Source organism: Odontesthes bonariensis, chromosome 20 (genome assembly GCF_027942865.1).
Source record: "Odontesthes bonariensis isolate fOdoBon6 chromosome 20, fOdoBon6.hap1, whole genome shotgun sequence".
Taxonomy (NCBI): Eukaryota; Metazoa; Chordata; class Actinopteri; order Atheriniformes; family Atherinopsidae; genus Odontesthes; species Odontesthes bonariensis.
The window spans coordinates 10,469,179-10,613,357 of record NC_134525.1 but is presented as its reverse complement, the minus strand read 5'-3'; the positions used below and the strand labels follow the sequence as shown (position 1 = coordinate 10,613,357).

General features: G+C 43.3%; 4 protein-coding genes across 6 annotated transcripts in view; 3 read left to right on the top strand and 1 right to left on the bottom strand.

Annotated features, from left to right (window-relative positions):
• gli3 (GLI family zinc finger 3) overlaps positions 1 to 40,846 on the top strand; it is a 114,213-nt gene extending 73,367 nt beyond the window's left edge. For 2 of the 3 annotated variants that reach the window (XM_075452028.1, XM_075452027.1), the window contains exons 5-15: positions 9,042 to 9,247; positions 13,136 to 13,297; positions 17,196 to 17,400; positions 19,226 to 19,445; positions 20,994 to 21,107; positions 21,870 to 22,010; positions 31,491 to 31,640; positions 31,741 to 31,905; positions 31,990 to 32,280; positions 35,893 to 36,286; positions 37,314 to 40,846. In XM_075452028.1, coding sequence (XP_075308143.1) covers positions 9,042 to 9,247; positions 13,136 to 13,297; positions 17,196 to 17,400; positions 19,226 to 19,445; positions 20,994 to 21,107; positions 21,870 to 22,010; positions 31,491 to 31,640; positions 31,741 to 31,905; positions 31,990 to 32,280; positions 35,893 to 36,286; positions 37,314 to 39,640 — 4,375 coding nt within the window. In that variant the 3' untranslated portion in view covers positions 39,641 to 40,846. The remainder of the gene's footprint in view (positions 1 to 9,041; positions 9,248 to 13,135; positions 13,298 to 17,195; positions 17,401 to 19,225; positions 19,446 to 20,993; positions 21,108 to 21,869; positions 22,011 to 31,490; positions 31,641 to 31,740; positions 31,906 to 31,989; positions 32,281 to 35,892; positions 36,287 to 37,313) is intronic. The other variant, XM_075452029.1, reaches the window with a different exon arrangement.
• Positions 40,847 to 42,352: 1,506 nt separating this feature from the next.
• On the bottom strand, positions 42,353 to 68,115 carry prpf4bb (pre-mRNA processing factor 4Bb). Its single transcript, XM_075452877.1, has 18 exons — positions 67,625 to 68,115; positions 63,485 to 63,538; positions 53,865 to 54,018; positions 52,615 to 52,693; positions 51,077 to 52,212; positions 50,080 to 50,247; positions 49,777 to 49,935; positions 48,186 to 48,267; positions 47,886 to 48,087; positions 46,087 to 46,160; positions 45,888 to 45,978; positions 45,661 to 45,808; positions 45,439 to 45,576; positions 45,206 to 45,359; positions 45,002 to 45,116; positions 43,834 to 43,985; positions 43,664 to 43,750; positions 42,353 to 43,539 (listed from the first exon to the last, which is right to left on the bottom strand). The coding sequence occupies exons 2-18, from the start codon at positions 63,531 to 63,533 to the stop codon at positions 43,336 to 43,338; spliced, it is 3,192 nt and encodes a 1,063-aa protein (XP_075308992.1). The 5' UTR covers positions 63,534 to 63,538; positions 67,625 to 68,115; the 3' UTR covers positions 42,353 to 43,335.
• pxdc1b (PX domain containing 1b) lies at positions 67,287 to 80,556 on the top strand. The gene is made up of 5 exons (XM_075452878.1): positions 67,287 to 68,094; positions 75,896 to 75,987; positions 76,531 to 76,648; positions 76,752 to 76,863; positions 78,159 to 80,556. Exons 1-5 carry the CDS (start codon positions 67,839 to 67,841, stop codon positions 78,280 to 78,282), a joined length of 702 nt encoding a protein of 233 aa, XP_075308993.1. The 5' UTR covers positions 67,287 to 67,838; the 3' UTR covers positions 78,283 to 80,556.
• Positions 80,557 to 82,412: 1,856 nt separating this feature from the next.
• Positions 82,413 to 120,380, top strand: tmx3b (thioredoxin related transmembrane protein 3b). Its single transcript, XM_075452339.1, has 16 exons — positions 82,413 to 82,500; positions 82,762 to 82,819; positions 83,335 to 83,374; positions 85,840 to 85,963; positions 86,239 to 86,284; positions 90,486 to 90,566; positions 90,798 to 90,897; positions 91,097 to 91,174; positions 91,472 to 91,538; positions 98,347 to 98,445; positions 101,681 to 101,738; positions 101,944 to 101,997; positions 106,494 to 106,550; positions 111,638 to 111,767; positions 113,052 to 113,120; positions 118,386 to 120,380. Exons 1-16 carry the CDS (start codon positions 82,467 to 82,469, stop codon positions 118,656 to 118,658), a joined length of 1,368 nt encoding a protein of 455 aa, XP_075308454.1. The 5' UTR covers positions 82,413 to 82,466; the 3' UTR covers positions 118,659 to 120,380.
• Positions 120,381 to 144,179: the final 23,799 nt, after the last annotated feature.

Sequence of the window (144,179 nt, the reverse complement as noted above, 5' to 3'; positions counted from 1 at the left end):
GAGGGGGGGTGGTGGGTTACTGAAGGAGAGTTCTGGGTATTCAACTGGACAGCATGTGTGTGAGCTGACTCCGCAGCGTATGGGAATGTCTGGAACGCCTCCAGAGGTATCCCACCGAGAGGGAATCCTGCTTGATGTGACTGTGAATAGAAAGCCTTCCCCACCCCCCCGGACCCACCCAGGCCTTTGATGTCAGGGGGTCACACAGAGACCTTACAGTTTTGGGGGAGGCATAGTTGCCCTGAAAGCCTGGCAACCTCGCCATGCGCTGCCAGCCAGAAGAGCAGCTTAAAAGCAGAGAGTCTGAGGAGCACCTGACCTTATTACTCATTAAATCGGCTGCCTGCATAGACCAACAACCAAAAAAGACTGATTGTTTTTTCACCTTCAACTTTAATTCAAGTGTTATGTGTTACAGGGTTTGGAAAGAGCGTAAAGCCACTGTGGTTTTCATTCACCTGCCTGCATATGGCAGCTACAGGTACTATATTAAAGCATGTGGGGCCCACAAGAACTGTTTGTGTTGGCTGCTGCAAAATACAGTTATTAAGCCAAATAGACTATGATTACAGGTCTGAAATTAGTTAGTGATTGAGAGGTGGATTTTATGGACCAGCTTAGATTCATATTGACTGACTTTTGGAAGTCCTGATGCTGTCGTGAGTGCAACAAGCAAGCAAAATGGAAGAAATGTGCTCCTGCTGACTGCTAAATGGTTTCAATAGAGAGTTGCTTCTGCAGTCTAAATGCACAGGGTGACTGGTTCTTTTGGATACAGAACAGAACTGATGAGATCCAAACTTTTCTGGGGGTCGAAACAATGCAACAGAGTAAAGATCCCCAGCGATCTTTGTGAGGCTTCTGCTGTTCTTCTTTTGGTAATTCAAAGAACCAAATATAGGTAGCTCAGTGCCACATCGGTGTGTGCTCACCCACAGAAGGCCTACGTCTCTCAGCTGTACTTTTGAAACAGACTATTTGAAAAAGACTAATGAAAGAGAGGTGGATTAGCACCAAATTCTAAAGGGGTTCTTTTCTCCCAATCATCAACGTCAACTTGGACGTCTTGGTTTTTCCTCCTGGACCTGCTCCCTTCGTGACCTGAACTCAGATAAGCAGATATGGATGGATGGAATCTAAGGCTGTGTTCGAAACCGCATACTTCTCCTACTACTCCCACTACTCCTACTAACTTTTTGAGTTAGTAAGCTTGAGTAAGCGAGAAGTTCCCGGATGCATACTAGATTCGCCGAAATTTTGGGCATGCATCATGAGGTTACTACTCATACTCAAACTACCCAAGATGCAACGTAACGTGACGTCGCCGATCGTCATTTCCTTTCAAAACGGCAGTTTCAAGCTAGCTACAACGAGGGTAGGTTCACTTCCCGTTTTCAAAACAAAAGCACCAATTGGAGCGTAATGGCTTTCCCTATGATAAAAGTTGCCTTTTTATATTAGGGAAAGCCATTACGATCTTTTTGAAAATAACCGGAAGTACGTTGCTCACTGCGGCTAGCTTTAGTAGCGCCGAATTCGTCGGAACAAAATTGTAAATAGCCGGTATTTTGTCAGATTTTCAACACGTTGGGGATCTAAACGACTACTTTCTCGCCTAAAAATGTTTCAAATGTTGCTAAAGTTTACAGAGTTTAGAGCTTAAGCGAAATCAGCTTCAGGCCGGCTGATTTCGGCTCGGGCAGAAGCGAAATGCATTGTGGGTAAATGCTCTGCATACTGTCTGATCGATCAGGATGCCGTATGCAGAATGGAATTATGCAGTTTGCAAGTATGTAGTATGATTATGCGGTTTCGAACACAGCCTGAGTCATCATGTGATGCAAGACTGCCATTTTGAGCCATGATCAAAGACATCAGAGTGATTCTTTCACTTTGATCGGCCTAGAATAACACCATGTGTACCCGGCCTAACAGGACTGTCAGCCATGTTTCTGGAAAATAATCATGTGGGTATTTAGTCTTGTAATGGGCTTAGTGTAGGTGCTGCCATAGAGATGGCTTCTTGAACTATACAGGTTTGACATAAAGTAAACTGTATTTAAATGTAAAATTCAAGCTGCCTGGAAGTCACTGGGATGGTCCTTTGTGGCAGAACTTAATGTAGACTTTCCCATAGAATCATCAAGAACCGAGAACACAGCTACCTTCCTCTGTTTGTGTCTCTCAGTCTCTATCTTGTCTGTCTTCTCTCTCCCCTTGTCTCAGCTCCCTTTCCTCTCTCCTTGGGTCTCAGCTGGCTCTGTTTCTTTGGCCCTTTGATCTCGGTGAAAGGGTTTGGAGCTTTAAAGTGCTTCTGTTTCCGCTGTCAGGAGGCCCTCTCTTTCTCCTCTCTGGTTTAGGCTTTCAGAGCGGTGGCAGCCGTGTTGCTGGGTGGGTTAGGGGCTTGGAAGTGGATGAGGTGGTGCGGGTCTCCCTGAGGTGGGGAGGTTGAAGCGGGGGTGGTGTTGTCAGCCTCGGTCAGGAGAGGATCTGACACCCGAATGATCCCATTTCCCTCCAAAAAAACCCCAGTTCCCACCTCAGTCATGCCATCTTCTGAACATCTTGTTCAAAGTGTTGTATCTGTTACAAAGTAGCAGAATTTTAGCAAATCGAAACATTTAATGCTAATTTTTCAGGGATTGTTACCTTAAATAAATGTATAAAGTAGTGAAGAATGTGAGGTTACATTTAAACTGACTGTTTCACCTTTACCTGTAGCCTTTTAAAACTTAGACAAAAGGAAGGAATTACCCTCTACTTTCTCTAATAGGTGTTCTTGTACTATTTCTTTTTGGCGTGTCACAAACATTTAATAAGAGCTAAGGAAATTGTGTCAACACGTGGGGGGGAAAAAGGACATAATATGTCTCCTGTAATCATAGAGTTTTCCTCTTAATGTCATGCTAAATTGTAAAATAACAGCAACTAGAAGTGCCAACTTTCTAAATTTCAGGGAAAAAAATCGACTCAGCTCAAAGGCTTTTCCTTTAAAGATGCCGTTCAGCAGCTGCTTTGCAAGAACTTGAACTTCATTCATTGTCCACCTATCCTGCAATATGGCTCACAAGACGATGGTATCATAGACTGTACCTTGTAAAAGGAAATATAGCTCTGATATAGCTCGTTGGCAAGCTAGCTTTAGTAGATTATTCTGTAAAGAGTTGTTTCAGGTAGTTTTAAGAGTATTTGTATAAAAAAGGTCATGGCTTTTGTCTTATTTTTCCTCATTTCTCTGTTTTGGACCTGTCTGTAAAACCTGCTATGAATGAAACTCTGACGGTCCGTGCACAGTAACATTTGTTGGCATATTGAACTTGGATTTGGACTTGGACCAGTTTCCTGTTCCCGTCTGCAAAGCACGCATAAAAATTTCTCATCTTATTTTATACTGAAGCATCTCATGCTTGGCCTGAAAGTATTTAGCAAAGCACGGTTCCCATTATAGCAGCTCGCTGTGTCAATACCACCAGCTCTAACGGCCGCCACACAATGACACATTCTGTGCAGAAATGAAGTCATCAGCCTGAGCCACAACTGTGTTGTTTTTGCAGCTTTCATCCAAAAAAAACTATTAGTGTTGACACAAACTTGTTCCAAACAAAGATTCAAGGTCTTTTTCAATGAACACACACCCCTTCTATGAAACCTCAAAATCTTTTGGACGAGTATTTACCCATGGCGAGCGTACATTCATCCCGTGAAATAAGACGACAGTTTGAAATCCACAGACCGCCCAGTGTAAACATGCGCTGCCTCAAAAGAGACGCTGGCTGGTTTAAGCAAGGCCACGTGAAGGGGAAATGGCTTCCATATGTGAAACACTCTGGCTTTCTTGTGCCCTGTTTGAAGGATGTCTTCTTTGAGGGTTAATAGGAGTTGTAAACCTATGAAAAAAAAAAAAAAGAAGTAGTGAGGTGAAGTTTTCCTTCGCCCGAGAACCCCGTGGGCACAGCTTTGATGGAAATCTCAAATCAGGTGAATCTGAAACTCTTCTTTTCCTGCACACACCTGCTTGCACACTCACAGGGGTTGAGCATTCCTGCACACACTGCTTCTTGTCAGATTACTTCCTTTTGTCATGTTGATTAATGCATGCTGGCAGATGCTAAGATGATCACGGCTCTGCGGAGTGGAGCTGCATGCAGGGGATCAGGCCACTGTATTGCAGCTTCTTCCAGAGACTCGCTACACTCCTCCGAACTATCCATCTCTTCTGCTGTCCTCCTCAAATCCCCTCACACCTGGCTCCGCACCCCCTGAGACATCTTTGTTCTCCCTTTCTTGTCCAACTCCTTTTTCTGTTGTAACTCTTCTCTATCTACCCTTTCCTCCCCAGCTCATCGTTCATATCTTCACAAGCTCCCTCTCCTTCTCCTTGTGACTTCTGTTCATGCTCCAACTCTCTTTTCAATCCCTTTTTCTCCCTTTTCACCTCTCAGCAGGCTGAATTCACCATGTGTCACTGTCTTTCTACAAATCAAAGTGTGCTTTCTTCCTTTTTTGTTTACTGGCTACCTCTTTTTTCCCCTCTTTTTTTTCTGTCAGTACTCAGGACCTACCAGTAGGACATTCAATCTGACTGTTTCACCTTTCTTTGGCAGCAATTTTATAACAATAAAGGAGACATGTTATATATAAAAAAAAATCACTTTTTTGTGCTTTTGAGCGTATATTTGGATGTCTGAAATGAGTATTAACTCAAACACTAAACAGCCCTCTCGCTTGGTTAGATCTGAATATATGCAGTTTAGTGAGCCATCTTTATTTCCAGCCACAACTTCAAATCATGGTACGTTCACTGTAAGTGGGAAGTTAGAGCGCTTACTTTTAGCTTTGCTATTTAGTGGAAATTCTCATCAGCGGTTATGTTGGTCAGTTCAGAAAGAAATGAGGTAATAATACTCAAGTACGCCGTTGTATGTTTTATTTGACCAAAAATGACTAGATAAGCTATCTTTCTGGGGAATGACTTTAACTGTGGGAGTTATGGTTGATAAACTTTACCTTTAAGTACAGAGAAATCTGACTCCTTGTTGGCACTTCCTGTTCATTTTTCAGTCAAATACAGCATCGGTTGATACGTGTAAGTAGAACTCTGGAACCCACTATTACTTAAAAAAGAAAACTATGTGAAACATTGCCCACATAAGCAACAGCTCCCAACCTGTAGCCTTTTAAAACTTAGACAAAGAGACATGGAGTCTATATGTGATGGAGGAATTACCGCCTACTTGCTCTAATAGGTGTTCTTGTACTATTTCTTTTTGGCGTGTCACAAACATTTAATAAGAGCTAAGAGCAGTAGGACTCCTGGAAACACTAAGCAAATAAGAGTTATACAGCAGAGGTCAGGGTAGGGCGACGTAGCCGGCGCCTGACGGGGTTAATCAGCGTCATGGTAGATGGAAATTACAGGGAAATTCTGTTTGTATTCTAGTTTCTTCTCTGTAGCCGGTGGACAAGCAGGTTTTTTTGTGTTTCCCCCTCATCTTCATGCTCCCGTGTGCACGATGCACGCTCGGTCATGTGACAACAAAGCGGACGTCAGTCTGCAGCTGTGTTGTGATCAGTGTAAATGAGGCTTGTCAATGGTGGCGAGCGGGCACATGACTCGCTTATCGTTAAAAACACACATACACACCTGTTTGAAGTTGCCCTCGCCGTGGCCTGCTGGGTATGGGGGAAATAAGAAATCCATCATGAGCTTTTTGACAGCCGACGTGCAAAAGCGCACAAATTGCGAGGCACGGCCTTCTACAGTGTAAAGTTGTACACAAAGTTCATTACACTAATTTGAGGCTATCTCGGATTTACTCCAATATAACCGATTCCTGTAACAGGTGCAAACAATCCCCAGCCGACCATTCCCATATGTTTTGGTTTTGTCCCAGGCTCGCCACATTTTGGTCTGAAAACTTTAAAACTCTTAGCACAGCTTACAACACTACTATTTCTCCGGATCCCCTCTTGGCCCTATTTGGTTCCCCCCTGCAGCCTCTTGCATCTAAAGTTATGCAAATTTTTCTTGCATTTGCCACTTTGCTGGCCAGGCGACTCATACTTCTCAATTGGAAACACCCTCAACCTCCCTCTCACAGCAGGTGGGTGAAAAAGGTGCTACTGTTTTCCCTCAAAGGTTCCTTAGGTTTGATAAGACTTGGAGACCTCTCTTAAACTATATTGAATCTTTGACATCTCTGCCTGACTGCGACGACTGAGCCCCCCATATATTTATTTATTTATATTTTATTTATTTTCTTTTTTCATTGTTGTTTTTTTTTTTTTTTACCATTTTATTTTAATTTACTAGTTTACTTTGTCATTTTCCGTATTCGTGTGTTTGTTGTGTCTTGTACTGTTTATATGTTGATATTGAATTCTTAAAACTGTTCTCCGTTGCGTGGGGTGGGATTGTGGGAGGGATAAAAAAACTGGGGAAAAATGATAGGATGGAAGGCTTCTCTGTTGCACTGTACTGCTACATTGCTACCTGTGAAATTGCTTCCAATAAAGAAAGTCTATAAAAAACAACAAAAAAAACAACTTTTTTTTTTTTTTAAAAAGCGCACAAATTGAATGGAGGTGGAAGCAAAAAAAAAAAGTCGAAATGTCTGGGAGGATCCTGCGAGCACGGCTAATATTTCCCATCATGGATTGTGCACGCTTTGACATCGTGTATGATGTGGTCACACACATGACCACAGTGAAAGCATTTTACATGGTCCCGAAGACCCGTTGGGCTAATTATGGGACAAAGTTTGTATGTGTGACTGCTTTTCTTCCACAAATGTCCTGTTGTTTCCTGTCCTCGGGGCTCATTATTGACCCTGTCCTGAGCTCTTTCATTATGAGAAGCTGTGAAGTGGAGGGCCAACGGGACCGGTAGGGGATCAAGAGACTGGGCGGAGGTTGTAATTGGGCTGTTCCGCTCCCCCCCGGCCTCACCCAAGGTCACTGTGGGCGAGACGAACCGTTGGTCAGGTCTCTCACTGTTCTCCAGCTCTCCTCCAACGTCTTAAATCCACACTTTGCCCCTCTCCCCCCCACTTTCAGCCATCCTCCTCTTCTCCTGGGGTCTTTTGTCGCAGCAGACTGGTCCACTGGGGAGCCACAGAGAAGTGGAAGGGGCTAATTCAGTCTAATCTTTCAGCCCCTTAATGTCTGGCTGATATGTGGATTTCTCCACATCCTCCGGGGAAGGCCTTTGTGGTGAAGGCCATCATTATGGAGTTTCCAGGCCCTCCTAACCAATTATAAGTAGGGAGACAAATTACTTTGTCTTCAACTTGGCTCCTAAGAAGTTTTCCTGATTATTCTCAACTTTTTTTTTTAAAATCGCATTCAACAGAGACGATTCAGAGGAAAGGTTTTTGATAAAGAGGAAGCTGATGGTGCTCATTTCTTTGTATTTAAAGAAGAAGAAGAAGCATTTTTCTGTGATTCTTGCAGATGGATTTTTGGATCCGTCACGTGTAATTCTGTACTTGGTTTCAGCTCAAAGTCAACCGAGCAATGGAGCATTGTGGTGTGGCTCGGCTTGTCTTGCTCTGGCCAGCGGTGAGCTTGGTCTAACGTTTCCCTCTGATTAAGAAGCAGTGGTGAAAGCTGCCTTTGATCTGAGGAAATGTCTGCGCAGGGAGCAGTTGGAATGCCGCGCTCTGCTTTCTGCCTCTCAGAAGGAAGCAGAGAGATAGAGTCGCGGTCTAATTGTCCGGCCCCGCCGCTCTCGGTCCACTCGTGCTCGTAAAATCTTGATGTCCTGGCCTAATGAAAGGAGCATGATGTCAAATTTGTAGATAAATTAGATTATCCATGTTTACTTTACCCAAATTTGGGGACATAAGAGCACAATGAACTCAAAAGATGTGGTTACCTAATCACTCTAACTGGTTATAATGGGAATCATACAGTGCCAGTCTATGACAGAGATTCAGATTTCATTCATACTTAAGCTTTATGTTCCATTCAGGTAAGCTTTGACCTATTTTGACTTTTAATATTAGGGTCACCTTAGCAACAGGTAGAGCAAAGACACATCTACAGCTCATCTATGAGGTTTACCAAGGCACTCCCAGGACCTGCTAATTGGGTGCATCCACCCAGCGAGCTGTGCCCAGTGAACCAAACACATACACAATAAATAACTGAATACACCCAGCAGTGTGTTTATTTTATAGAGCCCCACACTGTGCATTTTATGAGCCAGAATATTCATCATAAAGATGTGCCTAAATCTTTTTGAACTTGCAGTGGACAGATATGTTTAACATCTGGTTATGAGGTAGTAGAAGTACACCAAGATATGATTTTAGATGCTAATTCTAGGGTTTTAAAGTTCTTCCAGACGGCGGAGTCGACAGAACCAAAGTCATCTGTGAACACTGCCAGGTTGAATTGTCTTCTCACCGTAGTAGTCTAAAATATCACTTAAAGGCAAAACACACAACTGATAGCAGCAAGTCATTCAAGGAAACAGACAGTGGAGCGAGGCTTCTACATAAAAACTACAGAAAGATGCTGATGTTAAAAGTGTTTTTGCACAACAAATGTTATGGCACTTTCATTCATATGGCAGCACATTTAAAATAAAACTAAAAGCTATACACTACTTTTGAATTCATTTTTGGATTTTGCGTACAAATGCGATTAATCGTGATTAATTAGATTAAAAATTTTAATCGTTGCCCAGCCCTAGTTGAAACATCCCTGAAGTTAGAGTTCAGGAGGATGTGATGTTGTGTGAAAGTTTTTTTTTTCTCTTTTCTCTGAAGCATTTAAGAATGGATTTGGATGTTGGTGTAGATCTGTGGTTCACAACACTTTTGTGCTGGGTCCTCACCACAAGAGATGGAATATCAACAACATGCAAGGTTTAAAATCAAGTAGAAGTCCTCAAAAGGAAACCCCATAAGTGTCAGAATTGATGAAAATAACTCCCAGTTCCTCAGTGAATGTGTCTGTTAGCCTGGAGTTTCATTCTAAGTGACAGCACATGTGTCATGCTCTTCCTGTTCTGTCTTCTGTGTGTTTCTCTGCAGCCCTCCGTCGCTGGCGGGCAGTCCGGCTTTCTCAGATATCTCCCTCATTCGCATCTCGCCGCAACGGAACCCACCCGTGGGGGCGGAGTCACCGTTCCACCCCCCACACCCCTACATCAACCCCTACATGGACTACATCCGCTCCCTCCACAGCAGCCCCTCCATCTCCGTTGTGTCAGCCACCCGGGGCCTCAACCCAGCAGATGGTGAATAAAATGAAACGCACACTCCTCTGCACAGAACCCCAGCGGAGCAGAAACAGGCAGCAAAAGGCCTCAGAAGGCCTTTTAAAATAATTGTTGAAATTGATCAGTTAGGTTTGATTGCTATTTGCAGGAATCTGGGCTCTCTGGTTCGCTTCAATTCCTGTTTGAGACCAGAGGAGGTCAGGTGGGAGGCAACCAGATCCATCTCTATTAAGACCCAGGGGTCGGCGAGATGCTATCAGACCGAGAGGGCCGGTGTGCGGAAGCGTTATGAGCGCAGCGTGTTCCGTGTGGGTGGGGGCTCGGATTGGAGGGAGGCTAATCCTTTTGATCTGTGAGTCATGTCGGAGACCTCTGGAGGATGCCTCAGTGAACGGCAGGGTCGTATACAGTCAGACTAAGCACAGCGAGGGGAGGTTGGTTCAAGTTCAGGGGTTTCTGGGGGGCAGAGAGGTTCAGATGTTCTGGTTTCCTTAAGGAAGCATTTTTTTCCCCAAGTTGTAAAAAATGGATTTTTACTGCAGCAGAAGCCTGAACCGTGTGAAATATAGTGGTGGGAATTATAAGAAGGAAAATAAAAGGATGAACACACTTCTTAAGGTTGTTACTCAGCTTGAAACAAGAATTTATGAAAATCCAAGAATTAGCTGCTTCCAGATTTGCACATTTCTATGAACTAAAGTTTTAGTTGCTTCCAAAGTTTGTCGTATCAACACCTGTAGATTCTGAGCTGCTGGTGAAACAAAACAAGCTTCTGGGTATTTTTTTTTACTGTTTCTTGGATAAATAAAGAGGCTAAACAGAAAAACTGTGAGGAAATGGAGGAAAAAAAGCAACGTAGGGATTTAGAAATAAGAAATAAAACTGACCACACCATGAAAAAGGAAAAGGCTTGTTTTTTTTAAAATTCTGTTGTTTTCCAATCACTTGTCCATTGAGTTTCCAACAGATACATATAACACAACACTTTGTTCACACATACTTAGACACATTAACACTCAGTGGGGTCACATGGCACTGAAAGGGTCGGATTATTGGCTGAATTACAATCAGACTGAGTTGCTCCTTATTTGAGCGAGGGTAATTCTCCTTGGATATATGGCGGTGAATGAATCGGATCATAGGCACAAAGCATGTCATACCCCTCTATGATAGGTGGTGCTGTACCCATTTCAACTATTGCTAATAGAGCCACTTCCTGTTGACCTCTTCACCACCAACAACAACAAACTCAGGCATTGGAGAAAGATGGAGAACGCAGAGCCAGATGAAGCTACATCCCTCTACATTTGGTCTGTGATGAGCTGCTTGTTGCACAAACGCGATGCACAACGGAGCATTCTCCATCGCGTTGTTTGTTTCTTTCTGACGGCGACAACAACAGTAATATCGTCTCCTTTGACTTCCGGGTCACGACCCCGGGGAAAAATCTCGAGCATGCGCAGAACGCAAAGTCCAATTCACCGTCTACAAGCAGGTTTAATTTGACTTTCAACCGAGTTTTCTCGGGGTCTTAATCCGATCCGATCCAATTTCTTGTCAGATTAAGGTGTCTACATGAACTTAATAACTCATTGTTATTGTAATTTAGCCAATAATCCGATCCTCTCAGTAAATCCACTGAGTTTCTTTATTCCTCTTCACACACGTTACGTAGTTCTGAAACGCATTGACCTCTTTTCAAGGTGTGGTTGAAGTGGTTTGGATTTCTGCTTTTATCATTTCTTATTTTTGATGAACGTACGTTTTCCCTCCATGCATTTTGATTTGCATTCGATAACCTCGTGGCACAGCTTAGATGCTGCCATAAACGGTGGTCATTTTAGATCAAAACTTATCCCAAAGGAGTGTAAGGCTTATTTCTTTTGGCAGAAATTTCCTGAGCTGTTAGTGGGAAGATCTTATTTTCCAAATATCCACCTTCCCCTTACAAATGTTGAAATGGCCCAGTAAGCCATTATGGTCCTCACATCCTCAGCCATCAGCCTTTTGATGCCCTCTTTAGCTCCCCGTCTGGCGTTGGAGTGTACTTCTGAAATGGCAGATTACGGGGTCATTTCCTCTCTACCTGTACACTTCATACACTCGACTTCGTCTTGTCCAGGTCGGTTAAAAGCACCGTCAAAGTGAAGACTAGAAGCCTCTGCTTACAGCTTTACTCGACCCCTCTGCTGCACTCCAAACTGGAGGTGTACACTCAAGCTCAAACTCAAACTCTCTGCCCTCCAATTTTCCCATTACCATAACATAATCTGCAGCAGGCTCCGATTGCTTTAAATCAAAATAGTTTCTCCAACCTACCACACGATCCCCTTTCAATTCATAATGCTGTGAATTGTGAATGAGGCACCTAATTACTCCTTTAATCAATCCGGTGATTAATTAACCCATCAGCTTTTGTGTTGTTAGTATATCACCAAGCTTACAGGGAGCCTCCTTCTTCAATATGCAAAGATTTTTTTTTTTTTCCTAGCAAAAAGTACATTTGAATAATGATGAATTAATTAACAAATCTAATGGAGATTTAAAGTGGGTGGGATTTAGTGCCACCCTCTTGCTGCCACACATTTGCTTTCACACATTTTTCTCCTTTTTGATATTCAGCTCTTCCCTCGATGAGAGCCGGTTCAGAGGTAGGCTCGCCCCTGATCCTATTGTTGTGCTGGAGGAGCACCGGGTGGCTCACCGAGTCCTGAGGCGCATCTCTGCCTTCTCCCCATCCAGCGCCACACTGACAGGCAGCCTTCCTCCCCACTCCCCCCTATTTTTGCCCCAAGGACGGCGCTCCGATGCCAGCATTTCTGATTTAGAAATTCCGTAAAGCTCTTTTCTGTGCACAGATACTGAATGGGGCACATTATGGTTGAATGCAAAAGCAAAGCTGAGGCGGAACACTTGGGACAATTAAGAAACTCCCCCCCTTCTACTGAAGACATAAAAGCCAGATCGAATTAATTTACTGTTCTTTTTCTTCCTCTCATACAACCAATCATGGATGCATATTGCAGGCATACAGGCCAGACTTAAAAGGAAATCCCTCTCATACGTTGTTTCTTTATTTATTTTCTCTTTATTTTTCCAACTGGGGGGGAAAAAAGAGCTGCAGAAGTCTATATTTGCAGCCAAAACCAGCGATAGTCTTTTACCTCTCTCTTTCTTCTAACATTTGCATAAGGAAGCCCATCGCCAGATGTTTATTTTTAGGCTATGGTTCAAGGACTTACAGCACTCTATAACTAAGGGAATGACTTGGAAAAGGGAGGCTGGAAGTGGAGGGAGAATCGTTTGCAGATCTATCGGGGGAAGATTTAGGCCTTTTGTTTTCCGATCGAGTTTAAACGAGCAGAGTGGAGGAGCAGGGTTGCATATCTGCAGAGTGCAGCGACACACATGCACCGTCTTTGGCAAAAGACGCGTGAGCCCACATACTCTTATACCACAAACACATATACAGGATGGATACACTCATGCACCCCCTGCGAATGATTCAAAGAACAGGGGGCTGAGGAGAAAAGGCTGTTTAAGAATTTTATTGTAAGACTATCGGTTATGTTGCTCTCGGCATGAATGCATCAATCAAACACTAATGCACACTCACTGTAATCTCTGAGCAAGCATGCGGTAATCCCCAGTGAGCTTCTCCACTTCAGGTGATGCTCCCTGTGCAGCTGTTTTGCTCAACTTGACGGTGTTGCTAATGTGCTCATTACTGTTCTGCTGAGCTGATTATCATCTAAAGCAAATGAGCGCAGGTGCCGTCCCTGCCGGGTTTCTCTCACCACCTCGTACATTTCCCCCCTCCTCGGTCGTGCTCCTCGTCACCTCTTGTGTCACTTTTGCTTTTCGCCTCTTTCCTCTTTGCTGACCTGACCTCCTCTCCTGCTCCAGCGCCCCACACTGGCCTCACCACGGCCGACTACTACCATCAGATGGCTCTGCTGGCGGGTCACCGCAGCCCCTACGCCGCCGACCTTCTCCCATCCGTGGCATCCACGGCCGGGGTGAGCAGCGCCACCGCCCTGCACATGGAGTATCTACAGGCCATGGAGAGTAAGTCTGCACTGATCTCACAGAACACTGAAAATTAGGGGCCTTTTTTCCAGTAGGATTAGGTTTTATGGACGTATTTAGACTTATTTTAGGGATTTTCACAACATTTTAGTTGTAATTAATTACGGGTTGATTTGCATTGTTCCTCTTGAGGTTGTGCATCTCTAAAATATCACCAAGACAAGAGAATAAGGTACATTATACGGCCAATAAAGACGCACTTAATCCTCGATTTTCCCTGAAGAATTAAAGTTGAACAAATATAGATGTATGTGGATTTTATTTGTCCCTTTCACTCCAGTAGGATTAGGTTATATGGACATATTTAGACTTATTTTAGGGATTTTCCCAACATTTTAGTTGTAATTAATTACGGGTGGATTTTCATTGTTCTTTTTGAGGTTGTGCATCTCTAAAATATCAGCAAGACAAGAGAATAAGGTACATTTCACGGCCAATAAAGACGCACTTAATCCTCGATTTCTTTTTCCTCGAAGAATTAAAGTTGAACAAATATAGATGTATGTGGATTTTATTCGCCCCTTTCACCATGACATTCGCACATCAAACAATGCCAGGGCATCTACCTTAGAAGCAGGATTAAATAGGTTTTTACATCACTAAATAGAATAAAAATGCCTTTACTGGGAACAAGGTTTAATGGAGAGTTTTACGCTGAGGTAAACTGGATATTTCAAGCAGCCCTGTGGGTAACATGACAGCCACCACATGCATCCCTGCAGGGACTTCACCTTAAAATGTCTTGAATGCATACCTGCACATTAAAGCGTGGGTGGCCCCAGCGACAGTTCGACTCTTAAACTGCACTTTCACAATGCACCAATCCTGCACTACCGATGGATCAAGCCACACCTTGAACCCGGCGAGGAGGCTGCTGCAACTTTACTTTGACATAATTCAAATGAGCCACTGTCTTAATGTGTGGAGCTCAGGACTGTGCAGAGGACTTATGCTAATGAGTTATTTTAAAGTGTAAATAGGAAATTAAGCGCACACTGAATCTTCGAAAGGTCGGACAGCTTCACCCCTCTCCCTTTGATGAGAATGTATTTAGTCAGGCAGACACTGCTTTCATGGAAATCTGAGGTGAACTTCCCCCGATTCCTCAGAACAAACTAATTAAAACTAGCCAAACTTGTGCGGGTATCAGAAAATTAATTGCTATTAAGTGGGAATTGGAATGTCCCACCATTCATCACTGGAGCAATCCTTTCTTCTCTGTCACTTTTTAAGATTAATAGACTGAAACAAAACAATTAGGGCCAAATTTAAGTGGAGATGCGCTGCTCCGCACTTAAAAAAATCGCCTGTGATCATTGCCGGTAATAACTCATCATGTTTCAACAATGTGCGTTCCTGCGCCGGAAAGAATTAACACTTTAAAGCTTTGGCGGATTCGCACACAAAGAGCAGGTTCCATCAAGAGGCTTTCACTGATAATCTGGGCTACTATTTTACCGAAGCTATTTTGGTCCATTTCAAATCAGTGTAATTACCTTCAGATAGAGTTCTGCTAATGAAACAATGGGCCTGTCCTGCCCATTTGTGCCTTAATGTGTTATTGTCTTCGTTAGTACTGCCTAATTAGCAGCACAGCTCTCATACATCACGATGACTAAAGTCTACACCACAGTCTTTATTTGTCCTCTTTATCAGCTGATCTCAGTGCTGTTTTTTCTGCTAATAGTTCGTCACTTTTCTTATAAACAGTTCTGCTTTATGAAACCTGATTAATCGCAGCTATTAATTACATGGTTACACATAAACATTAAATAGGTGGTGGTAAAATATATAGAAATGTAGCTTTAAGTGAGTATAAACATCTGTAACGCAGCCTTTTTTATAACGCAGATGTTTATGATGTAACTGCCAACAAACATTTTTAAATACTCCCACACTGTAGCTTGTTTAGAACTACATTAAGGCGTACTGTAAACTGTTAATTAATCATTTATTATTTGCTTTTGCGTGCTTAATGGGGTGAATTTAAGTTTAACTGTATTTTAACCAATCATTTGGTCTATTTGGTGAATGATTTAGTTCATTTTAAAAAGTTTAAAATCACAGTACATAGAAGTAAAGTCTTTTTAGGATTATTATTTGATTTAATAGCGTGTTGTGTGGTTATAATAATCTTCATTTAAAGTTTAAAAACACATTTTCTTCCATTACTTTCCATGATCAGAAATATTCTTATTAATGTTCCTGAAATCTTTCTATGGGTTAAATGAATGAATAATTTGTTATAATAGAATAACTATTATTATTAGGCTTCTACTTTAAATGAGAGACAACCATAGAGTATTAATATCTGGAATCTAGTTTCACTTTTTATTCACACTCCATCCCCCCCGTGGGTTCAACCCCAGTTTTAGAGCCAACTTTTATTTCCACCGCCGTCAGTCTGGTCCGTCGGAAACCCTCCCCGGCCCTCAAAATTAATGACGCGGCGAGTAACCAGCCGTCCCGTCCATAAATCAAGAGGAAATTAGAGGGACAGTCCTGCTACGAGCCTCAACGCTCTTCTCTCTGTCTTCCCCCGGTTGGCCGATTTATCATTTGGGCTGTGCATTAATAAACACCACTCCCATGAGGCCTTGTAATGGTGGCACACGGGCCCCTTCTCCCCAGATAGCCCCACCCCTCCCATCTCCACCTTCTCCTAATTCACCACAAGTGGATGCTATACCTTGCGCGCACTGGGATGCTGTTTAAGGTGTCACACGTGTCAAATTTAGGACGTGGATGGTTGCTTTTCCCCACATCCGGAAGACAGTCGATTTTTATATATACACAATGTGTAGGTGTGTGTGTGTGTGTGTGTGTGTATAAATGCAGGATTAGATGTATTGTTCAAGCCGGTGAATAGGTGGAAATATCAAACATGTCAAGGAATCTCATGTGACAAGCTACATTGTATTGAGCGATTGTGAGCACACGAATATGCGACATCCTCCATACAATGACAATGTAAAGGGGGTTCATCTCTCCATACAGTTTGGTGCTGCAGATGCACCTCGTGCCTGAGCGTGCCAGAACACCACCGCTGCCGCCACGGCGCCCTTCACGCACGCACATTCGCATCCACGCACTCTGATTACCATGTGAATGGAGCGCTCTGTAATCGCTGGATGTGTCAAACGAGAGACGGAGCATTTACGTTCTGGGAGATGGATGGATTGAGGGGGACGTAAATATGGAGGGGGGGGTTATCGGGGCTGCGCAAGCCGGTTTTGTTTGCCTTTATGAAATAACTCAAAATGTTTTATTTCCAAGTCTTGAGTCACAAAGTCATTGTGTCAGTTCACGCACAAAGCACGACATCCCCTTGGCGCTTTTTTCCCCCTCCTTCCATCTCGCCCTGTTTTTCTCTGTCTTGTTTGTGACATCTCCATGTGAAGACAACAAAAGTCATGTTTTAATCTCTACCCGTGGCTCATTGTATGTGCACAGAGAATGGTTGTACTGTTTCCGCCTTTTACCTTTTCAAACCCCATTTTTTGGTATTTCCAGTCAACACTGATTGCATTTGAATAACGAGTCAAATTGGACTTGATTAAATATTACCGTACACAGTCGGAGCATTTCTCCAACATAAAAGGCATGTTTTCTCATGGATGAAATGCAAGCAGTGCATCAAGTGACAGCCAAACACTCATTCAGATGAGTCTTTTGTCTGATGATTGACAAAAATGTCATCCGTTAGGGTTAGATTAGGTTTGGATGAAGTCAGAATTTAACTGATGCTCTTGTCTAAAAAAGCACAGACTGAAAGAGCAGAAAAGGGTACATTCGCAGCCTTCCGGGACGTTTTAATCGACAGCACTTGTTCCTCTGTACTGTAGCACCTTCATCCAATCTCTCTCTCATTGTGCAGGCTCCCGCTTCTCAAGCCCGAGGCTCCCGTCACGGCCCAGCAGGAAGCGCCCCCTGCCCATCTCGCCGCTCTCCGAGCACAGCTTCGACCTTCAGACCATGATCCGCAACTCGCCCAACTCCCTCGTCAACTCTTTGCTCAACAACTCTCGCTCCAGCTCCTCCACCAGCGGCTCCTATGGTCACTTATCTGCGGGAGCCATCAGGTAGCATATTAACGCACTGCTTTGTTTCGAATAAAAAAGCTTATGTTACAAACTGTGTGGCTATAATGTGGTGAAATAAGTTTAGTGGCGTGTTACATTTACCTCTAGAGTTTGATGTCTGAGCTGGGAATGCTGTCATACCCAAATTGACCCGAGTTTCTGTAAAGAAGCTGGGAAACCGAGAACGTTTTAATCACTCTTTGTGCAACTGATTTGCTTCTACTAGTTATTATGACGTTATTAGCCAGATTCAATCCTTCTCATTAGTGTTCTCGTGGTAATTTTCCAAGTTATTTCATCATTCAATGGATGGTTGGCCTTAAACATATGCATTTTTGTCACTCTCCTAAAATGGATAAACTGATAGATAAGATTGGAACAGGTACAGTTGCTCATGCCGACTCCTTGGTTCAAATGGAGCACAGCATGAGGAAACGTTGTGAAGATAGTAGGATTGATGGTTTTGGGAGCTTGACCCAAATTAGGACTGAACATCGGGATATTTCAACCTTTGCATCTGTTGTGAGTTCTAATTGTTGATTTAAAAGCGCTTAAAAAAACAACAACTTGAGGGTCAAATTATGCTTAAGTTTTTCAGGAGCTAACAAAAAAAATGTCCCCAAGAGGGAATGATGCTGTAAAGGATTTTTTATTTTTTTTTGTCATAGTTATATACAGTATTTGCTTTCTTCAGGATGGCGCCGTAATGTTACGTCTTCGACAAATATACGGTGCGAGGAAGTGTATGTGTATCATACCCCCATGTGGGTAATGATCTCCCAGCCAGCCAGTCGGCCTGCCTCCCTGGCGGCTTGTGTCAGTCATCGAGTACACCTCAAAGACGCATCAAATGCATCATGGCTCCTTTACCAGAGGCAGGGAAAGGGAAGCAAAAGAAAAAGGAAGAGAAAGGAAAAGGGAAAGATCCATTGTCCCACCCACAGCCATTGATCAGCAATCTGTAAGAAGAGGCTGATCAATCAGGCTGCACACTCAGCCACTGTCCGTCTGACAGGGCCCAAATAGCCAGAGCCAACAGACTGATGAGTGATATGACAAGCGGATGGGCCCCCAAATGTGTCTCGGCCCATTGATTTCCACTCGGCTCATAATAAGATCAGCAGACATATGGGTCGCAGAGAGAGCAAATTGTCAACGGTCAGGATGAATGGAGCCTCTGCGTTTGAGCCACACAGATCTGTGTTTATCTGGCGGTTCACCAGTGGTTACACAGAGTCCAGAGGAGACCTGGTGCCTTCTGGGGGTTTTATGATCAGCAAAGTTGTGGGTTAACATGCTAAAGAAGGAGTGACTGCGCCTCAGTAATCCAGCTTCATTTGCATGGCTGTAAGATACACTATTTATCATCTTTATCATTTGCCCAGTGGAGGAATGACATATCGTCTTACACAAACCACACGATAATTCACTGTGTTAACAACCTGAACATTCATTGGCAGGGATTTGCCGACAGTCCCGTGGTTGCAGCGTTACCGCACCATCTCCTGTCAGATTGTCCTCAGGGATGAGAAGCTATCCAGAACAATCCATTTGTGCACCATCGTTCCCCCTTTTTTGTTGTATCTGCTGTTTCAGTGAAGTTATGTTTAAGTTTTATGACTATTTGCTTAGATTCTCCCTGTTTCTGGTGCCTCCAGCCCTGCGTTGAGCTTCGCCTACCCTCCAACCCCGGTGGCGTTGCATGTGCACCATCGTTCCCCCTGTTTTTTTCCCCTCATTGCTGTTGTATCTGCTGTTTCAGTGAAGTTATTTTTTAAGTTTTATGACTATTTGCTTAGATTCTCCCTGTTTCTGCTGCCTCCAGCCCTGCGTTGAGCTTCGCCTACCCTCCAACCCCGGTGGCGTTGCATGTGCACCAGCAGCTCATCGGCCGTCAACCGGGCCTCGTTGGCTCCGCCTTTGGTCACAGCCCTCCCCTCGTCCACCCGACCCCGGCCTTTGCCACCCATCGACCCATGCCTGGCATCCCGCCGTCTGGGCTCAGCGCCAGCGAGCGCTCAGCCATCTCCAACGACTCCTCACAGGTGAGAGCGGTGGCTGGTGCCTCTTCGATTCATCATCACACGTAATGGATAGCATCGTCGCTTGCCAGCCACGTGTGAGCGAAACGCAGCATGGTACAGGCAGGACCCCCCCCCCCCCTCTACGCACTCCTCTCTTGGGAGTTTCCTCCTACTTGTGTTGTCTCTTGTTTTAAGGCTGCCGAACACGGCCCAGAACGTGCCTGCAGCAAACAACAAGGGGCTTGTTAGCATAGAATCCCACTGCTGACTCCATTAATCACCAGAGAGAGAACAGGGATATGGAGAGGGAATATTGACATGGATGGATGGATCCAAAGGGGCTTTTTCTTTCCTTCCCCAGCCCTTACTGTATGTGCGGGCTTACATTTGAAGTATATATTCGGTGTTTATTACCCATCCTCCCTGTTGTTTCCCATGCCTTGAATTTCACCCCGTCACAAATGAGGTCTCATTCAAATTGGGCGCACCAAAAATCGCCTTTTCTTTTCCCTGAATAAACAAAAACTTTGCTTTGGGGGGCCCACAGATGAATATCAAAGATTAAGGCATATGTGTGACATGTTGGAGACGCCAAGAGGAGAGTCCCATGAACAACTTTAGAGTCTTTGGAACTGAAAAGATGTTTATAAGCTCCTCTTTGTTTCTTTATTCTCACGCAGCTTGCTATACAACAAAAGCTCCCCCAAGGGCATATTTAAGCCAGGGCTAGAGCGAGGTCATCCATTGGTTGAATTGGTTCATGAGTTTGTTTTAATTGCAATGATTAGGGTAGCTAATGTGATACACTGAAGTGCATAGTTTTTCTTGTTTGAGACTCTGGTCGCTGGAATCATTACGGTTCAACCCCAGTTGTTTTTGTCTGGTTGATTAAGTAAATGATGTATTAGCTTATAAGCATTGCATGCATTTTTAATGACACCGTAAAGAATAACATTATCTATACAGTCTATGCTGTGCCATTAGGGCAGTGATACTCACTATTTTTTTCACAAGAGCCACATTGGCAGAGCAAAATCAAGGGAAGAGCCACTTTTACGACAACATACTAAAGTCCCCTTTTGCAAATATGCATTACTACATATAAAACATCCCACAAAAAAAGAAACAACACAGCCAATACATTTTCAATTAAGACCACATTTACCTTAATACTGGGATGAGCGGAAGCTGGCATGTATGTTCTTGACTTTCTTCATGTTGTATTTGTAGTTTGTTGTTGTAATCATAGTGAGACATTCAGGATGAGCATGGTTTTTGTGCTGGTTTTTGCCATTTTTTTAATTAAAAACTTAATTTAACACTTAATAAAAATACTTAATACTACAAAAATTCAAACTTATTAAAAATACTTAATACTGTGCAGTATTCGCTGTATGTTATTTGAAAAAAATGTATTGTTATTGTTACCATATTGTTATTAGCTACTGTGCGAGCTGCCAATTAGAGCTGGAGGAGCCGCATGTGGCTCGCGAGCCGCGCAATGAGTATCTCTGCATTAGGGGCTCAAAATGATGGACTTGCAAATGCTCAGATGTTTTCTCTTTCCAGGCCAAACCAACCAGTGAATCTGCTGTGAGCAGCACGGGCGACCCGATGCACCACAAACGGTCCAAAATGAAGCCGGAGGAGGAGCTGCCGAGCCCTGGCGCGGTGAGCGTACAGGTGGGGGGTTGTCTACATTTTACCAAAAGACTGTATGCATCCTCCAGCCGTTTGTCAGAACTGTTGACACCCTGGTTTAAAAGTGTTCTGATAATCTATTTCCCACCAGAATAGGAAGCCCAGATAAATGCTGCAGCCATGCCAAAGTGGCCGCAGCAATCAACACGCTGTCGGTGTTGCTTTCCCGTTCGGCTCTTATCAGTTTCAGAAGCGAAGCAATCCATTCATCTTCGGGACACTAGGAAATTGTTTTGCTTTTGTTTAATCAAAATTTTTAAGTGGCTGGAAAAATGAAAAGCCAAATGTGATAACGGTAAGCTTTGGCGTCTGCGGAGGAAAAACCTTATTAGAGACGATTTTTTTTTTTTTACACGGCTGAGGTGTGTGATGGAAGCCTCCTGCAGTGGCCCACACCGGCTCTGTGCTCTGCTCTGCCGTGTGACAGTGAAATATGTCTGGGCTAATAGAGCAACTGACAGCAGGAAGAGGGAGTTGGGTTCCTCAAATACTCGCCCCAGTCCCCGTCGTATATAATGACCCCCAAAATACAGAGGGGCTTTCACTGCTACATTTCCGCTCTCCATACTTCCCTCACACAGCCAGACAAGGCCAGATTCACAGGGGCACTGTGGTTCAGGCCTGTCACCAATAGCTCTCTGCTGTGTCTTTCATGTGAAAAACGTCTTTTATGACAGCTTACAAGCTGGTGAAGCGGTTCCTTTTTAAGTCATTTTGCTTGTTGTTGACCCTTTTTTCATTCAGGACCATCCTGAAGGGATGACTCTGGTGAAGGAGGAAGGGGACAAAGATGAGAGCAAACAGGAGCCAGAGGTGGTTTATGAGACTAACTGCCACTGGGAGAACTGTTGCCGTGAGTTCGACACCCAGGAGCAGCTCGTACAGGTGAGTGCACATATTTTTATGTAATGATAGATCTGACTAATCACATCGGGGGATTTTTGGTCACAGAGGGACTTTGTTGTCGCTGCAACTGTCTTTCTTGGCTCCTTTATTGCTGCTCAATAAGACAGAAGCTGAATTTCAACCACAGGAACTATTTCCTAGGTCTCAGGGTCATCCTCTCTTTGACCTCCATTTCCACATTTCCACAGCTTATCTTAAAGCTTCAGCTTCAAGTTAGTTTTTAAAATGTTAGAATTTAAAAGATTTCGTCACGGTTTATGAATGGAGCTTTTTAAATGCTGTGCTATTTGTTTTATAGACATATAAGGAAAATATTTTTGGGGGGGGGGTTTGTGTGTAAAAAGATGACTGGACCACATTTTAAAATGTGTGAACTTGGCATTTCTTTAATCGCTTTTGTTAATTTAGAGGTTTGCATATCACTGAGGGTTCAGACAGAATAAACTTATCTGTATATTAATAATCAGCGGGACATAATTTAAAAAAAAAACTAATAATAATAATAATCTCCACCTGAATTTATTGCAACAATTAAATATTTCTGCTTTTTATTTATATAATTCCACACACTCTTTATGATAGAATTGTTGTAATCTAAGAGTCACAGAAGGCGGTTTCCAATGCGTAACATGTGAAGGACTATTCAGACTTTGTTGTTTTATAAGCTTCTTCCATCACTTTCGTTTTAAGACTTGAAACTACAGAACTAACCGGACTGACTGTTGCTGCAGAGTGCTTTCACCGTCTGCTGAATGATGCAACTAAATACTCTGTGCACAGTACATGGACCCTGCCCTCGCCACTAGAAACAAGCTAGCATCACTTAGCTTTGCAAAGGGAACTGAGAAGGTTTTGAGCTGCATGAAGTGGTGCTTCAAACACACAAGCAGGTCACCGCAGAAGAAAAGACGTAGTGGGTACAGCGGGCGCCCCATGTACAGAGGCCATAGTCCTCGCTGCAGCTGGCCCCGGTTCGAATCCCGCACCGGACGGCCCTTTGCTGCGTGTTATTCCCCCTCTCTCTGCCCCTTGCTTCCTGTCTCTCTTCACTGTCCTATATAATAAAGGCATAACCCCCCCCCCCAAAAAAAAAGAATATATATAGACTAAATATATATACTATGTAAATAAGTAACTGAAGATTAATAAATTAGATAATTAAATATAAATAGTGCATAGACAATGCAAAACAGAGTGAAATGAAAAAGAACAGTGCAAACCAAAAGTTGTGCAAATGGCAGTGGAGTGCAAGATGGTGCTATTGGGTGGGAGGAGAAGAGTGGGTCCGAGCCACATCAACAGAAGCTGCGGTGCTGGACGGCGCCCCCTCTCAGGACACAACTTCTGTGTCTGGCAGCCTGCGGCGGAGTCAGGGCTGCAGGCGCTGGCTGTTAGGGATGCTGGATTCCTGATTGGATCCAGGGACAGTGGTAATGGGCTCAAAAGCTGAAGAGCACATCTCACAGCTGGACAGTGCTAACTGATTCGGCGGGCTAAGCCTCCCTGTGCTTTGTGTTCTGCACTGAACCGGACCCCCTCCTCGTCTGTTATCAGAACTCTCACACGACCCGGGAGATGGACGGTTCTCCTCGTCCTGTGCCTGAGGGCTCGCTGTAAAAAGCTAAATATTAATGGCTTCATGGTCGTATCGTCTCGGCCGCGGCTGTAGATGCTCGGCCTGTGAACCGCTCGCCCTACAGCTAAGCGAGAAAGCAGACTGAAGTTGGAGAAGTGATGAAATTACACCGGCGTAAGTGATGGCGAAGCGCTCGCACACACACGTGCATCCCCACACATCTGATAGAAAGATCCTCGGCTCTCCACAGCTGTCTATTTTCCGTCTTGACATTGCAATCCTCAGCTGCAGCGGTAACCCCTATCTATAATTGATATCCTCAGTACAGAATGGGCTGCCTCCCGTGTTTGAAGGGCTCAGCTCAAAGGTTGAGGATCTTGACAACTTCTTGGCCCTGTTTCAGGAGGTGGAATGAGTTAAAAGTGGTGGGAGAGGAGGATGCAGGATGGCGTCTTAATGGAGGAAAATCCTGCACTCGTCCTCCTAACCCCCTGCTGTTGTCACACTGGAAAAAATGCCCTTTCAAAAATAATTTAAAAAAACAACAAATACGAGACGTTTTTGCTTGAAATAAGCAAAAAAATCTGCCAATGGAACTAGTGAAAATCGGCTTGTCAAGATTTCTTGAAATAAGATGTGATATTTAGGACTTTTGAGATAAAAGTGATCTTGAAATTAAAAACCTCTTCAAATGTCAAAAAAAGGTTGTTTCATATGATATGTGACTCAAAACAATTTGTTTTCAAGACTTTTTCATTTAACAAGATATTCAAGATGTATTGTCTTCAAACAAGTCCCTATATCTGGCTGAAATAGTACTTGTTAGGCAGTTGTGTCTTATATTAAGTGTGATGAGATATTTTGACTAGAAATGAGACAGATATACTTGGTAAGACTTTGATTTTTTTCCAGTGCATGCAAGGAGGCCATCCGACCAAAACAACATCCTCATATCCCTCCACATGCACTATCGAGCCAAGCTGCACTCATCAGGAAGAAAAAAAAAAAACCTTGGAATTGTCATTTTCATTTTTCTAGCATTCGACTCTCTGATATGGCGTTTTATTTCTCATATTCTATGCACATGCAGATATGCAGAGAGATGCCAATAAAAGTCTTTCGCCTACAGAATCCCTGCCCTCTAATTCAGCAGAGCGGACGGGAAAACACTCTTATCTCTCCACACCCCCACCCCCCCCTCAGTAATAGGATAAGTACAGTATTTGGACCACAGTGGCTCTCTTCACTCTCTGGGAGGGGTTTGAGGGTTGGGGGTGGGGGGGATTTCCATATAACTAAACAATGGAACATCCCATCCCCCTGTACTTATCTTCTGAAATGGCTTCTTTTTTTGGTGGGGTGGGTTGGGGGGGGCACGATGAGAAGACTATTTCTGCTTGGTTTAATCGCTAGCTTTGGCTCAAAGTTTGGACAAGGATTCGTGTTCAAAAGTGCCCGTCTTTGTCGGGAAATAAACGGCTTTTTTCAAGTATTAAAAGTAACCGATTCAAACGTTCCTTTTTTTTCTTTGTGGTTGGCCTAATTTTAGATTTAAGCCTTTTCCACCACCCTCATCGCTTTCCACCTTGTTCAAAAAGCGCTCCTGTCGGGCTCTTGATGCATATTTTTACACCCTCAAACATGCTCTCACCGCGCCGCGCTACGGCGTTCCTTTATAATCTGCGTTTAAGCGCTCTCGGTGCCGCCGATAAGATAAAAATCAGATCTTTGCAATTTGGCTCACTTATCTGGCCTACCCAGTCAGCAAAAGCGAGGCGGGTGTCAATTTTAGTTTAGCTGTATTTATTGCATTTACTACATTTCTACTCTTTTTTTAGCTCTCCTTCTTCCTCTCAGCTCAACGTTTTCTTGCTTCCTCTATTTTTGGGCACGAGCCTCCCCCCTTTTTCTCATTTTCTCTCCCTCCTCTCTTTCCCCTCGGAGGGAGCACTTTTTCAGATAAGGCCTGGTGGCTTCTTTAATGTCTCTCTTGAAGTAGGCTTTTTTTTTTTTGCCGTTTTTTTTCGACAAACACTCCCATAATTCCCTAATACGGCCTTGCTTGACACGTTTTTTATTATTTTCCTAGTGATTTAACACTGATTCTTCACCATATTGAAATCTAGAGGGGACGTTTTCACTTTTACGTCAAGAAGAAACGACATTGGAGTCAAAAAAATTAAAATAATAAAGACTAATTGTGAGATCTGAAGCCAACATAAAAGTTCTCACAGCTTAGCTTCGCTTGAGGAATTTGCATACCTTGCTTGAGCCTTAAGCAATTCTGACCTGATGCAGCTTATGCGCTTTTAACTTTCACGCTACAGAGAAATATTGGACAAAGATAAGGACAAAGTCGGCGAATAACAAAAAGTGCTGAAGGTTTACCCTCTGAAGTTGTTTTCATTCAGTGTTTGAGGCTGAGAATAAAGGTGTTTTATTGGAAAAGCTTTCCAGAAAACCCCCCAGGTTTTACAATGTTTGTATACAGTGACACCTAGTGGCAAAGTTGTATATTGCAACCAACTGAATAGCCATTGCCTCACTCGGTGGGTCTACATGATGAGATTAATTCAATTGTAGCCATAGTTGGGTTATGCTCCTTATTTGAGCAAGGGTCATTATAATGGCTGGGCAACGATTCAAAGTTTTAATCTAATTAATCACATGATTTCCCTGATTAATCATGATTAATCGCATTTGTACGCCTCGCTCCACTGTCTGTTTCCTTGAATGACTTGCTGGTATCAGTTGTGTGTTTTGCCTTAAAGTGATATTTTAGACTGGAACTACTACGGTGAGAAGACAATTCAACTTGGCAGTGTTTACAGATGACTTTGGTTCTGTCGACTCCGCAGTCTGGAAGAACTTTTAAATGAAAATGGCCGAGTAAAAGTTCCGTACCCTTCTCCATGTTTGGTGGATCCGCCGATTACTTTCTTTTCCGGTTCCGCAGCAGACAGCAACAGACTTTAACAAAATAAAAGCCTGTGAGCAACAGACTTTTACAATAATAAAATAAATAACAAAACCTGCGTTTATGCGCCATAAAATATTTATCGTCGTTAAATAATAACAAGTTAACTCGCCCAGCCCTAGTAATTCTCCTTGGATATATGGCGGTGAATGAATCGAATCATAGGCACAAAGCATGTCATACTCCGGTATGATAGGTGGCGCTGTACCCATTTCAACTATTGTTAATAGAGCCACTTCCTGTTGACCTCTTCACCACCAACAACAACAACAAACTCAGGTATTCGACAAAGATGGCGAACGAAGAGCAAGATGAAGCTACGTCCCTCTACATTTGGTCTGTGATGAGCTGCTTGTTGCACAAACGCGATGCACAACGGAGCATTCTCCATCGCGTTACAAAGTCTAATTCATCACGTGCTTCACCGTCTACAAGCAGGTTTATTTTGACTTTCAACCGAGTTATCTCGGGGTCTTAATCCTATCGCGAGTAATCCGATCCGGTCCAATTTCTTGTCCGATTAAGGTGTTTACATGCACTTAATAACTCAGTCTTATTGTAATTTAGCCAATAATCCGATCCTTTCAGTGCCATGTAAGACGGTAAAAAAAAACACGAATGGTTTCACCGCTTGCGTTTAGTGGGTCCATTCTGGACTATTGCAGATACAAATTTGCTCATTGTAAAGGTTGAAAGAGGGTTACCAAGAACCAAACTGGTTCTCTTTTCTCTGAAATACAGCAATAAAGGAAAGGAAGCTAATGCAGAAACATGCATTTTAATGGCTAAAAGGAGGCGAATGTTTAAACAAACATGTTCTTGGTGAGTTTAAAGCCGCAACAGTGCACTTTGGGATGGGGACACCTTGTGACTTACATGTCTCTAACCATTTCTACCATTTCAAAGGAGCATATTGGCAATCAATTAGAATTTGGGGTTTTCTACAAATCAGTGAGTGATGTTACGTCTTTTATATCCAGTCTATGGGTCGTGCCAGTCTTTCAGGGCGTCTTTCCAGTGTTGGACCCGTGCATTGCATCATCACTCAAAAATAAACATTATGGCCTGTTCTTTCGAGCCCGCACGCAATCGGACCTTTTCTATGTTTAATTGCTGTTTAGTTCCAGGTTCTGCTTTTCGGGGGGAGCGCTGTGATGTCTTTAGATGGCGAGCCGGCTCTCCCTGTGTGCTGAGCCGGCCGCTGTGTGCCTCCCCAGTGTTAAAGGGAGATAAATGCAGGCACAGTCTGAAAGCAGCCCCCCAGTCCTCTCTGGCTGCTGGCACAGGCTTTAATTGGTAAAATGCAGATCTTTTTTGATCAGGAGAAGGATTAGACCCCTTATCTGTCTAGAGTATCTTACTCCAAGATGAAAAGACTGTGCTGAATTACACATGCCAATTCCAGCTCCCTGCCCCCTGCTTGTCATTCACCAACTCTCATCTTCCCTCCTTCCCTCACTGGTTCTTAATTCCCCCTTTTACTTCCTCTCTCCCTCCCACCCTCATTCCCACCCTTCTTTTTCCTTTTTCATGCTTGTTTCTTCCCCCTCTCTTAACACAAAGCACTTCAGCAGCTGACATCACAAAAGAGCATATGATTTATTAGGCGGTGTTTGATAAAGCTAAACGGTGTTGCGGGTCCCATCGCTTAGTGAAATTGCCTTGTAAACAGGCCCTCTTTTCAGGCATTCAAATGCACGAAGGCCCAGAGAGGGTTTGATATGGAAGCACGGAGACGGATGCTGAAGTGTTCGATGCTGCAGAAAAGACGCGTTTCTGTTTCACAGTGATGCGACGACAGAAAATAATTTGAAACCAGAAGCTTTCATTTATTTATGATGATGAAAACACCGATCCATGTGCAGAAATTACTAGGGCTGGGCGAGTTAACTCGTTATTATCGCGTTAACTCGTTAGTTATTTAACACCGATAAATATTTTATCGCACATTAACGCAGTTTTTTTTTTTTTTTTTAATAAAAAAAAAATATATATATATATATATTTTTTGGGGGGCTTTTGTGCCTTTAATGGATAGGAAAGTTCAGAGAAGCAGGGGGCAGAGAGAGGGGGAACGACACGCAGCACAGGGCTGTCCGATGTGGGACTCGAACCGGCTGCAGCGAGGACTATACTCTCTTGTACATGGGGTGCCTGCTCAACCCACTACGCCACGGACCCAACCCTGTTTTATTATTTATTTTATTATTGTAAAAGCGATTAATCGTGATTAATCAGGGAAATCATGTGATTAATTAGATTAAAAATTTTAATCGTTGCCCAGCCCTAATAATGACCCCTGCTCAAATAAGGAGCATAACCCAACTATAGCTACAATCGAATTAATCTCATCATGTAGACCCACTGAGTGAGGCAATGGCTTTTCAGTTGGTTGCAATATACAACTTTGCCACTAGGTGTCACTGTATACAAACATTGTAAAACCTGGGGGGGGGGTTCTGGAAAGCTTTTTCACTAAAACACCTTTATTCTCAGCCTCTGAAGAAATAAAACAAACACTGAATGAAAACAACTTCAGAGGGTAAACCTTCAGCAATTTTAGTTATTATTTTTGGATTTCGCATACAAATGCGATTAATCGTTATTAATCAGGGAAAACATGTGATTAATTAGATTAGATTAGATTAAATTGCCCAGCCTTAGAAATGACCTTTTTAATTTTGGGCTGTTTGTGTTCGTGGTTGTTTTTCCCGGAGCAGCAGGGGTCTGAACCATGAAGGCGGGGCCTGCACCTGCTCCCGTGTCCCCTGTGTCCGCGTCCCCTTGCGTTCCCTGTCGTGCGACTCCCTCCTAAATCCATCTTGGTGGCGTTTTTACAGTTGTTGGCCGATAAGCTGGCAGGGGGAAGATGAATAACCCGCTGCGCCGCCGCCGCTATCAGCACCTGTTTGTCGATTTAGTTGGCCAACGGGAGCTGTCTGCTCAGCATGGAGATTATTGATTCAATGAGAATTGCCATTAGATCATGCCATTAGGTTTCTCGGCGGCCCCTCTCCCCGCACTGTCTGTCAGCTCGGAGGCTAATGCATCACACCCGTCAACGACCTCCTTCATTTGTACAAACGGCGAGCGTGTGTGAGTGCTGTGCCAGTCGCCGGTATGATCCAACACCACAGCGCTCTCCCATCACTCTCAGCCGGGGGATATTGAACGCTGGTCGCCACAGACCGATCGCTTGCCACAGGGATTCCCTCATGGAGAGGAAGAGTCGGCTTTTTCTGAAGCTCGGACCAGGGTGGGGAGAAGATTGATCTTCACCGCCACGTACGGTCGTCCAGTTCGCAATCATTTTGCCTGGAATTAGTCTTGTTTTGTCACTTTAGAATTAAAAAACGTCAAGTGAGAATAATGGAGGTTCTTTGTTGATGTATTACTGTCAATTTTACTGATTTCTTTTGGCCGTGCGCTCCGCGGTCGCATGCTGACTCATTTGTCGATGCTCCTCCTTCAGTGTCGTGGTTGTGCAGGGGGTCTCGTCAGGTCACGCCTGCAGGAAAAACTTAACACCGGATGCTTTATTTGCTTTGGTTCTGCGTGTTTCGTAGCTCAACCGTCTTGTGAGTAAGTGCTCAGACAAAGCATAGACTCCCCAGGCATTTAAGAGCATTCAAAGTTAAGTCCGTGTTTATGTCCCCTCCCATCTGTCCTTCTTCGTTCACCCCCGAGATAAAAAGGCTTTTTCTGCTGCTCAGGAATGTCATAATACTTGGTTTCTTTAGGTCAGGATATTGTCTGTCTCCCTGGGTTCAAACTGCCCCTTTGGAAAAACACTTCAGAGGCCACCACACTCTGATATTGACTCTATCCCCAGAGGGTTGTGTCCCCCCCCCCCCTTTCATCACCTCTTTCATTGCTCTGTAACATCCACCACTTCCCCATCTTTACAAGGCAGTTAGTAAGACAGTTACTGACATCTTCTAGCTTAGTCTATCAGTGTGGTGGAAGTTCTTGAAGATTACTAAAGTATGACAGAAGAGGTTCTCAGACTGACTGAAATTTGTCTGAGCCTCTTATTGCAAATTTAATCTTCTCCAAATGTAAAAATAACATAACATCTTTTAGCCATTGTGCTGCAGTGGGTGGGATATTTGATTTCCCATTAAGTAATATTAGTCTTCATGCAAGCAAAGAAACAAATGCTGTGATGTTGAGTTGCTTCTTAGTCAAGCTTATGTCCTCATTTGGTACACCGAATAATGCAATCAAGGTTGTAAAGTCCAAGGACACCAGACAGTACGTCAAATATGGCAGACCAGTACCCAGATAGCTTATGGCAAGACCAAAGCATGTGTGTCAGATCTGCCACACCAGCATGACATCTGATACAACTGCTATCGACATTTGGATAAAAGGAGGATATTTTCGCTCTACTCCAATGTAGGCGATGTCCCACCTTAAACTGAATCAGACCCAGTCATGCACAGGAGGTGCTAGTATTCACTCTATTAAAAACTGCAGTCCAAAGCTTTTCTAGCCCTCGCATTTCCAAAGCCTCGCCTGAACTCTTGATTCCTGGCCTCACATCTCTCCCTGCTCTCCCTGCTCCCTTTGCTTTCCAAGCCTCAGATTGGAAGTTGCCACAGCAGCACAACTGTCAGCACTTGTCATGGAGCGGTGACGGCCCCAAAGTGATGCCAAGTGACAGGGTTTTATTTGAAATTCCCATCCAGATCGAACACGGAGACTCACGAGCCTTTGTGCACTTTTCAGCTGAGTGAGGAAGAGAGCGGCTGGAGAGACAAAAACGAGATTAGAGAGGTGTTGCCGAACTGCGTTTTTCCCCCGAAGCTGAGCAACACAAATCGGTTGATTTAAAATGATGCTGCGCACACGGCAAAAGAGAATATAACGCAGCTGTGTTTTAAGTTCCTGTCTTCTCTTGCAGCACATCAACAATGACCACATCCACGGAGAGAAGAAGGAGTTTGTGTGTCGGTGGGAAGAATGCTCTCGAGAGCAGAAGCCCTTCAAGGCACAGTACATGTTGGTGGTCCACATGCGCAGGCATACTGGGGAAAAACCACACAAGTGCACAGTAAGGACGATGTTCATACTCCTGTTCATTTATTTGGAGATGGAAATCTGTATCTGATATAAATTGATAAATATAAATTCTCTTTTCTTTCTGCCTCCAGTTTGAAGGCTGCACGAAGGCCTACTCCCGGCTGGAAAACCTTAAAACTCACTTGCGTTCCCACACTGGGGAGAAACCTTACGTGTGCGAACACGAGGGCTGCAACAAGGCCTTTTCCAACGCTTCAGACCGGGCGAAGCATCAGAACCGGACGCACTCGAATGAGGTGCGAACCGACACGCTTCAGCACAGTCGGTCGTCCTGTGATTTCCCAGTTCCTCAACGTTCTGCTCTCTCTGCTCTCTTTTAGAAACCCTATGTGTGTAAAATCCCAGGCTGCACCAAACGCTACACGGATCCCAGCTCCTTACGCAAGCACGTCAAGACCGTGCACGGGCCCGAGGCGCACGTCACCAAGAAACAGCGTGGGGATTACCCGCGCCCCCCGCCCCAGTCGCGGGAGCCGGGGGGCAACGGCCAGGGCAGGTCGCCGGGGCAACTGCCCCTGGGCGGGTACACGGACCAAAGGGAGTACAACCATGCTACCTCAAAACAGGATGAATGTCTGCAGGTCAAGTCCATCAAAACAGAGAAGCCCATGGTAAGACTTCATTTTAGCTTTCAGGATCACTTTAAAGGGATAGTTCGCCTCTTTTGACATGAAGCTGTATGACATCCCATATTAGCAATATCGTTTATGAACATCTTCTTTCCCCCTGCTGCGTCCTGTGAGCCGAGTTCCAGCCTCGTTTTGGTGTTGACAAAGGTAGTCCGGCTAGTTGGCTGGGGCTTGAAAAATAAAGCGTTTTGCTTGCATCACAAAATCGTTCTCCAGGAAAAAGTCAGACCTCACAATCGCTTGGTCCTATTTTCTCTCCCTTCGTATCACTGCGTGCTGCCGCCTGCCGATAGCTGCACCTGTTACGGTGTTTACTGCTCGGTCTGCACTTCGGTCTGCATGGTCTACACAGCACGCAGTGATATGAAGGGAGAGAAAATAGTGCCAAGCGATGTGAGGTCTGACTTTTTCCTGGAGAACGATTTTGTGATGCAAATGTATTACTCTTTTGAACGCATATTGTTTTGAGAAGCAAGACGCTTTATTTTTGTGGCCCCAGCCAACTAGCCGGACTACTTTCGTCAACACCAAAATGAGGCTGGAACTCGGCTCACAGGACGCAGCAGGGGGTAAGAAAATGTTCATAAATAATATTGCTAATATGGGATGTCATACAGCTTCATGTCAAAAGAGGCGAACTATCCCTTTAAAGTGTTTAATCAGACTTTTTCTAAGACTCTTTCCACAGTTAACCTAACATTCCTGCACATTTAACACTGAAATCTTCTAATGAATGCATCTTTTCCTCTGTCCAATGCTTCGGCATTTCTCTCCGTCCCTTCCTAAGGACAGTGGGTAATCAGGTGAGATGGGTGTCGCATTGTTTTAGTGAAACATTTGTTCTCATCTACTCATGATTGTTCTCATCGTGTCTCGAATGCTTGATACTTTCACCCCAAACGGTGAAGATTTTGCTCTCATCGTCGGCCTCGGTTTCTCATCCCTCACGGCCGTGAAAAGATTTTTTTTTTTTTTTTCCTCATCTCATTGTACAGATATTCACCAAAGCCGATGCATTTTTGTGCCTTTGGGCACAACTGCAAGGACACTGTGACTATGCCTGATACTGCCCAAGGCTGCAGCCAAATCCTTTCACTGGTAAACAGGCTGAAGAGTCGTCCAACATTTCTGACACTCGCTGCCAAGAAAAGCGATTTCATTATTCCTTAGTGCAACATAGTTCATAAAACTCTGTAAACAGTTTAATTAGGCTTTAGCTGGCCTCATTTGAGACCTTCATCCTATTTGCCTTTTCTCTGAAAACAACCCAAAACATGATTTTGCCCTTTGAAGTGTTTTTTTTCTTTTTAATCAGGGGGTCATAGGAGGAGGCATTACTCATGCCTGAGTAATGTTTTACCCACCAAACACCTTTTTTTTTTATTATTTCCTGATGAGTCCAGATTGTTCTTCATGCTCGCAAAAAAACGAGGGGAAATTTTCCGATTATTCTTCCAGTGTAGCCAAGCACACTAAGGCCTTCATCGAGGTTGAACGAATTCATCATCACAGAGGATTAAACACAGGCTGTGGAGGACATTCTGCCCAACACACGTGATGTATGTTACACATAGAGGGCGCTACAGTGCAAGCGTGAGCCTCGTACAACAACAGATCCCGAATTCAATTAAATTCAATTCATTTTTATTTATATAGCTCCAAATACAACAAATGTCATCTCAAAGCACTTAAATAATAAAGTCCAATTCAAGCCAATTGGAATTCAATTCATTGTAATCATAATTTACAAAATAATCCAATTCATTCATATAGAGCCAATTCAAAAGCCATTTCCTAGCTAAGGAAACCAACAGATTGCACCGAAACTTCTCTTCAGTCCAATCTGTCGTCCTGAGCGTGCCTGAGGCGACTGTGGAGAGAAACGACTCCCTTTTAACAGGAAGAAACCTCCATCAGAACCAGAACCAGGAAGGGCGACCATCCGCCTCGACCAGCTGGGGGTTTGAGAAGGCAGAAAAGAGGGGAAAAAAACACTGTAACACCATTCAAAGGATACCTGTTGGAACAGGGAAACACGAGTTAATGACCACAATAATGTCACATGTACATAATATCATTTGAGAAATTAAACAGGGGAAAAAGAGAGTAAAGTGAGGAAAGGTGTGACAGATGAGGCCCCCCAGCAGTCTAGGCCTATAGCAGCTTAACTATGGGATGTTTCAGGATTACCTGAGCCATCCCTAACTATAAGCTTTATCAAAAAGGAAAGTTTTAAGCCTGGTATTAAAAGTGGAAAGGGTGTCTGCTTCCCGGACATTTACTGGCAGCTTATTCCACAAGAGAGGGGCCTGATAACTGAAGGCTCTGCCTCCCATTCTACTTTTAGAAACTCTGGGAACCTCAAGTAAACCTGCAGTTTGCGAGCGAAGTGCTCTGTTAGGAAAATATCTTAAAATGAGATCTTTAAGATATGATGGAGCTCGATCATTAAGAGCTTTATATGTGAGGAGAAGAATCTTAAATTCTATTCTGAATTTAACAGGGAGCCAATGAAGAGAAGCTAAAACTGGAGAAATATGATCTCTCCTGTTAGTTCTCGTCAAAACTCTGGCTGCAGCATTTTGGATCAGCTGAAGGCTTTTCAGAGAATATGTGGGACAGCCCGATAATAAAGAATTACAGTAGTCCAATCTTGAAGTAACAAATGCATGGACTAGTTTTTCTGCATCACTCTGAGACAAGATGTTCCTGATTTTAACAATATTACGAAGATGAAAGAAAGCAGTCGTAGAAACCTGTTTTATATGCGAGTCAAATGATAAATTCTGGTCAAAAATAACTCCAAGGTTCCTCACTGTAGAACTAGAAGCCAAGGAAATACCATCTAGAGTAACTATATAGCTAGACAATTTCTCCCTGAAACGCTCAGGTCCAAAGATAACGACTTCAGTTTTGTCTGATTTTAGCAGCAGACAGTTCTGAGTCATCCAGGTCTTTATGTCTTTAATACATGCTTGTAGTCTGACCAACCTATTGGGTTCATCTGGTTTTATAGATAAGTACAGCTGAGTATCATCAGCATAGCAATGGAAATTTATGCCATGCTGTCTAATAATGTTACCTAATGGAAGCATATATAAAGTGAAAAGAATTGGTCCAAGCACAGAACCCTGGGGAACTCCATGACTTACTCTGGTGTGTGAGGAAGATTCTTCATTTACAAGAACAAACTGAAATCTATCAGATAAATATGACTTAAACCAGCCTAATGCAGTTCCTTTAATCCCAATCCTAATGGAGAAATATGATCTCTCCTGTTCGTTCTCATCAGAACTCTGGCTGCAGCATTTTGGATCAACTGGAGGCTTTTCAGAGAATATGTGTGAAACCGGGAAAAGTCCAACAAATGCGAATAAACTACAAGCCCAAAGAGGATGAAGCCAACTGCACGTTTTATCCATGAATTCATAAGAAAAACCTGTCGGCTCAGCCATCAGAGCCACACCCATCATATGAACCCATGCATCCAGCGAAGTCATCGTCTGTGACATCTAACGTCTTTGTTTGAGTTACCGGAAGTAAACCTGATGAACCCCCATATTTATGTGCTTCTTATTTTTCTGTGTCTGTCAGACGTCTCAGCCAAGCCCTGGCGGTCAGTCTACATGCAGCAGTGACCAGTCCCCCATCTGCACCTATCCCTGCAGTGGAGTCCAGCTTGCTGTGAGCGCCGGACGCTCGCCAGGGGAGGGGCTGGAGGAGGACCGGGAGAAGGAGGGAAATGAAGAGGAGGTGGACGAGGAGTGCGAGGGTGAGCCGGCCCCCATCATGGACTCCACCGTCTCCACAGCAACCGCAGCCATGCTGACCCTGCAGGCGAGGCGAAGCATCGGCCGCCCTCTGCGCTGGATGGAGCACTTGAAGATGGAGAGGCTGAAGCAAGTGAATGGAGCGCTGCCCAGGCTGGGGCCCCTGTCCCCTACACCGCCCCCCAAAGGTTCTGCAGTGCCCAACATCCAGGGGAAGGGTAAGGTCTTCCAAAACACTCTTAAAATGTTTCACAAAAGGCCGAAGCCCTCACATTTTTGAGGGCATTAAACCAGTATAAAGCACCTAGAGATGAAATTTACAGAACTGAAATATCCCCAATGAAATGTTGCCCACTTTGGCTGAGGGATTCAGGCATAACCAAATGCTTAAAATTTACTGTTCTGCTGCAAAATGCTATCAAAACCATATCAAGCTGTGTATCATATCAGAGAGTATAGCATGTAATGGGATGTTTCATGGGCAGTTATGGTAGCATCTGTTTTAGAGATCTCTCCACACTTGTTTGGCCTCTTCACTCTCGTCCTCTGGTAATATTCCTTTCCACACACATTGTTCTGGGCTGTGTTCGAAACTGCATACTACATACTTGCATACTGCATACTCATCGATCAGACAGTATGCAGAGCGTTTACCCACAATGCATTTCGCTCCTGCCCGAGCCGAAATCAGCCGGCCTGAAGCTGATTTCACTTAAGCTCTAAACTTTGTAAACTTTAGCAACATTTGAAACATTTTCAGGCGAGAAAGTAGTCGTTTATATCCCCAACGTGTTGAAAATCTGACAAATTACCGGCTATTTACAATTTTGTTCCGACGAATTTGGCGCTACTGAAGCTAGCCGCAGTGAGCAATGCACTTCCGGTTATATTCACAAAATAAAATACCCGTTGCCTTTTGTCATGGGGAAAACCATTACGATACAATTGGTGCCTTTGTTTTGAAAACAGGAAGTGAACCTACCCTCGTTGTAGCTAGCTTGAAACTGCCGTTTTGACAGGAAATGACAATTGGCGACGTCACGTTACGTTGCATCTTGGGTAGTTTGAGTATGAGTAGTAACCTCATGATGCATACCCAACATTTCGGCGAATATAGTATGCATCCGGGAACTTAAAAAAAGTTAAAGTCAGTATGAGTAGTAGGAGAAGTATGCGGTTTCGAACACAGCCCTGCTCTTTCTCTCCGTCAGTGTTCTAACTTTCTTTCGTTGCTCGTCTCTTTAGGATCCTGTCTGGGCAGGCAGTGGGGGGTGTCTGCTCCTCAGCCGCCTCCTCAAGGTGAGCTGGGCAGCACGGAGCTAACGGTGCTCAATTTACTCCGAGACCGCCGCGACAGCAGCGGCAGCGCCACCAGCTCGGCCTACCTGAGCAGCAGCCGCCGCTCGTCGGGCATCTCCCCCTGCTTCTCCAGTCGACGCTCCAGCCAGGCTTCCCAGAGCGAGGGCACCACGGCGGTCGCGCACCACCGCCGCCTCCACAACCTCAGCTCCACCGACTCTTACGACCCCATCTCCACTGATGCCTCCCGCCGGTCCAGTGAGGCTAGCCACTATGGAGGTGGGGCAGGAGGAGGGGGTGGAGGGATGTTCTCCGGTGGGGGCTGTGGAGGTGTGGGAGGAGTAGGCATGGGAGCAGGAGCAGGGTCACGGGGGATGCTCACTTTAACCCCAGCACAGCACTACCACCTTAAAGCCAAGTATGCCGCGGCCACTGGCGGCCCACCTCCCACCCCTCTACCCAACATGGAGCGCATGAGCTTGAAGACTCGCATGGCCATGATGGACGAGGGTGGGAGCAACCGCTGCTTGCCGCCTCTTGTAAGGCCGCCTCGCTGCGGTGAAGGCACCAACGGGTATAACAATGGATATATGGGACATGCAGGTAACCGGAGAAGGGTCCTCTATCCCGGCGAGGGTCCGCTCAATGGGAACCGGAGGGCCAGTGATCCAGTGCGGACACAGGCTCCCGACACCTTTAGTTTGCCCCCGGTGCAACGCTTCAACAGCCTTAGTAATCTCCACCCTCTTCCCTCTCTGGCTCACCACACTTCACCTGAATATCGCAATTTCAGCCTACAGAACTACACGCGCTCAGAGGGCAACCTGCAGCACTCGTCATACACTTCTAGCATCGCTGAACACGCAGCCCTGGAGGCCCTGGCCATGGAGGACGATGGGGAGGCTGGCCTGTTGCTCGGGGATGAGGATATATTGCCAGACGACCTGGTGCAGTATCTCCACTCCCAAGTTCAGATGGAAAACAGCTCCTACCTCCACGGCGAAGACCAAATAGCTTCTGGTCAAAGGGACAGCTCCCATCAGTCTGTGGAGTCGGTCCAGGCTTTAGGGTTGAACGGGATCTTCCCTGGCTCCCATAGTCTCCAACAGCAGCAGATGGCAGAGAGGAAGAGCCCCAGTAAGCTGCCCATCCAATGGAATGAAGTAAGCTCCGGGAGCGCTGAAAGGTCTCCTCAGAGGGGACGAAGCCACCATTTATATTGTGGGAGGTGGCCCAACACAGAACAGGGACCCACCTCTGCTCCTTTTGGCAGGTTTGGAAACATGGTGGTTCAGCAGCAGGTGTCCAATGATTTCCAGAGTAGCTGCAGCCAGGCTAATCAAGGTCTGACTCAAGGTCCTTGCTGTGTCAACCCTGGGGTGAAGCTGGAGACGCCCCCTGCCTCCTGCATGGAGATGCGAGGCACGGGTGACAGCTCCACAAACACCTTTGGCAGGTCAAACTTCCTGCAGATCATTGACGGACCTCCTCCCCAGGGCCTGAAGCGACATGTGTCCAATGGACCTCAGAAGCAGAGCAGTGGCGCCGCTTGGCAGGTCGGAAACAACCTAGTTCTCAGCAGGGCCCCCATGGACAGCCTTCCCAGCCTCTCCCAGGGAGCTGCTCCTTATCACAATCGGCCGGCGCATGCCCCTCACCCACCGGCCAACGGCTACAGAAACTTCAGCAGGACACAGCAGTACCTCAGTTCTGAGAGCTCCAGCCAGCCACAGCAGCTGCAGAGAAGTGGAGACCAGTGTTCTTTGGCACATCAAGTGTCGGGGCTGAAACTGGAGAGCTCGGACCAGGGATACTTGGAGCAGGGCTTTGTGGACTGCCTCTCCTATGAACCAGTAGATTGCAAGGCCTCTTCGTTCCCTGCTCTGGAGGACCAAAACTTGCTGGACTCCATAGTTGAGCCTGGGGGTCCGGGTGGCGGTAGTGGAACCTCAGTAGCCCTTCCTTCCCCTGGAACAGACCAAGTGACCAGCACAGTGGATGGCCATGTGTCTCATGCATTAGACGAAGGGGTAAATCTGGACTTCAGCGCCATGCTGGAGGATGGCTACGACCAGGGTAGCCTGGTCTCGGGGGCGTTGAGTCCCTCCATCTTCCAGGGCCTGTCCAGGACCTCGTCCCGCCTCACCACCCCTCGAACATCCGCCACCTTCCACAGCGTGGCCCCGGGCCTGAACAACATGGCCATAGGGGACATGAGCTCTCTCCTCACCTCCCTGGCTGAGGAGAGCAAGTTCTTAGCTATCATGCAGTAGCTGCTCTTCCTCTCTGCTTTCTCCTCCTTCATAGGAAAACAAACGTAACAAGGAAGAGAAAACTTTGGTGTATGTGAAGATCAAGACGAACAAAACGTGGCAATTATGAGAACTTCATTAAGTACTTAAAAGTGTTGTGGAACAGCAGTTGCCGAACCCTTTTATTTTGTACCAATGTCATCCCACGCAGAACTGGGATGTGTCATAGATGTACAGATGAATAGTTATGTTCCTTTTCTGGAATGGAGGCAATTTTTTGGAAGCGGTGAGCAAAAAGCTCACTTTCTTGAATCAGTATTCTGTGTATCGGCAGTTTTTTGTTGTACTCCCCGTTTGTAAAGATGCATGTACTCGAGTAAAACATTGAACACTGTCCATGTAAGTGCACACACTAGCCCACGTGCCCAGTTGTCAACCAGTCTAATCCCACAGGTACAAAAAAACCTCTAAATCTTTTCCTGACACGGCGAGTGAGACGTGGCTCAATCATTCAACTGGCCCTGACAGCTTTATATATATATATCATAGGTTTTAACAAGTGGTATATTTACATTTGTTGTCAAGTTTGTTTGTATGTTACTTTTTGTGAAGCTGTAAATGTTTTCCGTGCTTCTGCCAAGTTTTACCAAGTGGTGTTTCTGTCGAGATCGGACCGCACATCCACGCCGTAGACCGTCGTCTACTCCATATCGAAAACGGCTCGATTTAGTTAGTCTGGTAAGGTACTCACAAGTGTATATAACAGTGTTTTTATATTCTGTTTGTGGTTGGATTGCACGGTTGTTCGGAGCTGATGTGTAAGCGGACGGATTTGGTGCTCTATGTATGCTCCCAGTTAATTGATATGAGTACTTCTGTGGTTTGAAACTGTCTCGATGACCCAACGCGATACGGTTCCCAGCACGTGTAAGGTGCTGTAAGGTGATGTGTTTTTGTTTTATAGGAAATCATCTGTATTGTTTTCTCCAAAGCTCTTAAAAATTCAGAATGTGTACTGCCATCAAGTATTGCAGTGACTTTTGTCAACAGTGTTAGTGTTGCCTTGCAGTCTTCCTCGACTGCACACAGAATATTGAGTTAGTCTACCTTTAATTCAGCGTCAGAGCAATGAGGTACAAACTGTTTTATCGTTCTTTGGTACTTTTGTCTTTTTTTTTTGTAGCTGTGTATCAATGGTGTTTTTTTTTTTTTTTTTGTTATTTCAAAGAAGTAGAAATCATTTCCTTTGAAAGAAGGGAATCACTGAGGTCTGTGCCTTAATCGTATCTGCCTGTCGGTAAAGAGTGAGAGAGATCACTGCCAATCTTCCATTGTGAATAATGAACAAATAAGAATTAAACATGTAATGTGTCTCTCGACACCTGAAAAAAAGATAAAATGACAGAACATTTATATTAAGAAAAGTCTAAATATCAGAAAAGTCCAGATTTGCGAAATGCATTCTACTTTTCTTTGATTTTTCTTAGCATTTATTGTGCTTTTTTTAAATATATATATATATATATATATATATATATATATGTGTATATATGTATACACACACATATATACATATATATATATATATATATATATATACATAATGTAAATACATTACTCTTTCTGTAGGTTTAGCAAAGGAAATGTGGAGTACCTGGGACCAATAAAAGAAAAAGTGACTTTGAAAGCAGGGATTCCCAGGCCCTGGGCAGTGGCCAGGCAGATCTGGCTCAGAGATTAGTGCCCAGCGCCGCACCCTCCGCCAGAAGAGCCTCTTTGCTCTTTTATAACTGACAACAAATGTTTGTATGGTTTTAATAAAAAAAAAAAAAAAAAAACGGAAATTATATTTTAAGTCTCTCTTCTTTCTTTATGTTTCTACAACATATGAAACATGCTGGTTTGATTTTACGAGGACTCTCGACCGAATAATAAGAGGATAAAGATGAATTTTGTAATCCAGCACACACTTCAAAGCACCACAAATCAAACTCATTAGCTAATCGGACTGAATCTTAAGCATCTTCACCAAATAAGATCCGGATACAGCTGCAGAGCGGCGCACAAAGTTCCACAAACGTGAAGTCCGGTCGAGGGGAATAGGTAGTGCATGTGACGCCCCCTGCAGGATATCACATGATCTCAGAGCTGTGCAGCGCTTTGAATCCTGCTCTCATGAATTCTGAGTCATAAATGACTTGTTTGGTTACATATCCACATAAAAAGCAATCATGTCCTCGTCTCTCTGTGTTGAGATTAAAGCCAGAAGGTGTTAGCGCGCCAATTCATTCATCTTTACGGGCGGTTATCCCACTGCGGCCTACGCGTATTTACACACCCCATCAGCTGCCATCAGAGCCCCCTTTTAGTGCACTCTGCTGGCAGAGAGCTTTTGCATCAACCCCTACTTTCCAGATGGAGAAAAATGCGACTCCTTTCTAAGCGAGCTTCCCATTAAGCCTTTTTAGGGAGCTCAACACAAGTGTAATCGGGATGAAAATGCAACACCTGAAGAATTGTTACAGCTGGACACAGATTCGGAGCATCAGATGCACCAAACCATGAAAATATGCCCTTTCTTGAACTCCCTTTGCACCTTTTGAGTACACCTAAAGAAGGATTTTATCAGGTTTGCATTTAAAATACTTTTATCAGTCAGCATATACGCAGTTTTCACATATTTCTCAATTTATCTCGAACCGATAAAAGTGACCTCTGAAAGAAGGGGGGGTCTTGTACACAACAGGAAACATTTTATTACTAAAAAGCCGTCTTATACTCTTTCAGCAGAGTTTTCACAACTATTCTTTATTGAAATCACAAGATTGGTTTTACCACTTAATGGAAAGAAACAAATTGCTCATACATGAAAGGACAGTAACTATGGACTATATACAACATCGGGAGGGGTCACAGGTGTGGCTTTAATTGGCCGACATAGTTCGGTGCTTTAGAACACCGGGCTCATACAGGAGGCACTTGAATGTGAAAGCCTTAAGAGCCGAGACCGAGCCAGAGCGTTGGAGGGAGAGGAAGGTTAAAACGAACAAAGTAAAAAGAGTGGACAATGACTACCTGGTTTGAAAATTAAAAAAAAAGAAAAAAAAGAAAAAATGCATAATATGCATCTTATTCCTTCAGCTCAGGCCTCAGTTGCTGAGGCTGCAGTGAGGAGGTGAGGAGGGCTGCCGTTACATGTGGGACACTGATGCACATGCAGAGCGTTTACACAGGCCTGCACCACTGAAACCTGGAGCACAAAGGGTGCACATTCAAAAAAGCATGCATCGCCCCACCGTGAGCAACGTGGTTTAAAAAAACCAAAAAGTGAATTATGTCTGCAACTACGACAAAAAATTCAGCTGCTTGTAACTGCCAATGCATGAGAGATACAGTATTTACAGGAATTTTTTTTCTTAAACATCCGTTGCTCCAATGCCAGTTAAATAAAAAGAAAAAGATATCTGCATTGTGGGGTATGAAGGGAAGTTTACAATGAAAAAAAAAAAAATCAGTGTCTTTGAGAGTGGCTACCATTTCAATGATCTATTTACAATAAAATAATAATGTATCCATTAACAAAATAATGTCGAGGAAGAACTAAACTTGATGACATTCTGAAACTAAGTCCGCGGGTCGGCCGCAGAGTTCCTGTCAGAGCTGGTTTAGTGGTCGGTTCTGTCCGTCTGCTCTGGGAGTGCGATGCCTTCAGGGTGTCAGATCTTCTCCTGGATAAACGGGTGCTGCAGCGCCTGGTTGATGCTGATGCGTTTGGCCGGGTCCAGCATCAGTGTGCTGTCCAGCAGGTCCTTCAGCTGCATCACCTTCTTCCTCTGGTCCTCAGGCAGCCGCTGGCCGCCTATCATGTCCGCCAGCAGGTCTTTGGTGGGGTTGATGGTGCTCATCACGGTCACCTTCTCCTGATGAGAGAACCAGAGGGGATTCAGATAGAAAAAAGTGCCTTTAAAGCAGTGAGTTTAAACGTTGCAGGACATGTTAAAGGGTGCCATCGGGTAGAAAGTGCGTCAAAGAGAAACGTCTCACCCGTTCTGTCACTTTGTCTACTTCAATGTACAGGAAGTTCAAGTTCTGATCGAAGTGCTGGTCTTTGAACAAGCCTTTACGGATCATCTGCAGAAAGAATCCACAACATTGCATCACTTCTCCAACGCTTCATCTTGGAGAGGAGCTGAAATAACATGACGCAACGTTACCTTGTTGGGCATCTTGCCCTTGAGGTCCATCGCCAGCTTGATCATGTGATTGTTGGAGGATCCGGGAAACAGGATTTTGCCCGTGTACAGCTCGTACAGCGTGCAGCCCACGGACCACATGTCGATGCCATAATCATAAGGCTTTCCTATGACTGAGAGAGAGGAAACATGTAAGTAAAGCACAAACTTTAAAGGCACTGACTGCTGGTAAATGTACTTTATTTCTACAGCCCTTTACAGACAATCCTTACGGTGTACCAAAGTGCTTTACAGCAGGTAATAAAGAGAGGAATAAGTAAAAACAAATAAAAACAATAAAAGAACAGTGAAAGCAATAAAATACAACAAAATCAATAAAGGTCCGGTCAATAAAATAAGATAAAAGTGTCATCATACTACTGGGTATTAAAAGCCATCCTAAATAAGTAGGTTTTTAGCTCAGATTTGAAGAGGCCCAGGTCAGAAATAAGACGCAGCTGGACGGGGAGCTTATTCCAGAGCCTGGGGGCAGCGACGGAAAAGGCTCGGTCACCCCAGGGTTTGTATTCTGACCTGGGCACTTCCAGCAAAAACTGATCTGTTGACCTCAGAGCTCTACCAGGATTGCAGACTGTTAAAATCTCAGATAATGGTTGTTGTTTTTTCAGCATACGCGGTATGACAATCCTCTTATTACCTTTTAATATGTCTAGCTAGATACATATTATGTGTCAAGTACTGCTGTATATGAAAGAAAAATCCAATAAAAAGATTTGTAAAAAAAAAAAAAAATCTCAGATAAATCTGATGGGGCGAGGCCATTAAGAGCTTTAAAAACAAACATTAAAAGTTTAAAATCAGTTCTATAAAGGATAGGAAGCCAATGGAGGGAGTTAAGAACAGGAGTGATGTGCACACGTCTGTTGGTGTTGGTTAAAAGACGGGCAGCAGCGTTTTGCACAAGTTGAAGGTGACTGAGAGAAGACTGGGAGACGCCGACATAGGGTGCTTTGCAATAGTCTAACCTTGAACTTATTAGGGCATGGATGGCTTTCTCAAGGTTATGACGACTTAAAAACATTTTAACTTTGGCCAGGAGACGCAACTGGAAAAAACTAGTCCTGACGACATTGTTAATTTGTTTAACTGGTGACAGGAAGAAAAAAAAAAAAAAAACGGCTCAACTTACTTATCTCAGGAGCTCTGTAAAATCTGCTGACCAGATATGGTGTGATGTCGTTGTCTGCAACATGTGACGCGGAGCCAAAGTCACAAAGCTTCAAAATGGTTTTCGACTCGTTCACCTTTTAAAGAAAACAGATACATATACATATGTTACCCATTTTGATGATCATACAACCTGATCTGAGTGGAGGGATCATTTAGTCGGTACCAGGATGTTATCCGGCTTGATGTCAGCGTGGAGGATGTTGCATCTTTTGAGCAGCTTGAGCGCCAAGAAGAGCTGCTGGCTGTAGGACCGCACGGCTTTGATGTGGAGCCCGACATCCTTCCCGTATTTCTTCAGCACTTCCCGCAGATTCATGCTACAAATGAGACATATGGTGAAGAGGAGTGCTCATCAGATGGTCAATAAAGCGTGCGCGTTACAAATGCTGGGGGTACCTCAGAGGCTCAAACACCAGACAGAGATGCTGCTTGTGGTAGAAGTGGCGGAAAAGGCGAAGGCAGTGGAACTTGTCGTCGGGATCAGCATCATTGAGCTTCTTGAGGAATTCCAACTCCTTCAAACCGGTCTTCTGCCTGTTAATCAAAGCGCGTTTCATTCGAATTGTGAAGCGGTGGCGGCCATGCAACAAATATCTCCCACGAAACGGTTCCACTCACATCAGCTCGTTGTTTCTGATGATCTTGACTGCCACCTCCTGGCCGGCCCTGGCGGTGTCCCTGGCTCTGACCACGTTGCTGAACACGCCGTGGCCCGTGTAGCCGTACACGTCGTAGCGCTTGTCCAGTATCTCGCCAATGTTCACCCCTAAATAACCACACAATCCATAAATCTGTTCCTGAGCGAGCTCACGCACGGCTGCAGGTTTCTCAGAGGCAGCACTTACGGTAGTAACCCTCGGCATCGGTCCAGTTGTCCCTGAGGTTGGGGTTCTCTTTGAAGTCCTTTCCTACACCTGCTGCTCGCATCCGAGCGTTCTGCAGAGACGGCGCAAAAAACAATTATATCCTCCTGAAACAGCTAAAATGTAGAAAAAAAAAATCAATGTTCAGACGCCACATGGAGCTTAAAAAGTGAGCACTCACATCAAAGTCGGCAGCAAACATGTCGTCAGACTCTATGAACATGTCGGGGGCTGAAGGCTTCTTTGGGTTGGCTCCTGAAACAAAGGGAGAAAGAGAAAGGAGAGGAAAAAAGGCCATCACGACAGGAGGTGAGTCCCTGGGTTCGCACAGCGGATTGTAAAACAGTATATCTGGAACATGTGTTGGATTCACATACTCTGCAGAGATCAAAACATGCTGCAGGTGGCAGACACAACCAGGCTTTGGGTTACAAGCCAGCAACTGAATGAACACATGACAGAGAGAAAGAAAATTACAAGCCCCGCATCACACACATCAAGCCACCGGTTACCATGTAGAGCAGGGATGTCCAAAGTCGGTCCTGGAGGACCGCTGCCCTGCAGGTTTTAGATGTTTCCCTGCTTCAACACACCTGATTCAGATCAAGACATCATTAACAGGCTTGTGCAGAACTTAATCTGTTGAAGAGATCCATTTAATCTGGATCAGGTGTGTTGAAGCAGGGAAACACCTAAAACCTGCAGGACAGCGGCCCTCCAGGACCGACTTTGGGCATCCCTGATGTAGAGACACTTTGCTTCGTGTTCAGCCGGTTCTAAACTGCAGGGAGGAGCCGACACTAAAGCATGTCTGCGTTTCTAACTCAAAGGCGGGAGGAATGTTTTCTGTCAGATTCAGCTTCCTCCACCTCTGTGGGGGGACACAAAGACCCCCTCCCAACCCCATCATTGGTTCTTTAGCATTCAGTGTTGATGTAGTTGCAGATCTGGAGGGACTTTGGATAGCATCAATATCTTGATCACAGAGTTTAGGACAAAAGCCGCATTCGGACAGAGCCGTTCTAAGAACGGTCCTCCTTGAATTTCGTTCTGATAACTGTCCTTCCCCAGCGGAACTGTTTCAGTTTGCATTCGCACATGAGTCGGGACCTTGATAGAGACTGATGCGACGCAACCGTCTGCGACGCAACCGTCTGCGACAGCGACGTGTTACTTTAGCGCCACATTCAACAACAAAACAAACCCGAAAAAAGTAAGGAGAGAAGAAAAAAAAACACCAAGAAGCTAATATGGAGAACGGGGAGGCCACCGTGTTCATGGTCTGCATGATGGTGATATTAATCAGGGACGATCACATCGGGCGTCTAACATGGAGGCTGGAAGAGCTCACAGAGAGAGTCAGGAGGCGAAGGATCGAGCAGCAGGCCATACTTCTTGGTTTCATGAAGAAAGGAGAGCAGAGCGCCGCAGACAAAGGAGACGACGTGTCAGTTTAACTTATTAAACACGCGCCGGTTGTGTCCGTGTCGTATGAGGAAACATTTCAGCCGTGACAGCATGACAAGGGGCGGAGCTAACAACCACCAAACACCTCCGTCAGATGTGTTCCTATGGAAACCAGAACAGACCCAGCTGAGGAGAAGGAGCTAAAATGGTTCCAGGAACTGAGGGCCGTGGTCCCGAGTTCCTGTAGGTGCGAATGCGGGAAAAAACGGCCCCGTTCCTGAAAAGGTTATAGGAACTGCAGAAGGTTCCTACAGTGGGAATGAATCTAATATCTTGATCACAGAGTTTAGGACAACGACTTGTGTACATGGAAACTTTAAGTTCAGCATCAGTCTGCACATAGTGGCAACAAAAACCTGATTTGTTCATCCTCAGGAGCTTCCAGGAATATTTCTAAGTAACTTTGGAACACGTGGACACTTGCGGTTAACGAGGACGCGCACACACACTACAATGTGGTTCATTCAGTTGGCCTTGTACACCAAGAGATCCTTAAAAACATCTTTAAGTTACCGTCTTTCTCCTGGGCAATGAGGTTGTGCTTGGCTTTGATGCTGGCCTCGAAGGTGTTGAGGTTCTCGCGCTCGTACTCCTTGACGTCTGCGGCGACTCGCTCCAAGATGTCGTCGGGCGAGGGCGAGCGGCTGCGTGTGCTGCTCTGTGGGCTGCTGGGCTCCGAGATCATGTTGGAGTCCTCGTTCAACACCTTGTATTTCTGTCCACAGAGCAGAAGATTAGCTCAAGTTCCAAAGAGCATCAACGTACAGCCAGGAAATCACTTTTAGCTGGAACAACGACGGGGCTAAAGCCCACCTGGACAATGGCCTTGCGCTGCTGGCGCCGCTGTTCGATGAGAGCTTCTTCGTCGACCTCGTCACCTTCAAAATCCTCCAGCCTGCAAACATAAGTCGGGATTTGAGACGGAGAAGGACTGAAAGTTCCTACCAAAGAAGAAGCGTTAAATGATGCGGGTCCATGTGAAATCAAGGGAACAGCGAAGCAATAAAATAGCAATAAGAATAACTTCATCACAGATAAAAATAGAATTTGAGATAAAATTAGCAATAAAATAACAATAAAAGTAACAAGCCAAGGTAAACTCCATTTCAGCTGGTGGAAGGCCAGGGAAAAGAGATGCGTTTTCAGTCTGGATTTGAACTGGCCTAAAGACTGTTCCACAGTCTGGATGCTGCCACAGAGAAGGCTCCATCAGCTCCATCACCTCTGGTCTTTAGCTTTGGGAACAGCCGACAGGAGCTGGTCAGCTGACCTCAGGGCTCTGAGTGGAGTGTAGGGCTGCAGCAGCTCACTTAAAGGGACACTATGTAATAAATTAAGTCATTTATTAGCTCAAATCAACATATTCATTCATAAATTAGTCCTCATTGGTGTAAAATTATCTCTGTCAAAAATCTCACTTATCCTCCTGAGTGAAGAATAACTTGTCTGTATCTACATAGAGCGGGTAAGCTCTATGGAGGCCGCCATGTCCTTCCGCTCTATGAAAAACGACGAAGTGCCGAGAGGGACAAAAAGCACTTCGAATCGCGTTTTCCCCAACGCCAGGCCTGCAAGCGGAAATGACGTCGCCGAATGGCTTATTACTGCCGCTAATGGTAAATAGATTTTATCTCGTAAATGATCCCACTAATAATGCATTGATTGTTACCAAACTTCTGCCGTAGTACACATAGGCTCTTAACTCACAAAACGAGGCATTAGAAAGTTTGTAAGTTTACCGGGAGTTTATTTAAAAGAACACCTTCCAGATAGCAACTACACACTGCTGCTAACAATACCGCTGCGTCGACGTCACTTCCGGTAACTCCCAGAATATGATTAATTGCATTGCTTGCACACCAAAGGCTATGTCAACTTGTGTTATCTTACATGTTATCTGTCATCTGTATTTATAGTGTTATTGTATGTGTGTTATGTAATCCTTTGTGTGTCTTGATGTCTTTTTGTTTGTATGGACCTTGAGTCTGAAGCCATAGCTTCTTGAATCTTGACACATACCGCCTGCCGTAGTTCAAGAAGTTGCAACGCACATTTGAAAACGCGAGGCGCTAGAGAGCAAATTCATTCGACTTTGCAAAATAAAATTGCACCACTAAATGGGGGAAGAGATTACAAAGTGTCCCTTTAAGTAATACGGGCCCATGGAGTTTAAACACTTAAAAACAATCAATAAAACCTTAAATTTCACCCGAAAGCCGCGGGGAGCCAATGAAGGGTGCACAAGATTTACTGGTAGCAGACACCTGAAGAGTAGTTGAAATAACCGAGCTTATTGGCTGGATAACCACTGAGTCTGTATCCAGCATGCTAACGCTAACGCAAACTTTACTGATGCATAAAATGTAAGAGACGCAGATGAGTACAAACACCTTCCAATACTCACAACTCTTCTCCTGAAGATTCCTGGTCGACCTTCATCCCCTCCGACAGGCTTCCTTTGAACTTGTCTTCATCTCTGCTGCGCCGCCTTCTCCTCCCCCGATCACAGGACATGGAGCGCCGGTACTGCCGGAGTCTCCCGTACCGGTCTCTCTCCCCGGACCTGCGACGCACGTTTGACAAACAATGATACATCGGCCCAAAAAAAAAAAAAAAAAAGGAAAAAAAAAGCTACAAAATGGCATTTTTCTGCAACGGGACAGACCAAAGGCAGTAAAAGTTCAGGTGAAATATGAGCTACCGCCACCTGTGTGCCAGCGGAGTCCTGCTTCGTCTGCGGGGCGAAGAGCGAGAGCGCCGGCGCAGCGACGCGGACCTCCTCCTCAGAGGTGAGCGACTCATCCTGCGGCGAGAGGACGCCCTGGGACTCATCTCTCGGGATCTGTCAGGTCCAACATCTGGCCGAGGGCGCTTCCTGCAGCAAATCACACATTACCGTCATCATACCATCTTTTTCTGTTTTTTTTTTTTTTGACAGAATTTCTCCCAGGACGTGTTGTGTTCAGGAACACCTTTTGTCCCACAGCTTAAAGGGATAGTTCGCCTCTTTTGGCATGAAGCTGTGTGACATCCCATATTAGCAATATCATTTATGAACATTTTCTTACCCCCTGCTGCGTCCTGTGAGCCGTGTTCCAGCCTCAGTTGACGAATGTAGTCCGGCTAGTTGGCTGGGGTTTAAAAAATAAAGCGTTTTGCTTCTCAAAACAATATGTGTTCAAAAGAGTAATACATTTGCATCACAAAATCGTTCTCCAGGAAAAAGTCAGACCTCACAATCGCTTGGCGCTATTTTCTCTCCCTTCGTATCACTGCCTGCTGTGTAGACCGTGCAGACCGAAGTGCAGACCGAGCAGCAAACACCGTAACAGGTGCAGCTGTCGGCAGGTGGCTGAACGCATTGATATGAAGGTAGAGAGAAAATAGCGCCAAGCGATGTGAGGTCTGACTTTTTCCTGGAGAACGATTTTGTGATGCAAATGTATTACTCTTTTGAACGCATATTGTTTTGAGAAGCAAGACGCTTTATTTTTTAAACCCCAGCCAACGAGCCGGACTACCTTCGTCAACGCCAAAACGAGGCTGGAACTCGGCTCACAGGACGCAGCAGGGGGTAAGAAAATGTTCATAAATTATATTGCTAATATGGGATGTCATACATCCCATATTAGCATGTCACATTCATGTCAAAAGAGGCGAACTATCCCTTTAAATGACTGGGTGAAGCCAAACTGCTGACTGACCTAAGCGGTGAGTCCTGCCTGTCGGGGTCCCTCCTCCTGAGGTCTGGCGAGCGGCTGCGAGCTCTCCTGGGTGGAGATCTTGTTCTTGATGGAGAGTTGCTCTGTTTCGACGCCCTTTCGGGAGCACCGGCCAGCAGGTGTTGGGAGTCTCTATGGCGGGGGGAGGCACTGCGTTTCCTCATGGGGCTGTGGGCCCCCCGTCTATGAGGGGAACGGTTCTCTTTTCCCAACGAAGTGTCCTTGGATGGGGACTTGGCGGGCCGTTTGTCCCGGTCGGTGTCTGAGCGACTCGGTCGCTCTCGTATAGGCGATCTGGACCGTCGGCTTGCTCTTTCCTGGTTTGGTTTGTCGTCCCGCTGGGGAGAGGAACGTTTATCGGGACGAGCGACTTTCTGCTCACTCCTTAAGTTGGAAGGAGAACTGGACTTCCTTCTCTCCTTGGATCGGTTAACGCTGTCTGAGGGCTTTCTGTCTTTTGACCTGCTCCTGTTGCGACCTCTGTCTTTGGCACCTGTGTCCTTGGTGCTTTTGGTCCCTTTGTCCTGCTTCGACTCCTTTGTAGGCTTATCTGCAGACTTACTCCGACTGCGACGTTTGGAGCTGGATTTACTGACCTCTGTTGAGTCCCGTCTTGATTTCCCACCTTTGCCCCCTCTGGGAGATATGGGTTTACCTGAGCTGACCCTCGGACGCTGCTCTCCGTTTCTGAACCTTGCATCTCCATCCTCTTCAGACCCAGAGTTGTACCCCTGAAGGATCAAACCCATCCCCGACTGAACCTTTCCCTCCATCAACTGGCTGTCCAGCTCAGCTTTGATCATGGCCCTCTGTTTCTCCAAATCCTCCAATAAGGCCCTGTCGTCCAGACTTGGATTTCCAGAGGAGGGGGAGGACTCCATCTTTCTGTGGGTGGAGGCGCCAAAGAGGACAGCGCCGGAAGGAGAGGAGCCCTCTTTGCGTTTGTGTTTCCTATGTTTGTGACGATGCTTGCGTTTGCGGTCCTTGTCTTCATCAGACGCATGTTTGTGCTTTTTGTGCTTACTGCGATGCTTGTGTTTTTTCCTCTTGTGTTTTCCGCTGCTGCTGTGATGTTTGGACCCTTCCTCTGTCTTCTCACCATTAGTTTCAGCCTGCCCCTAAGACACAAAGATTTCAGAATTACAAACAATTCAGGTATCAGATAACTAACAACTTCAAATTCTCGATGGTTAACTTTCCAAGGTTAAATTAACAGAATAGACGTGGACTACGGTGTTATCCAAAATCCACCAGCAAACCTTATTCAGAGAGCATTATAAGTGACATTAGATATGTATATGACAGCCACTGTTTGCGCTTCACTTGTCTGAAGAAAAAAAAAAAAAAAGGCAAAACTATCAAAGCACAGAGACGGAGAACATCTGGCATCACAAGTGGAGCCCAACAAAAAGGTTGCTGCTCTCAAGCCGCTGATAAGAAATTGTAAACAAACAGTTTAGATCTGGATTATGACATCATACCACTGAAGATACTTAGGTCTTGCTCTTGTCCACCCCTACCTCTTCCTCCTCCTCTTCCTCGGACAAATCTCCGCTGTCCTCATTTCCACTTTTTTCATGGCTTTCCAGATCCTGCTTCCTGTTGAATAAAGAACATTTTTGAATGGACCAAAAATGTTACACAAGTGGTGCACTTACTCTGCATTAAATACATGCATTTTAATTTAATCTTCACACATTGATTGCCAATACTATAGTTGTATCTATGTGCAAAACATATATATATTTCAAAGCTCTATTAATGTACAGAAAAGACACTATGATGGTATATTAGCAATGTCACTGCTCACAGATTGGATGATAGAGGATTATATGAATACTCTTAAATTAGAGCATGTTAGAGTCAACATATTTCCCTGTAATTCGTGTATTAAAAAAAAGAAAAATCCAATCAAAGTTTTAACTTTAAGCCATGAGGAACTATTGAAAATCCCACATTTCTGAGCTGTGGTGAAACTAGCTTCATCCAAACTGTTTAACTTGAAACTACTTGTTGAGAAAAGCTTTTCTGGAGTTATTGTTGCCCATCATTATAAGGTCTTACCTTCTGTGCTGACACTGTGCAGCAAACAGGAGAATTAGTCAATTGGCTGGAGCCTTTATAACGCGTTCAAATTGGAGTTCAGTGAAGCTTCACCAAACAGACGACAGCATCTCATGTCACCGTGAACACAGCGGTAAACCAAGGTTACGTAATGTGCTCGATTTAGCTTGAAATTCAGGGAAACGTAATCATGTAGCTAACAAAAAACCACAAGGAAAGGGATCATCTAAGTGGTGCTTCATCGATACTAGCGTGTAAACTGAACTTGTTAGCGCTTCCCCGGACACAGACCGCCAAAAGGATTTTAGCCATTAGCTTCGATTTGCTAAACGTCTTTAGCGAACTTAAAACTAGCAGGCTAACTTACATTTCAGAATTGCTACACGCAAAAGACTACACCCTTTTCCGTCATGTGTTCCAACACGCGCAGTTTATTTAAGCAAACACACATAAATATATTCAATGTACAATTACATATACTCTGCGTTTGACGAAACTTGGATTTAGCCGAGCTAAAAGAACATTAGCCCGATAGCTAAAACCGTCTGCCAGCCGTAAGCATGCGATTTAGCTAGCACGGGCAACAACGGGAACCTACCGACTGTTAGCCTTCGCAACTTTAACAGTTCTCATTTGATTTTGAACGTTAAAAAGCGCTAATATATTACTATCATCAAGTTCAATTATCTTTACTTAAGTGACTTACACGTGTTCGTTGCCATTATTCATTCCTCTGGACGTGATGTCCATCTCAACGTCAGCCATTTTCCTTAGCTGAGGAACCAGTTCTTCTTCGTCGATTATTTGGAGGTGCAATGATACGACAATACTGGCATGTCCTCTGGTGTGTTGGCGGTGCACTGCAGGCGTAATTTGTAATTAGTCCACCAGGGTGGATGTTTGTCAAACTTTAAATTAAAAAATATTTAAAAAACATCAAATCGTCCAAGACATTTACTTAATAATTGGAACTAATATAGCAGTTATTGACATAGACACAAACCAAGGTTTGGGCATCCTGAATGGTCACTTCCCTGGCAAGAATCACAGCTTTTGTAAAACACATTTGCAGCAGCTAAGAGTCTTTGAGGGACTTTGAGAGAAAGGTTTTTGCTTCCAAAATTTTCTGATTATTTTATGTTCCACCTTCCTCACTGAATGTTCCCAGTCACTGGTTGCAGCACCAGCTCAAAGAATGGCTACTCAAAAGGTTGGTGTACCTTTTTCCTCCAATTATATGTGTCCTCATAAGTTCTGCTTTAACTTATTCATCTTCCCAAAAAATAGTGTTATTAAGATGTAGGCCTACATTTAGAAACAACTGCTGATGAATCTTGACGTTATATTGGTGATGCAGGTCATATTTCTAAACTACCACTCCAGAGATTTCTAAATCTTCCCAAAGTATTTTTCCAGTCTTTTTTTGCCTTGGCAGGAGTCAGTTGTCTTCGAAAGTTTTCAAAACCTTCCACAAACTTGTCTCTGTTGTCCATGCCAACAGGAATTGAGGAAACACTTAACTGAAAATGCTGTCTGTTAAGGCCTTCTGCCATATGGACATGAGTTATTTCAATTTTATGAGTGGTGGGCAGCTGCTTAGGGGAGCCCCTGGCAGCCATCTGCCTGACAGGGTTTGGGGAGTCAGAGTGCTCCTGAAGTTTTAAAATTTGTATCATCTGGCTGCTCCAAGAGCAATGAACAAGCCAGGGTCCCAAATAAACATTACCTTGATAAGATGTTTCTTAGAGCTTTTCTGTGATGCTCCTCTTCCCCCCTTTCTCTGAAATTTAGCTAAAAACACAAATTTTCAGGGATTTTCCACTCATTTAACTTTTGACCAGGGGTGCTGTTCACTGTAGCCATTGGCGTGAAATTGTGTGTATTTACAGAGAAATGAACACAGATCTCACATATTTGAGTTGCCACAAAGTTATTCTGTAAACATGCGGTGCCGGATGATGTAAGCTGCTGCAGCAGGAGTCTTGGGTGAAACCTTTTGAGGCGCCGCCAAAAAAAAGGCTGCAAAAAAAGAGAAAAACAAGGCACAAAAGGCAGGCTCTGGGAGGTTGCTCGGTTTGCCAGGAACACAGGATGGCCCTGGAGGTCAATTAGTGGATCATGTGGTTGTGGAAGGCCTCTTATGCACCCCATTTGCTCCTTCGTGTGCACCACTGGTATGCGCAACAGAAATGTTACATAAATGCTCGGTTAAGATTCTCTCCCCTGTTTCCCAGCAGAGTATGCAGTACAGACTTAAAGTGCACCACCTGATTTATAAAATGTGATGAGAATGAGCCAGCCTTAAAGAAAAAGCTCTAGATCATTTCAGGGTTAGAAACAGCAAAATGAGCTATCAGTAAGTTAAACTTCTGGCATAAAAAGCGTGTTTTTAATTATCAGACTTGCCAAAGAAGTGCAAAGAGCGAGTCACCCTCAGATATGCGGGTACTTCTCTAAAGGGAAACCACAACATGTGACTGTCAACTTGAGCGTGTTGCCCCATACCAAATTAGAAAGCTCTGAACCGTCACGTCGCAATGCGGAAAGTAGGGGACGATGCTCTTAACGTAATTCCGTGAAATCCCACGACGTTCAAGGATGCTAAAGCATTCACGGCTGTTATTATCCCCTCTTGACAGTTTTACGTCGCGCAGTAAATTGTGTCGTTGTGAGGCACCTGTGACTGCTTATTCACAGAGTTGAGAAAGCGACGGAGGCGTGACGATATAGCAACATTAAAGCTGGCAACATGGCAGATGGGATGATCTGTGGATGTTAGCATTATCATTGTGCATTTTGATGATATCTTGCTGTGTGTATTCTCTTGTAAAGACAAAAAACCCTGCTTCCTCTGACAGTCTGTTATATATTGCGTTTGGAAAGCACATCAGGAGGAAGAAAATCTAAATATGCAACGGGGGGGGGGGCTCTGATAGAAATATGTTCTTTAGGCATTCTGTGCAGACAGTCCAGAGTTGTAACTCACAGTCTGAGCCTTCTGCTGTACACTGCGTCTCAGATTTATACGGGAAAGTTGCGAGCTGGAGGTCTCCAAACAGATTAAAGTTCTGCTCACAGAGACATTAGATATTCCGAGCTGAGACCTCTGTCCCCCTGTGCCCGGTAAATCAGTGTGAGATAAATGCCGTCGAACACATTCTGCTGTGCAACCCGAAGGCCTGTTTCTCCATCATACACCATCATTTACAAATCGCAGTCCTCCCTGTTTAAAATATAGTCTCCCTCGTTGTTTTTTACAGGGTTTTTCTCACATTCTTTTTGTACGTTCTTGTTTTATTAGTATCATTGAAAAAATACTATATAAAGTCCTCTTAATATTCCAGCAGGTCCCCCTTGTTAATGCAGTTTATTGTGATCGAGCGTTGCTCAAACATGCAGAACTTTATGCTGTCCAAAAGTTGGCCAAAAGCTGGTGATGTCTAACAGACACAGTTTTTTTCATGCCCACTCTCTTATGGGATGCCATTTTCACACATAAACACCAGATAGTGTTATCTGAAGTTACTTTTTCACACGTGCAATAGGCAACAGGAGATTCTCAGCGTGAGACAGATAGATAGATAGATAGATAGATAGATAGATAGATACTTTATTGATCCTGAAGGAAATTCAAGCATCCAGTAGCAAGACATAATAAAGCAATAAAAATGTTTATACAATTATAAACACTTTAAAAACAATCTAAGAATTAAAAAAAAAACAATTTAAAAAACAGTTTAAAAAATGTAAAGTGACCAGTGAAGTAAGACGAAGCCCACTACAGGCAGTGGGCTACATACAGGGCGTGGTCTTAGCCACTGTAAAAGCATCCATTTTGTAAACCTGCCTAATGGTCCTGGCTCCTGTGAGCAATTTAGAATCATGAATTAAGCTAAAATGCATGTTTTTGTTCGGTGAGAGGAAGCTGGAGTACCCTGAGAGAACCCAGGCCCGCATGGACGAACAACTCCACACAGACGGGCGACAGTTTTAGCCTCCAAACCACCGTGGAGTGATATTACCCTTGTTTGTAAACTGCTCTTTTGATGCCTTGAGTTCGACATATTTTGTAACTTGGCAAAGAACAGATGCCAATGTCCAAGATCTGACAGAACAAGAGAGTGGAACTGGAGAGCGATACACAAAACAATCTTTTTCAGAAGGAAAATTTCAGAAGGAGCATATCCAGTTGACACCATTTGAATCTATTGGCTTAGTATTTCATGAGAGAAGGTGACATGTTTTTAGAAATAGGAATCTATTTGATGTTCTTGGGCCAGCTCAAGCTTAAACCCTAACCCACAACTGTAAGTCATTGAACCTCACATTTCCACCCCAGCGTATCCACTGGGGTGGAAATGTGCCTGATGCAGGGGTATTTACTCCTTTATTTTATAAATAACTCCGTTATTTACTCATAGCTGCCGTGTTGTTGTTATCAGGGGTTTTCTACACACGCGTCTACTGGGATGACGTCATCAACGTGCGCCGCTGCAGCACAGCTCATTCACTCCGTGCTCTGTGACGGTCGGCTAACTTCACACAGAGTTTGCTGCTGCTAGTTTTGTGCAACATGGCAGGATATTTATCAGATTTTGACGACGTGGACGCCGACTTTGAGTACGATGGACGGCCTTGAATGAGCTGTGCTGCAGCGGCGCGCGTTGATGACGTCATCCCACTAGACGCTTGTAGAAAGCCCTGGATAACAACAACACGGCAGCTCTGAGCTAACAGTACAATAGTATGCGATCATTCATTCATTCCTCTTAAAGTATTAGAAAGATAGATAGATAGATGGATGGACACTTTATTGATCCCGAAGGAAATTCAAGCATCCAGTAGCAAGACATAATAAAGCAATAAAAATGTTTATACAATTATATACAATTTAAAAAAACGGTTTAAAAATATAAAGTGAAATAAAGACAGATAATGCCTTATTTAGAGGCTGTATTGTCTCTGCCCTGTTCTCTCCCGTTATATGGATATACGCCGATCTCCAGTGATCTAAATATCTTCCGAAGGACGCCGACTTTCACCAAACTGTTATCAGTGAGTAGATGAACGTATTTTATGCCAGAAATAAGGTCCAGGTTTAAAAAAAAAAAAAAAACTTCTCCTTTAAATCAGAAGAACCTGAGACACAACTCAAGGCTTCATAGGAGTTGATAAACTGATGTATCTGTGGCTTCACAATGGCTGCAGGTCTCATACGCTGACATAGAGCTTACATTGCTGATAACAACATGTCATTAGCAACTAGCCGATGCTTCATCTGTTAACTTTCATACAAAACAATTGTATAACGTTAAAGCTGAAACATTTAATTTCACCTAAAGCCTGAGAGCACATGGGCAGAATAAGCCCTCAGATCAGATTTATAACCTCTGCTGGAACTTGGATTTCCGTAACGAGGGAATAAAAGCGGCAGACGTTAGGTCTGCTTCGACTCATCAGGCCTCTGCTCTCCAGGCTTCACTAGAGACACAATACGGACAGGGCCATAAAACATGAGGTCCAACAGATGCTCATTGAAGACAACCCCAGTCCATTATAGAGCCTGTTAAAGACACTGAGGCAGTTTGCTCGCCCTCTATCACCCCAGCCCCAGCACTCCTCAGTGGGTTTTGTCTGCTGGTCTGGACGACGCTAGAGTTACGGCCCAGAATGGCTCCTTCTGAGTAAAGCTCTGCCAGTGCATCTCAACAGAAAGAGAACGCCTGCATCCATAAACGCAGATGTTCTTTGTTCTCTGACAGACGTGTCCATCTTTGTTTTCGCTTCTTGTCGCTTCCTTTCTTCACAGTTTTTCTTTACGAGCCTCCGCTGTTTTTTTTTTTTTTTTTAGAGAGAATAGGTGCTGGCACACAATATGTACACTGTAAAGAAATTCCCTGTAAAATAACAGTAAAATACTGGTAGCAGGGACGTCAGTATTTTACTCTTATTTTACAGTGCAACTACTGTTATTTATTTTTAACAGTATATTACTGTTTTTTGGATTTGGACAGCAATTCATTACAAATACTGTTTTATGCTGTTAAATTACAGTTATCTACTGGTATTCTTAAATGACTGATTTAAACTGTTAATTTACATGTGAGGGATGAATATTCAACAGTATTTTACAATAATTGTAAAATACTGTTGAATATTCATCCCGGATACTCTTGTAAATCCACCATAAATATACAGCAATTCGTTAAGGTGTAGGATAAAGATCTGGGTTTAGGAGCACAGCCTATACGCACATGGCCTTGTCAGGGGAATACGTTTATTTTTGCTTTAAGGAAAGCGAGGGCAGAGCATTCATTTACATCGACAGTGATCTCGGAGCAGGAATCCATAGGAAGCTTTATAACTTGAGGCTGGCAGGACCATGACCAAACAGGGTCTAAGGAAGCCCTTTATTTCCCTCCTCTCAACAGTGTAATTAAGCATAGGTAAAGGAGTCCTATCTGCAGTGTGACCTTGTTCTCACTCTAAACACCCGCAGCGGCGAGCTAACCCATAATTCTGAACTCCTCCTGTCATGCTCGCGAAATTGTTTCCTTTCAGGGGGACAGTTTTCAAATTCGATGCATGTAACTGTTAGTGAAGCACATTTACTAACAGCACTGGTTGTGGAACTATACATTTCACTATCAGTGGGGTCACATGGCACTGAAAGGATCGGATTATTTGGCTAAATTACAATAAGACTGAGTTGCTCCTTATTTGAGCAAGGGTAATTATCCTTGGATATATGGCGGTTGTAATGGCTATGCGTCCTCTTGTGTCAATAATCAAAACTAAAAAATGTCAAAACCATAATAAACTAAATTAAATCAAACGGCCACTGAGACACCTAGGGTGTGAATTTACGCAGGTAAAATGAGTCCATTGTCCAGGCAAAAAATGAGGTTTCTTTAGGTTTATTGCTCCAACCAAGCAAACAAACAAAGAACAATGGGCCTTTGCCACCTCTCTTGCCCTGGGAAAAAACCATTAGCCCTCCCAGTTGCCTTCTCATCTGTGACTGCCTGCCCATCTAAGTAAACTCTCTCAGTGTGCCCCAGCTAACCAGTGCTTTCAAAATAAAAGCATAATTAAATACCCAAATTAACTCAAACAATACTAAATATCATAAACAACCAAAAAAGGTGTATTCCCCAAACTAAACCCCCAAAAGATAACTAAATAATAAGTGAGCCAAATATTACAAAATAACAAACAGCTCCTACAGCGGTGAATGAATCGAATCATAGGCACAAAGCCTGATAGGTGGCGCTGTACCCATTCCAACTATTGCTAATAGAGCCACTTCCTGTTGACCTCTTCACCACCAACAACAACAACAAACTCAGGTATTGGAGAAAGATGGAGAACGAAGAGCAAGATGAAGCTACGTCCCTCTACATTTGGTCTGTGATGAGCTGCTTGTTGCACAAACGAGATGCACAACGGCGCATTCTCCATCGCGTTGTTTGTTTCTTTCTGACGGCGACAACAACAGTAATATCGTCTCCTTTGACTTCCGGGTCACGACCCCGGGAAAAAATCTCGAGCATGCAAAGTGTAATTCACCACGTGCTTCACCGTCTATAAGCAGGTTTAATTTGACTTTCAACCGAGTTATCTCGGGGTCTCAATCCGATCCGATCCAATTTCTTGTCAGATTAAGGTGTCTACGTGAATTTAATAACTCAGTCTTATTGTAATTTAGCCAATAATCCGATCCTTTCAGTGCCATGTAACCCCACTGAGTGATGATATTATTTCCATCCTCTCAACAGTGTAATTAAGCATAGGTAAAACATTGCATATGGGTTATATAGGGCTCTAAATAGCAGCATTTAAAGTTGTTCTGTAAGTCCACCACCCATGCTACAGGATAAATAATGCTAAATCCCCATAGTTAAATGCTGGGAGCCCTAAAGGAGCTGCTTAATCTAACCCCAGATACTTAAAACTGGGAAGTTAATTACACTCACCAACATTAACCGATGGTTTAAATGATCACAAAGACGTATATCATGCACGTGTAATGAAACATTTTACGACACAGACATTTAATGAGGCAGCCCTCAGATGCCCTGGCCAGAATCGATCAGAACCAACTGGCCTGACCAGCGCAAAAGTACGAAGTTACAGTTTCACACTGTTTTAAAGCGTGATGTTGTCTGAAGCAGTGCAAATTCCCTTCCTCAGCAGCAAGAAAGATGCATTGGCTGGAGAACTCTCATAGCAGGAAGTGACTGAGGCTCTGGCACAGTTTCCTTTGGTGGGAACACACCGCAGGAGAATTCAAGGCTGCTTCTCCGACTGAGGGGAGTCCACCCAACAACTGATGAAAGCTGTGAAAATTCACCTTGAATTGGGAAAGGGGGCCCTTTTTGTTGCCATTGCCAAAAGCCACCAAAGTGGTGCCCCAAGCCAGCAGATACCCCTTAATGATGTTGTTATGGTCTGATATGTGAAAGATCCCTCAAACCAGGCTCGTTCCTGATTAACACCTTATGGCTGTCCCCAAAATCTCTACCACAGTTTTAGAAGTGAGAAGAACTGCTTCTTTTCTGCTTTTACCAGTTAGCCTCCAGTATATCTCCTCAGACTGCAGAACAATGATGTCTCAAGGATGCACCAAATATGACCTATTAAAGCAGAAATTTGCTCCAGGAGACCCTCAACTCCACGCTAGAAATTTGCTCGCCTCCGAGAAAGAATTAAAACATCCTGCCTTGGAGACATAACAAAAATCCTCTCGGCCGGCAAGGAAAGGCGCAGGAGAGTAGATGATCAGCTTCAGTTTCTAAGGGAGATCACTCCAGTCTGACACTGTCATGTGGCCTGAAGTCAGCAAGACTTTCTGGGGGTATTCCAACCTCCAGCTTGGCAGCTGAATCCTGGAAAGCTGCCTGTAGGAGACAGCGTAGTCAAGCATCATCTTAGACATAAGTAGAATGCAGCAGGGAGAAATCTCTGCCATAACTCCTCCTTACAGATAGGATGGCGTTAAAGGAGTGAAGGATCGTGCTAAAGTTCCAGCAGAACTGAAATACAGCCTCAACTGTAAGCACTTTTAAATCCAGGTTAAAACATTTCTCTTTTGGTGTGCTTATGGCAGAGTTCTTTTAAATAATTTTAAAGCATAATGCTATAAATCTACTTCATTGTTTTATATTGATGGAGGGGAGATGGAGACCGTTCAGACCTGCGAATACCTGGGGGTGGTGCTGGATAATAAACTGGAGTGGTCTGCCAACATAGACGCAGTGTACAGGAGGGGTCAGAGCCGTCTCTTTTTCCTGAGACGGCTCAGGTCCTTCAATGTCTGCAGTGATATGATGTGCATGTTTTATCACACTATCATTGAGAGTGCACTGTTCTCTGCTGCTGTCTGCTGGGGGAGTTGCACTACAGACAGAAACTGTAGGCGCCTGGACAAACTGGTGAAAAAGGCTGGTTCTGTTGTAGGCAGAAGGCTGGACCCTCTCGGTGCTGTGGTGGAGAAACGGATGAGGAGGAAGTTAGATTCTGTGATGGAGAATAATAAACATCCTCCCCACAGCATCCTGACAGGACAGAGGAGCAGCTGCAGTGAGAGGCTCATCTTTCTGCGCTGCAGGACTGAGAGGTTCAGAAGGTCCTTTGTTCCCACAGCCATAAGGCTTTATAACAGTGACTGCTGAGTTCTTCTCAAATTGATTGATTGATTTTTATTTATTTGTTTATTTTGCCATTATGTCATTTATTATTATTTAGTTAGTAGTAGTATTATTATTGTTGTTTTATTGTTGTTAATTCAATCATTGTAAATATTTAAAAAAAATGTTGAGCTACTTGACGAATTTGAATTTCCCCCATTGGGGGATAAATAAAGTATTTTTCTATTTCTATTCTATTCTATTGTTCTTTTTTCCCCTCTTCTTCGATTGCTTTTAACTGTGTGTTTTAACTTTTATTCTACTTTTTTATTCTCTTTAAAGTGCTTGTTTTTATGCTGCTTTATGCTGTTCTTTTAAATGCCTTGTCTTTATGTAAAGCACACTGAGTTGCCTGTGGTATGAAATGCACTATATAAATAAAGATGCCTTGCCTTGCCTAAAATGAGCGTTCTATTTGGATCCTGGGAAGTTTCAAAGGTAAACTCAAACCCTTACATCACAACCTCCAAGTCTTATCAACTCTACTGTTCTGAATCCTGAGCTTAAACTGATATAAACCTAAATCCAAATGATTCAATTAAAGGTATGTTTAAAAAAAAAAAAAAGATAAGAAAGTCATGAGAGGATATCCTCCGACATGGTGACACTTCATCACGTCTTTTATCAAACAACCAACCTTTAATGGTGCAGTTTGTCCTGATTCTACTCCCGCAGCGGTTTGGCATCAGCTCTGTTGAAATAAAACACAAACATACACGATGAGGACTATATGGATGAGTGTGAAACAGTATATTTTTCCATAAAAAGTATCCTTTTTCTGAGGAATTGTATTGGAACGAGGTGCTGAGGCAGAATGTGCTGACTCTGTAAATGTGGCCAAACCACAGATTGAAGCCCTGCTATAAACACACAGATCCTGTTATTACACACGGCGAGAGGGGATTTTCTGACAGTACTGAGGCAGCATGGTCATGTAACATAATCACACTAATCATTTGTGCCTCAGATGAAATGTGCAAACAAATTCAAAGTTCGGGCTGTGATCCTTTCTGGTTAATTATTTCTAGTTTTGCAGTTTACTTTAACACCAGATTGTGCATTTGTCCAGTGCTTTAAGCTGCAAACTTATGACTAAACACCGACATCTGAGAACGATTTAGACAGTGTTGCTGTCTAAGGATGTTTGAGTCAGTCACACTATCTATCAGTCAGTAACTGGGCTTCCATCCCAGCATAGACGAGATGATAACACAGTTCCATCTGAGCTTGGTGGAGTTTTTTTGTTCTCACTTGTAAACACCCGCAGCGGCGAGCTAACCCATAATTCTGAACTCCTCCTCTCATGCTCGCGAAATTGTTTCCTTTCAGGGGGACAGTTTTCATATTCGATGCATGTAACTGTTAGTGAAGCACATTTACTAACAGCACTGGTTGTGGAACTATACATTTCACACTCAGTGGGGTCACATGGCACTGAAAGGATCGGATTATTTGGCTAAATTACAATCAGACTGAGTTGCTCCTTATTTGAGCAAGGGTAATTCTCCTTGGATATATGGCGGTGAATGAATCGGATCAGAGACACAAAGCATGTCATACCCCAGTATGATAAGTGGCGCTGTACCCATTTCAACTATTGCTAATAGAGCCACTTCCTGTTGACCTCTTCACCACCAACAACAACACCAAACGCAGGCATTGGAGAAAGATGGAGAACGAAGAGCAAGATGAAGCTACGTCCCTCTACATTTGGTCTGTGATGAGCTGCTTGTTGCACAAACGAGATGCACAACGGAGCATTCTCCATCGCGTTATTTGTTTCTTTCTGACGGCGACAACAACCGTAATATCGTCTCCTTTGACTTCCGGTTCACGACCCCGGGAAAACATCTCGAGCATGCGCAGAACGCAAAGTCTGATTTACCACGTGCTTCACCGTCTACAAGCAGGTTTAATTAGTTATCTCGGGGTCTTAATCCGATCCAATCCAATTTCTTATCCGATTAAGGTGTCTACATGCACTTAATAACTCATTCTTATTGTAATTTAGCCAATAATCCGATCCTTTCAGTGCCATGTAACCCCACTGAGTGATGATATTACAGCCGCACTATAACTAAGGCTGTAGCGATACAGTAATCTCACGATACGATACACGATATTCAGCCAACGATTCGATTCGATTCCATACACTTACATCATTTTCTGGGGGAAAAAAAGGGACAGTGTGATTTGACATGACTCGTCTCTGATTGGACTGTTGGTCCGTCCTTTGATCCGGAAGGACAACACCGCCAGACAAACAGACACAAACGAACATGTCACAAACGTGAGAGCTATGCACTTTATATAACATTTTTATGAACTAATTTATCACTGTTTTGTATGATGTGACCCCCCCCGGCATTGTATTGTATTATATTAATGTTCTGTGTTTTCACTAATTGTAATGTCTGACTTTTCAATAAAGTTTGCTTTAAAAAAAAAAAAAAAAAAACTATACGTGCGGCTGAAAAATTGATACTTTACCGGGAAACAAAATATCAATTTATATCACAGCATCAATACAATTGCTCAGCCCTGACTATAACTGCTGAATATTAGGGCTGGGCAACGATTACATTTTTTAATCTAATTAATCACATGATTTTCCTGATTAATCGCAATTAATTGCATTTGTACGCAAAATCCAAAAATGAATTCAAAAGTAGTGAATAGCTTTTAGCATTTAGTTTTATTTTAAATGTGCTGCCATATGAATGAAAGTGCCATAACATTTGTTGTGCAAACACACTTTTAACATCAGCATCTTTCTGTAGTTTTTATGTAGAAGCCTCGCTCCACTGTCTGTTTCCTTGAATGACTTGCTGCTATCAGTTGTGTGTTTTGCCTTTAAGTGATATTTTAGACTGGAACTACTACGGTGAGAAGACAATTCAACTTGGCAGTGTTTACAGATGACTTTGGTTCGACTCTGCCGTCTGGAAGAACTTTAAAATGAAAATGGCCGAGTAAAAGTTCCGTACCCTTCTCCATGTTTGGTGGATCCGCCGATTACTTTCTTTTCCGGTTCCGCAGCAGACAGCAACAGACTTTTACAAAATAAAAGCCTGTGAGCAACAGACTTTTATTAATTATAAAATAAATAATAAAACCTGCGTCACCGCGCGATAAAATATTCATCGTCGTTAAATAATTAACAAGTTAACGGGATAATAACGAGTTAACTCGCCCAGCCCTACTGAATATACATGTGTTTTTCATTTTCCAAGAGGCGGATATTCCCAAAGTGCGGTTCTGTAATGTTTTATCTGTCCAGGGAAGTAGGAACTCTTCTGAGTGCTTCCTTGTCTGTTGTGTAGCAGCATATTTTCAGCAAAGACGGCAACCACGGAGTCCTGTGTGGAAACATTCTGGCATTAGGTGCCAAATGTCGAGAGGTAATTTCTTTTATAACATCTTCATCATGAAACTGAGAGTTGGTCACAAAGATGCGCTTAGGAGCAAAGAAAGTAGCACGGAGGCAGACTTTTGCTCCGTCTAATGAGATGTACAGTGCACATCAGGTTAGAGTTTCCCTCCCTCGTCTCATCAGATCATTGTTCAGGTTTCTGATCAGAATCCTGCTGTTCTGCGTGCAGGAGTGAGTAACAGAAAGCAGTGTCTCCCAGCTTGCTTTCACTTGCAGTTAATGTGCTATTTCCTGTGCTGTATTGTTCAGAAAAGCTTTTACCAGAACTTTTTTGCAGACAGTTCTTCTTTTCCCTCTCCCACAGTCATTCATTAAAAGCTGAATCGCCATTTCTTGCCTTGACCACAGCTTCCAGTAAAGGTCTTTTATTGGTATTTGCCTCTCGTTCAGTGGAACAATACAGAGCAAATCTGCTCCATTTTTGGTTACTCTGTCTAGGCAGCTATTTAATTTAGCTGAGGGTACATACAGGCTCAAATATTGATATGTTGTGAGCAGACAAAGTAGTAAATGGAGATCTGAATCTGGATCTGATTACCCTCAGAGCAAGAAGAAGGTGGTTGGCTTCTTATACTTGGATCTAAATTGGTGTTAAATTGTATGCCAAGGCTCCCAGACTACAGTATATGGGTGTTCATTCTAGTTGCCTGTTCAATGCGACAACAAAGAGAAATAAAACAGCTTTAAAACCCCTCAAAAGGATCAAATGGAGACGCAAGGTTAACCACAAAGGAAACGACACAAAGCACTTTAAGTCCAACATCAGACTTCTGCTGTCCTCTAAAGCCAAAGTTTGTTGCTTTTATTCATAAATAAAGAAGTGGCATCAACATGCAGGGTCACTTATAACTAACAGGGGAATTATTATCGAAATAAATAAGAGGAAATCATATTCGTCCTTATTATAAATCAGGAGATGGACAGTGTGCTTGCAAGCCTGTGCATTCCTTGCATAATTGCACCCTGTTGTCAAGAAGGGAGGAAGGAAGGAGGAAGAAGAGGGGAGGAAACGGAGCAACTGCAACAGACAGTGCGGAGTTTGACTCTCTGGACTTTGGGTAATTATAGAGAGGACACGAGGGGAGGGAGCAGCTTTTAAAAGATCTCTTTTCTAACTTATAGTCTTTACTCTTTCTGGCTTGTTTTTTTTTTTTGGGGGGGGACGCTTTGCTATTGGTTGACGGGAAATAAAAACAGCTGCAGGATCGATGCTGCCGAGTCAGTCATGCTGGGGCGTTATCTTTGTGTCTAAAGTCATTTTTCTTTTTTTTTTTGTCAAAGTCATGCCACGTCTGAGATTAGGCCTGTGATAGGCTGAGCAAACAGCCATCATCATCCTCCTACCGCTCACACTCGGCCGCAGCTGTCCGCCGCTCACAGTGGGTTGACCGAAAAGTTGCCGAAGTTGCTTTTTTCTTGTTGGCTTGATTTGGATTTTCACATTTCAGCGGCCTTGACTCCCCCAGCCTCCAGCCGCCCCCCACTCCAACCCCCCCACACGCACAGTCCGCTGTCCGCCGGCGCGCCGCAGCATGCTGGACTGACTGACGTCTGAGGAATGGCATCGGCTGTGTTTGAAGGGACGTCGCTGGTCAACATGTTTGTCCGGGACTGCTGGGTGAACGGGATCCGGAGGCTCATCATCAGCCAGCGCGGAGAGGAAGAGGAGTTTTTCGAGATCAGAACTGAGTGGTCCGACAGGAACATTTTATACTTGCATCGGAGTTATTCCGATCTGGGGCGGCTGTTTAAAAGACTGGTGGAATCCTTCCCCGAGGACAGAAGAGACCTCTCCAAATCTCCGATGATAGAAGGTTGGTCAGATATGGGATAAACACACACTTACACAGGAAATGATGACAGAGCAGTTCGACCTATTATTAACTTAGCTGATGACACAGGCTGCATTAGAGAGGTACATTTTGGAACAGGGCCGGAGCTGTAAATAAAAGGGCCGTATCCACAGGAGGGCAGTTTTGGGCTCCTTCTACTTTTTCTTCAACTTCTACTTGAATCTAGCTGTTTAAATTGACCTAAAATATTAAGAATAATAACTGAAATATGCTCATTTTGCTAAACCAAACCCCCCAAAAGATTTACTTTAAGTTTTTTTTTAACCTAAATGTCTGACACATTAGCTCACCTGTCGGTACTCAGAACTTTTTGGACTCATTAGAAAGTTCAAGTTTAGTTTCTTCCTCCCTGTATTTGTCAAATATATCCAGTTGTGAAAAGCTCCCATCTGCCTGTAATATATAATCCCTTGAAAATTATTGTTCCCCGTTGTACGCTGGATCGCACAGCTGCTGTTTTGTGCATTTTTTAAGGATTACAGGCAGACTCTGTTACCAGAACAGCTGTCTGAGGAATACTTTTACAACACTTCATATTCATTTCAGAGTCTGGTTTGTGCAGTTTCATCCCTAATGGAGGGACGGCAGTATTTTTGGTGTGCATTGAAGTTAAATAGAATGGAACAAGAAATTCAACATTATCAAGAAAGGTTTGGGACGACTCTGAACTGGGGTTGTTTGGATCATTGGATGGGTTAATAAATGACTAAAAAACCCACTTTAGGATGTCATGAAAGCAGCCCGATCACACAGCCTGTGGACCGCGGGGTACTGACACTAAAAATGTGACCAACAGGTCTGTTCCTCTGTGTTTCCGGTGTAAGAGTAAGATTGGAAGCAGAGCAGTTCAACACAGACGACATAAGAAGATCTGCTTTTCAGTCGTGTAAAGGAGAAGTTTGTGCTTTCAGGGTTTTTAGTTCAACCGAGAAAAAACTGCTGAAACCAATAACCTACTTGGCTCAAGTAAATTAAATCTAAATGATCTTAGATCTTAACATTTCTTTATATTTTGTGTTTCCTATAGAGGTATTTTGCATAAATGGCGATAGATTAGGAAAAATAATCATTATCACAGGGCTGAGTTCAGGTTTTTCTAATGACATTTTCTTCTGTTTTCTTTTTAGATATCAGGTTAAGATTTTCACTTCTCTTTTAGTAACTGTATTTCCATCCAAATGTCTCGTAAATTCAGAGCAGACTTTAGAAATTTCCCTTAATGAAACAAGGACATTTCACTCTGCTGGTTTCTGTACACATGGCCAGAGGCTGGTGGTCACAAAAATCAAGAAAAGAGTATAAAAACGAAACCACTCGTATTCTTCAGAGTAATTAAGTTGGTACATTGGGATTAGGGCTGGGCGAGTTAACTCCTTAATTATTTAACGCGACAAATATTTTATCGCGCATCAGCGCAGGTTTTATTATTTATTTTATTTTGTAAAAGTCTGTTGCTCACAGGCTTTTATTTTGTAAAAGTCTGTCGCTCACAGGCTTTTATTTTGTAAAAGTCTGTTGCTGTCTGCTGCGGAACCGGAAAAGAAAGTAATCGGCGGATCCACCAAACACGGAGAAGGGTACGGAACTTTTACTCGGCCATTTTCATTTTAAAGTTCTTCCAGACGGCGGAGTCGACAGAACCAAAGTCATCTGTAAACTCTGCCAAGTTGAATTGTCTTCTCAGCGTAGTAGTTCCAGTCTAAAATATCACTTAAAGGCAAAACACACAACTGATAGCAGCAAGTCATTCAAGGAAACAGACAGTGGAGCGAGGCTTCTACATAAAAACTACAGAAAGATGCTGATGTTAAAAGTGTGTTTCCACAACAAATGTTATGGCACTTTCATTCATATGGCAGCACATTTAAAATAAAACTAAATGCTAAAAGCTTTACACTACTTTTTTTAAAAATATTTTTTTGGGGCTTTTTATGCCTTTAATGTTAGGACAGTTGGAGAGAGACAGGAATGCAAGGGGCAGAGAGAGAGGGGAGACATGCAGCAAAGGGCCGCTTGGTGTGGGACTCGAACCAGGGCCAGCTGCAGCGAGGACTTTAGCCCCTGTACATGGGGCGCCTGCTCAACCCACTACGCCACCGACCGCCCCGCTATACACTACTTTTGAATTCATTTTTGGATTTTGCGTACAAATGCGATTAATCACGATTAATCAGGGAAATCATGTGATTAATTAGATTGAAAATTATAATCGTTGCCCAGCCCTAGTGAAAACATAACAGTATTTTAGGAAGCTTTGCAGAGGGCAGTCCCTGTCAGCACAGGCTGTGCTTGGAGCCCTCAGGGTTGCATCTCATGTTCTGATACCCCGGCATTGCCAAAGATTTTGCAGAGCTCCCAGTTTGTTCCGTGTTTCTGAGCCCCCGCAGTTTCCCTGGCACTTCACTTCCTCTTTGTCTCCGCCACGCTGAGCCTATACAAGTGTTTAGGAAACATCTCTTTAAGTTGCATCTGGAAAGCTTGACTTCCTGCCCAGGCACTGAAATAGCTGACAGAGTTGTTGACAGCGCGCTGCGTTGCGTCTGTCAGGGAAGTGTATTTTCTTTAGTCTGTCTGTCACGCTTCTTATCCAGATCAGAGCTCAATAGTAAATGGAGCTGTGATAGTCAGAGTGGCTAAAGCAGGCATCAGGGTTACTCCTCTCACTCGGGCCGGTTTAAGCATCTGAACGACGGACCGTGAACCACAGCTTTAATAACACGACCTAAACGGATTCAGTATTTCCCTTGTATCCCACGTATCTACCTCTCAGATTGAGAGAATAAAACACGGCTCCGTCTCTTCTCTGTCTACTTTGCTCCAGTTTCTGGCTCCAGAAATGTTTTCCTGTCTCTGTGCTGCACCTTGACAACAAAGACAACACGCAGAGCTTTTCAGACTGATGTCATCATGTGAAAGAGTCAGAGGCTGGCTGTGAGAGGAGTGGACTTCCATATTTAGTCCCGCTGGTTTGAGAAGCCCTCGTAACACTTACCTTACATGTGACCCCAGAGTGAACACAGGCGGGACACGATTGCTCACATTCCACGTGAGCCAGATATCATCAAGGAATGTGGAAGCATACTGAAGTCAAACCCTTCTTGCAGTGATTAATTTTTTTCATACAAATGCACAGGGGGAGGCAGGGGGGACGTGTTACAGCTAATTAGGCTAACGGAAACAGGTCAGTAACATATTTGGGTATAAAAAGAGCACCTCAGAGAGGAAAAGTCAGTCAGAGGTTCAGTAATCTGCAAAAAACTTCCAATATCTGTTGTGAAGACTTTAAATATTCCAACATCTGCAGTACTTAATATCTGCAATCATTGCATTGTGTTTTATTTCCATATGAATTTTTATTTATTAATTTTTATTTTATTGCTTTCACTGTTCTTTCGTTGTTTTTATTTGTTTTTACTTATTCTTCTCTTTATTTATTACCTACTGTAAAGCACTTTGGTACATCGTAATGATTGTTTGTAAAGGGCTATATAAATAAAATACATTTACATTTACATGAACTTTTCTTGTTTTGGGATTGTTCTGTGCATGCATGGACTGGTTATGTAAAATGTAATTATTTCAGTACTCCCTATATAGAATAAAACTAATTTGAGTTTCTACACTTTTATGTTTTATGCATTTGCAGACACTTTTATCCAAAGCGACTCAGGCTCATATCCCAGGTGGGCAGGTCTAAGGACCTTTCATGCATATAATAATTCAACAGCACACCGTGCGTGTTGTTGTTTTCTGAGTTCACGGAGGAGAGTTTGATGAGATGGTTTATATCTCTCAGATATCTGGCCCTTAGCTTCGTGTTGCAGAAAGAGTGCTAAGAGAGGGAAAACTGTAAATATCCACCCTACTGTCATCTTCAAAGGTCACTAATTAAAGGTCCTGCCAGAGAAAATCTTATTTTTAACAGTTTTGACAGTTTTTTAGTGCTTATAGTCTATTCATAAACATTTATCTACTGTTGGCTGGCTTTGTAGAGGTGAGAAAGGAGCTAGCTTGAACTATTTTCAAGGCCAAGAGGCGTCGGAATTAGGAATTAAAAAATATTACAATGCCTTTTAAGATGCCAGTCACACCTGCACATGAAGATGATTGAAGACATTTTGTAAATTGATGTTGCCTGTTATGTGTTGACTGAGGCATCCAGAAATAAGATGCTGATCAAACTGCAGGGAGTTAGCGAGCGGTTGAATGATTACGTGCTATTCTGCAGACTTTTGCTTATCAGATTCTTCCAGAAAATGGCAACGAAATGTGTCTCTTACAACATCCGATGCATGTTTTAGATAATGTGTATCAGGAAGATGTGGACACTGTATGTCGCTCATGTTGTGCATCTCTGTCTTTTCAGCTGATAAGTTAGATAAAGGATCTTGTCACCATTGCATGCTGCTACCGACTGTTAGATGCTTCTCTCACGTAACTCCATGAAGATGGATACCATAACATGCTTTTCTCAGAAAACTTAGATATTCAAGAGTGACAACTGAAAGCATTTCCTGGCCAGTAGTTTCACTGAAGTATAAAATGCTCTAAAGGCACCAAACTGACAGATAAATCTTTATTAGTGTTGCAGAAATCCATGGACACTTGAACAGGAAACTGAAGGAAATACTCTCAGGGTTTGTTGTTCAAACAACATGATTTGATGCTTATTTTCCAGATAATAACCATGCATTCATATTATTAAAAACATTAGATTAGATGGAAACAGACATTTGTTTGACTGACCCTGACATGTCTGCAGTGCTACTTGCTTCTTCTCCTGCCTGTGCTTTATTTTGGGTGATTTGTCAAGTGCTGCCGTGGGAATAGAAAGGCTTTATAAGGAAGTGTTAGTGGGAATCACGAGGAGCTCTGTAATTCGGTGTCAGCAGTGCTATTTCTAATCACCGGAGCTCCAAAGTCCCGTCCAAAACCTTTTAGTTTGGATGATTTTTAGAAATGCTTCAGATAAGATTGCATTGCATGTGTAAAAGCATGCCTGTGTAGCTGCTCGACATGTGCAGCTTGATGTGCTTAATCACACTCGATATGAAGAGGAACACATGGTCAGAGACACCAGCTGTATGCAGAAAAAAGCCCCTTTAAACGACAAAGTACCTGTTGGACCGAATCTTTACTTGACAGTAAAAAATCCGTCCGCCTTTATCATTCAGAGATTGTTGTTTGATTCCAAGTTTGGAAAAAATCTACACTGCAGAATGAGAAATGCATCCTTTGGATTATTGTGATCGTTTATAGGTGAAATGCTCATTCAAGCTGTGATGAAAATGTGTGCATCTTTATTTAAAAATCAGCATCATCTGCTTAAATGACTTTAAACTCACCCTCTGAATGTGAATTTTTCTTCTTTCTTAGGATTTAACCCTGTGCCCACCCTTGTTTTGATTTGGTTCAGAACATCAGTGCTCTGCATGGCAGGACATGAACTTTGCTATATCTCCGGGGATAACAACTGACAAGCCTGGGTTCTGTTTATTTTCTCTCCAGGGACGTTGTCTCTCAGTTTAAAGGAGAAGTTCATTTTTTATTTTTGAACCTGACCTAATTTTTGGCATAAAATACGTTCATCTACTCACCGATAACAGTTTGGTGAAAGTCGGCGTCCTTCGGAAGATATTTAGATCACTGGAGATCGGCGTATATCCATATAACGGGAGAGAACAGGGCAGAGACAATACAGCCTCTAAATAAGGCATTATCTGTCTTTATTTCACCAATACTTTAAGACCAATGAATGAATGAACGCGTACTATTGCACTGTTAGCTCAGAGCTGCCGTGTTGTTGTCATCCGGGGCTATCGGCTATGGGATGACGTCATCGCCGCAACCCGCTGCAGCACAGCTCATTCACTCCGGTAAGGACGTCCATCGTACTCAGTCGTCGTCCACGTCGTCAAAATCTGATAAATATCCTGCCATGTTGCACAAAACTAGCAGCAGCAAATTCTATGTGAAGTTAGCTGACCGTCACAGAGCACGGAGTGAATAAGCTGTGCTGCAGCGGCACGTCGATGACGTCATCCCAGTAGACACGTGTGTAGAAAGCTTCCTATAAGCCCCCCCGATAGCCCCCAATAACAACAACACGGCAGCTCTGAGCTAACAGTGCAATAGTACGCGTTCATTCATTCATTGGTCTTAAAGTATTGGTGAAATAAAGACAGATAATGCCTTATTTAGAGGCTGTATTGTCTCTGCCCTGTTCTCTCCCGTTATATGGATATACGCCGATCTCCAGTGATCTAAATATCTTCCGAAGGACGCCGACTTTCACCAAACTGTTATTGGCGAGTAGATTAACGTATTTTATGCCAGAAATAAGGTCCAGGTTTAAAAAAAAACAAAAAAAAACGAACTTCCCCTGTAAGACGTTAACTGACTTGTAGCATCTTGAGGCTTTAAGTTTAGCATTCAGTAAAAATTTTAACTAAACAGAATTAATTGCTCTTTAAGTGGCTTCCAGCCTCTGATGGACTGATAATAATTTATTTTCCAGACACAATGACTCTGACATCATTTAAAAACCAAAAAATTATCAAGTTTTATCAGGAGCGTATTAGAAAACAAAAGCAAATGAGCTTCATACAGGGCAAGAATATCAGAAGACGTTGTGATGACGTAACTGCCAAATCACGCATGATGATGTCATCACTGCTAGCCATTATCAATGGGTGAGGCTGTGAGTGTTCATAGAGTCACTTTAGAGTACTCCCATATAACAGTAACTGCTGTCTGTGCTGCGTACACGAGGCAGAGACTCATCAGTCTTCATCATCATTCTTCTCACCACATCCCTTTTGTCAGGCTGGCAGTAAATGATGCCGTGCTGACTGCTTGCTTACAGGGACGGCAGCCTTGGATTGTTGAATATGATGATTTTACGCTCCCACTACCTCTGAAATTGTGTCCCTCGTTTTGTGCAGGATTGGCATCATCACAGACTCTTATTACTTTCCTCTGTTATAAAGAAATGCTAGCAGCCACGTAGCACTTTCACCAGAGTGTGCACTGTGTTTATGCTCTAAAGACAATGAAACAAGCTGTGTTTCTTTCCTCCTCCAGTATGAGGTTGGTATCACACAGCATTGTTAATAAAAAGGTTACTGTAATAAAAACTTGATCTCCTTCTCTCTTGCCTTCAAACATGTCTGGCTTCTGTGTCCTGACTTTATGGACATTCTTATGGCAGTAAAGGTCATAGCGACTGCCCTTAGTTATTGTCGAGACACAGAAATAGTTGCACTTGGCATTTTGATTGGTGGAAAGCTTTATTGTACTTTAAAGCTGTTGAATTGATCAGAGATTTTCTGTTTATTGCAATATTAAGAGGTGGTGGAAGTGGATGAAGAATATAGCCTTTGTATTATGATGATGTATTAAAACAAATGGATGATTAAAGCATTTTTAAGCTCATTGCAGAGATGTCAGCATGTTAATGTTTAAGGGGATGCAAAGCTCGTCATGTTTGCTAACAGATTTTAATGCTAGCATGCTAAAGTCTTACTGTGGATCATAAATGAAAACTTAAATTTCCTTTCTTTGCAACCTGTTACACAATTGTTTAGATATAAAATCGCTGACCAAAAATAGCTCCATAAAGAGAATCGGACGGCTGTTTTCTTCATTTCATTGCACATGTGCAGCAGACGTGCAGCTGAATTTTACGTACATTATCCCCAAAGGTCACAAACTGCAGTGGACGCTTTCAGATGTTTTAATCTGTTCATTCATTTTGTTGCAGGGCTGGTTAAAATCAAAGCGGCACATGATATTGAGGAGAAGCTGAATGAGGTGGAGAGACTGTTGAAGAATGCCATCAACATGCCCTGCAAGGTAAGTAGTTGAACTAAAATGATTCATATCGAGGCCTTTACACACTGAGAATGTGACAAATAAACAGCAAAACTGACTGAAAAGGCTAAATTCTTAATTGTAAATATGTTGCATCAAAACTATTCAAACAATGGGACAAACAAGTGTAACTTAATCAGTGAGCTTTTAACTTCAGTAAGTTGCTAATGCTGGTTAGTTAGCTTAGATTAGCCAAATCTGCCACGTGTTGCTTTGCTACAAATTCCAAAAGTAAACAACTTAAACCATTCACGATTGTTTGAGCTCAGATTCTCTATCGAAGTTGGCTAGAAACCATTCAAGGTATTGAACATGTTTTGTTGATCAACAATCTCAGAAAAAACTTGTTCTTTATAGAATAATGTTTCTTTTTAATATTGCACAGTCATGTTTTGTGGAAAAGTACGAATTAAAAAGTGAATTTTATTGCAGAAAGTGAGTAGATGCCTTCACGGTAGGCTTGTTTTTCCCACCATGCCTTGTTTGAGGACGGTTTCATGTTTATTAAACGATTTTTCTCTACAGTATTCCAGGTCAGAGGTCATGTTGACTTTCTTTGAGCGCTCACCACTGGACCAGGTGTTAAGGAATGACAAAGTCCACAGAATCCAGCCATGCTTTCAGAGTCCAATCAAGATATCAGGTACTTGTTCTTGTGTAACATAAAGATGGATTTGCTGCTGCTGTTGTCCCTGAGATGATGATAACCTAACTAATGACTCAACATTGCACTCTGCACCTTGTAGAAATCATGCGGTCGAATGGATTCTGTCTGGCCAATACAGAAACGATAGTATTCGATGACCGTATCCTTGAAGAAAAAGAGAGACCCTCATCCACGGACTCTGTGGAACATACGTGAGTCGTGAAAAAACATGCCAATATTTTCATGTGCTTCAGTCACCTTTAAGTAGTTTCCTTGTAAGATTAGTTGAATATATATATATATATTTACTTAGATTTTTGGCGTGACTCAAAAGTGTGTCGATTTAGCATCAAGCCGGCTGCAATCTCAAGCAAATTTTAGCACCTGTTTTCCCACAAAACCGAGGATATCCTTGTTTTCTTTGGCGTTATTGAGTGAAGAAGCCCTTAAATGTGACCCTCCAACCCCCCCGCCGTACAGCACAGGAAGCGTGTCTCTACACCTCTTCCTTCCCTGGGTGTGTGTAGGAAGCAAAAGAGGAACACATTCCTCATACAAAACAGCATTTTACATCGCTCTTAAACGACTCGAGCTTTTGCTACTCGAGTGCTTGGCTGTGCTCGAAACCGCATACTACATACTTGCAAACTGCCTACTTCCATATTGCATACTCATCGATCAGACAGTATGCAGAGCGTTTACCCAATATGCATCTCTGTCCTGCCCGAGCCGAAATCAGCCGGCCTGAAGCTGATTTCGCTTAAGCTCTAAACCAAGGGTCTTCAACGTTTTTCAGGCCAGGGACCCCCAAACTGATGGAGAGTTGGAGCAGGGACCCCCTACTATTTATATGGCATACAATTGTGTTTTATATTTAATGGGGCCTAGTGCCATGTATAAACATAGCTACTCTGTTATTGTACATTCAATACTAAGCTATTCAAATAATACACAGGTTAATATATTCATGTTTTTATTTTAAACATGTGCAAGGTACAGGGTGGCCGTGCCACTGCCATTTATAAACAAACATCTTGCATACTGAGCTATTCAAATAATCCTCAGATTTTAACTTTAAACATGCATGTAGATGGGACAATGAATCCTCAAAACATCTGTGGATGGCACACGGTTGCACACAATTTGTGAGAAAAAACTGTTTGAAAAAAAAAAAAAAAAGTTAAAAATCGTCTAATCCACCAAAGATTTCGCGACCCCCCTGCAGTACGTTGCATCTTGGGTAGTTTGAGTATGAGTAGTAACCTCATGATGCATACCCAACATTTCGGCGAATCTAGTATGCATCTGGGAACTTCTCACTTACTCAAACTCGCAAACTAACTCAAAAAGTTAGTATGAGTAGTAGGAGTAGTAGGAGAAGTATGCGGTTTCGAACACAGCCTATGTCTCTGTGGGTTGGTGTAGAGTTAACGCAGAAACAAAGGCCAGACTGCACAGGCTCATCCTGTATTGTCCCCATGTTAATACGTGTCCCATCTTTTTCCAGATATGAAGATGGAACAGAGTTTTTGCCACTGGAAGCAGATGTGTGCGATGAGGAAACGGAGGCGTATGTCACCAACCTGTCATACTACCATCTGGTCCCGTTTGAGACTGACATCCTGGAATGAAGACTCATGGATGGACATCTCTCCAGCGGAGAAAAACAATGCAAAGCTGCATGTAGCGGCTCTCTTTGAATGCTGCTGCTGCTTGTTCTAGCAGCTTCTAGAGTTGGTGAAGTTTCTCACAGCATGCACCAAAACATTAGAAGAATGCAACAGCAGCATCGCTTCATCCACTGTGTGACATCACCGGCGTGCCTCATCCGGAGCCTTACTCGTCCTTATGGTTTTACTCGGTGTAAAAGGCTTTATAGTGATGCAGGATGACATGTGAGGGAGCAACGAGGGAGGTCCAACGCTTTTCAGCATGCTCGAGGCCGCCTTAACAGAACTCAGATGTATTTGGACTGTGACTACACATCATTTGAATTTCAGAAACTAACTTATCGGAGCTTTTGCTGTTTCTCTGTGTAACTGACCAGCACTCTTTTTATCTTTCCCATTTGCTCTCCTATCGACTGCTCCGTGATGCGGTCGCCCTGGTCTGATGGGGAGATTAGCGAGGCATCTACAGAGCCCTTTGTCTTCTCGTTCGAACCGCTCCCCGAAGCAATACCCCCGGTGTTACCTCTGCCACGAGGCTTTGTGCGCCATCGTTGTTTATGGCGCAGTCGTCACCAGCATTCAGTTTCAGACTGTGCGCCGGCTTATATTTTGTTGCTGTGATACGCAGTATGTTCTCCGGCACGATTGGCACCTCGAGAGCCAAGTGAAACTGGACCTCATTTACTCTGATGACACACTTGAGGAATTTAGCTGCCCACGAAACACAAAAGAAAAGAAACAAATAGTTACTATGAGCGGAGAACGATGAAGCTTTTATGCTGCCACTCTGTTAGCATAAGCAGGAGATTGATTTCCACGGTGCTTCTGTCTCACTCGGTTCTTGGACCGCTATCAAAACAAAGAACATAAAAGAGAGACGAAGTAAATTTGTCATCTTCTGTCCAAATTGAGAACACAATGCTGTCTGGAATTTTCTTGTGGGATGTTTTGTCTTGATGATAATCAGAATGTAATTGCGTTAGACATGATGCTTGCAGTGTTGTGTTATATAAATCACTTCCTAAACAATTATTTTGATGTATTAGGGCTTAGTGCGGCCATTATGTAGGGAACTGAATCATCTCGCTGCTGTTGCTGACATCCGATGAGGGATGAAGTGAGGCAAAAGAAAGCTTTGTTTGGCTGCTCTGCTGAGGTCATTTCTGTAAGATGACATGAGTGGGTTCAGTGTGGGAGTCACAACACAACAAGTCTTTATCTAAAGAATCTACGACAACATTCTGCAGGAAAACACTTGAATAAATCTCATGCCTTTGCAGGTTTTATCGGCTCTCCCAGCAGAAGGAGAGCACTTTCATTTCTGATACGTGGACCGTGGAGCTCAGTGGAGCATTGCATATGTTTTGAATGCAACTGAAAGGCTGTAGATGTATATTTCTGCTGGGTTAACCGTCGTTGTTTTGAAAATCTCGCCGCCACGGGAGCCACTGCAGCCTTGCAGCTTATGTCCAGGTTCCTGCCTCTCTAAATACAAAAGCATTCTACCCTCACAAACTTGGCACTTGAGCCTTCAGCATGTCCTCCGCATGAGTCTATTTAGTAACACAGTCATGATCTCTATTCACCCCGTGAGAAAGTACAGCTCTTTCACGGGGTACACAACCGTTTTATGCTGTTCTTTTTCTTTTAGTCATCAGGGTTTGGGTTAGAATGGCTTTTTTGAGGGGGGGGAGCAGCACATAGACGAACAATAAAGCCAACGATTTATTTGATTTAGTGAGAAGAAAAGTGGAAATTCTTACTCAAGGGTTTTGCACCATGATGAACATATTTTAAAAGGAAATGTCTTGTTAGATGTCTGCCTGCCTTAAGACTCCTGCGACTGCAGTGGTACTAAACCAGCTCAAGTTTCAGTGAAATTTTAAACATGTCAGGGTGTCGATTGTGTCAGCTGTTTTTTTTTAATGAGTCATAAGACCACAGCAAGACAAGCTATGACAATGAAAAGAAACTTTTAAAAATATTTTATACCGTACACTTCAGCCACTTTCTGTGAAGCTAACCATTCTCTGCCATGCTATGATTGTATGTTTACATGCTCATCTCATATGTAAGATGATTTTTTGCTGTGTAAATAAGTCGACATGAAATTAATCTTAATGAACTTTGAAGAGGAAATGTTAATATGTTTGATTACTTCAAAGCAGTTCAGTATTAAATACAAATTATTACTCTGAAAGCTTCTCAAAACAAATAAATATGTTTTCAGTAAAACTTTTCACGCGATTTTTTTGTGTGCTGACGCAAACGTGTGAAGGTTGGAGGAAAACTTAAGGACAGAACTTAAGTACAACAAAGTACAATTTCCAGCTATCATTTGTAGAATGTAAAAGAATATGTCATAATGTAAAGAAACAGTAAAGTAAATGTGTTTAACTTGTAACAAAAACAGTCAGTAAAGGACTTGTCCTGTTGCCTGTTATCTTAGAGCGACACCTTGTGGTTGATGTCGGTATTGTTCATCTAAACTTTTTCAAACATCTCGCATGAGAATACAAGAAAACAGGAAAATAATATAGAGTATACACTTAGGCCCAGTGCTGTGTACATCATATAGTTTCGTATCATATAGTTTGTATCGAATTATATGTGTTCAAAAGCAAAAATAATTACACCGTGAGCCACGAAAAAACTCTGAGCTCCTTTATTCTCCAACACAGCCTGAACCCTCTCAGACGAGCTTTCTGTCCTTTCTTTAAGGAGTCTTCAGGAATAGTTCTCCAGGCTTCTTGAAGGACATCCCAAAGCTCTTCTTTGGATGTCGGCTGCCTTTTGTTCCGTTCTCTGCCAACATGATCCCACACTGCTTCAGTGATGTTGAGCTCCATCAGACCTGCTGCCACTGATTTTCAGCCCACTTCTTGTGTCTTTTGGCACAGCTCAGCCTTTTCTCCCTGTTTCCCTTCCTTAAGAACGGCTTCCTGACAGCCACCCTTCCATGGAGCCCATTTCTGATGAGGCTTGGGCCAACAGCAGATGGATCAGCTGAAGGTCCAGATGCATCTCTCAGCTCCTGTGTCAGGTCTTTGCTGGATTTTTTCCTCTTTCTTAAGGACATCACTTTCAGATCCTGTTCATCTGCTGTAGATAGTTCTTTAGGCCTGACACTTCTTCTTTTGTCCTCTACTTGTCCAGTTTCCTCAAATGTTTTAAGGACACACTGCACACCATGCTGAGATATGCCAAGTTTTCAGCTAACAGCTCTTTGGGAATCACCTTGTTGCTGCAGAAATCCTGTTTTCTGTCTGTCAGACTGTGTTATCTTTGCTGTTTTTCATAGACAAAACTAAAGAAATTAGTCTTTGTAGCAAGTTATGTCTAAAGATACCATAACATAAAGATATCTAAAGATATGATATCTAAAGATGCCATACCCAGGCTCTGGAATAAGCTCCCCGTTGAGCTGCGTCTTATTTCTGACCTGGGCCTCTTCAAATCTGAGCTAAAAACCTACTTATTTAGGATGGCTTTTAATACCCAGTAGTATGATGACACTTTTATCTTATTTGATTTTGTTGTATCTTATTGCTTTCACTGTTCTTTTATTGTTTTTATTTGTTTTTACTTATTCTTCTCTTTATTTATTACCTGCTGTAAAGCACTTTGGTACACCGAAAGGATTGTCTGTAAAGGGCTGTATAAATAAAGTGCATTTACATTTACATTTAAAATATGTTATATGCTAAAATGATTACGTGTGGACCGACCATTGGATCATCCTTTGAGTTGGACGTCTTTTTTCACCTTTGAATTATTCACTGATCAACGTAAAGTGTCTTAACAGAACACATTTAATAATAATAATAATACATTTTATTTGGAGGCACCTTTCAGGTCACCCAAGGTCACCTTCCATTAGAAATAAGAGCATAGAAAATAATAAAAGCATAAAAACATGAGACAACAGAGAAGTTTTAGGTAAGTTTTATTAAATTAGATTGTTACCCCTGTTTAAGACGCAGATATGTTGTTGCACGATCAATTTTCCCATTTCAACCGAGCTATCTGTGAAAACGTTCACAAGGAAACGTGCAAAGTACTTTTCGGAGTCTGCGTAACTCCGCGCATGCGCAGAGAACGCTTTTAGCAGCTGTATTTCCTGCTTGCTGTTTCCACTCGAAGCGATGGCAGAAGTGAAGGCGTCCCTGATTTATGGAGGTACGTGGACTTTTTGTTTCCTGTCCAACCAACACATGAGTTCGTATATAATCACATTTTGTGTTTAAAACGACCCTTGAAGCCGCTCTTGGTGAAACTGTGGCGCAAACCGCAGCACAGTTAGCCGGTACTACAGCTTTAGCTGGTGATGCTCCAGTCATTTGGTCTCAGGGTACAGGAGAGTACACGCTTAAAGGCTCTGGTTGCCACTCAGATAATCATGCATTTAATCAGACTGTTGTGTTTCTTTTCGCTTTGCAGTTGTAGCGGCTTTCTTAAGTTCCACGGTGCTTGCTTTTGTTGAAGATCTAGATGACACGTAAGTGATGCACCCAATGATTGATCCACACTCGGGCTTCCTGATGCTGTTTCACTAAAACACGACCAGTCACAGCATAAATTGACCCAGTTTCCGCTTCTTTTCTGGTATATATTATGCATGTATTGTGTGAATAGGTGCAGCCACGTTTAAAGCTGTACATTACACTCTTAAAGGATGCAAGGATCTAACAGTGATGCTTGCGGTAGGAAATGTCTGTCGATTACGTGGGGTATGTGTGTACCTTTTTGTTTAGGATTCATAAAATCTGTTCAGCAACTGTCTTGGTAATCAAATGGTAGTTTTAAGGCCTTTCATTTCTGGAAGCTAAAAACCAGTGTAGAGAATTCTTCGTGCTCTCTGATATATTTAATGTCACTATAATTGACCATAGAGAAAAAAAGAATTGCATTTATATCAAAATAGCAGGTGCTCTAATGGTTCTGTTGTATAAATGCCGTGTGATTATCTTGAAAATTACCACGACTGTAACGTAATTGTTGTCTTTCCTGCAGGTTTAAAGACACCAGAGTGAATGACATCTGGCTGGTCGACGTGAGTCTGACACGACACACAAATGCAGACGCACATTCACAAACTAATCTGGGTCCATTGAGCTATGCTTTACTTCGTATCCAGCACTCCGCTGTCTGGATCATCGCTTGCGGAAGTGCCAGGGGTCGGGGTGGGTGTAATGAGGGTGGGGCCGCGCAGGCTGTGATTATTGAATGAGAAGTCATGCATGCCAGGCAAAGCCAGGGGGCTTGCAGAGGTTTATATCAGAGTTTAGGTCCAGGCCCATTATAAGGAAAGTTGCTGCTGTTGCTAATGTCTGCTGCAGGAGTAAGTTCTGGGAGTTTTAATGCGTTTATGTCACTATTTCATTCATTTTTGCACAAACTTGCACAACACATTATGTGTACACTGCCAGATTTCTACGTCTGCATAAGCTGGTGACTGGTGAGCGTGTGAATTGAAGCAAATGGCATCCCAAAAGCCAGATATTCTGGTTGGTTGACCTTGATATGGACACCCAGAGGGTAAAAACTGTGCTCACATGTTTAAATGTTTAATCACTGAAGATGTTCATTTAACATAGTTTTAATACTGTTTAACCTGTAACAACAAACTAACATAAGAAATGTTTATGACACAACCCGCCTGTCTTGATTTTGAATTTCAGCAGAATTGTGGGTATTATTTGTTAAGGAAAGCACAACTAACCAATCAGAGGAGCCTGGGCTTTCTTTAGGTTCCGTTTAGCACCAAACTGTAATGATACATAAAGAAACAGCGCTCTGCAAGCCATTTCAGGGCGGGGAAGTCTAAAGGAAAGCAAAGAAAGATGCCATGAACGGTCCATGAAGAACACGGGGACTTTTAGATTTAAAATGTTTGTTTCTTAGATAAATAAATGAACATTCTGATTAACTGACTCATTTGAAAAGATGCTAACAGACATGCTGGAGTCAAGTTGTTCAGACATACAGAATAAACCATTAAAATTCCAACAAACAAACACGTGACTGAGTTTGCAGAAGATTGTTGTAATGCATTATTTCGGGTTGTTTGCCCAAACTCTCGCAGCATAAAACACGCAGAAGAATATCTCAAGTAGGTTTTTCTACAGTTCAGTGCGAGGCTCGTCACAGATTTCAGTTGTAGTCTCTTAAAGGGGAACTCCGGGGCATTTGAAGCGCAATCCCATTGCTAGAGGTTGTCAAATACTGATAGTAGGACACAGACTGGTGCAAATCTGCGCTCCCTGTGCGAAGATTGCGCTGTTTGCGCAGCCTGTCATGCGGGGCTAATACGTGGTGGCCAATGGGCAATAATAAACCTTCCACGTAAAACAACAACTTGCACACAGCAGAAACGTCACACCACTTTATAAACCATCCGACAATAAAGTCACAAGCCTTACCATCAAAACCATATGCATGGTTGTCACATTACTGGCATGGGGACGTTACAAAACAACTTTATAAACAGCATGTCACTTACCGGTTGTCGGTATGCTCGCGCATGTGAAAGCCCAAAACAGTCAATGGACGATACTCCCAAATACAAAGCAATTATCTTCTCTAGAAAAACTGCGTTCAAGTATTTAAAAACATTACAACAATACATGCCCAGTAATATTCTTGTAATGTTTTAAATACTTGAACGCAGTTTTTCTAGAGAAGATAGTTGTTTTGTATATGGGATTATCGTCCATTGACTCTTTTGAGCTTTCACATGCGTGCGCATACAACTAACCGGTGAGTGACATGCTGTTTATAAAGTTGTTTTGTAACGTCCCCATGCCAGTAATGTGAGAACCATGCATATGGTTTTGATGGTTAGGCTTGTGACTTTATTGTCGGATGGTTTATAAAGTGGTGTGACGTTTCTGCAGTGTGCAAGTTGTTGTTTTACGTGGAAGGGTTAGCACTTGCCCCTTAGCCACCACGTATTAGCCTCACATGACAGGCTGCGCAAACAGCGCAATCTTCGCACAGGGAGCGCAGATTTGTACCTGTCTGTGTCCTACTATCAGTATTTGACAACCTCTAGCAATGGGATTGCGCTTCAAATGCCCCGGAGTTCCCCTTTAAGTTCAGTTGCTGAAACTTTGGGCTGTCTTCAACACTGACTCCAGACTTCCATGTCCAAGATGTCCCAAACAAACTTTCATCCTGTCATAGCTCAGTGTGTTTTTTTTTAATTTAATTTTATTATTTTATATTTTTTTATTTATTTTATTGTTATTTTTTTATCTATTTATCTATTTATTTATTTATTTATTTATTTTTGTTGTGTACATATGTCTGTTTGTGTGTATGTGCTGGGGTGGGGTGGGATGGGGGCTGCTTTTAAACATGTATAGCACTTTGTGCTACATTTTAATATATGAAAAGTGCTTTATAAATAAAGTTTGATTTGATTTTGTTAAGATGAAACGGTTCATAGTCGGATCCGGTTTGCGGTTGTATGTGAGATTGACTGCATTGTTGCTTTCCTCCTGTGGTGTTTTCCAGTTCTACGCTCCATGGTGTGGCTACTGTAAAAAACTAGAGCCGGTGTGGCATGAAGTGGGAGTGGAGCTGAAGAGCTCCGGCTCGCCGGTGCGCGTAGGAAAGATGGACGCCACTGCGTACTCAGGTGAGTAGATCAGGAGGCAGGCTGGAGACCAAGCTGCTCCTTTATGGACTGAGCTGCCTGCTAAGTGTAGCTTAGCATTCTGAATGTTGGTCGGTGTGACGTTACTGTGATATGAAGCTATCGGTCAAACTGAAGCATCTTTTTTCAGACATATGCTCTTACTCATATATTCAGAGCTTGAAAGTTAATCGAAACCTATAAGAAGACAACGACATGTCTTCAGATCGTCTTCCTTTTCTGATCTGAGATGCTAACGTTTGTTCTCTGAGTTGCAGGAATGTCGTCGGAGTTCGGTGTCCGTGGTTACCCCACAATAAAACTGTAAGTGTCACTAGTTAGTTTGGTTTTTTTTAATGTTTTTTTTTTTTTTTTAAATACAGTATTTCCTCAGTAAGATACAGCAGATCTAAAAGAGTTTTACTGTTTTAACTCATTGTGCTTTTCAGGTGTGGTTTTATTAGATTAAATGCGACAGAAATGATTCTTGCCTACATCATTATTCAGATATTTTGTTGCCACCGTTGTGTTTTTCGTCCTGTGAGACTCGGCCCGTGGAGACAGATATTTACTGTGTCCAGCAGGGATTCTGGTGTTATTGTGTTTTCCTTGAGGCATAACTAACTGACAAACTCTCTTCACACGTTTTTTTTGGACGACAATTTGATTAGCTTGGGCCTTTCTGAATGCTTTTAATTCAACATTTCTTGGGGATAAATTGTGTAAAATGAAGCTTAAAGTACGCTTTTCCCTTGTCTGCGGAGCAACAAATACAGTTGCTTCTCCGTGCAACTCTCATCAAATTATCTCTTGGGGTAAAGAGGTTGTTTTTTTTTTTTACTTAAAATGCATGATTTGAGGTAGACGGCAGCTGCGGAGCTCATGTTGATAAGAGATGGATGAGCAGAGTTTCCTCCGTATATTTAAAACCGAACCATTTATCATCGCACCACCGTAATGTGCTTCCAGTTTAGTTCATCAAGCTCATTTGGGAAGCTGCCACAGGATCGCGGCAGGGCTCATAACATTAAACCAAGCAAGTGATGAAACACTCGTGGAAGAACACGACTTCCCTCCCTCGATGACAGAAAGACTTGATTTAGAGTTTCCCCGGAGTTCATTAAGCCCCGTGGGCTGATGCAACCTCAGCATCCTTAATGCATTCTGTTGTTGGAGGCTATTGGCTTGAGCTCACTTAAGGAAAGTCATTTGTTTCTTTAGTTTTTTTTTCTTCTTCTTCCTACGGGAGGTGCAGTGATTTAAATGAAGTTGACCTTTGTAATAAATGAGGTTTTCTCGTCGAAGCGGTTGGATCAGAGGCGGCTTATCGTTGCCGTGCTCAGAAAGCAGGAAGCAGACTTTAAATTAGCCTAAAACCCCTGTAGCTGCAGCTGGATTGTTTATTAACTTTTACAGCTCCAATAAATAGAAAAAAAAAGCTTCGAAAACATCTCGGGGAAAAAGTCTGTCGAGCCTCCATTTAGCGTGAAAATGGGAAAGAAACATGACTTTGATGTCGTGGACTGACGGGGCTGTTTGAAGTGTTTTGAGTTGCTCAGAATCGGCTGGACTTCCGGGCCTCCAACATTCAAACAAACGATCACATCCAGTGCTGGTCGAGCACCGTAAAACAGAGAACTGTGCATGCTTCTTTAAATGCACAAAACAGCAGAAAATGAGGTGTAAGGCTTCACTCCTATAAGCTAAGAACAGGAATCTGAGACTGACATGATAAAAGAACCATCCCTTGCCCCCCCCCAAAAAAGACTTGCCCCTGCACCAACACAACAAAATATTATATTATTTATATTATTTTATTATATATAATATTAAATACAAAAACAACTGAGGAAAAAACACGATAAATAAGTGAAATACAGTATATAAATATCAATCATAAATCCTTAAATAACCTAAAAATCCTAAAAATAACCGAAGAAAGCTAAAATAAAAATAAACGCTACTCTATGGAGCATAAAAAAAAGATTCCTGCAGTTATGATAACAAGTTAGAGCTCAGACTGTAGCACGCCGTTTTCACCCTGTTTACAGCTGGCATTAACATAATAAAGTATAATTGATTGAACATTAACTTTGTTGTGTTGCAAACACAAACTAGACTAGGTTGCCTATGGGTGAAATTAGTTGCATGACATGATGCCTCAATTCTAATTCTAGTTCAGCAAAACTAAAATTCAAATATAGTTGTGGCTAATAGCAACATATTAGCAAGAGGCTAATAAATAGCCTATAGCCTACGTCACTCACAGAAATCTGCATCCCTTTATCTTTTGCCCGTTTCTCCTCTTCTTCTTTTCTTCTCTTTCTAAACTGGGCACCTAGAGTGCGCTCTGGGCGGTCGCCCACAGCCCATAGCAAAAACCGGCCCCGAAAACTGGACAGATGAATGCTAGAAAGGACATAGTGTGGTTTGCTGATCCTTTGTTTCTGCTCAAACTGGATGCAGATGCACAGGACCATAGAATCTTAGGCCACGGAGGCGTCCTGCTGTTGGTAAAAGAAAAGAAAAAAGGTGTGTGGGATGTTTTTCTGGCACACGTTCGGGCCCTTAATGCCAGCTGAATCTTGTTCAAATGCCACTGCCATGGCAGAGCACTGATGCTGACCATTCGCATGCCTTAATGGTTACTGCCGGCAGTAGAAGGCGCACAGTTTATCTCAGGCTCGTTCCCCCGACACCTCAATGAGTCCAGTGCACTTCATTAGATGCACAGTCCCTCAGCACCTTTGGGATGTTGTTGAAAGACCGAGTCTGGGCATAAAAATGCAGCTGTGATTTGATGTAATCATGTTACGTTCGTAATAATGTAATAATGTGGAAGGAGTGGATCCAATATTTAGTGAATCTGTGATGAGCAAAGGTAGAGTTTAGTCTCAGTGAGCCAACCTAAACCATCTTAAATCTTCAACTTGTGCAGAACGCTGCTGCCCGTCTTTTAACCAACACCAACAGACGTGTGCACATCACTCCTGTTCTTAACTCCCTCCATTGGCTTCCTGTCCTTTATAGAACTGATTTTAAACTTTTAATGTTTGTTTTTAAAGCTCTTGACGGCCTCGCCCCATCAGATTTATCTGAGATTTTAACAGTCCGCAATCCTGGTAGAGCTCTGAGGTCAACAGATCAATTTTTGCTGGAAGTGCCCAGGTCAGAATACAAACCCTGGGGTGAGCGAGCCTTTTCCATCGCTGCCCCCAGGCTCTGGAATAAGCCCCCCGTCCAGCTGCGTCTTATTTCTGACCTGGGCCTCTTCAGATCTAGGCTAAAAACCTACTTATTTAGGATGGCTTTTAATACCCAGTAGTATTATGACACTTTTATCTTATTTTATTGACCGGACCTTTATTGATTTTGTTGTATTTTATTGCTTTCACTGTTCTTTTATTGTTTTTGTTTGTTTTTACTTATTCCTCTCTTTATTTATTACCTGCTATAAAGCACTTTGGTACACCGTAAGGATTGTCTGTAAAGGGCTGTAGAAATAATGTACATTTACATTTAAACAAAACTATTTAAGTCAGAATACAGTGCCTCTATACGGCCTCTATTTTCAGGGACTCGAAAGCAAACACAGAAAAGCTTCATTACCAGGAGTTTGTTTGGAGTCCTCTGAGGACATCGACTGCTTGAAGTTGTGGACTTTCATGCCAGTCCTTCAGCACAGCTGTCCTCAGTAATTTGCTTTTACGTCCTTTTTGCTTTGCCGGTGAAATCGAAGTAGGTTGGGTTATTGGAGCTTTGCCATCTCCTGGGTCTCTTTCAAAGTATGTTTTTGGGATGTTTTCCATCTGTGCTGGAAAGAACCAACTAAACAGGTTTGCAGCATTTGACTAAGTCTGAGCAAACACCAATAAGCCGTAAGTAACCTACTGCTATTGGGAGTCATGCATCCTGATGGCATCACATTATAAGCGGTTCCAAGCCTTCTCCGTGCTTTTATTCTTCTCCTCCTTCCGGTGCTGTTGGTATCGGTGTCATCTGTTCAAAGACAGATGTTCCAGAGCTCTCAGGGCTGGTGAAGTCTTCTCCTTATGTTACACTTGGATAATGATCTACCGTGCTGTCGGAGAGCGGTGTTCCCCTGGCTGGATGTTGTGGTGCACTTGTTTTTTCCTTACCACGGGGGTCCTGTGATCGTCTGCTGTTGTCTTGTGTGGACATCCAAGGCTTTTTTATGTTGCCAAACCCATCAGTGTGTCCTAGCTGTTCTCTGAGCGTACCAACCTGTTGATTGTTGGCTTCTTCTATTGTTCCTGCTGTTTCTCTTGATGGATTTTTTTGCAGCCTGAGGATGGCGTGGCTCACTTGCATCGAGCGCCGCTCTAACCGTATGCTGTGGGTTCACAATTAGTTTAATCAATGAATAAATAATGAAGAACTGGCCCACATCTGCCCATGCAATAGATTTCAGGTTTTGTTGTGTTGCGATTACTAAACTTGGAAGTGAACATTCTCCAGTTCAAGTGAAAATCGCTCTGCTTTTCTTTGTGTTTCTCCATTTCAGGCTAAAGGGGGACCTTGCCTACAATTACAAGGGACCACGGACAAAAGATGATATTGTGGAGTTTGCCAACAGGGTGGCAGGGTGAGTCGCAGCCATCGTACAAAATGACAAACTGAGCGAAGCTTCCCTCATTTCAAAGGAAGACGGAAGCCTTCAAAAAAAAAAAAGCTTGGCTCCAGGGTGTCATGTCCTTGCATCTCCACTGGGTGGTGCCATTGGCTCAGAAATCAGCAGCAGGACGTTTGTGTTGTGTGGCTTTTACATGTTGATGCTGATCAAAAAGAACTAATCTCTGCGGGTTCATTTTATCAGACCAGCCGTCCGGGCCCTCCCCAGCAAGCAGATGTTTGAACACATGATGAAACGGCACGACGTCCTTTTTGTGTACGTCGGCGCGGAGTCTCCCCTCAAAGTAAGCACCATTTGGGTCACTCTGACATGAATCAACATGCTCTTTAAATGCAAGCCTCCTCAGGCAACCTTTAAGGTTTTTTTTGTGACTTATTTTTACAAGAATAAGTTCCTTCTAGTAGTTCAACTTGTAAACTAACGAATTTAAAGGTACTGTGTGAGTGCTAAAACTGTGTGACTTTTTTGTTTCACTGTTGCAGGAAAAGTACAACGACGCAGCATCCGAGCTCATCGTCTATACTTACTTCTTCTCGGCCTCAGAAGAAGCCTTGCCAGAGGTAAATCTCTGAATGTGCATCACTCAGTTTGATTTCCCAATGATGCGTTAGTTTTATCATCTATGCCTTTTGAATATTGTGCATCAGGGTGATCTCTCAGTACCAGTAATGTGGATTTTAGAACGGCACCCTTTATAAAGCATATGCAGGTTATACAGGCGGCTGTTTTACAGAAGTCCTGTGAGTTTTTTTCCAGGTGTTTACAGAGTAATGAGGATTTTATGCAGCTGGTGTAAAGTCATTACAACGAAGTGTTAAAAAAAAAAAAAAGAAATTCTTTTTGTGTGCCTCCTGCAGTCGGTGTCTTTGTCGGAGCTTCCTGCAGTCGTAGTCTTTAAGGATGGAGGTTACTTCACCTACGACGGTGAGTCTGTGTGACTGCTCCCCAGCGGCGGACCCCCCCCCCCCCTCCCAAAAAAAAAAGACTTCCCCGCCACCAACATATAGCTCATAACAGTAAAAATAATCCACAGTCAGGACTTCTTGTTGTAGACAACTAGACTAGGTTTCCTTTGGGTGAAATTAGTTGCATGACATGATGCCTCAATTCTAATTCTAGTTCAGCAAAACTAAAAATCAAATACAGTCGTGGCTAATAGCAACATATTAGCAAGAGGCTAACAAATAGCCTATAGCCTACGTCACTCACGTCACTCATAGAAATCTGCATCCCTTTATCTTTTGCCCGTTTCTCCTCTTCTTCTCTTTCTAAACTGGGCACCTGATGGCTTCTTTGGCATTTTACCATGATGATGATCCATGATGACTCCACATTATTACCTTTGCTTTTCCCATTATCACCGTCCGTTCACCCGTCAATCAACCGGAGTCACGTGACGTAAACAAATTCACGTAGATGACTGCACAGATTTTTCTTTTATTTTCATTTTTCACATAGCCTAACCCAATTAATTACATTAAGGTATATGGGTATACAATAGAGTATACATAGAGTGCGCCCTGGGCGGTTACCAAAAGGTAATCTTATTCAAAATATCAAAGAAATACATTATCATTGTATTGACACCCTATGTAATATAATCAGCTCAGCAAAAACCGGCCCTGCTGCTCGCTCCTCTTCCTCTGCTCCTTTCTGTAACTCGAGATGTTTTGTTTTCCCGTTCGTGCTGCTCTTCTTTAATCTTCCTCGCCGTGCTGACTTATGGTGAGCCTGGCCCCTCATAAAGCGCCCATGACTCTGCCCACTGTTATATGTGTGTGGTCAGGCCAGTGATGTTGTCGTGGTTGGGTGGACAAGCATAGCAGGCCTCATCGCTCTGACTGGCACGAGTGGGCGTGAGCGACCGCAGTTTCGGAAAAAGAAGCCTGTCCTGTATATATACAGTCCAGCAAAGCTGTGAGCTGAACCACCGAAGCAGCAATCAGCCCAAGGTGGAGCTTCTCAGCGCAGCAGCATCAGCACGCCACATTTCTCCATGATGTCTTGCACGTCGATGCCACACTGGGCCTGAGCCGGGAGGCGGAAGCGGAAGGAAAGGGCGTCGAGGCACAGCACCAACACGAACGGGCCCCAGTAGTGGCTGTTCGGGAGGTCGGGCGCACGGCGTGTCACCCGTAGCACAAACGCCAATTCAGCCGCCGCCTGCGAGTTCACGTGCGTCTGCTCCACCTCGCCGTTACGGAAAGCGGGCTTCCTGCTCCAGAACCGCAGCAGGAGAGGCTCGCCGCAGAGGACGCCGATGACGAAAACCCCGCACTCCGCCGAGTCCTCCTGGACTCTGATGCAGAGGATGTGGCGAATGTCTCGCGTTGCCATGGTTACAGGTGTATCAACTGTGGAGGATGGGGGGGAAAAAAATTACTCTTATTATCGAGTTCTGTGGCTCAGAAATGGTCCAAGTGTCTCACCTGGAGTGAAAGCAGAGCAGAAAACTCACCCGTTCTGACCCGCCTCTGGTCTTCAGGATCTGAGGCTCATGTCATCCGACCGGTCCCTGAATCTCCACTGACTGCCTCTCGGATCGGGTTTGGAGGAGTCTTAAGCCACCGTATGTGGTTCTGTGTTCGCCTCGCTTTGCATGGTGTCATGTCAGAAACCTTTTATCGAACCTTATTTGGCTGAACCTCCGACACATATTTGCATAGCTGCGGCGTGAGTGCAGCTATTTCACTGCTTTGTTTTTATCTCCTGGTTTTAAGAATTTGCAAACAACTTCCATCGTGTTCTCCCACTGGCGTTTTAAAAAAATAAAATAAAAAAAGTAATTGGTTTTTTTTTTTTTTTTTTTTAAATGTAGTTTGTGAAGAAGCCGATTAGAAATTCGCTGCACACTTCCTGCTCTTCCTGTGCACGTCCCACTCTGCCCAAACTGTGAAGTGATATTTGATGCATTTTGTCCAGCTGTGGCACCCTTTTTGCATTGAGATATAGTGCTTCATGCATGTTTAATTACTCAAATCCTCAGTTTCCTCCTGCTGTACAGGTCTGCACTTGTTACTGTCCTTCAAGCGCAAGGTGATTTTGATCATTATTTGTTTGCATATACAGACACGAGCTGACGTGATACTCAGAGCGTGTTCTGTTAAATCGCTTTCCTGGTTAATGATTTGGTCGTGGCGCTCCTTTTAGGGAGATGTTCATAAAGCTGCCAGCTGCGAGGCGGAACTTCTTTGCGTGTGTTTATTGGAAGCATTTAATCTAAAGACTGAAAGGGACATGTTGCAATTGCACTTCAGCAGGTGATAACACCATGATGGCTAACGATCCCATTTATAGGTGCTGCAAATGTCTGACGCATCTGGGCCATGACGTCATTGGCTCAGAATGTTTCCAACATGGCGTCTAGGCAGAAGCGCTCCAAAGTTTGGTTAAATTTCACCAAAAAGGAAAAAAACTAGGGCCAGTTGCAACACGTGCAGAGCTGTGATCACATCAAAGGGGGAAATACTTCCAACATGCTGAAACATTTGACCACACAGCATACAGTTACTTTGCGCTAATGTTATTATGATTATTATTTACTTTATTTGTATACCTTTCATACATAAAATATAACATAAAGTGCTGTACAGGTTAAAAGGTTAAAACACCAGACCCCCCCCCCAAATCTCCCACCCCCCATGTACCCACACACACACCCACTTACTCGCTACATACAGTGGCAAACATAGGCTCTTTAAAATGCGATATTGCTGGGCACTGAGGAACCAGGTGAGGAAAGCGTTAATTTGGGGAGCCATCCACACCGTGCAGCGCTCCTCCAGCCCATCCCGGACAGGCCCCCAGAGCAATGCCCAGTGTGGAGGGCTCCCCTTGAGGAAAACACTGGAGCTGGAGGATAAAAACAAGGCAGGATAAAATCGATATTCAAAGTAGTAGTAAAAAATAAGATGAGAATAGATGGAAGCAACAAATAAAGTAAATAAATAAATAAATAGAAATGATCAAAAATAACGATAATAATAATAACAGAATACAATAAATACATTTAAAAGGCATAAGATATTATTCCTAAAACATTATCTTAGAAAACAGCCTAAGGCTAGGATCTTAAGTTAAACACCATAAATAAGTAGTTAAAAGGGATATAAGAAGGATAAGAAGGAAATCAATTAAAAGCCTAGTTAAAAAGGTGTGTCTTGAGCCTGCTTTTAAAAACATTGACACAATGTAAAGTCTTTGACACCCTGCTAAGCGATGGCGGCGATTCTCGCGGGGGAGCTCGTGGCACAGCGTCTTCCGTCTCAAAAGTCCCAGGTAACGTAAAACCTCCAGGTCCTGATGATTGTAATAATGTCATCAACATACTGTATGAATAATTTCCATCTGATATGAAGATGTAGTTGACGAGGACTGCAAGAGAGAGGCGTGCTCAGAGGCAGTAGCTCCCCCTTTCATCGAAGCAGGAAAAAAGTAAAATGAGGCGAAAATAGATAAAATGTTGGTGCATACTTGAAATTAAAGTGTTACTGCAACCAAAGCCATTTGTACTATATATATATATATATATATATATATATATATATATATATATACACACTTATACTTTTAACATCAGTTATATATAACTGGATGAGAGTCGATAAGGAACCGAATCGATATGGACAATGGAACCGGAATTGCTAAATTCTTAACAATTCCCATCCCAAATGACGGCATGTAGGTACTTCACGAGTGGACAGTGTTCACCTCTTAATTATTATTTGTATCTGCAAGCTTCTCTGGACGTAAATGTTCATGTAACTCACCTCTGTAAATTACATCGAGGCTGTAACTTGTCTTAAGTCATGAATGGACTCGGTTACATCCATCCCCTCAGACTGACTCAAGGTTTCAGAAGTGTTTCTTCAAGGTTTTCTTGGTGCTCCAGACCTCAACTTGACTTCCATCGCTGGCTGCTGGCGTTTTTATATTTCTTTACAAACCAAGCCAAGACACACGTCAAAACACACAACTATCCTTTTATCTGTTTTTGGGCATCGAGTGTTTTCATTTTCAGAGTGCAGGTCAGATGCTCGGAGAATTCTGTAGGTGCTGATAAGGTTTTTATCAGCGATTCAGCTCGGAGAGATAAATAAACATCTGTTTTTTCTTAAAGTTATCTTTAACTTTATGCCTTTTAAACTTCAATATGTGTAGAACTTAGTGGTGAACATGCTGACTCACCTACCCAGAGCGTCCCTCCTCGAGCCAAACTTAAAGAGCTCTTTGCATCTTTTGATAATATTACACTTTTTAAGCATAAACTCTGTTAACATTTGGGGCTTTTCTATTCTGCAAAATGTAAATGTTCTAACTTTAGGACTCTGACTGTGTTCGAAACCGCATACTTCTCCTTCTACACCTACTACTCATACTAACTTTTTGAGTTGGTATGCGAGTTTGAGTATGCGAGAAGTTCCCGGATGCATACTAGATTCGCCGAAATGTTGGGTATGCATCATGAGGTTACTACTCGTACTCAAACTACCCAAGATGCAACGTAACGTGACGTCGCCGATCGTCATTTCCTGTCAAAACGGCAGTTTCAAGCTAGCTACAACGAGGGTATGTTCACTTCCAGTTTTCAAAACAAAAGCACCAATTGTATCGTAATGGCTTTCCCTATGATAAAAGGCAACGGGTATTTTATTTTGTGAAAGTAACCGGAAGTGCATTGCTCAGTACGGCTAGCTTAGGAGCGCCGAATTCGTCGGAACAAAATTGTAAATAGCCGGTATTTTGTAAGATTTTCAACACGTTGGGGATCTAAACGACTACTTTCTCGCCTGAAAATGTTTCAAATATTGCTAAAGTTTACAGAGTTTAGAGCTTAAGCGAAATCAGGTTCAGGCTGGCTGATTTTGGTTCGGGCAGGAGCGAAATGCATTGTGGGTAAACGCTCTGCATACTGTCTGATCGATGAGTATGCAGAATGGAAGTATACAGTTTGCAAGTATGTAGTATGTGGTTTTGAACACAGCCTCTGTTTTCTGCTCATCTTCTGCTACAGATTGAAATAAACAGCCTCACTGTGGCACCAAAGCCTCCAGGATTCATCCACGAAGTGAAATCTCATTGAAATCACCGCAGCAGTTATTGAGATGCCTCGGCCTTTGAACTGGCAAAGAAATCTCCTGATTATCTATTATCTTATGAAAATGAGAAGCAGGATCTTCCTCTCTCCATCCAATAGGAACGTAGAATATTCCACATAAAGGTTTCCACTGTATGGTGTCGGTATTACTCCACGTTCTGTTACATTTTCAAACCTCGATCTTTTCACCCAGTGGCACCTTCCGTCTTACCCAGTTAGTCATCTTTGATGCTCCTCCCTCCCTCTTTCATGCTTCTCCCTGCGGTTCTGCTTCTTTCAATGCTATTTTGCATAGTCTTGGAGGTCTTCTGTGCCATTAACCTTCATCCTTGAAGTGTGTCGAAACCTCCTCCTCCCTCCGCTCCGTGCTCTGACACCGGATCATCTTCACTCCACCCACTTGTCCGCTGTTATTCCCCCTCCTGCCCCTCATCGCTCCATCTCGTCTCGGTGCGAGCTCTCGCCTGACAGGCTCCTGCAGGGCGGCGTGGAGTTTGTGAGGCTCACACCCGGGGAAGGGAGCAGTGCTAATTTGTTTCAAGGTGAAGCAGGTTCAGTCGGTGTAGAAGAGCTTCATCAGACTGCACAATCTCTGAAAGGGGGCCTCCCGCACGCTTTCTCTCTGTGCTGCTTCTGGGGAAAAGTTTGGCAGCTGCATGCTGTCTTATAAAGCCAGAACATCTGTGGAAAGAGTCTTTGGAATGTCTGCTACATCGACTGACTCAGCAGGCTTTGCAGCAAGGCTCCCGCGCCTTCGCACAGCAGCAGCACTGACAAATAGATTCTCAAACTACTGCAAGCTACAACCTCAGGCTTTTAAAAGCATGTTCCTGGTTTTAAGTTGTCATGTTCCACGTCATCCTCCCTGATCCTTCGAGGCCCGGCGGCAACAAAAAAAAAAACGATGTTAAAAGTCATCAGTGTTCTTGTAATTAATGTAATGGCAACTGAAAGGTGGTGATGACTTATTAATGTGTCATAATGAGGTCCCAGCTACATTTGACATCAATTATGAGCTTTTCGGCCTCCTCAGCTGTTCTTCTCAGGCAGGCTAACTGCAGCCTTTTTGCAGCCCCCCCGGGGACAGTTTACATGCAGTGTGCAGATGTTGGTGGAGCAACAACATGTGGCTCGCGCTCAGAAAGAAACCTGCTTTATTTTTCTGATTGTTCTCCTGATCCACACATGTTGAGTTATGCATTCGCTGCGCTTCCGCCTGTAAATAAACCTTTGTTTTTATTAAGACAAGACGTGCTGTACATTCGTTCTGAATAAAAATGGATCTTTCTTGAGTATTCTCCAACCTTCTGATACTTTTGTTTATGTGTGCATTGATTTCCTATCTGCTCTCTGAGTCAGACTTTTGGACTGTTTCAGAATGCAAATGGTTCAGCCTTTCTGAATGATTTGGGGTTATTGTTCAGCTGACCTGTGTCTGTGAATGCTCAGCTTGTGTCCCCCTCTTTACCCCCCCCCCCCGAAGAGCCTACATGTGGTAAACACTGTGATCGTCTGACAGTCCGGCCATCAATACACTCCTCTGCTCCGCTTCTGATATGGACGGCCTGTGCGCTGAATGTCAATAAGCTGCTTTGTCCTTCTGCCTCTGAAAGGATGTGTCTCCCTGTGTTGCAGAGTACGAAGACGGGAACTTGTCATCTTGGGTGAACAAGGAGCGCTTCCAAGGATACCTTCAGATTGATGGTTTCACATTGTATGAGCTTGGAGAAACAGGTATGCTGTTTTCATGCAATGCACAACTTCTTTAAAGGGATAGTTCGCCTCTTTTGACATGAAGCTATATGACATCCCATATTAGCAATATAATTTATGAACATTTTCTTACCACCTGCTGTGTCCTGTGAGCCGAGTTCCGGCCTCGTTTTGGCGTTGATGAAGGTAGTCCGGCTAGTTGGCTGGGGTTTAAAAAATAAAGCGTTTTGCTTCTGTATGTCATACAGCTTCATGTCAAAAGAGGCGAACTATCCCTTTAAGCTTCACTATACATTCATCAAGGTTTATGGTTTGGTCCTAAAATGGTTGCCAAAATGTCCCTTAAACTCTGAAAACTGTGGAGAGAGGGATGTCCAGAGATGAGTTTCCAGCCAACAGTACAAAAGCTCAAAGTATCCATTTTGCTGTCACACAAAACAAAGAAACATGGCTAAATTGTCCCATTTGAAAAGCCAAATCTGGGCCTTTTTTGGGGGGGTTTTGTTTTGTTTTTCTCATACTTCATCACCAGAATATATGCGGCTCCATTTTCTGCAGACTGACTGGTTTAAACGGCTATATTTCCTCAACTGTGAGCATAAGTTGTGGTTTTTTTTATTGCTTGTTTTTGTCCGTGTGTGTGCGCGTCCTTTTCACTGTTTACGACCAAGGGAGCCAAAGTCACTTGTGAGCATTTTCAAACTGCATATTAAATACAAGCATACATCATTTAAAGTGCGTCAGCACAGTTTTATTATATTATTAAGTCCCCAATGTTCAGCAGCCCGGCCCCTCAAAAATACACTCTACCCCATGGCAGCTTAGAAATAAAAGAAATCAAACCTCGTAGAGCTGCTGCCGTCAGGAGAATCATTAGCCTGACGTGTGTGTGTGTGTTGGGGCTGTTGGAGAAAAGAGTCTCTTTGCCCTCCAGAAATAAGCCTTTGTAGCTCTTCTTGCTCAAATACACTTTTCCTTGAAAAGGTCATTTAAACACGAGAGTGAAAGACAAACTGCCTCTTAAACGGCTGTAAATGGATGCAGAAAAAAATGTGCCGTCTAATATTAGATGAAGCATTTTCCTCCTTTATGTGTGTTTTTACTGAGGAGAGGGATGCTCGGCAGACGGCAGCTTAGATTTGTGCACATGACGATCTAAACTCGCTGCTCGGCATCAACGTTTCTGCTCGTAAATGTTCTCCGTGGCATCGTAATTGGATAAACACCGTGCGACTGATTAAAGACCTCGCAGTTTAGCCCGATGTGAATGTGTGAAAGCGGTAAAAATAAAAAATGGCAGCCACCTTGTCTCTGAAGTCTTTCTAAACCAAGTTTAACATTTCATGCACTTGGGGCTCAGTGCAGCTGGTGGAATGACATTTTATGCTCCAAAATCTTCCATCCCACACATCATAAGTCATACTGACACGAAACTTGGTACACGCATCTAAATACCAGAGTGAACAAAATCAACGAGGAGCCCGAAACTGTAATTTAGCTCTATTTATGAGCCATAATTGAAGAGACGGAAACACGGACGTAGTGTCAGATTGATTGCATATTGGAAGCCGAATCTGTTTGGATATGTTGAAGGAGCAGCTCTGTTTTCTTCATGGTGCACAAGGCTTTTTCCTCAGAGGGTAAAGACGACCACGAGAACTCAGGCAGCCCCTCGATAGTGCAGCTACATGTTTGTGCATTAACGCTGGCTATGCTCTCCGTGCCAGTCATATTCTGGGTAAACAGTTCTTTAAACCAGAGGATTAGAAAGCGAGCTGGGTTTTCAGATGGATATATTAAACTAGATTACATCGCTGGACACGAGCGAATACGACTTTATATAAGCTTTCACCAGCAAATTGTTCAACTTGAAAGGACTGGAGCGTTTATGAGGGATTCATGACACAGCAATAAACGCCTTATAACTAAAGAAGTCTAACTATCCTCTTAGGTTGGAGGATGAAGCTGCAGAAGGCAGCACTGGCTTTCTATTTCAGCATTGTTCCAGTTCATCTGTGGGTCACAAAATACACCAAAACACACAGAGGGACACGTCAAGCCAGAGGGTAATGGGCCATGAAGCTGCTTGTTGTAACAAAGAAGCATTGAAAACAAAGAGTTTCAGGGAGTTTTACGAGTCTTCAAAGGCAGCGAGGGCTACGTAACTTTGGCTAAAATCAGAACAGCTCGGGGGTCGTTCACAGACCCTGAACTCCGATCTTCTGCACAGCATCTGAACCAAAATCCATCTACGAACAGCTTGTTTTCTTACATCTGCACTGCTTTATCCTCGTGATGATGACACCTGCGTTTATAATGGGGCTTTGGCCGTCAGGTCTGTGGAAAGCGAGAAGCCTTTCACCTATTGGACGTCATTTTTAATGGAAATGTGACCACTTAAGAGCCTTGTAAGCATTTCAAACTACCTTTTAAGCCATGAAAGTGACACGACCACATTGACAACTCAGAAGTTTTACTAAGAAATTGTTTTTCTACCCTTTTCCGTCATTTTTTTTTCAACCCATAATTGTGGCATATACTCAATTTGAGAACCCCAGAGTGACACAGAAACATCCCTTTGCTCTTCCTGACGATGCACTGATGAATGAAGTTTTATTTGCTGATTATTCCAGCACCGAAGAACATTCAGCTTCTACAACATCAAATCCAGAACACCTTGTTACTCAAAGACTGCACAGAAGTAATTATGCATATTCCCACAGGTAGAGTTCCACATGAAGCTCCTACGCAATCCAAGTTATTTTGAGTACATGTTGAGGTGTATATGAACACTAGTAAAATAAAGTGTTGTTCTTTCTCTTGATGCCTGTTGTCCACTATGTTGACACAAGCTTTCAGCATCAGGGGCCAGCAGGGGGCAGGCTGGCACTCTCCTCCAAACGTGAAGGGGCTTCCAGCCTCGAACCAAACCAGTTTGAATAAGAGACCTTTAAAGTTGTGTAACGGTGTGCCTTTCTTTTAGTAGTCCCATTTGTTGTGTTATGGGTTTTTGTTGGGTTTTGAATGGCACTGAAATGGCTCCTCTAGCAGAAAGTGACCACTTGTTTCCTGTCCAACCTAACTGAAAGCCTAAGTTGGTTTAGTGTTTGAGTGATGAATGAGTAAAAGCGCCCTCTGCCTCTTCCTTTCAACCCCCATTTAGAGGTGATGCATCTCCCACGGAGTCCCTAACTCGTCTTCACACCCTCTCTTTGTGTGCCTGATTGTGATTTGTAATCCTTGTCTGCCACCTCAGGCAAACTGGTGGCGATTGGAGTCATCGATGAGAAGCACTCCTCGGAGGAGAGCAGCAGGTACAAAGAACACTGAAATTAAAATGCATGCTTCTTTATAAATTGTCACCACGCTGCCACAATAGCCACACTTAAGTGTGCGGCTTTCAAATAAAGATAAGACTTACTGTTATTGTTGAAAGCTTCCCACTAATTGCAGCCACTGGCTAAAAAAAGATAGGCGCCAACTCATGTGGTATTTCACTCTCTTCTCATTTGGTTTTAGATTAAAGACCTTGATGCAGAGGGTGGCAAAGGAATACAGAGAACATTTTAACAGGTAAGGCACGAATGCACGATGAGGTCCGAGATGAAAGCTTGTACATATATTCCAGGATGGTGCGCTCACTGGGGAATGCTGCTTTGTGTATTCACAAGCAAGTTTGTCAGAGAATGTCTGTTTTGTTTTTTTGTTTTTTTTGTTGATGTTCAGTAGAGAGGTAATTATGGGAAATGTCAGCTTCCAAATATAGGTGTTCTTTTCAGCTGTCAATCAGAAACTCAACTCTGCTTGTATTAATGCATAATTCTCTGTTTTCCGCTGCTCCAATTGTGCAATAACAACACGGGAGGGGTATTTATGTTCTGTTGTTTGCCCTGTTCCTGTGCTGGAGAGGAACTGCTGTAACAAGGCAAATAAAAAAAGCACCGCAATGTTTAATCTCACAACAGTTATTTTGGCTCCAGCAGTGGGAGGACAGCTGGTGACAGACACCCAAATGTTTAATATAGACGTGTACAATCAAGCGTAATGGTTGGTAGGCTAATCTTTCAGTTTAAAGCGAGCGTGTGCTCAGCTGAAGAGGGAAGTGAAGAGGTGCGTCTCAAACCGCCACGATCAAAGTTGTTTCTGCCTTTTCAGCCAACCCCATTAGGGCTGATTGGATTACGCAGATCTCTATCATCAGTTGTAGCCCTATCTGCCGCACTGCCCAGCGCTCCTTTTGAAGACTCGTGAGTCTGAGAACCCCGCTGAGATCAGAGCCGCCTGCAGCGCTCTGACACACCTAAACGTTACGCGTAATTACAAGTCGTCGTCTGCAGCGACGCCCCCGGTGGTGGGTGGAGGCGACGCATGGAACCAGGAGAACACGGGAGAGATGACTGACATTTGAATGAGCTGATGCTGTTTGATGCAGTAATCAGTGTTGCGGTGTTCAGCTCGCCCACCATTTATGTGGAGGGACTTAAAGGCACATCCCTGCACTTGTGGGAAAGTCTGATTTTGTCAATTGGCATGTGTGTTGAGTTGAAATCTCGCACCAGTTATTATCATCTTGAGTTTCATATGCTTCTGACAAGAAGCCTTATCACAGAGTCCCTCAAACTGAGACTTTTAACCCATGATTTTTTTCTATAAATGGTATTGGGCTCCTTGGATTCCCTGGTTAAAGGCAATTAGACTTGGGGCAACTTATTCTCAGCGCCAGTGTGCGCTTTATAGTGTCACTAAGTGCCATGTAAAAAAGATCCAGTTCTGCCCTCAGCTATATATAGGCTGTTATGTCGTGTTATTGTAGTTCTTTGTTTTGGTAATAAGTCCCATGAATTCACTATTCTGGTTCACTGCGACTGCTCTCATCCAGCTGTTCTCAGGGGAAAAACCTCTTAAAATATTCTGTGTTTTATTTGCCTCGAACCAAACGGCAGAGAAGCTAACGAGCTACAGGAAGCAGCGTAGCTTTTATTAGCAGAGAAGTTGTTTTGGGGTTTGCACTTGAATCATAACTCCTGATGAATTGGAAGATTTCCCATCGAGCTGATATTGATAGTGCCTGATTTTAATTACTCAATTAAAGGGAAAGTTCTTTTATTTATTTTTTTTAAAACCTGGACCTTATTTCTGGCATAAAATACGTTCATCTGCTCACCGATAACAGTTTGGTGAAAGTCGGCGTCCTTCGGAAGATATTTAGATCACTGGAGATCCGCGTATATCCACAAACTAGACACGGTGAAGCAGCTTTTAGCTGTTATGCTGCACACAACTGGAACAAACTACCAGCAGAACTGAAATCAGCCCCAACTGTAAGCACATTTAAATCCAGGTTAAAAACATTTCTCTTTCGGTGTGCTTATGGTTGAGTTTATATTTTTCCTATATTTTTCTTTTTCCCCTCTTCTTTGATTGCTTTTAACTGTGTTTTAATTTTTATTCTATTTTTTTTCTCTTTAAATTGCTTGTTTTTATACTGCCTTATGCTGTTCTTTTAAATGCCTTGTCTTTATGTAAAGCACATTGAGTTGCCTGTGGTATGAAATGCGCTATATAAATAAAGATGCCTTGCCATGCCTTGCCTATAACGGGAGAGAACAGGGCAGAGACAATACAGCCTCTAAATAAGGCATTATCTGTCTTTATTTCACCAATACTTTAAGACCAATGAATGAATGAACGCGTACTATTGCTCTGTTAGCTCAGAGCTGCCGTGTTGTTGTTATTGGGGGCTATCGGGGCCTTATAGGAAGCTTTCTACACATGCATCTTCTGGGATGACGTCATCGACGCGTGCCGCTGCAGCACAGCTCATTCACTCCGGTAAGGACGTCCATCGTACTCAAAATCGTCGTTCATGTCGTCAAAATCTGATAAATATCCTGCCATGTTGCACAAAACTAGCAGCAGCAAACTCCGTGTGAAGTTAGCCGACTGTCACAGAGCACGGAGTGAATGAGCTGTGCTGCAGCGCCGCGCGTTGATGTCATCCCAGTAGATGCATGTGTAGAAAGCATCCTATAAGCCCCCCGATAACAACAACACGGCATCTCCGATCTAACAGTGCAATAGGACGCCGACTTTCACCAAACTTTTATCGGTGAGAAACGTATTTTATGCCAGAAATAAGGTCCAAGTTTAAATAAAACAAACGTTCCCTTTAGCTCCATACACCCCAGCTCCATTATCCTGCTGTTGTTTTTTCCTGCTCACACTGTGTGAAACAGAAGCAGTGTGTCCTTTCAGACGGCAGAATCAGAGCCATGACATGCAACATGACAGCCTTTGGGTTTAGTATGGTTTGCTCCACTATGCCACCTGTCACAGATTTGTTGATTTTGGGTCTGTGACTGAAGTGGAGCAATAATATCCGAACACTTCAACAGTGTGGAAGAGGCTCAAGTTGAGCTTGATGATGCCTCACATGTTAAATACTGCTTATTAATTTAACACTGGATTTGGGAAATTGTGAGACAGTTTACCAAAAATCTTGTCGTACCAGTGCAAAATTATTGGTAGTATTTTTTTATTATTATGCTCTAGCCTCGTGCTACCTCTTATTTCCAGCAGTTTTTGTGGTTGATCCAATATATAATAACCGAGAGCCTGCAGGTGCCATAATTTGTCTAAGTTTATATTACTTTTCAGAATGATTTGTAGCTCATATGGTCAAAAGATGCTCATTTTCCTTGAGGTGTTAATTTAGTCCCACTTTGTCTTTAGAAAACATTTCTTCCCTGTTAGAAATACACAACTTCACAGATAAAACTAATAAAGTTTTCCACATAAAACCACAAATAGTTTTCCAGAGGGAGTGTTTAAATGGACCAAAACACTGGGCCTTTTAGTGCAACATTCAAAAGGACTTACAGGAACCATTAGTCGCATCCCTCCCTCCTCCTCCTCCTTCGAATACAGCCGAGTTTCTCACTAAGTTATCCTCCCTTCTTGGCCGGCCCGCTCGCTGGTCTTGCCAAGAAGTGTCGGAGTGAAGATGGACTCGCTGGATGAGCAGATCTGTAAATATTGAAGCAACTGAGCGGAAAAAGTGCAAATAACAAACTTAAAAATGGAATGCAGTTCAATTTAAACGTCACATTTTGGAGATAATTTCCCACTGCAATGCGTTGGTCTCAGTCTGGTTTACTATTCTTTCTTTTTATAAACATGTCATTCATAAAAGTACAGACGGTCTTTATCACCCGGGGGCACAAACGTCCTCGATGTTGTTATGATTTGATACGAGTACAACGTATATGCAGAGGCTCCTATCATCAGTCACGCAGTGGAAGTTACTCGCTTCCTGGACTTACCCACAATACACTCTGCTCAGACATAGTGCAGCGCATTGAGATACAAATTGAATTTTTCCTCCCACCTTATCGTTTAGATGAATCACTTTTCTGCGGCAGGAGGAACGGGAGACGGCACAGGACGGAGCTTTGGGGAATATTTTTTTACTAAAGCGATCTCCAGTTTTCAACAGCAACAACATTCGATTCCATTCATCCAAATTTCATGTCTGTGTTGCATTGTGCATCGAAGTCCCACTCTGTGCTAATGTTACACAGCCCACAGAGAGTCATCTTTTTTATTTGGTCGCACCGTTTGTCTTTAGAGAATAACCTAGCAGAGCTCTTAGATCCAAGGACTCAGGTCAGCTGGTCCAGTCCAGAGTCCAGACTAAACATGGAGAAGCAGCATTTAGCTGTTATGCTGCAAACAAGTGGAACAAACTGCCAGTGGAGATTAAACTTTCACCAAATGGAGACATTTTTAAATCCAGATTAAAAACATTTCTTTTATCATGAGTCTATGCATGAAATCTGCACCATATCTTTGAATTTATCTGGACTGTTGCTTGTTTTTAAATTCACTTAAATTATTTTATTTGTTTCTCTTTATATTCTTTTATGTATTTTTAATGCTTCTAACACTCCCTGCTGCAATGCGTTTATTTTATGTAAAGCACTTTGAATTGTTTTGTACATGAAATGTGCTATACAAATAAATTTGATTTGATTTGATTCTAATGCCTCTGATTTTTCTCGCCTCTCCAGAGACTTCCAGTTTGGCCACATGGACGGAAACGACTACATTAACAGCCTCATTATGGGGTGAGTATCTCACATCCAGCCTCTTCCTCTCCCTCTCCTCTCGAGTCTTTCTCCTCTTTCTCAGCCTCATGTTACCTTTCTGCCGGCCACTTATCCAGGTCTGCACCAGGTTGGAATGCCAGCCTTTGCCATTAAAGATGCTCCCTTGTGGAGAAGTCAATTACACAGACTGACTGTCATTTCTTTTTTCAGTGCTCTTGGCTACTTCAACCCTCAGAAATCAGACGAATCACACGAAAAAAAGCATAAAAGATGCTCACAGTCCTGCAAATCTGCATGTGAGGATAGAATATAAGAGGACATTTTTGATGAGGCTGTGTGTGGCAGCGCTAATGATGCACTTAGACCCTGCTGCAACAGCTCGGTGCCCGGTCTGAGGCCTACTGTTAGGGTGTCATGTTCAGAGAGACCCTCCAGCTGACACGCATGCTTTTAATTAGACGGAAGCCCACCAGTTTTACAGGCCAGCCGGGCTCCACCAGTTGGCCTGTCTGTTTTGTGTCTCATAACTTACAGGATCTCATTATGTGTGTCTGTGTAATTTGGTGTGAGAATCTGCAGGCATAATGGGTCCGCTGCTGGATTTTATTTTAATTTGAGCATGTTATTGTTTGCATGAGAGAGATTATAGCAGACATGGTCTCCTAAGTCCTGTGTAATTAAGTCGGCGAGTGTAGTAGATTTAAAATATGACTGCATTAAACCATCAGAAACCTGGTACACAGCTGACATTACACAGGCAGGGTGTATATTTAAAGATAAAAGAGATGATTAGCACTCCTCATTTTGTACGGGTTCATACAATATGCATTTCTCTGGGTTTTACTGGGCTGAATTTGGCTGCTGTAGTGCAGGATTAATTGCCCTCCTTTGAGGAATGAAATCCTGGCCTGTCAATGTCCACTAATCCTCTCCCATCGGAGGGCCATAGAAATAAATCTGATGGCTTTTTGTCTCCCTTTCTGTCGTCACCGCGATTACCGTTTTCTGCTTTCAGCGGGGCCACAAACACTCGCAGAGTGCGCCACTCCAAGTTGTGTTTGTCTTTGATCAAATGTGGAATTATTGCTAACCATTTGAATAAGCTGTGAAAAACCCAACATGAGGGCCGACTAATAACAAGAATAACTTTAATACAGTTGTTACAAAAATTAATCCATATTACATTGAATTTTATATTAAAGGGATAGTTCGCCTCTTTTGACATGAAGCTGTATGACATCCCATACTAGCAATATAATTTATGAACATTTTCTTACCCCCTGCTGCGTCCTGTGAGACGCTTTTTGGCGTTGATGAAAGTAGTCCGGTTAGTTGGCTGGGGTTTAAAAAATAAAGCGTTTTGCTTCTCAAAACAATATGCGTTCAAAAGGGTAATACATTTGCATCACAAAATCGTGCAGACTGAGCAGTCCCCTGCTTCCGAGCAGTAAACACTGTAACAGGCTGTCGGCAGGCGGCAGTACGCAGTGATACGAGGGGAGAGAAAATAGGGCCAAGCGATTGTGAGGTCTGACCTTTTCCTGGAGAACGATTTTGTGACGCAAATGTATTACTCTTTTGAACGCATATTGTTTTGAGAAGCAAAACGCTTTATTTTTGTGGACCCAGCCAACGAGCCGGACTACTTTCGTCAACTCCAAAACGAGGCTGGAACTCGGCTCACAGGACGCAGCAGGGGGTAAGAAAATGTTCATAAATAATATTGCTAGTATGGGATGTCATACAGCTTCATGTCAAAAGAGGCGAACTATCCCTTTAATACTGTTTTGATTCAGCTTGTGCTAACAGCTTCTTGGCTTTAGCTTTACTGAGCCATTCTTAGGGAAAGGAAACGGTATGCCAGTTATTCAGGAAGTGGACTGAAAATCAGTGGCAACAGGTCTGATGGAGGGATGAATCCTCCCCAGAGCCCGGACCTCAACATTACTGAAGCAGTGTGGGGTCATGTTGGCAGAGAACGGAACAAAAGGCAGCCGACATCCAAAGAAGAGCTTTGGGATGTCCTTCAAGAAGCCTGGAGAAGCCTCAGGCTGTGTTGGAGAATAAAGATGCTCATTGATATTGACTTTCAAGCGCATTAGAATTAGAAACTCTAAACTCCGTGGTGGCTACAGACTTTTGCATAGTACTGTACATGTAATTTGTATTTAAAAGACAGGAAATTACCCTTTATCTTGGCAGCAACCTCACTCCCGTGCATAAATGCTAATCCATATTTACTTTAAATGGGTGCCATCTGCTGGAGTAGGCTGGATGTTAAGCGAAAGTGTGCATTCATTATGTGTGTGTATTCATGTGATGGCAGATCTCAGCTGGACACGGCCGTGAGTCGCTGATGACTCCAACACACGGGCGTGTGTGTTTGCACTCCGGATCTCAGCTGGGTGGTGGGTTGGGACAGTGATGGATATATGTGCGAGTGTGTGCAATTTGTCGCCAGGCTTAGCAGCACCACGGGGATGTGAGGTGGCAGCACACTGATGGACTGTGTGTGTGCGCACATGCGTCCAGGATACCTTATCTAAGTCACACTTCGGTGTTGCACAAGACGTATGGAAGGGGGTTTGCTTGTTTTTACGACCGTATTCCTTATCTCTCTGAGGTTTATAAATCCTCGGCCCAATTGTTGAAATTATCAAGCTTAGGAGTTTACAGTGCGTTTACTGTACAGAGATGACTGGACCTCTTGGATTCCAGGTTTGTGCCTCAGGATAGGTGCAGTTTCTTTCCTCTGGACACTCGGAAGTTCACCTGCCAGCTATAGTCGTTTGTGAACTGTGAGTTTCAAATAAAAGGCAGGAGAAATGCCACTCTGAATGAAGTCGGGCTGCATTACTTAAGCTACGTTGACACTGCAGGGCTTAATGCTCAGTTCTGATTTTATGCTGTGATCCGATTTTTTTTATTTTTTTTATTTATGTGGCTGTTCACATTGGAATTTAATTTTTACCGTCATCAGACTCCAGTGTGAACGGTCTCAGCCATAAATATGGATAATGGAAGCTACGCATGTCAGCCTGTGTGGATCAGTTCTGGAGTTGTTGTGCAATCAGAGCCAACAAAATTATGGCCAAGTGATAAAGTCTGTCTCATTTTAATGGTGTGAAAGTTGGATGTAATGCTTTGAAAAACATCTGATATGGATCCGACTTTGGGCCACATATGAAAGTGGCCTGGATCTAATGAGAAAAAATCGGATTTGTGCCGTTCTGAAAAAATCAGATATGAGTCACAAATGGGCAAAAAAGTCGGATTTGAGGCACTTTAGCCTGCAGTGTGAACGTAGCCTTTGTATCGTTGGTGAAAAGTCATTCTTTTAAAGCCTCTTAATGCTCATTGGCGCCCCCTACAGTGGTGGGGTGTAATGCTATAAGAGCAGGTCTTTGCAACAAAGCAGAGAACATTTTGAAAGGCTGAAAACTTCCAAGATTTTGAAATATTTTTTAAAATAACTTATTTCCAGGTTAGTCTGAAAGGGAGCTGAGGTGTTAACTGGGGATTTATCTGCGCGGCAGAGACGGTAATGGCAAGGCTATAGCTTTCGTTTTGATGTCTGACGAATGATATGACGCAGATGAACACACTGCTGCTCTGATGTTGTGTTTCCCATTAGTCATGATCCAGAGCGCTAAAGTAAATGACTGGAGTAGATGAACATGTGTCATTATTTTTATAATAGGAGTCAACCACAGCCTCAATCTTCTCCGGTTAACAGCGTACACAGAACAGAGGGAGAAACGATCGTGATTGTGTTCTTTTCATGAATTTAAATCTGCACAACTTTACCGACAAAGCAAACAAGACGGAACAGGAGAGCTAATCATTATTACTTAGTGATAACAACAACAAAGCTAGGTCTGCAGCCATCAGTCGTCCTCTCTGAGCTCTCTCCAGCAGATAAATCCAGTCTTATGTTTATTATCGTCCCATTTCTTGCTTGTACACTTTCATCTCTTCTTCCTCACTTCCTCCCATAGAGTTATCTTCTTTGCCCTAAAACTTTAGCCTCCTTCACACATGACGTTGATGCTCTGCCAGCTTGACTTGTGTAAAGACTCGTTAATGTTCATCAGGAACAGCAGCGAGTTGAGCTTGACCCATGTGTGAAAGAAGCTATTATTTCTAATGGTGACAGTGTTTGTTTGTTTATTTTAAATGTATTTATTGTGGTGAAAGTGTGTCGTTGCCTGGTTATTGTTGTGGGATATGGTACCAAAAAGCAAAATGTCGTCACACTAGGCTTGTAACCAAAGTTCTGAGAAGGGCTGTAGCGATACACTAATCTCACGATACGATTCGATACACGATATTCAGCCAACGATTCGATACACGATATTCAACCAACGATTTGATACGATTCCATACACGATATACAGCCAACGATTCGATACACGATATTCAACCAACGATTTGATACGATTCCATACACGATATACAGCCTTCGATTCGATACGATTCGATACATGATATTCAGCCTACGATTCGATACACGATATTCAGCCAACGATTCGATACGATTCAATACACGATATTCAGCCAACGATTTGATACGATACACGATATTCGGCCAAAAATTCGATACGATTCGATACACGATATTCAGCCTGCGATTCGATACACGATATTCAACCTTCGATACGATTAGATAAAAGATATTCAGCCTCCGATTCGATACATGATATTCAGCCAATGATTTGATACGATTCGATACACGATATTCAGCCAACGATTCGATAGACGATATTCGGCCAACAATGTGATTTGATACGATTCGATACACGATATTCGGCTAGCGATACGATTCAATACACTTACATCATTACAAAAAAAAAGGGATGAAGTTATTTAACATGAATCGTCGCTGATTGGACTGGTGGTCCGTCCTTTGAACAGGAAGGACAACACCGCCGGACAAACCGGGCAGTTTCAGGCCTGGAAATGTTCATCACAAAGGTTGCTGTGCTTAAAAAGCAAAAAGTTTGAAGGTTTTATACTTCTCCAGTGATGCTTATGAGAATTTATGCTTATGATGTTGCATCTTTTTTTTAATAGTGTTAAAAGCTGTGTTTTCTGCTCTTCCTTAGTGAGGTGACAGTGCCGTCTGTTATCATCCTCAACACATCCAACGAGCAGTACTTCCTGCCCAGTGAGCCGATTGAGACCATGGAGCAGCTGGTCCAATTTATCAGCAGTGTTTTGAACGGTTCTGCACAGGTCAGAAATCCTCCACTCTTCCCTCCCTCCCCCGTCTCCCTTCTCTAGTCTGTTTATGCATTCAGCTCAGTGTAGCCCTTTCGCCCTCTTCCCCTTGTGTTGTACCACTGTAATCGCACCAGTAGTCTTCATTAATCAGGCACGCTGCATCGCACCAAAAGCGGTATTTAGGAAAGCGCCATTAGCATGTTTAAAATTTCTATTGCTGCCCTATTTTAAAAGCTTATCTGCAGGAAGTCCGTGTTTCCAGTCAAACACTGAGATTACCATGTGTGTTTTTTTTTTTTGTTTTTTTTTTACTGAAGTCCCCAGATGTATGAAACCATAAGTCAAACAGCCAGAGGTCCTGTCCTTTTTTTCCAAGAAATGTCTGGGCTATTTTTTGCTTGGTAAAACAAACCACCTCCCACGAAATAAGCAGCAGCAGAAACCTCCAGATTTTTGCTGTCCGTTTCCTGCCAAAGCCTGGACAGTTTCAGCCTTTTCACATCACGGTGGCAACGCCTGGTTTCTCAGGGCTGGCTGCAAAAATGGTAGCTATAGTTACTGTGGATTTAAAGGGTGTTGAATGTGAAGTACTTGCCCCCTAAGCAAGAATAAAATTGTGTTTTATTTATTTTTTTCCCCCCTTATTTATTCAATTTTTGTGCTTTTCAGAGGAAGCATGAAAGAGATGAACTCTAGAATAAAGATGGTGTGTTTTTGACTCATGCAAAGCATGAACCAGTCCTAAGAAGGCAGAGCAAGCAGCCTGTGGCATCTCTCAACCATTTTTTTTTTTTTTTTTTTTTTTTCCAGCTTCAGTTTTTGAAGCCCCCAATCTTTTCCTCCTTTCCACTGACGGGAAAAACAACAGCTCCAACAACATGCTATGACAATGGTTGTAAAAGCTTCTGATCCCACTCATGGAGCCCTCATGCAGTGTGTAACAGCTGCTTCCACAAAGTCCACTCATTCTTTCGTGCACACCGCCGAGCTCCCTTGCAGAAGTCCTGCTCAGGCGGCTCTTGCTAATTGGACATCCTGATGAATTAGCCTCAGGACTGATCACTCTTAGGCTGCCCAGGTGCTTTTGCCAACAAATGAGCTCAGATGGAGCAGAGCTGCTGGGCAGTAAACAAACTTAGAGTCGGGGAGCAGTAAATTCAAACAATCCCAGTTCCAAAAAAGTACGCGATGATTTCTAATTGACGTAAACCAATATATTTTCTTAGTAACTCTACAAATTGCAGATGCTTATTGTGGTGGATATAATATTGGGATTTATCTCCTCGTACACTGCAGGCATATGGAGGCGATGGCATCGTTCAGAGGATCAAACGTGTGGCCTTTGATGCCAGGTCCACCGTTATGGTAAGTCGTTGGAGTTCAGTCCCGCCTGCGACACGTTCACATGACCTTTTAAGTGCTTTTACTGGGTTTGATTTAAACCTTTTGACAACTAAGAACTAGAATATGGTTAAAAAATGAGGCAGGTTACAGATTATTGGGACGAAGAACCAGCTTTATCATGTATCTTTGGTTTTATGAACCTGTTGGGGCTCTTATACACCAAACCAAAGGGAAAAACCACTCAGTGGGGTTACATGGCACTGGAAGGATCGCATTAAGGGCTAAATTACAATAAGACAGTTATTAAGTTCATGTAAAACAGTCAGTGGGGTTACATGGCACTGAGAGGATCGGAATATTGGCTAAATTACAATAAAACTGAGTTATTAAGTTCATGTAGACAACTTAATCTGACAAGAAATTGGATCGGATTAAGACCCCGGGATAACTCGGTTGAAAGTAAAAGTAAACCTGCTTGTAGACGGTGAAATAGACTTTGCGTTCTGCGCATGCTCGAGATTTTTTTCCCGGGGTCGTGAACCGGAAGTCAAAGGAGACGATATTACTGTTGTTGTCGCCGTCAGAAAGAAACAAACAACGTGATGGAGAATGCTCCGTTGTGCATCGCGTTTGTGCAACAAGCAGCTCATCACAGACCAAATGTAGAGGGACGTAGCTTCATCTTGCTCTGCGTTCTCCATCTTTCTCCAATGCCTGAGTTTGTTGTTGTTGTTGTTGGTAAAGAGGTCAACAGGAAGTGGCTCTATTAGCAATAGCTAAAATGGGTACAGCGCCACCTATCATACCGGGGTATGACATGCTTTGTGCCTCTGATCCGATTCATTCACCGCCATATATCCAGGGAGAATTACCCTTGCTCAAATTAGGAGCATAACCCAACTATAGCTATAATTGAGTTAATCTCTTCATGTAGACCCACTGAGTGTTGACCAGAGACCCCCTGCTGTATCGCTTCATGTCGGCAGCATCTCGGCAAACAAAAATAGGACTTGAAAGCACCGCAGAGACGACATCCAGCGAATGAACAGGACCTACAATATAGGAAATATAGAAGCCATCAGAGTCTGACGGTGCTGATGCTGCATTAAACACGAAAAAAACATAAATGACAGATGTTCAGCGGGTTGGTGCAGACTTGGACCACCTTTAAATGAACTTTCCTCACGGTTTCATTCAGAAACGGTCTGTTTTTAATGTAGAAATGCAGCTTTTATTTTTATTTAAGGTGGTAAGCTAATAATATCTTGTGCTGATAAATGCGATTACTTCTGTTTATGCCCATTTTAACAGGATGTCTCTCTTGACCTCTGCAATTAGCACATGATTATGCTCCCCCCGGACGCCTAATGGCCAACCTTACAGAATAATGCCTCTGCAGATATTCTCTGTGTTTGTGTAAGCAGGGTTGATATTGGGCGCGTAGTTCTGTAGCAAAGGCAAGAAATGCCCATGTGCCCTGCACTTTCCCTCTCTGAGAAGAACAGCATTTAGAGGAGAAGATTGGGCCCACAGCTGAGAATATGCAATGAAGGCAGTAAACGTAGCGTGGGGAAAAGGAAACAAGCAGCAGAGCAGCAGCAGCAGGAGGAGGAGGAGGAGGCGAGAAGAGAAGAGGGTCAGGCCTCTGAACTTGCTTCTCCTCCCACTTTTTTCTCTTAAGTAGCTGCTTCTTTTGGGAGAACTAGTGTTTATTTTGCCGAGGGTGTGATAAGAATGTAAATACAGCTGTTGTAACCCTCGTTAAAATTTGGTTCTACCCGTAGTGGCGTCCTTAAAATGGAAAATGATAGATTTTAAATGCAGAAACTGTTGATATAGACGTTATAGTGACTTCTGACGTCTGATGCCAAAGTACAAAGAAGCATGTGTGGAAACGTTTATTCAAGATTGAATTCTTAACATGTCTAAACTTTTAGAAGGAGAGCCAAAAACAATATTACATTTCCCGGAGCTGTGCAGGAGTTTTCCCTCACTCTTTATTCGCTGCTGCACAAATGTAAAAATCCATGTGTGAAGGATTGAGTTACACACACGTGAAAGAACTGAAACTCGGCTCACTAATGCTCCCCCGAATTAGCAAGCTACAAGCATCACATTGACTGGTGCAGCTCGCAGTGATATGATATCACAGAGAGGAAACGAGCAACAACCATAACCATGCTCCCGAAGAGCTCAGATCTAAATGCATGTCTGATAGGAGCATTAGGAAGCAACAGCATTAGGCCTATGGACTCACACTAGCATAGCATACCCATCCTTACCTCATCGGGCATCGCAGCTGCAGTAATTACCATCCCTCTTCTACCGACAATGACTTGAGGGAACCTGAGTATTTCTCTTCCTCTGATACAAGATGTGACCAAATGCTCCCCCTCAGGTACTCTTCCTCTGATGCATCTTGCTACATTAAAGCCAAATGGGACATTTGTCACCCAGACCATTTTTAAAGGGACCTGCAAAGCTGTCCTTCAGTTGATCAGTGCATTGTTGTTCCCATAGGAGATGAAGGATTGTGCATTTCACAGGAGTGGTTGTGGAAAATCTTAAATAAATGTGTAAAAGTGAAGAATATGAATGTAAAATGAAGAGCGCCTTAATTGTGGACATGGAGAGGATCTCCAGAGCAACTAGATGGCTTTGTGCATTTACGGTACCTTTGTGCAGGTTCTGATGGGGTTCACACTGAAAGATGTTAAGTTGTTATGCATCTATAATTTGCAGGCTGTTGAAAAATGAAGACAAATTTAACTTGATAAAACAAATGTGCAAATTCAGTCTCAGAAAGTAGAAAGTGCGCTCACACACAGCAGGCGGGATGCATGTACATGTTTGCCATGTTCAGCAGCTCGTTCTTTTCGCAGCTCCTTTGTTTTGTGTCTTCTGCCTCCACGGCAAGTTGGATCAATCAGTCAGCTGGCAACCTTTAAAACTAGATCACCTCTCTGTGCGTAGGTCTGAAGAGAGGTTCTCGTTCATCTGAGCCGCATGCGAGCATGTCATGCTGGATGGTTAGGCTGTATGTGAGTGTGCAGACCGACGAGCATACAGAGGTGGATTTATTTATTGATCCCAGTTCAAACTGTACAGTAGAAAACCACAGAGTAAAACTCTGTTGTGGTCGTCACTGTAAAACCAAACAAACGGTGCAACGTACTACAAACATCCTGAAAAATGACCCGACAGAAGTTCAATTAATACAAAAACATTAAAGCCTGCGTGAGTTTGTGCAAATGAGTTGTGACTCGGCTTCTAAACGCGCTCACAAGGCTTAATGGTGCAATGCAGATGAATGAATAAATGAATAAATAACATCTGGAAACACGAAAGCCTTCCGATGAAGTATCAACAAGAACTTTCTGATCTACAAACACAGTTGTTTTGAATTTAAAAACGGTGACTTACTCCAGAGCAGCTCGGTTATAAGTGTTTTTGTTTGTATTTTTTTAAATGTGTGTGAGGTTGAGTAATGAGGGCAGGGCTGCGTTGGCCCATCAGCAGACAGAACCGAGCTGTGGGGCCCCATTGACCCCTATTTCTTCTCAGTGTCTAATGATGTGTGCATGCATCCCGTTTCCTCTTAAGTACCCATAATGGACAGAACACATGTCAGACTGTGCACGGCAGCTACATTATATTTCACCCAGAGGTCCACGCACAGACCAGTTAGAGGCTGGTTGTAGTCGACAGATAATCAGACGAAGCTGACGTTTTGTTTTCCCGGTATTGATTCAGCCTGACATTGTTTTCATGTCGGCTGATTGTTTTGTCCTCTGCAGTCTCCAGAGAGTAACCATAGATTGGAAGAAAAAAAAAAAAAAAACAGGCCATGGCCACCGTAATATTGCTCATTCATTCGTGGACTAACTTTATGAAGCTTCAGGTTTGTTGTTTGGCTTCTCTGATGGAAAAAGTGTAGAAAAGGACTGGAATTCTTTTCTAGCTCGTTCATGTGTGGTGGCCCTCACCTGCAACTCAACTGGTATTCCTAAATTTACAGAACTTTTAATAATAATTGGGATTTATTTCTTCCAGGAGGAAGGTGGTAACTATGCAACTATGATGTTAATTATGGGCTGAGCTGTCCACAGAATTGAACAAAATTGAACATTCATTAGAGATTTTGCACCACCACCATCACTGAAACACCAAATTAGGACAAAAGTATCCTCGGTATATGTCTCATATGTGGTTCATGATAGGCGTGGCCCACTGTTTAAAGTTATTCGGGTATAAATATTGGATTATAACAAAAAGAGCAGCTGTGAGAAGGGAGCTTTAACAAGCAAATGCACCTCCTGCCCACTGCAGCCTGATGTGAAGATAGTCTGCGAGTAGAAGTTCACATCTGTGGGTCCTATTAAAAAAGCAAATTTGCCCTAAACTTAATCCACTCTGAGATTTGGGCCCCATTAGGACCGTGTCCTGCTTTTTTCTGTACAACCCAGACTTAATTAGGAAAAGGGAAGAACAAGGTTTAGGCAAGAGATGTTGAGTGAATGTTGATGTATGCAGAGGATTAATGTTATTACCTCTGTGTGCATGGACACATTTCCCTTTACGATAGTACAGTGCAAAGTTGTGGAGTTAAAGGGATAGTTCGCCTCTTTTGACATGAAGCTGTATGACATCCCATATTAGCAATATTATCTATGAACATTTTCTTACCCCCTGCTGCGTCCTGTGAGCCGAGTTCCAGCCTCGTTTTGGTGCTGACGAAGGTAGTCCGGCTGGTTGGCTGGGGTTTAAAAAATAAAGCGTCTTGCTTCTCAAAACAATATGCGTTCAAAAGAGTAATACATTTGCATCACAAAATCGTTCTCCAGGAAAAGGTCAGGCCTCACAATTGCTTGGCACTATTTTCTCTCCCTTCGTATAACTGCGTGCTGTGTAGACCGTGCAGACCGAGCAGCAAACACTGTAACAGGCGCGGCTGTCTTGAGAAGCAAAACGCTTTACTTTTAAACCCCAGCCAACTAGCCGGGCTACTTTCATCAACACCAAAGCGAGGCCGGAACTCGGCTCACAGGACGCAGCGGGGGGTAAGAAAATGTTCATGAATGATATTGCTAATATGGGATGTCATACAGCTTGATGTCAAAAGAGGCGAACTGTCCCTTTAAGTTAATGCATTGTTCTCTCTTTTGTCCCTCTTTGTTCCATCATTTCTGGTTGCCCTCACCCATTTGTCAAACCTTCACCCGCTCTTCCTCCTTTTACTTTTATTGGTTTGCCGCTCATCTTTTGTTGTCTCCTTTCCTGCATCAGTCGGTGTTTCGCAGCTCTCCGTTGTTGGGCTGCTTCCTGTTCGGCCTACCGCTGGGCGTAATTAGCCTGATGTGCTACGGCATCTGCACAGCCGAGTCGGATGACAGCTTAGATGACATGGATGCGCTCAAGAGGGAGGGCCTCACTGATGAGGAGGAGGAGGAAGAAGAAGAGGAGGAGGAGCACTCTGCTGAGCTGGAGGGCCCTGACGAAGGAGAGGGCGAGGCGGAGGATGTCGGGGAGAAAGATCCCGAAGAGAAGAAAACCGATTAACACAGGGGCACCTGCTGGATAGAGGATGATGGGCCTAGTCAAATGCAGTGACATGAAACGCAAAGACATATCTGTGTAATAATATTCTGCTTCTTTGTTTTTCATCTCACTTCCCTTCAAAGCCCCTCGAGCGCACACTCTTCTCCCATCTTTGAGTTCAGCGTCTCGGTGTGCACGGTGGGCTGCTGCGTGAGGCCTCTGAATTCAGATTAACAGCCTTTTCAATAAAGGAGTACAAACAATATTCAGAAAAAGAAGGGATGGCTGTGACCCAAACGTACCACCTTATTTATTCTGATTCTGAAATGTGATGTTACACCGACCTTTGTGAAACCACTTAGAGGTAAAAAAGCCCTTTTTGCATCTCTCCTTGTCGTGTCTTTTCATTCTAATTTCCAGCAGTAGAAACAGATCAATTCTGCCTTTCCAGCTCGATTGAAGCTGACTACGCTGAGATATATTTAGTTTACCGCCTCTTGAACCAAACTGTGTGCGTTGTTACAGATGTGTGTGTGTGTGAAAAGTGCCCAGGATGGGAGGTCTGCCATAAAGGAAACCTGCTTTTTCTAATGTATGTTATTACCTTCCTTCTTTCTGTTCTTCAAGGGGTGCAAAGCGCAGTCGTACGTTTCAGCTCGTGTTTCTGTCAGCCACCTGCTCATTTTGGGTTGAAAGATGAAGAAAAGAGCGTCATTTGTATCATTCCCCGTGACGCCGAAAATATGTCGGATGGATTTTCTTTTTCCCACCAATTATGACCATCCTGCTATAAATGTCTTGTATAGACGGGTTCTGCCTGTCAAGCAAAAGCCATAACATGCATCAATGGCTCCTGTGGCTCTTAACAACTCATATTCCTCAGATAGACGGGATTTGTCTGTTTCCGTATTTCCTTCTGTCCTCCATCACTGGTTTTTATATTGAATTTACTCAGCTGGCAGGTTCAAGTGTGCATCCCACTGCAGTGTGATGTACAGTGAACATAAAGGATATCAGTACTTTTTTTTTTTTGTTACAGCCCACTCTTGTCACTTGGTCTTAAGGCTTAGAATCCAAATAAAAAAATGTATATCCTAGTTTCCTTTCCTTGTGACTGAAGTATATGTAACAGCTGAAACCCTTCAGGGGTTAAGGCTCCTTCTTTAATCCACTATACCAGTTAATTTCAATTTTTTTGTTTTTTTTATATAAAAAAAATGCACATTATTAAATTTGGAGTCTAGTGAGACAACTTTAAGGTCATGAAAACGTGTGTAACTGCTAAATAAATGCTAGAAATGACCCTTTTCCTGGACAGATTTTTTTTATTGGGGAATATCTAGGAAAACTGACACCACTCGCATGTCTTTAAGACCAATTTGAGTGGATGGTTGGCTTCGCTTAAAGCCCGGAGATGGGGGAAACTGCTCCTGTGGCTCGGTCAGAGGGTGATAAAGTCTGCCCAGTAGCAGATCATTAACTGGCAGAAACCACATGAATTTCATCTAGCTGTTTTTGCCCCAAAAACTTGATCAACTTAGGCGCCTGAACATAAGCACACCCACTGTTTTCAACAGATCGAGGTTATCTGTAATTAGTACTGTGAAGCTGCACTGCCCTCGCCTTGCCTTCTGCTCTTCGTAGTTGCCTGCCTCTCTGCCAAACTTCCTCTTTTGATTTGAACTGAGAATCTGAAATGTCACACAGGTTACTGAAATAAAGATTGTCCTCTTTTTTTTCTTGTGGCCTGGTGTTTTATTTCCTCCTCTTACATTTACAGCTCCAGTTTTTACATACTAATATAGTGTGTTTACATGTACAAAAGTGTCCTGTCTCAGCCAGGATTTAGGTATCACTTCTTTATTAATGGGACATAGTACAGCTGAATCTAATTTCTCACCTTCCCAGCCACAATATTACTCTGTAATATGTTGAGAAATCTGGATTTATATGCATTTTTATGAGCCAAAATATTTGAATTTCTCAAAACCAGGATGTTTTCATATGCAACACATTGGTCATGGTGAGCGTGAATGTTGGCAACACTGGGCTTCCAGGGATGTCTTTGAAATGTTATTTTTCTGGGGCAGAATTGTTGTACAGCATCCATCATTAATAGTGAGGAGAAAAAAAACAAGATTTGGTGCATAAGTTTGAATTTATTTAGGTTTCCTTACATCAAAGGAGGGTCACAAATATTCATACAGCCTCATAGATTATTGATTCTGCGGTGCTAGGAAAATTACAGAATGTTCTCAAAGTTTTCAAGGCTCTTAACTTCCTGTTGGGGACTTTTATTGACTGCAGCTGGTAGCTTCTGTTTAACAACTTACAACAATTCTGTTTAACAGCACTCGTGCTGACTTTGACAAGAGAGTCTGGCTGCAGACCTGCACTGTCAGGACCCTGTTGCAGACCGTCACCTGCACTGTGAGAACCGGAAGTTGATTCGAAGCCTTTCAAAATAAAAGCGTGTGTATCGGAATCACGTATTTTTAAACGTTTTTAAACGCAATATTTTTCAAGAGGTCCTGGCTGCAGACCTCCACTGTCAGGTCCCCATCTCCACTGTCAGGCCCGGAAATGCAAAGCGTACATTTCAGAATAAAATCGCAAATGAACTTCCGGTTTAATCGTTTTCCTCACAAATGAATTAATTAGTTAGCAGTACGACATAAAATCTATCAATTCCCGGTCTATTGTATATTATTTTTATTTGTATTGTAAACTTTTGTTTGGTCAGTGCACACATTTTCTCTTAGGCTCATATTCATAAGCCAACATCTCACAAGATGCCATGGGCCTATACTATACATTTTATTGTGTACTATAGAGTAAGTCACTGCTATTTCATTATCATTTCATTTTGACTTTATCGCACTGCTCTTTATATATATATATATATATGTATATATTTGTTTAAATTAGTTTTTCTGTTGTATTATTCTGTATTTTTATCCTTAACCACCATAAATTTCATGTTTGATTCTATGTCTATGCCAATTATGTTCTTGTGCTGCTGGAACACCTTAGTACCACTGAATAGTACCCTAACTCTTGATATCTACACTATAATCTTAGTCAAATTATTAAGGGATCAATGAGAAAACATAAAAAACACACCAAGTCACAACATGATCAAATGTTCTGTAGTGTTTATTCAGTCAAACATTCACAATATGACAAAAAATCTTTGTTTTTGTCGACTACCTGTTCACAAAATATCAACATGTTGTTAATATTGTGAAATATCATTTTGAAAGGCTGCAGGATCGCTTCTCTTTCATCCTCGTCCAGTTCTTCGTTCCACAACCTCCCATATTGTAGAGCAGCCTCTGCCTGTTATTGAAATATGCATCTGTAAGAGACAAATAATGTCGTAATAAGTAAAACAAAATTATATATATATAAATGGCGCATTTAAGTGAGCACTATCGATACGATAACAACGCTAAAGACTAGCCAAAAGTAAAAAAAACCTGATTCTTTAAAATTAATATAACTCTAGAGTATATAGTGTGCAACGTAACGTTCCAGTGAATAAAGACTGTTTCTGTTTCTTCGTATGAAAGAAAGTTGTTTTCACTCGACTTTTACTCACCTCCTCGTCTCCACAGTTCAAATGGGGAACGAAAAATACGTGCTCCTCGCTTGTCGCTTCCGGTCCTCACAGTGCAGGTGACGTCACAGTGCATGTCTGCAACGAAGGGTCCTGACAGTGCAGGTCTGCAGCCAGACGCCTCTCGACTTTGAGCTCAGAGCAAATCTGAAGATAAAATCAGATTGACACATGTAAAGAATGCCTTTTGGAGACTATATTTAGTTTTATTTATATAGTGCCAAATACAACAAATGTCATCTCAAGGCACTTAAATAGTATAGTCCAATTCAAGCCAATTGGAATTCAATTCATTGTAATCATAATTCATTTCAAAATAATCCAATTCATTCATATAGAGCCAATTCAAAAACTATTTCCTAGTGTTAAAATTGGCTTTGTTCTTAGACATTATGAATGAAATAAGTCTCAGTACTTTTCCATTATGACCTAAAGTGATCCAGGAGTAGAAAGACAAAACAATTAGGAAAGCCTGGGAAAGCAAGGGCAGATTCACACACACACATTATTTGGGTTATTTGGGTATGCATATCCAATCACATTTGATCAACAAGGGATCCACCGTGGGAAACTATGAGACATATATACGAATTGTAACCGGAAATCAGGGCCAGTCTGACAGACTTCCTGCGGGAGCTCTGTTCCACTGAGCCCAGCGCTGATATGCTTTGATGTGTGACTACCAATAAACACTTCATTTTCACTTGAATTACTGCGGTCCGTTCTTAAGCCTCCTACTAAAAGAACCGAATCTAACACTAGCTAAGGAAACCAACAGATTGCCCCAAAACTTGTCTTCAGTCCAATCTCCTTTCCTGAGCTGGAGATCCACTGCATGGTTTCAAACTCGACCATCTGGGAAGTTTTCCATAGAAACATGTGGTCAAAGGTTTGGCAGTTTCAAAGAATATTTAGCAGGTGATTGGTTGGAGCAACTGTCTATCACTGTTTAACCAATCAGATCAATGGTGCTAATTGGTGGATAGACTGTCCTCCCACCCAAGAGCTGCTTGTAGTTGCTGATACAGGATCTAGATTGGATCAAACTTTCCTGTTCGGGCCACAAACTGATAGCTTGGATCTTGGATCAAATTGAGACAGAGAATCTTGCTGGAATCCAGCTGCCCTTTCTTTGCACTCGCTCAAACGCTTCCCAGAGATCTAAATGTGACATTTGGTCAAAATACCACAGAGAAACAGCAGAACTCTTCCTTTTAAAACCTTGATTTAGTGTCTACTGGGATGACGTCATCGCTGCGCGCCGCTGCAGCACAGCTCATTTACTCCGTGCTCTGTGACAGTCGGCTAACTTCACACGGAGTTTGCTGCTGCTAGTTCTGTGCAACATGGCAGCATATTTATCAGAATGATATTGACGACGTGGACGACGACTTTGAGTACGATGGACGTCCTTACCGGAGTGAAGGAGCTGTGCTGCAGCAGGGTGCGGCGATGATGCCATCCCATAGCCGATAGCCCCGGATAACAACAACACGGCAGCTCTGAGCTAACAGTGCAATAGTACGCGTTCATTCATTCATTGGTCTTAAAGTATTGGTGAAATAAAGACAGATAATGCCTTATTTAGAGGCTGTATTGTCTCTGCCCTGTTCTCTCCCGTTATATGGATATACACAGATCTTCCGAAGGACGTCGACTTTCACCAAACTGTTATCGGTGAGTAGATGAATGTATTTTATGCCAGAAATAAGGTCCAGGTTTAAAAGAAACGAAACTTCTCCTTTAATGTGAAATCAAAATTTAGCAAAAAATGGTCAGATAAGACGGGGTTATGTACTTTATGATGATAAAGAAAATTGGACACTGTGTTCCCTCGCCCGGACGCAGGTCACCGGGGCCTCCCCCTGGAGCCAGGCCCAGGCGTGGGGCCCGCCGGCGAGCGCCTGGTGGCCGGGTCTGTGCCCGTGGGGCTCGGTCGGGCACAGCCTGAAGAAACGACACGGGTCCCCCTTCCGACAGGCTCACCACCCGTGGGAGGTGCTATGGGGGTTGGGTGCAGTGTGAGCTGGGCGGCAGCCGAAGGCAGGGACCTTGGCGGTCTGATCCTCGGCTACTGAAGCTGGCTCTTGGGACGTGGAACGTCACCTCTCTGCTGGGGAAGGAGCCTGAGCTGGTGCGCGAGGCTGAGCGGTTCCGGCTAGATATAGTCGGATTCACCTCAACGCATGGCTTGGGCTCCGGAACCAGCCCCCTCGAGAGGGGTTGGACTCTCTTCCACTCTGGAGTTGCCCGCGGTGAGAGGCGTAGAGCAGGTGTGGGCATACTTATTGCCCCCCGGCTGTGCGCCTGTACATTGGGGTTCACCCCGGTAGACGAGAGGGTAGCCTCCCTCCGCCTTAGGGTGGGGGGACGGGTCCTGACTGTTGTTTGTGCTTATGCACCGAACGGCAGTTCAGTGTACCCACCCTTTTTGGAGTCCCTGGAGGAGGCACTAGAGAGTGCTCCTCCGGGAGACTCCCTCGTCCTGCTGGGGGACTTCAATGCTCACGTGGGCAATGACAGTGAGACCTGGAGGGGCGTGATTGGAGGAACGGCCCCCCCGATCTGAATCAGAGTGGTGTTTTGTTGTTGGACTTCTGTGCTCGTCATGGACTGTCCATAACGAACACCATGTTCAGGCATAAGGGTGTCCATATGTGCACTTGGCACCAGGACACCCTAGGCCGCAGCTCGATGATCGACTTTGTAGTCGTATCGTCGGACTTGCGGCCGTATGTCCTGGACACTCGGGTGAAGAGAGGGGCGGAGCTGTCAACTGATCACCACCTGGTGGTGAGTTGGCTCCGCTGGTGTGGGAAGAAGCCGGTCAGACCTGGCAGGCCCAAACGTATTGTGAGGGTCTGCTGGGAACGGCTGGCGGAATCCCCTGTAAGGAGGAGTTTCAACTCCCACCTCCGGCAGAGCTTCAACCATGTCCCGGGGGAGGTGGGGGACATTGAGCCCGAATGGGCCATGTTCCGTGCCTCCATTGTTGAGGTGGCCAACCGGAGCTGTGGCCGTAAGGTGGTCGGTGCCTGTCGTGGCGGCAATCCCCGAACCCGCTGGTGGACCCCAGTGGTGAGGGAGGCCGTCCTATCGGGCCTTTTTGGCCAGTGGGACTCTGGAAGCAGCTGATGGGTAGGCTACCGACAGGCCAAGCGGAACGCAGCCTCGGCGGTTGCTGAGGCTGGGGTGGATGAGGTCCGTCCGGAGTTCCTCAAGGCTCTGGATGTTGTGGGGCTGTCTTGGTTGATCCGCCTGGCAGATCGGGGTGGTGGTCCCCCTCTTTAAAAAGGGGGACCGGAGGGTGTGTTCCAACTATAGGGGGATCACACTCCTCAGCCTCCCTGGTAAGGTCTTTTTGGGGGTTCTGGAGAGGAGGATCCGCCGGATAGTCAAATCTCGGATTCAGGAGGTGCAGTGTGGTTTTCGTCCTGGCCGTGGAACAGTGAACCAGCTCTATACCCTCCGCAGGATCCTGGAGGGAGCATGGGAGTTCGCCCAACCGGTCTACATGTGTTTTGTGGACTTGGAGAAGGCATTCGACCGTGTCCCTCGGGGACTCTTGTGGGGGGTGCTCCGGGAGTATAGAGTGCCGGACTCCTTGATATGGGCTGTTCGGTCTCTGTATGACCGGTGTCAGAGTTTGTTCCGCATTGCCGGCAGTAAGTCGGACATGTTTCCTGTGAGGGTTGGACTCTGTCAGGGCTGCCCTTTGTCACCGATTCTGTTCATAATTTTTATGAGCAGAATTTCTAGGCGCAGCCAGGGCCTTGAGGGGGTCCGGTTTGGCGACCTCAGAATCGGGTCTCTGCTTTTTGCGGACGATGTGGTTCTGTTGGCGTTGTCGGGCCATGACCTTCAGCTCTCACTGGAGTGGTTCGCAGCCGAGTGTGAAGCGGCTGGGATGACCATCAGCACCTCCAAATCCAAGACCATGGTCTTCGGCCGGAAAAGGGTGGAATGCTCTCTCCTTCCCCAAGTGGAGATCCTTCCCCAAGTGGAGGAGTTCAAGTATCTCGGGGTCTTGTTCACGAGTTAGGGACGAATGGAGCAGGAGATTGACAGGCGGATCGGTGCGGTGTCTGCAGTGATGCGGGCTCTGCACCGGCCCGTCGTAGTGAAGAAGGAGCTGAGCCAGAAGGCGAAGCTCTCGATTTACTGGTCAATCTATGTTCCTACCCTCACCTATGGTCACGAGCTGTGGGTAGTGACCGAAAGAACGAGATCGCGAATACAAGCGGCCGAAATGAGTTTCCTCCGCAGGGTGTCTGGGCTCTCCCTTAGAGATAGGGTGAGAAGCTCGGTCATCCGGGAGGGGCTCGGAGTAGAACTGCTGCTCCTCCGCATCGAGAGGAGTCAGATGAGGTGGCTCGGGCATCTGGTTAGGATGCCTCCTGGACGCCTCCCCGGTGAGGTGTTCCGGGCCCGTCCCACTGGGAGGAGGCCCCGGGGAAGACCCAGGACACGTTGGAGAGACTATGTTTCTCGGCTGGCCTGGGAACGCCTCGGGGTCCCCCCAGAAGAGCTGGAGGAAGTGGCCGGGGACAGGGACGTCTGGGTTTCTCTGCTCAAGCTGCTGCCCCCGCGACCCGATCCCCGGACCAGCGGAAGATGATGGATGGATGGATGGATGGATATACTCTCAATGCCATAAGTCAGCACAAGATCATGGGTATGATTAAGACAGTGAGTGGGTCTGTGAACACTTTGAGAAATACCAGTAGAATCTAATATTTAGGCTGTCATTTTCAACATCTACATGAATATTAAAGTCACCCACTACAATGACTTTATCTGTACTCAGCACAAACTTCTCCTTTAACTTAAAACCATTAGCAAGACAGCTGAAACCTGGACACAACTGGATGTTCTAACAGGTCACCCAAAGCACACATCAAACCAGGCTAACGTGAATGTTTAGGAAGTTTTACCTCGGGCTGGTCAAGAAAAATTAGTAAAACAATAATGATTCTGTCAAGAAGAGCAGCCTGTCTATCTGAATTCTACCAAAAGCTTATTAATTATTACAAATGATCCGTAACTTAAAGAAAACAGTGTATGAAAATGATCGGGTGGAACTGAACGAATCCTCTTCTTTCTTTCAAATTGCATGCACTGTCTTCCATTAAGACTTCTATCTCTACATCAAACTTCAATTATCACCCATTCATTTTCTTTTTTCCTACCAGTATAACACTTGGTGGACGTGTCTGCTCAATTATGGCAGACATAATCATATTTTTTGAGAACTTGGCTTAACCATGACCGATTGCATTGCTTAATGTGAAACTAATTTATTTCTTCTCTTTAGGGAATGACAGCAATCACAGGTCAAATTCAGAGACGTGACTTAACATAATGAAAAACCACAATGTCACAGTGTACTTTCTGAAGCCTGACGCCCCCCTCCCCCCCTCCCTCCCTCCAACCCACACACAGTTAGTTGCTTTCGGAGAGTCGGTGTGATTGTTTTCAGGTCTCATAAAGGAGAACGTTCATTTTCCACTGCGTGTCATTCTGGGGATAAATTGCCACATAGGGGGAGATAATATATTACTACCTCAGAATCAGTGTCATTGAGTGCTGCTGGTGCAAAAAGTAATTCATCGCTCAATTACCTCGCTATATATTCTGAGAACGAGTTTCATCATGAGGCAGATGAAGGAGGCCTGCTGTCTCTTTTCTTTTGGAAAACCAACAGTCTCGCGTACTAGACAAGGGCAATTACACTTTGCTGCTCGCTCTGAAGTCTGTCTCTGGTATAAATGTCAAATTAAGGCAAGATTGGTGATGTTCTAATATTTAAATCACTCGGGAGGTGTTTAATGCTTTGCTTTCGCATGAATGTAAAGAGAAAGATGGTTATTTTAAGTGTGTGGGGGTCTTTATCTAATTACCTTTTCTCTTTTTTATTTTTTTCCCTACTCTGATTTGTGTGAGTGTGGGTGATTGGCTGTGGTTGGGGCTCGGACTTACTGTCCTCTGGCCTGCTTGTCCTTTTCCTGCTGGGAGGGCCGGTGGGCTGTCGCCCCTTGTTGTGGCCATTTATGTTTGTAAATCATAAGTTATATCAATTTAGGTTTCTTTGGGCAGTTAGAATATACTTTAGTTAGTTTGGAATCAAAATCTGTAATTCATTTTTAGATTTGAAATTGTTTAGATTATTTTGGTAACTTTTAGACCCTCCCATTAATTCGACGGATTAAGAACGCACCGGGGGGCGTGTTGGAGGAGCTTTTTGTTTGTCAAATGTCCGGTGTGAAGACGGGAGGTTTTGGTAAAATGATTTTTTGACCACTTTTTGAGCTTGTAAAATCAGATTAATTTAACTTTCGTTTTTCATCTAAATTGTAAGAGATTTTTAGTTATTGTTTTATTCATATTTTTTGTTGGAAATAAACTACGTATATTTTTTAAACAATCAAGTCCGGAGTGCGTACAAGAATCAAACCACCTGTTGCCACCCACGGCCTTTCTTAGAAAATATAGTTTGGAAACTTAGAAGGCCGCGAGACCCCTGGTTCCCGGGAGGCCTTTGCCCAATGGTTGTGGGGGCTCTGTCCAGGGGGCTTCCTCTGCGATCTTCTGGGTGGATGCTTGGTTGTCCCTGCGGTGGGCTTCCCGGGTTCTGTGCTTCGTGGGGGCTGCTGGTGGCCTGGGTCTTGGGGTCCTCTCTGCCTGCATCTGATCAGTGGGCGGTGGCCCTATACACTCATAACTGAGCACAATTCATGTAAAACCTGCACCTTATATTTTTCATCTTTATTCACCCAGTCACATGCTTGTCATACAGTTTCTGTGATGTCAAACCATCCTTATCCACAGTCATGTTATATGTACTTGCTGCTGGTGTTGTTGCTGCTTGTGCTTTTTGTAGGAGCTCCTGATGGTTCTCTACCTGGATTCTGTTTGGTTTCTACAGATGTAGATCTGTAGAAACCAGCTAACTAGCTGTCTAGTTATCTGGTTTTGTCTTATTTTTCATTGTTTCTCCGATCATTTCTTTCCCTTTTCTTTTTCTTTGCTCTCCCTCTTTCCCTGCCCCCCCCCCCATCAGGTTCGGCTCTATTACATGTAAAGTATTGCAACAAATATAAATAAATAAAGCGGTACTACAAGGGGAGCTTTACACTCATAAAGCAAATGTGTTTGGCGTAAAAACGGTATTCAGATTCACAATTCTGCTGCCATAATGCTGGACAGGACAAGGGGGGAAAAAAAGATAAAGCTTCAAGCCTGTATTTCTGAGGGGACTCTGAGCTCAGTTCATGTCACTCAACGAGATGAGAAATGGCTGATTAGCTTTGCTCACCATGGAAACCAGCCCACACTTGTTCTGTGTGAGCTTTTGCAGATCCTGCTAGAAAAGCTAGTTTTTCTTTTTTTGTCATTGCGGCTGATAGATGACCGCAGCCGCTGAAGTCCATCTGTTTGCTGCCATTTTAAGAAAAACAACACCTAATTACCCAAACAATGCCGGTAAATTGGCCCCTTTTGAGATATTACCTCCCCTCAGTAAATAGCCCTTTTTTGTGTGTTTTTTTCAACTATTTCTGGTGAAGCGACTCCACCTCAGGTCTTGGACTCAGGCTGTGACAGCTGCCTGCCAGCTGGTCAGTCTGTAGCTGGTGCTTGTTGCTGTTGTTTTCCTGACATTTTAGCAAACTTTTTTTCTTGGCAAAGATGGTTGTTATCCATCAACGCTGTTAAAACGCCTTCTGAATCGAACATCATCAGACGCACTCCTGCAGAGGACAATGCTAGTGACAGCACATCGGTGTCATAAATACTTCCTGCTGCTGAAAGACTTGGGCTGTGTTCGAAACCGCATACTACATACTTGCAAACTGCATACTTCCATTCTGCATACGGCATACTGATCGATCAGACAGTATGCAGAGCGTTTACCCACAATGCATTTCGCTCCTGCCCGAGCCGAAATCAGCCGGCCTGAACCTGATTTCGCTTAAGCTCTAAACTCTGTAAACTTTAGCAACATGTGAAACATTTTCAGGCGAGAAAGTAGTCGTTTAGATCCCCAACGTGTTGAAAATCTGACAAAATACCGGCTATTTACAATTTTGTTCCCACGAATTCGGCGCTACTAAAGCTAGCCGTAGTGAGCAACGCACTTCCGGTTATTTTCACAAAATAAAATACCTGTTGCCTTTTATCATAGGGAAAGCTGTTACGATCTAATTGGTGCTTTTGTTTTGAAAACAGGAAGTGAACCTACCCTCGTTGTAGCTAGCTTGAAACTGCTGTTTTGACAGGAAATGACGATCGGCGACGTCACGTCATTTCGGTGAATCTAGTATGCATCCGGGAACTTTTCGCTTACTCAAACTCGCATACTAACTCAAAAAGTTAGTATGATTAGTGGGAGTAGTGGAAGAAGTATGCGGTTTCGAACACAGCCTTGGACTGAACAAACCACAGTGTTTATTGGATGGTTCTGTACAAAGGTACCGATCAAACCCAGTTGCTTCACATTATCAGTAACTGTAGGAAAAGATCTTAGTGACTTTGTGGGAGTTCTGCGCAGATACCACAGTTCGAGTTTTGCTCAAATTGCCGGTTTTTACTAGAAATAAAAAATAAAATGGCGCCTAAATTTAGATCCCTGCCAAAGATGTTGGCAAATAGGGTTGGAAATTGGGCTTCTTCCATCAGCGGCTCCATAATGTACTGTTAATAATGCAGTTTTTATGCATTATATCACAGCAGGAGCGCTTCAGAAGCAGGCTAGCTTGTCTGCACAGCTGTTTAAGTTGCGTTTAGTTGGGAAATTCAGAGACTCGTGAGATAGAGTCTCATAATTCAGTGTCTCACCTTTTACTCCCGCAGTTAATTTCCACGCCTCGCTCTCTCCGGCTTTGTCCTTTATAGACAGGACATGTGGTGTCACAAACAACTTGTATTTATCACTTTTCTGGTCCAGTGCCATCAATTATGTTGATGTTAAAAAATGAATGGGAGTCTGTAAAGTGTTTTATTTTGAGTAATGGCCATACTTTGAATGTGAGTTTTAATGTAGTTTAATGTCGGTATTTTGTTGTTGTGGTGCTTTTGGAATTTTTGGCATCTCTCTGTGGTCATTTAATTCTTTTGTTAGTTGTGTCTCACCCTTTTTTTCCATCTCTTGTTGCTCCTTTGGTGTCTTTTTTTAATTCAACCCACTTTAGTAGTCGAGTTTGTTCTCATTTTTTGTGTCTTTGTGGTGGTTTTGCCACTTTTTGCAGAGGCTTCGTCTCTTTCTGCGGCCGCTATGAATCTTTCTCCAGTGACATTTCTACAGTTGTCGCTCAGGGGACCCCTGATTCTTTGGACTTCGGGGCTCGTGGCCAGAAGACCCACTCAGTAATCAGTACATGCTCCGTATCTAAGAGAAAACGAAGGAAATGTCAGTGTAGGACGTGATCAGACTGCAATCGCACAGTCCATAGACATCAATAGTGAGGGCTACTGTGCAGAAACTTCTGATCATAAAGATATGAGGATTGGAGAGTTCAGAGGCCATAGATACTGATCTACATACATGGTGCGTGCTGGATACCTGCAATCAGTAAGATGGGCGCTTGTTCCAGAAAAGTCAATGCTGTCATAATCTGAGATTGAACTCGTTTTCTAGCTTTGAGCTTCAGGTCTTTGAACTTGAGCAATCAAATAGAATATGATGTGCACTGGCCTCTTCGGGAGTTTTCTGAATCTCAAGATTTTTTGTGATCAAATTTTTTATTGAGAAGTTGCACATCAAGTACAAAAACATAAATGTGAGTGGGCAAGAGAAATATGAGGTCATTAATTAGCACAAAAGTAGGCATCCAAATTCAAAACAAAGTAAAATACAACTTGAAGACTTAAACAAAACAACACACACCCACCCAAGCCATCCAAACCTCAACGTAATACCCAACACAAACTAATAACATACAACATGAAATAAAGATAAATAAATAAAAATACATAAAATAAAATAACAATAAAAAGCAGACCCATGCACTCCTGCCTATATGCAAGGGAATGCATCCAAAACAATGTTAGACACATACACAAGGATAGTGACGCAGACAGACAAAACACACACACACACACACACACACACACACACACACACACACACACACAGACACACAACCACTTCAGGGGAAAGAAGTTATTCCAGCCAACAACACAAGAGGTAGCAACAACAGGAACTAAAACGTTACCTCAATAAGCCTTTTAAAGATTCTGCAGCTGTCAGCCAAGTGCATAAAGTTTTTGCTGAGGCACCGTGAATACGGGCAGTTGATAATTCCATATAAACCACGTCCAAGAAGGTAAGGATCCATTGTCTAATATTAAGTGTCTGTGGAGGTTTCCATCTCGTATCAACTAGCTTTTTGGCGGCTGTCAGGCCAGCTAAATAGATGCGCTTTCTTAGCCTAGATGTGTTAAGCTCTGATAAGTCATTCAATAACATAACAGGCAAGGTTGCTGACACTGGTCCACCCACTAGGTCTGACAGCGTTGAAAAAACCTCATTCCAGAACTGTGCTACTGGTGGGCACTCCCACATCATATGCAAAAATGACCCAGGACACTTAAGATTGCGAAAGGAACACAAAGGGGAGTCTATAAGTTTCATACAGAAAAGTTTACGTGGAGTTAGATAAGTTCTATGTATGAAGTTAAAATGTATTTGCTGATGGTTAGGGTTACGTGACGCCTCCTTTATACTTTCCCAAACATCCTCCCAGTCAAACTCTGGATCCAGAGCAGGATAATCGTGCCTCCATACTCTGTCTAAAGGTATAGCAGGATATGAGGATTCTAAAATAAACTTGTAAAACATAGATACCCTGCCCTTGGTTCCATTTTGCACTGAAATCAATTGACCTAGGGCAGGGGCGTCTGTAGCTTGAGCAAACATTCGGGGCTGTAGCCCAGACATGAAAATAATTTTTTTTTAAAAAAGGGGGTGTTAAAATGAAAATTTAACACAGTTTATGACCAGCTGCTTAACATGTTGAATGCCGAGCTGTGAATGTTGGCATTCATGTTTTGATAAAATGCTGAGATCCATATATCCAAATGCTGACATTGTGTCTTTGTTAGCCTAATGCACAAGAGAGAGAGAGCGAGCGATTCTGTTGTCAAGAACCTGGGAGCTAATGTGCGCTGTTAGCACTTAAGCACTTCGTGGATACTACTGAAACGTGAAGATTGTGACGACGTGACAAATTTGTTTTGTTTAGATCAACCACTCTCAGAGATCGCATGAAACACCGATGACGGTGTCTTAGCTCTGTGTTTTGGTAACCCAGCTTGACCGTCGGAGCCCAGTCCACTGACAGTAGCTAACAACGAGCTGGGGCAGCCTTCAAAACAAAGCCCAAACGTAGCCCGTATTACATTACTGTTGATTGGCATTTAGCAACATAATACTTTACTGCACTACTACAAAACTGTTAGATTTCCCACATACCTTTGAAAAGTGGTCACCGCAGACACGAGCATTTGCAAATTCAGCTCCTCCAGTCTGTAAACGTAGGTTAACTATCCACTTTTTGCGGCGTTGTTCTGTGAGTTTTTTTCCATTTCTCACCTCTATGGGCGATTACCTTCGGTACCCGATAGTAACCCTTTCCCTTCTCTCGGTTAGACCGATTGCTACATCCAAAAACGGCACAAAACTGAGGTATTTTGGGCAAAAAGTGGCAGACAAAACACAGTGTTTTCAATGGGCTCCAGCTCAGGCTGCCCACCACCTGGGTAGAAAAATACGGAAGTGACGTCAAGTGAAACCCTCCTATTAAAGGCACAATGTGCGATTTTTATGTCATTTTGAAGTGTATTGCATACAAAAAACACCTATACATACCATAAGAGTGTGCAGAAATAATCCTACTGGCATGTCCTAACCAAAGTTTATACGCAGCATAGCTGAGTTTTACTGCAGAATTAGCAGGCTAACTGATAGCGCCGGACCGGCAGTTTTTCTGGCCAGGAGGTGGCGATATAGAGTAAAATCAACCTCCGTTCAACCCCAGGCAGGAGAAGAAATCGCTGGTCTGGCGCTGGCGCTGCCCCCGCCCCCGCCGCCCCCACCCCACTCACTCCTCCTCAGAGCAGGTAACGCTCTCAGCCTCCACTTGTCTCTCTGCCCCCTTTCCCCTGAAAAAATTCCTGATGTCCATCTTAGGCTATTACTTTCAATGTCACCCTCAGACAAAATGGCAAACCAATGTAGAATAAACCCCTTCTGCATGATGGGAAACCTTTATTTGTTATTTTCGCGACAAAATGAATCAACACATGTCCATATTTGGGCATGTCAGAATCCTGCGGTCTGAGCTGGTTACAAAGTTGCATGATGACAGCAGGGCCGCGGCAGAGCTATAGAGTAATACAGAGTTGCGACACGCTTTGAAGTCGCCGCTAGGGCTGTCACGTGGTTCATGTGAGCCGCCGGAGTTCCAAACATCACAGCGCTGTCAGTCAGTCTGAACGGGTTTTAGCGGGACGGAGCACAAAAATGATAAATTTAACATTTACGACGCAATTTTCGGTAAATATTGACCCATAATGTGCATTGATCACTTCACCGACGATGTATTTTATCAACGTTTTTCTTTTTTGGAGCGGCAGAGACACATTTATCACCATTTTAAATCGTAGAGGGTACACCTGCATGCTAGCAGGGGGCAGCTACCTTGTCCTCCTTTATACTGAATCATGCCAGTGGTCCAGCTTACCTTCAGATCTACATTCTTCAACAGAGCATGATATTACTGTCTGTTCCCAGGAATTACTCCTGTTGTCCCAAACACTCCATCTGTAGATGTCATTCAGTCTGTCTGTTCTCTCTGGTGTCGGATGGACAATGAGGCCCCCCCCCCGATCGACGGATTCAGCGGGTATAATGGATGGATTAAAACATGAATTTAACTTTTTTTCTGGTTAAAACCATATTAATGACAAAATAAATGTCAGTTGTGAAAAAAAATAAACAAAACAGATTTAAACCAAACATTTTATTATAAAATGTCATCATGGAAAATGTAAAACAAGCCTTATTAAAGAAGTTATTTTATTGCTATTTATACTGTTGGGTAGATTAATCTGCAACAATGAGCTGTATTTGATCAAATTCAAGGGTTTGGACATTGTAGAAAAGTTCTGAAGTCCTAATGAGGGTTGATCCATGACAGCAGCGAGCACCACATCTGCTGACCTCCCTGACAACAACAAGAGAAATTAATAAATTCATTATCACAGCTGTGAAGTCATGCTGAAAAAACACTTACTTAATTAAAGACCAGTCAGCTATTGCCTCACTATGCCAAAAATGTTGTAATTTAATCAATTTACCGGAGAAAATAAGTCAGAAATACCAAAAATGTATTAAATATATAGTATTTTGGTAATGTTTTAAAACCTAACAATCAAAACAACTTTACACAATGTCACCTGACAATAAAAAGTTAATGGACTTTAGTGAAATGATCACGTTAATTACCTCACGTTGGCCTCCGTTACCAAGCTTTAAGCTAGGTCCCTAAATCCATTCCATTTTTAACATCAACATCGACATTTCATGCTAACCAAATGTAAAAATAACGATGTCTAAGAGTATACTTCTGATAGATAATGCTTAAAAATGTAAAAAACGTTTAAAATGCTGTTATTTTATTAACTTACCAGTAATTGTTCTTGACGAGCAATTGAGGTTAACGGGGCTGCGTCCCTTGTTTGGAACTGTGGCGTCTCCATGACCCACGTGACTTCCGCATTCCTTTCTTTCTATAGAAGTCTATGGGCGTGTCGCCACTCTCTTTTTACACCACTCTGGGCCGCGGTAGTCTATCACCGCTCAAAGTGTGGTCCCGTGACGGAGCTCTCCTTCTTTTTCTTCTTCTTCATTCTTCTTCTTATTATTATTATACATATTTTTCTTTATGTCAGTCCAGAGAGATTCGGGGCTGAAGCCCGGAGATTCGGGGCTGAAGCCCCGAATGACCAGGTCTCTCGACGCGCATGACCTAGGGGATGAATGGGCAATGGTTGCTGCCAAGGAACTCCATATGCTTTCATAGCTGATCTGATCTGTAAGTAAAAAAAGAAAGAGGAGCCTGGTAGATTGAATGTGGCTCTAATATCCTGAAAGGAACCTAAGGTGGTGTTAGTGTATAGATCTTTTAAATAACGGATACCTCTATCACTCCAATGTGATGGAGAAATAGGTCTCCCTCCAATCAGTAAACCTCGGTTGTGGAACAGAGGGGAAAGTGTATGCCACCTACAGGAAATCTTACATTCTTTTTCTACTAAGCGCCATATTCGAAACACATTTGAGACTAAGGGGCCAAAACGAAACATGGTTTGTCTGTCTGAGACATTAGAAAAGAGGACATCCTCCAAACTCCATGGTTGTACCATCTTTTCCTCCAACCCACCCCAGAATACTGGTGTGTTAGCATCCCTCCATGTAATAATAGGGCGGAGCACAAAGGACCAATAATAATATTTAAAATTAGGTACAGCTAAACCACCATCTCCTCTACTTCTCTGCAATGTAGAAAATTTAAGTCTGGGGTGTTTTTTGTTCCAGATAAACTGGGAAATGTCAGAATGTAATTTCTTCCAATAATCTGTGGGAGGGCAGAGCGGAATCATTGAGCTGACAAAATTCATTCTTGGTAAAATATTCATAGAATAGTCCATCTATCCATATCACTCTTTACGGTTTTATGTATTTCCAAAAAATTATGAGTTGTGGTACGATGCAGAGAAGGAAAAATCTGAATTCCAAGATATTTAAAGTGCTGAACAACAGGGACATCAGAGGCAGAAGGCAGTGATTTTGCAGTGTCATTCAAAGGAAGAAGAGCAGATTTGGACCAATTGATCCTAAATCCAGAGTAAACACCAAACTCCTCACAAACTGATAACAAATTTGGTATAGACTGGTTTTGATTTTCCATAAATACTAAGATATCATCTGCAAAAAGAGCTATTTTATGTTCTGTGTTTAAAATGGAAAGGGGTTTTATGGAGGCAGATTGTCGTATCATTTGTGCCAACAGTTCGAGTGAAAGAGCAAAGAGCGAAGGGCTCAAGGGACAGCCCTGTCTTGATGACCTAGTGACAGGGAATGCAGTGGAGAATAATTGCCCGGTTAGAACCTGAGCGGAGGGGCTAGAGTATAATACCTGAACCATATGTATGAACCCTTTGCCAAATCCCATCATTTCCAACACAGACCATAAAAAGGCCCACTCCAGCCTATCAAAGGCCTTCATGGCATCAAGGGACAGTATAGCTAGTGGAACTTTTGTATCTTTTGTAGTATCAATAACGTGAAGAAGTCACCTAACATTGTCAGATGTAAGTCTGGACTTAATAAAACCAGTCTGATCACAATGCACCAGAAATGGCATACACTTTTCAATACGCCGTGCAAGTAGCTTAGCATAGATTTTAAGGTCTGCGTTTAACAGGCTCAGAGGTCTGTAGCTAGCACAGTCTGTGGGGTCCTTTTCTTTCTTTAAGAGCAGTGAAATAAGGGCTGTATTAACATCTCTAGAAAAAGCCGTGATCATATCTAAGAGTAGAAGACCTAATTTTTCCCAAAATAGAACAAAAAGCTCTGGAGGTATTCCATCCAATCCAGGGGATTTATTTGACTGCATAGACAATGCTGCCCTTTCTTGCTCCTCTAATGTCAAAGGGTTTGTCAAGGCTCAAACAATCTTCTGCCGACAAAGATGGTAAATCTAGCTGTTTAAGGTAGTTCTGAGATCCACTTTTGTCTTGTTGACCCTCAGACTGATATAAAGTAAAATAAAAATCCCTAAAAGTTGTATTAATCTGTTTGGGTTCTGTTGTAATAAGTCCATCTGCAGATCTAATGGAGGGGATGTTTGCAAAGTGTTTATTAGATCTAAGTTTCATAGCCAGTAAATGGCTGGGCCTGGATCCATGAAAATAGTACCTTTGCCTAGTTCTGTGCATTTGAAATTCTGATTGCTGTTTCAAAATGTCATTAATTTCTTTCTTGACAAGATCACGTTTAGTCTCTATGTCTAAAAAGTAATTACTTTGTAAAAGAAAATCCAATCTAGAAAATTCCGCTTCCAGAGTTTGTAATTTGGCCGATTTTGCTTTACGCAAATTGGAACTAAAAAGTGTAGCATTGCTTCTGATAAAGCCTTTCACTGCATCCCATAATACCCTAGAGTCATCTACTGAGCACACTTTAAAAGAAAGGAACTCCTCCAACCCAGACAGAAATTGCAATTTAAACTCCTCATTCCTTAATAACAAAGTGTTAAGACGCCACCTAGCGGCACGTTTGGACAAGCTTTTCAGAGAAGCGCGACAGAAGACGCCTTTGTGGTCTGACAGAGCGATGGGAAGCAAAATAGTTGCATCAATCCTCTGAAAAAGGTGGGGGGATGAAAAAAGAAAATCTATTCTAGAAAATGTTTTGTGCCTATGAGAGAAGAAATAATAATCTTTTTGGGTCGGATTCATTGATTGCCAAACATCTACAAGGCCTAGGCTCTGTGCCCAAGATCGTAGAGCAGCAGTGGCCAACTCTTGATCCCTTGAGGCTCTTGGTTGGGAGCGATCTAGAGCAAAATCCCACACAGCATTCATGTCAGCCCCGACTACTATTGAATACTCAGTCAGTTCTAGCGTATGACGCATTAAATTGTCATAAAAATCTTTCTCATATTTGTTCGGAGCATAAACCGAGGCAAAACCGACTTTCTGTCCATAAAGCTCTGCTTTGACAATTGCTAATCTGCCTACAGTGTCTGCCCTGACGTCCAGCACCCTAATCGGAAGATTACGTCTAGCTACTACTGCCACTCCCTTAGTTTTCGAATTGACTGATTAAAATGCAATGACATGGTAGAATTTATTAGCCAAGCGCTTAGAATCATGATTTAACAAATGCGTTTCCTGTAGAAGGGCTATGTCAATTTTCCTAAGGCGAAGCAGTGACAACACACTAGCCCACTTATGCGGTGCATTTAAACCGCCAGTATTCCATACTAAAACAGACAGGTCACCCATTATCGTATCGGTAAATTCTCATAACGAAACAGGAAAATGGAAAACATTGGCAGCAACCGAAGACAACAATCCCGTATAAAATGCCATAAACAGACAACAGCTCTTCCGTGGTATATATTTTGAAATTCCCCATATAGCATTGAAGATTTATGCCTAATAGCACACTGTAACATATCCCCTGAAGACAAAAACAATACACAAAGGAGACAAACACTGACAAAAAAGACAAGACAAAACTTAATTCAAAACAAAAAAAAATATACTAGGCAGGCAAACGAAATAACTATAAGCTGATCCGTGATCAAGCGTGGATATGGGGCAGCAACATCCAAAAGCTCAACCCAAAGACTTGTGTCAAAACCTTATTAAACCGTAAAGTTAACTGTGTAGCGAACATGTCAATCCGCAGAATATGCGTTAGTTATGTAAACAGCATAAAATACTGAATAATGCAACAATGCACGTAAAATAGAGAGCTATCCTTACCCCTCACCTCTGGTGGCAGGGTCAGACAACTCCGACCAGTCCATTAACGATAGTCCGAAAACTTGAACAGAACACAACAAATGGAGAGGTGTGGATAGTAGTTTTGTCCTTCATCTGCAATTACTCATCATCATCCACCGGCATAGCCTCCGTCTCCAACTGAATGTCTTGGGGTAGATTATTCGAAGCGTTAGCGGTCATAATGTTCGGCAGGGAATTGACAAAAGTGTCCTCAGCGTCTGTAGGAGAGTGGAACGAGTCCGTTTGATCACCTGTTTTGACCTTTACAGTGGCAGGGTAGCGTAGGGAGAAGTCAATTCCTTTCGCCCTTGCTGTGTCCATGGCTTTAGAGAATGCCTGGCGTCTCTTCAGGGTGTAGGCGCTATAATCAGGGGAAAAGCGAATTTTCCGTCCGTTCACTGTAGCAGGTGACTTCCTCGCTGCCCTCAGGATACGTTGGTGGGTGGTAAAGCGGAGAATGTTAACACATTGACTCCCAAGTCACGTAAAACTACGTTTTTACTGCCCATGTGTTGGCTCCCAAATGGTAAAAATACGTTTTTACGTTTTTTTTATGGATTCTGAATCTATACATTCTAATGCACATTCTGTGTGATTTTTGTAATTATGTGATGAACAGAACTGACATAGATGGCAGTCAAAAACTGGTGTCATCATCTGGACATTTTGATCATTACGCCAATGGCTTTGCGTCAACTCAAGAACAATTTTGATAACGCTGCATTGATTGTTGTGCATTTCCGCATTTTGTCCAATCGCACGTGTCGGTTTCCAGAGGGTGACGGTAAAGTAACATAAACAAACAACAAGAAGGAGAAGAAGACACGCGACAAGTCTAAGGAGGCGGTCTTATGAACAGGTTAGCTTTGCCACATGCGACACGACGCAAATCCTCTGACCCGGATATGTATCTAAAGTGCCACAGGCTGAAAGAGGAGCGCACCTTTCACAAAAGCCCCGATCTCAGTTTGTTGTTGATTTTGGTGGATACCCGCCTTGGTTTAGCTAAGGATAGCTCGCTAATGGCGGCACTTAGAGACACGCAGTTTTGACCCACAAAGAGTTTAAAGTCTCAGCTTTCAAACGAGCCATAACATGTTTCAGTGGTCCTATCACATAATATGCTGTGACTGTACAAAAAACGTCAAAAAAATGGTTTAGAATGCTGGGAGTCTACGACATAATTCTGGAAAAACCGCCGGTATTCAATGTGTTAAAGATCATGGTACGGGGACCGGCTCTTTTGTTATCGTCACTGTATATCCGATGTGCTCTCATGATTTCCCTATGCATATCTCCCAAACTGGGAAACAACTCTGGTAGGGAATTCTCCAGAAATTGCACTGCATTCGATCCCTCCAGTCCTTCAGCTAGGCCGATGACACGGAGGTTGCATCTCCTGTTGCGGTCCTCCATGTCTGCTAGCTTGAGTTGGATCTGCTCAAGCATGGTTTCATGGTTGCTTAGCACAGCACCATTTTGTTTCACCTCGGAGCGTACATTCCCCATTTCTGCCTTCACCTTTCCAATACTTCCTTTTAAAGTTGTCAAATCTCCCTGTATAGCAGACAATTTCTCTTCCGTATCTTTCCCAATTTGTTTGAGTTGGTCAAAACGTGCTTCAAGAAAATCCGTTGCTTTGCTAGGACAAGGTCCGCGATAGCTTCCACATCTGCACGTGTGTTCTTTTTTGTAGAAGAAGCTGTTGCTTTCTTGTTTGCTTCAGACATCGTATCAGAGACAAAATATAAATTCAGCTATGGTTAAACTAAATGTTCGGTACCGATAACTTATATAAAAACAAGTTTAACAAGCCAGGGTTGAGGAGAGAACAATTATGCTGCCATCTTGTCCAACCGATCATGTAACTCCGTCTCATGGTGAACGTTTTTAAACTCTAACAGACTCTTTTTTTTTTATCTGGAAAAGCTGGTTAAAGGTCCTTCTTGGCTGGACACATACAAATACAGCTCAAAAAATGAGAATATTGTGCAAAAGTCACACCCTTCGCTAATTAACGAAGGTTTCCTGAGCCTTTAAACGGTGTCTGGGTGCACGTCCAGAAGACGGTCAGTGACAGAAGGACCACAGAAGGTCATTGCCAAAGAAGCTGGTTGTTCAGAGTTCTGCATCCAAGCTTATTCATGGAGAAGGAAAAGGTGCACCAGCAGCAGGGATATCTGCAGACCACATCAGGAACCTCTTACCTGGGCTAAGGACAGAAAGAACTGGGCTGTTGCTCAGTGGTCCAAAGTAAATTTAGCATTTCGTTTGGAAATCTTTGTCCCAGAGTGTCATCTGCTGGTGTTGGTCCACAGTCAGCGCAGCTTTAGAGCACTTCATGCTTTATGGAGATGCTGATTTCATTTCCCAGCAGGACTTGGCCCCTGCCCACACTGCCAAAGGTACCAGAAGCTGGTTCAATGGCCATTATGTTACTGAGCCTGACCTGAACCCCACAGAGAATCTGTGGTTATTGTGAAGGGGACGATGAGACACCAGAGCCGACAATGCAGAGGACCTGAAGGCCGCCTCAGCAGCGCCACAGGCTGATGGCCTCCATGCCACGCCGCGTTGATGCAGAAATTCATGCAGAATCAGGCCCAACCAAGTATTGAGTGCATAGAAATTAACTGACATTTCTGTTTGAAAGATCCTTTTTTTTTTTTTTTTTTTTGATCTTATGGGATATTATAACTTTCTGAGACTGAATTTTGGGTTTTCTTTATCTGTAAGCCAGAATCATCAAAACTACAACAAATAAAGGCTGAAATATTCCGCTCTGTGTAATGAATCTATATAATATATTTGAGCTGAACTTGTAGGTGACCTCTGCAATCAAGCAAACCCTCCCGGCTGTTTGCCTGTTGTCTTTGAAGTTGGTGTCCTTGATGCAGTTTATTTTTTTTATTTTATTTTTCCTTTATTTAGCCAGGATTGTCCCATTGAGACTAAAGCCCCTTTCACACTGCGACCCGCTACCTTAGCGGGTCCAAATTGCACCTTCGACCCGCGTCGAGCAATGTGAACGCTTGGCGTGTCAGGGTGACCCGTGTCGCCTGAAGCCGAGTTCAGGGGGAGTTGCCTAGTGGCAGAGCGTCACACGAAACACAAAATGCTGGGCGTGTACAATGACGTAGGCACAAGCCATGCGCCGGAGGTAGGGTGAAATACACCTGTCTGCATCAAATTTTTCAAACAAATGATGGCGGGACACCTTGAGAACTCGTTTTTGCAATGCAGTTCATGGAGATGTTACTTTACGGTGCGTCTTGCTGCGTGGGAAACCGCGATCTCCCATCTTTCTCGCCAGCCCTTCCAGCAGAGGTCCATCCTTCACTGTCCCCGAAATGTGGCGGAAAATAACGTCCTCTGTTCGGGGGCTGAGGAGCTCGCGGACCTCCTTGTCTCCCCAGTTGGCCATATTAAAAAATGTCTCCAACTTGATGTAGGCTAAAACAGAGTAAAACTTGTCCTCACCTGTCGCTGTTGTTCTGAATCAGCTGTCCATTCTGTCTTTTAAACTCCTCACGTCACGCCTACGTCCGACCCGCGTCGATTGTGTTCACATCAAACTCGGCTCGGCAAAAAGATTAGGGTCCGACGCGGGTCGAAAGGCGAGTCGAGTTGACGCGGCTGCCCGGGTCGGCAGTGTGAACACAACAGCGGACACACTAAATTCGCGAATTAAACGCGGGTTATTCGGCAGTGTGAAAGGGGCTTAAGAGTCTCTTCTGCCAGGGAGTCCTGGTCAAAATGGCAGCTTACATACAGTTCCAGACGCAGACAGACACAAAACATATAATAAGGAAAATAAACTTACAAAAAATACATTAAGAGAGAAAATAATAATGATAAACTTAGGCCTACATAAAACATAGCATCAGATCAAGGTTATGTGGTGTATGTTTAAAAACAATGACACTCCTCTGTGTAAACAGCATTAATTTCCCTCTTAAAAGTCTCCAAAGAGGGCAGAGAATCCATACACAATATATTCTGCAACTCATTCCATAGGTGAGGAGCATAAAAAGAAAAGCCTGTCTTTCCTAATTCAGTACGAGGAGTGCAAGACTGAAGTAACAACTTCTGTGAGGAAGTAACAACTTCTGTGTTATTACGGTGGCCAACACGTGCAAACGCGCTGCAAACGCCGAAACAAATCCAACAATAAAATGCTGCAATAACAAAAACGACCGGAGCACAAACGCTGCAAACTTCAAAACACACGCAAGAGAGAAACGCTGCAAACCCCAAAACACACGCAAGAGAGAAACGCTGCAAACCCCAAAACACATGCAAGAGAGAAACGCTACAAACCCCAAAACACACGCAAGAGAGAAACG

What these genes read in the sequence shown, in the direction of transcription:
- pxdc1b (XM_075452878.1), top strand. Translation starts at nt 67,839, where the DNA reads ATGGCATCGGCTGTGTTTGAAGGGACGTCGCTGGTCAACATGTTTGTC. An exon ending in CAAATCTCCGATGATAGAAG is followed by an intron (nt 68,095 to 75,895) that starts GTTGGTCAGATA and finishes ATTTTGTTGCAG; the next exon opens with GGCTGGTTAAAATCAAAGCG. An exon ending in ACGGACTCTGTGGAACATAC is followed by an intron (nt 76,864 to 78,158) that starts GTGAGTCGTGAA and finishes ATCTTTTTCCAG; the next exon opens with ATATGAAGATGGAACAGAGT.
- tmx3b (XM_075452339.1), top strand. Translation starts at nt 82,467, where the DNA reads ATGGCAGAAGTGAAGGCGTCCCTGATTTATGGAG. An exon ending in GGACGCCACTGCGTACTCAG is followed by an intron (nt 85,964 to 86,238) that starts GTGAGTAGATCA and finishes TCTGAGTTGCAG; the next exon opens with GAATGTCGTCGGAGTTCGGT. An exon ending in ATGCCAGGTCCACCGTTATG is followed by an intron (nt 113,121 to 118,385) that starts GTAAGTCGTTGG and finishes TTCCTGCATCAG; the next exon opens with TCGGTGTTTCGCAGCTCTCC.
- prpf4bb (XM_075452877.1), bottom strand. Translation starts at nt 63,533, where the DNA reads ATGCCAAACCGCTGCGGGAGTAGAATCAGGACAAACTGCACCATTAAA. An exon ending in AATAATGGCAACGAACACGT is followed by an intron (nt 52,694 to 53,864) that starts GTAAGTCACTTA and finishes TTTATTCAACAG; the next exon opens with GAAGCAGGATCTGGAAAGCC. An exon ending in TTACAGAGCTCCTGAGATAA is followed by an intron (nt 43,986 to 45,001) that starts GTAAGTTGAGCC and finishes CCTCTCTCTCAG; the next exon opens with TCATAGGAAAGCCTTATGAT.